Source organism: Phyllostomus discolor, chromosome 11 (genome assembly GCF_004126475.2).
Source record: "Phyllostomus discolor isolate MPI-MPIP mPhyDis1 chromosome 11, mPhyDis1.pri.v3, whole genome shotgun sequence".
NCBI classification, from domain to species: domain Eukaryota; kingdom Metazoa; phylum Chordata; class Mammalia; order Chiroptera; family Phyllostomidae; genus Phyllostomus; species Phyllostomus discolor.
Window position 1 is genome coordinate 71,771,981 of NC_040913.2, and position 121,896 is coordinate 71,893,876.

The following is a 121,896-nucleotide window of genomic DNA, read 5'->3' on the forward strand; positions in this document are numbered from 1 at the left end:
TACTTGGGGGAAGAAGAAAAAAAGAGAGAGAGGATCCAAAAAGAGAAAGAAGAAGAAGAAGATGCCTCTTGATGACTGTAAACCTGTTTAGCAAATTCTGCTGGTATTTCTAGATGCTACAGGAAGAGGGGGGCTGGGCTTCCTTTGGTTCTGAGAGGATGGAGACCAAGTGTGGGTCGCAATATTCACAGTTTCCCTGCCTCTGGCCCGCGTCTTCTGTGAGCTGCCAGGCTCAAATCAGCCACTCAGCTGCTCACAGCATGAGTCAATCTCCTGCAGAGAGCCTGAGACAAGGGGGGCACTTGGTTCTTCCCAGCCCCTCAACTGGGCATGCAGTGCCAGACAGGCGGGGCCCATGATTCCCCTCAGCCACTCACTTTGGGTGCACGCAGGTGAAATCTCCCTCAGGCCAGCCAGCAGCTCTTGGAGAGTTCCTTACAAAGCAGCTGCCCACAGTTGCCAACAAGTGCACAGCTTTTCACACAGCCCCACTTTCCTGCCAATCCGGAGACTATCCAAGTCAGGGTCCAACCTGGCCCAACACCTCCCTTCTCTAGGAGTCACCCAGCACCCCAATTTCTCTGGTGCCAGTGTCCACAGTCCCAGCAAATGTATACAGCTTCTGTGTGTCTCCCACTTCATCTCTATTTCCCCCAGGGATGTCCAGCATCCAGGTCCCTCCTGCCCTACCTGCCCTACCTGCCCTGGCAGGGGACAGAACTGGCGCTCTAACTCTCCTCCCTGTATTCTGCAGCAGGTGCTGGGCCAGAGGCACAGCAGCCTTGGTTCTGGCACAGATCCCAGGGAACTTACAGTCCCAGCACACCCTCCTCATCATCTGTTTTTCAGTGTCCTCTGCAGTTTTTTTGCCTCCAGACTTCATATAAGCTGGGATTCTGTTAGCTATTCACTCTGTTCCTCAGAAGGTTGGCTACATGTTCCAGCCGGACACAGGGAGAACTGGGCTCTGCTCCCACCTACCTCGCTGCCATCTTCCCTCCCTATTATAACTTTTTGATAAAGTTATTTATCATTATGACATACAACTATTTATCCTGATAATATCCTTATTCAACAGGCTATTCTCTAATATCAATGTACCACCTCACACTTATTTTTGATTTGGGTTATAATGAAAAAAATTTACATCATTTTATTTTAATCTATTTGTGTCTTATATTTAAATAGTATTTCTTGTGGACAATGTTCAATTTTTCACCCAAAGTGATAATCTCTGACATAGTTGCAAAATTTACACCAATTACTTTTTTTTTATTTTAATCATTGTTCAAGTACAGTTTTCTCCCTTTTACTCCCAATCAAGCCCACAAATTACTTTTAATGATATAATTAATGATATATTTAATGATATAATGATAATTTATATATTAGACTATAAGCAAACTCTCTTACTTTTTTGGGGGGGGGGGTGTATCAGATATTCTGACCACTCTCCCCATTTTTCTTTTCCTCATACTTTTAGTATAAACACACTTGCATATTTATGCACATTCACACACATGTGCACACACACCCTACATCTTGTTTGTGTATATACACACACCTATTTTCTGGCTCAGGCCACTGAATTACATATAAGCAGTGAAACCCTAGTAGCAATTAGCACACTGAGCATGCAGAGATTGAATTCTAACCACCATTTGCCTCTCTCCACTTACAGGAAACAGGCTCTTTAATTGAAAAAATAGCTAAAACCCAATTAACAAATAGACTGGATAGTGAGAAAGAAAACATGTTAAGAACTTAAAAATGTGACAGAAACAAAGGACATATAGAGATAATAAAAACTGATAGGTTTAAACTCACTCTACCAAGAATTTCAATTTGTAATTACAAATCTTCTCATAGAGTATCTCCAAGTCCAGAGGCATGAATTCAATGGTGAACTGCTCTAAACATTTGAATTAGGAAAAATTCTAATCTTATGGAAATTCATGAAATATACAGTTAGAATAATTCCCAACTAATTTTATAGGTAATATAATCCAGATACTGCAACAAGAAAACTATGTTCTGAGGAAGCAAATCACTTCTCATGATCACAATTTCAAAGCCTTTAACAAAATACTCACAGATTAAATTGAGCATATATGCAATATATTACAACAAAATGGCCGTTGTGCCAGGGATGAAAGGCTGACCCACGCCACTGACAGGAAACATATACGTACATGCACGCATGGATATATACACTTGTATACATCTGCAGACAGGGTGCTCTTTCTAAAAATAAAAAAGCTTCTGAAAAACTAAGAAAGGTCATTTATGAAATCTATAGCCAATGTCATACTTATTTTTAAAATATTGATAGTTTCTTCCTACAGTAAAAACAAAACAAACACAAAAAAATCCATAAACTAGATGAACTATTACCTGCTACTCAACATCATATGGGATTCCTAGACAGAACCAAAAAAAAAAAAAAAAGACATAAAAATTGGGCAGAAAAAAATACTGTCCTTATCTGCAAATGATATGAATGCCACATAGAAAACCCAAAGAAAACTGCAGAAAACTCTCATTAATGACAGTGAGTTACTGTTTTCAAAACTGATATAGTTAAGTATACAAAAATCAATTTTTATTTCTATAAAATGAAAGATAAGAGATAGGAAAGAAAAGTGTTATAAGTACCATTTACCAAAGCATCAGAAAAGCATAGAAAGAAACACAGGCTCAACATAAAAAAACTGCAAAACATGGAAGAGAAAATTAAGTAAGACCTAATACATGGGAAAATGTACCAATATCATGAATTGGAAATACTGATAATCATCTTTTGTTTCGATCAAAATTGAATTGTAGTTTGAATGTTATTCAGCAGCTAATTTGTTAAATTTAGGAAGATAATTTTCAAGTCTATATATAAATGAAAATGAACTATACTAGACAAAACAATTCTGAAGAAAAGCAAAAAGAAAACAGACTTTTAAGTCCCAAATTTCAAGACTTATTATAAAGCTACAGTAATTAACATAGTGAGCCATTTATGTAAAAACAATATCACCTGGAAAAAATTGAGTTTAGAACAAATCCGCAAAAGGTAACATTTTGAAAGAGGTGCCTATTTAAATTAATGGGAACAGGACATTTTGAATAGATGGAGGTAAGTCAATAGATACACATATGAAAAAATGATCCTTGACTCCCTAATTTTAGGACTGTATAAATGTAACTACTCCTTAACTGTTAAGGAGTTGAAATTACATTCGGCCCTTTGAAGGCAACCGCGAGGCTGATGTGGCCCCCAGTGAAAATGAGTTTGACACCATTACCCTAGCACATCATTAAAAAAATTAGGAATAATCACAGATATAAGTGTGAAAATTGATATTATGAAGTTTCTGGATGAAAACATAGGAGGATATTCCTATGACCTGGTGTTGGCCAATAATTATTAAATACAAGGTAAAAAGAATAGCCATAGAATAAATAGTTGATTAACTGGACACCATCAAAATTAAAAACTGTTGTTCATCTAAAGCCATTATTAAGAATGTTAACAGGCAACCCAGACTAAAGAATGCTTTTTGCAATTCATATCCAATTGGCCTATCAATATTCCACAAGTCACTCATCATCACAATTCATGGGATGTCAAATAAACCAAAATAGAAAAAGGAGAATACAATTAACAAAATTGCAAGCAACAAAGACTGAGAATGCCAAATGTTGATGAGGATAGAGAACAACCGCAACTCTCATACACTGCTAGTGGAAATAAAAAATATTATAACCATTTAAGTAAGCAATTTACCAGATTTCTATAAGTTTAAATGGGCACTTACAATATAAATCAGCATTTCACCATGAAAAATATGCACATGAAAACATATGTCAACAAAACATGTTTTTCTTTAGAGCAGATTTATTCATAATAGTTACAAGCTAGAAACAATGCTCACTACCAGGTTAAAATTTTAACTTTTAGAATACTAGATAGCTTTAAAAATTATTAACTAAATCACATATGAATCTACCTGAATGAATCTCAAAAATAGAATGTTGAAGCAAAGATCCCAGGCACAAAAAATATAAGCTACTGGATGATTCCTTTCATGTTAAGGTCAAGACAACAAAATAATGAAGTAGGAGGTGATGGCTAAAAAAAGCATAAGGGAACTTTCTGACCTGGGCGAGGGTACAAAGGAGTTTAGAAGTACAAATTTGTATATTTTTATATAATCATAAACATTTTTCTTTATTTTTAAAAATTTATTGGGTTGACACTGGATTAAAAGATTACATAAGTTTCAAATGTAGCATTTCTATGATACATGGTCATGTTGCATTGAGTGCCCACCACCCAATGTCAAATCATGTTCTCTCACCATGTATTTGACCCTCTTTGTCCCTTACTACCCCTTGCACTCCTCTTCCCTCTGGTAACCTCCATACTGTTGACTGTGTCTATGAGTTTTTGTTTGTTTTATTTTTTTGCTTTCAGTTTTATATCCACATATGAGTGAAGTCATATGGTTAACTTCTTCTGTCTGAATTATTTTGTTTAGCATGAAATCCTCCAGGTCCATCCACTTTGTATCAAGTGGGTGTATTCAATCTTTTCTTGTGGTCAAGTAGTATTCCATTGTATATACGTACCCCATCTTCTTTATTCCATCACGGGATCAGTTGAGCTTATAATTGTGGGGAAGGGGGTCTTATGATTTTAAAAATGTTTTAGTTTCTTCATAGGAAAAGGGTATTAGTGCTGCTTGTTTCATCTTAGGGCACTTTTATGAATTTAACTATTTTGTTTAAGTAACAATTATAAGTATATACTTTTGATATTTTATTTATTCCTTTATATAGCTCTCATTTCTAATATTACAGAGTTTTCCTCTTCTTTCTATTTTCCTTAGTCTACCTCATCAAAACATCTGTCCTATAATTTTTTTCAGAAATCAACTTCTGACACTGTGAATCCAGGCTATTTTAGCTTAATTTTCTACATCTTAAGTTTAGTTACATCTTTAACTTTTTAAAGATTATATTTAATTTTAACTTCTAATTTTAAGGCTTTTTGCTTATTTAAGTATTTATAATAATAAATCATTCCTTACATTAAGAGCATGGCTCAAATTTTGGTTTGTAATTTTTTCATTTTTGACCATTATTCATTATGTAATATCCATTACAATTAATGATTTCTCCTTTAACACATACTTATGTACAAGTGTATTTTTAAATTACTGAAAACATTTTTCAGCCTTTTTGATAAATTTTAAATTAATTAAATTGTTACCAGATAACAAGTTCTGTAGTGTTTGATTTTTAATTTTTTTACTTGCTCTTGTCAGTTTTATTGAATGACCTGTACATTCTTGAGAAGCATGTGCATTATTTACTGTAGGGACAGAGATGAATTAAGCAGGATTAGAAAAGCTGAATGTTCCTGACTCATTTAAAACAAGGGCTCTGAAATTTATAATGTAGTGTTTAGGGTTCGAAACTCCCTGGCCAAAGTTAACTTACTTAGTGTATTCCTAACTAGATAGACTAGGCTTGCTTGACTTCTTAGAGTCACAGAATGTTTTTTAAAAAATTCTACCAAAGCCAAGATTCCTCCCATAGGTTTTGTTATTTCAAAACAGACTCAACATGATTGAGGAACAGAGATTGGGTTCATGGGTACCTAACTGCTGATGTTCTTCAATCCTGATATTTGTCTCAGTTTTCATTCTCTTGCTACATCAAATGCTTCACCATTAAAACATCTCCTGTGTGGGGTCTACTGAGTCCTAACAAATACCAGAAAGAGGAAAACAGTGTATTCACTCTGGGGAGGTCACTTCTATGAATATATAGTCATTGAATAAAATGTTTATTCTTGTTGTTCAAATTGTCCTTATGTCTTTATGATGTTTCCTCCAACATTTGAAAATAACATTTTTTCTCTGAGTTTTTTTAATGTTTATTTTTCAGTTACTGTCGCTATTTAATATTATATTAGTTTTGGTGTACAGCGCAGCGATTACACATTTATAGGAAATGAATCCCTGGATAAGTCTAGTACCCACTTGGCAACATTATGGACTGTATTCCTTATGCTGCACTTTATATACCCATGACTTTGCTGTAACTACCAATTTGTACTTCTTCATCCCTTCACCTTTTTTACCCAGCCTCCCTCCAGCTTCCTCATATCTGGCAACCATCAGTTTATTCTCTGAATCAATGAGTCTCTTTGTGTTTTCACTTATTTTGTTTCTTCATTTATTTCTTCATTTCTTTCGCTCTTTAGACTCCACATATAAGTGAAATCAGGTAGTATTTATCTGTGTAGCATTATTTACAATAGCCAAGATACAAAAGCAACATAAATTTCCATTAATAGATGAATGGAGAAAGATGACGTGGTACTGTAGGGATGGGCAAGAGTGGGTTTATAAAGACCTCGTGCCAGAATGTGCTTGAGTATCGCCAGGAGACTGCAAGAATTTGTAAATAATGAGGGCCGGCAATTTCAGCACTTAAGAGATTGTACCTAAGTGCACTGTGTCATTGTGGCATTCTTTTGAGTTGATAATAATGAGTCAATAATAATAAGCCTACTTTTGCCCATCCCTGTGTATACAATGGAATATTATTTGCCCATAAAGGAGAATGAAATCTGACCATTTGCGACCACATGGATGGACCTCGCAGGTACAATGCTAAGAAAAAAAACATTTTATGGATTCACTATGAAAATAGACTTGAAATTTCTCCCTCAGTGCTGTCAGTGTTTATTTTATGTGTGTTGAGGTCATTTCATGAAATTCATGCAAATTTAGAATTGTTATGTGTTCCTAGTGAACTGAGTGTTTTAAGAAATAAGGTTTACCCTTCACAATGTTGTTTGTGTTGAGTGTGTGTAGTGTGTTAGAGGGAACTAAATGCTTTCTGTTTTTTTCTGCTATTATTATGGATACCCCTATTTTCTTTTCATTCACATCTTCCCAGGATATGTCTTACTCTCTTAAATATTTAACTTGTGGATATTTATAGTTTTGACATAATAGTTTCTATAAACACATAACCACTGGATTTTGGCTGGTGCCATAAAGTGAGACAGTCAGACGGACCATGCAGTCTATAAAACCTGCCTCAGTGCCCAGTAGTTTTTCAGTTGGCAATTCGCTGTTCCTTCCCAACCCTGCAACTGAGGTTCCAATCTTTGGAATCCTCTCAGATCACTGAGTATCTTTATAATTTCATAATGAGCATATATCACTTGAGAAATGAAAACAATCAAAACACTTGCTCTCATTCAGAAAAAAAAATGACTCAAACACAGTAACAAGAACACAAAATTTCACAAAGGGATATTCATGAATTAACTTGGGTTATGTAGTCCAGTAAAAATGAAACACTCATTTAAAAAAAAAGTGATTTCTTAATTACATGTGTTTCTGAAGCATCGCCATCATTGGTGTTGGTCCCAAGCTTCCGTGGCACTGTAATTTGCAGATGTGACATTTCAGAGTCTGCAGTAAGGAAAACATGCGTGAGTATTCCCAACACACACTCACACAAACACACACACAAACACAAACACACACTTTCTGTGATTCCAGGAAGAGGCTCCCCTCATGTGACAGGACACTTGGGACGCTGACCTTGGGACGCCCCACCGGGGTGAAGTGTGGACCTGGACCCCTTCCAGGCTCTCTCTGTCCCCTCCGCCCCTGAAGCAGGGCGCCCTCTCCTGGCAGTGCTGCATCAGGTAAGTGAGGGACAACTGTTCCAGGTCTTCTCTGAGCCCTCTGAGCCTAGGGCGCCACAGGACCCTGAAACTAGGCAGGCTGTGACAGCAACCTAGGCGATCCCACACCTGGTCCAAGTTCTGGACTGAGGAGGGCCATACTCTGGTCCTGGCGGCCCTCCTATGTCCCCAACTTACAGTGGCCTGCGGATGTCAGCTGGCCCAAATCTGAGAGGATGAGCAAGAGAAAAAGCATTGTGAGGCAGGTGGGCCGCCCCACAGAGGACCGTTGGTGGTGTACCCGCTGCTTCTCGAGGGCTGGGAGGCCAGGGTGGGGCAGGGCGGGAGCAGTGGGGGTCAAGGCAGCTCACCCGCCCATACCAGCGGCCCCGCCCACCACAGCCAGGCCCCACGTGCCAGAGAACACAGGAGCATGCCTTCTGCCACGCACTTTATTTTTCTGAAGCTGACATTTAAATAGCCTTACAGGGTCACTGGAGGTTGTAAAGCCACTCTCGTCTGGAAGCAGGCTCTTGGAGATGAAGTTCTTGGCAACTGTAAGAGTCCACGTCATATCTTTCCTGTACAAGGGCTGAACTATTCCAGGGAAGAAAAAGGACAATAGAAATTAATGGAATATTTAGTAGCAAGAATTGTTTCTTTTAACCACATCTATTGCCAGATTACTATGTAAATCTCAGGTATAAACAAATACACATACACCCATGAACATAAAGAGATGTTGTAAAAAACTAAATGTAGATCAATTAATTGCACATAAATTTGTTTCTTAGCTAAATCTTTGGTTACACAAACTAAATGGAGAGCTAAATATGAAATGTGTGTATGTATTTGTTTTAATCTCCCAGTATGTAGTTACAATTTAAGTATCAGGGAGAAAAAAAGCACAAGTATGAAGTGATCCTGTAAATACAACTTTATATTCGTATTAATTATTCTATGTGGATAATTTAGTTTCTGTGGCTGAGCAGACTAAGTAAAAGATATACACATTTTTTCCCCACCAGTGTGGAGTTCACACGTGGAAAGGCAATGTAATTAACTTGGAAAGAGCTTTCATTTGATGGCTTAATAAGCAGGTTAGTGAAGCATAATTTTAATTTTGCAATGATATTTTTTATTTTTGTTCAAGTACAGTTGTCTGCATTTTCCCCCTACCATCCCCCCAACCCTAGCCATTCGCACCTCCATCCCCTGATTCCACCCCACCCCATTGGTTATGTCCATGTGTCCCTTATAGCTGCCCCTGAAATCCCTTCCCCCCATCCCACATTATCCCTTCCCACATCCCCTCTGTTACTGTCAGATTATTCTTAATTTCAATGTCTCTGATTATATTTTGCTTGCTTGTTTGTTTTGTAGATTAGGTTCCATTTAAAGGTGAGATCATATGGTATTTGCCTTTTACCACCTGGCTTATTTCACTTACCATAATGCTCTCCAGATCCATCCATGCTGCCACAAAGGGTAGGAGCTACTTCTTTCTTCTGCTGCGTAGTATTCCATCATATAAATGTACCATAGCTTTTTAATCCATTCATTTGCTGATGGGCACTTAGGTTGCTTCCAGCACTTAGCTATTGTAAATTGTGCTGCTATGAACATTGGAGTGCATAGGCTCTAATGGATTGATGTTTCAGGGTCCTTCGGATATAATCCCAGCAGTGGAATTGCAGGTCAAAAGGCATTTTTAGTTTTCTGAGAAAATTCCATACTGTTCTCCATAGTGGTTGTACCAGTCTGCAATCCCACCAACAGTGCCCTAGGGCATCCCTTTTCTCCACAACCTCTCCAACACTTGTTGTTTGTTGCTTTGTTGATGCTGGCCACTCTCACTGGTGTGAAGTGGTATCTCATTGTGTTTTTAATTTGCATCTCTCTGATAGTTAGTGATACTGAGCATCTTTTCATGTGTCTCTGGATCCTCTGTATGTCCTCCTTGGAGAAGTGTCCAAGTCCTTTGCCCATTTTTTAATTGGGTTGCTTGTCTTCTTAGAGTGGAGTTGTGTGAGTTCTTTATATATTTTGGACATCAAACCCATGTATGAGGTATCATTAGCAAATATGTTTTCCCATACATTGGTTCTCTTTTCATTTTAATAGTTTTCTTTAGCCATGCAGAAGCTTTTTATTTTTGATGAAATCCCATTTGTTTCTTCTTTCCTTTACGTTCCTTGCTCTAGGGGACATATCAGTGAAAATATTGCTGTGTGAAATATCTGAGATTTTCCTTCCTATGTTCTCCTCTAGGACTTTAATGGTGTCACAACTTATATTTAAACATTTTATCCACCTTAAATTTATTTTTGTGTGTGATGGAAGTTGGTGCTCGAGTTTCATTTTTTTCCATGTAGCTGTCCAGCTCTCCCAACACCAATTGTTGAAGAGGCTATTTTTACTGCATTTTTATGCTTCTGCTCCCTTTGTTGAATATTAATTGACCATAGAGACTTGGGTTTATTTCTGGGCCCTCTGTTCTGTTCCATTGGTCTATGTATCTGTTCTTATGCCAGTACCAGGCTGTTTTGATTACAGCGGCCTTGTAATACAGTTTGATATCAGGTATTGTGATCCCTTGGCAGGGGGCTTTTCCCACAGGGCCCCCCCAGCCACCACAGATGAGAATAAGTCTACCAAGACACAATCTGCTTGGGGAGGAAAGCTGGCTGATCTCTCAAAGGAGAAGGGCCAAGAGCCTTTTCCTCAATGGGCTTTTATTGGTTTCTTTTTGCACAAGAATACAGGTGAAGCTCATTAATCATTGTCAGGCAGTAAAGATCAAACAATAGATAACATACAAAGAACTCTGAGGGCTTATTCTGAGTAAGGGTCTGTTAACTAAAGGGCTACAAAACTTTGGGGAACAAACTCACTTCTTGCTTGGACCTTATCACTTAATTGAGAGCATTCTAAACAAAGCAGGTTTCACAGGATTTTATATATTCTTTCTTAGGTCTGATCACCCTAGGGAATCCACCCTTTCCACCACAGGGCGACACCCACCACCAGCATTGTTTCAGGCTTAAAACATTGTTTTAGGCTTAAGTCAGGCAGGGGAAGTAAAGAAGCCAAGAGATTAGGACACGTCTTGCAGACCGAATGAGGACTCAGGCTACTTCAAAGCCAAGGGGCTAGGGTCCATCACCCCCTTTTGCTATAGCCCCCCAAGTCCTTCCCCGGGGCCTCCCCATGATCCGTGCCTGTCTTAAGTCATTCCCCCCTTAGGGAATCTTACCCATCATTGACTAATGGATCAAGCATTGGGAGCCAGGCAGGGAGAGGAAAAAGGAGCAGAAGCAGGGCCCCTGCCAGGGAGATAAGCTTTGTCTCCTTAGTGGCTTATGGTCCAAAGGTCTCTCACTCAGCCTTAGCTGTGGGGGGTTACAGCTTCTGAAACCAGGCAGGGTGGTTCCCAACAATCCCTCATATTTTGTTCTTCTTTCTCAAAATTGCTGCAGCTATCTGGGGCCATTTATGGCTCCATAAAAAAATTTAAAATATTTGTTCTATATCTGTGAAATATGCCATTGGTACTTCAGTAGGGATTGTGTTAAATCTATAAATTGCTTTGGGTAGTATGGACCTTTTGATGATGTTAATTCTCCTAATCCATGAACATGGCACATGCTTTCATTTGATTGTGTCTTCCTTAATTTCTTTCTTCAGTGTTGTGTAGTTTTCTGAGTATAGGTCTTTTACCTCCTTGGTTAGGTTTATTCCTAGGTATTTCATTTTTCTTGTTATATCAACAAGAAAAGTTTCCAGTTGTTATATCAACTGGGATTTTTTTCCTGATTTCTGTTTCTGATATTTCATTGTTGGTGTACAAATATGCCTTTGATTTCTAAATATTGACTTTGTATCCCACTGTTTTGCCAAATTCACTTATTAGGTTGAGTAGTTTCTTATGGCATCTATAGGATTTTCTATGTACACTATCATGTCATCTTCAAACAGTGACAGTTTTACTTACTCCTTTACAATTTGGATGCCTTTCATTTCCTCCTCTTGTCTGATTGCTGTGGCTAGGACTTCCAATACTATGTTGAATAGGAGTGGAAAAGCAGACACCCTTCTCTTGTTCCTGATCTTAGTGGGAAAGCTTTCAGTTTTTGCCCATTGAATCTGATGTTGGCTGTAGGTCTCTCATATATGGCCTTTATTATATGAAGGAATGCTCTCTCTATTCCTGCTCTGCTAAGTGTTTTCATTATAAATGGGTGCTGCGCCTTATCAAATGATTTTTCTGAATCTATTGATATGATCATGTGATTTTTGTCTTTCCTTTTGTTTATGTGATATATGTCATCTATTGATATGCTAATATTGTGTCATCCTTGTATTCCTGGGATGAATCCCACTTGATCATGGTGTATGATGTTTTTAATGTATTGCTGGATGCAGTTTGCCAATATTTTGTTGAGGATTTCAGTGTCTATGTTCATCAGTGATATTGACCTTACTTTTCTTTTATTGTTGTGTCTTTATATGGTTTTGGGATTAGGATGATGCTGCCTTCATAAAAAAAATTTGGGAGCCTTCCATCATCTTGGATTTTTTGGAATAGTACCTGTAAAGGATAGCTCTTCCTTAAGTACTTTGTAAAATTCTCTTGAGAAACTGTCCAGTCCAGGGCTTTTGTGTGTTGGGAGTTTTTTGATTACTGCTTCAATTTCTTTTGTTGTTATTCATCTGTTCAGGCTTTCTGCTTCTTTTTCATTGAGTTTTGGAAGATTATATTTTTCTAGAAACTTGTCCATTTCACCTAGGTTTTCACATTTCTTGGCGTACAGTTCTTTGTAGTAATTTCTTACAATCCTTTGTATTTCTGTGGTATCAGTTATATCTCTCCTCATTCATTTCTGGGTTTATTTGGGTCTTCTCTCTTTTTTTCTTGATGAATCTGGTTAAAGGCTTGTCAATTTACCTTTTCAAAGAACCAGCTCCTGGATTTATTGATCCTTAGAATTGTGCTTTTAGTCTCTATGTTGTTTAATTCTGCTCTGATCTTGGGTATTTCCTTCCTTCTCTTTGCTCTGGGCTGTCTTTGTTGTTGGTTCTCCAGCTCTTGTATGTGTAGGGTTAGGTTGTTTATTTGAAATGTTTCTATCATTTTTAGGTAGGCCTGTATGTCTATGATAATCCCTCTCAGGACTGCCTTTGCTGTGTCCCATAAGTTTTGGATTGTTGTGAGTTCATTTTCATTTGTTTCCAGAAACTTTTTGATTTCTTCCTTGATCTCATTCTTGATCCATTCATTGTTTAATAGCATACTATTCAATCTCCATGAATTTGAGTGTTTTTGAGTTTTTTCCTTGAGGTTGGTTTCTAGCCTTAGTCCCTTGTGGTCAGAAAAAAAAATGCTTGATATGATTTCAATTTTCTTGAATTTGTTGGGACTTGTTTTGTGACCTATCATGTGGTCTATCTTTGAAAATGTTCCATGTAAATTTGAAAAAAAATGTGTATTTTGCCTCTTTGGGATAAAAGACTCTATATATATCAGTTAAATTCATTTGATCTAGGACATTGTTGAATGCCACAATATCTTTGTTGATATTTTGTTTGGAAGATCTGTCCATTTTTGAAAGTGAGGTATTGAAATCCCATACTCTAATTGTGTTGCTGTCAATATCTTTCTTGAAGTCTTCCAAGATATTCCTTATATATTTGGGTGCTGCTATGTTGAGTGCATATATATTTACAATGTTTATGTCTTCTTGATGGATTCTTCCCTTGAGAATTATAAAGCAACGTTCTGGATCTCTTTTTATGACCCTTGTGTTGAAGTCTATTTTGTCTGATGTAAGTACTACAAACCTGGGTTGTTGTTGTTGTTGTTGTTGTTGTTGTTTTTCCCTGTCCTGTTGGTTAGAATGTTTGTTTTCAGCCCTTCACTTTCAGTGTATGTAGGTCTTTTGTTCTGAGGTGGGTCTCTTGTAGGCAGCATATGTGTGGGTCATGATTTCTTATCCATTCAGCTATTCTATGTCTTTTGATTGGTGCATTTAACCCATTTACATTTAAGGTTATTATTGATAGGTACGTATTCATTGCCATTTTACTTCCTTCGTACCTGTGTTCCTCTCTCTCTCACTGCAATGACATTTTTACCAGACAGTTCTTAAGTTGTTCTTCCATGGAATACTTTTCCTTGCATTCCTTAATTGCAATATTTATACAAAAAAATCAAATGATTATCTTTTCCCAATATGCAACAAAATAGGTAAGTGGATAAGGCTAGCCTTTTATTAAAAAGTACCTTTCTTTGTGCTTTTAAAAAATTATTTTAGTGTGATTTATCAAAAAAATTCCGCAAGTGCTAAGTATTAACACAAGATTTTTCTGCCTCCACATAGGCAAATATGTGCACAGTATTTTACTAATATATGATTTAGTTTTGTTGTGATGCATATTGATTAACACATTCATTTATTTCAATAATTTTACATGCTATAGAATTAGTATTTTTATCTTTTGCAAATTTATATGTATATTAAAACATTTAATATATCAAGATGGATATGCTGCTCTTAAAATAAAATGCCTCTTTGATTGTCTAAAACCTGATCAAATGTTGAAGTCTACAATATATCACTGAAGGCATGATGACTTATAAAAGGTTGTTCATGATTATACTAAAATTTTCTGTTGTTCAGTCAAATAACCAAAAGGTGAGATAGGTATTTGTTATTTAAATTTATTACTTTATTTTCATGATTGATAATAATTGCTCAATTTTTAATATGCATGATTTATAGGCATTCAAATCATTTGGGTTTATATCTGCAATTATTTTTTACAAGCTTACTAGAGACCCGAAACTAGGCTGGTATCAAAATACATGTGACATTTTCTATTTCTACATACATCAGAGATTGAAAGAAAGCTGGATATGTACAAGAGATGTCACTGCTAGAAATGAAAAATCTTTGTCAGAAGGATGTTCAAAGTTCTCTGATTAAAATGATGCAGGCTGGAAATAGTAACTTCATGAAGGAGAACTTTCCCTAGTTTAGACCACTATTGCTACATCCTCAGGAATAGCAAATGAGGGGAAAGTTAAAATAGCAAAGTTTTCCTGAGAGTATTTTTAAAAGAATAATAGGCTTGTAAATTATTTGATGTGGAAGTGGTTGAAATTGTGGATATGACCAAGCAGCTGGGATGAGAGGAAGGCCTCGATGTCGGAAGAAGCAGATTCAAACAGGGAGTGAGAAATATTCCCTGTTTGGTTAAAGACACGTGGAACTGGAGGTGCCTGTGGAATAGCTTGTGGAGGAGTAATCAGAAATTTCAGTCTGACACATCAGATTGCACTTGAAAAATATAGATTTGTGAACACATTAAAAAACATGAAGGAAAAAAACGTGTGGATAGGAAATCGATGAAGAAACATATGGAAAGAAAAAGGAGGTCTGGCATAGAATTATGGGCAAAACAGATGTTTGAGGGATTAAAGAAAAAGCATCCAGATAAGAGATAAAATGATCAAACATTAAGATGGTAATAGTGATTGAAAATAAAAATAAAACAGAATTACAGGATGAAACACTATTCAAGGACTCCAAGTGCATCTCAGAAATCAAGTAGAATGAGAACTGAGAAAGTGATGATTGTGTCGGTGGTAATGAGGCAATTATGAACCTCCCCATTGTGTTCTCCAGGAATCAGGTGCTGAGCAAGAATCAGAGAACAAAATGTTTTTTGGTTTTTTTTTTAGAAAGTAGCACTGTGAAAAAAGAAGAAAACAAAATTGGGTAAACAGGGTCTAGGACAGTAATAAAGACCTGACAAAGTTTCTGCCAAATGAGACAGGTTGCTCCAGAGCAAGGGAGCACCGGAGCAAAGATTGTTCAACAAAAGGAGACAAAGTTGAGGACTTTGTACCACTGGCTTATTCAGTAATTGAACTGATGCTCATATAGTTGGCTAAGGCAGATGGTAAAACAGCTAAGAACTTGAATCTGCCAGTTAACCACACTCCTCTCCTTGAGTATCAAATGTTTCCTTGAAGGAGGATCTGTATGGTACATTTTTCTGCTCACCAAATAGACCTTCCTAGAAGCTGGCAGAACAGCAGGGACAGAAGCCATTGAGCAGAAAATTAGAAAGGAAACTGAGGCAAGATGATGCAGATATTAGAAGAGGTAGCCTGTTTTTTAGCAGAGCCAAAGAGAGTTCCAATTAGAGAAGCAGCAACTTAGCAAGGGTGAAGGTTGATGGAAAGGAGTACTAGAAGATAAAACATGAAAGTAAGAAGAAAATAAATCACACTTTGAAAGAGAGGATTAAACATTAAATTAATAATCCTTTATCTTTTGAAAATTAAAGAAGGGAGAAATATTCTGCCAAAAGATGTAAGATTTAGAGTGATAAAAGTAATAGTCCAGATGCTAAGAGGCATTGTTTACTGTGGGACACAGACGATAGTCATATTTTCCAAATTTGACAGTAAGCTACACAGGGCAGGGAGATCTCTATTATCTTTTAATGTCTATTTTTTCACTGTACCCAGAACAATGTCTAGCATATAAGTACTTCATAACAGGCTGACTGAATAAATATTTGTTGAACTAGCTAATGAATCAGCTACACAGTTTAAACTGTGTAACGTGCAAGGGGAAAAAACAGTGTGAGATAAACAATAAGAGCACCATGTAGGACACTGCTATATGTGCTGTAGCAATTTCCCAACAATTTTCAGTGGATGAGAAATGGAAGCATTGTTATGGATGCAAAGCACATACACTTGGTAGTGAAAGCAGTGGAAAAATAGAACATTGCTTAAGAAATGTTTGTGTGAAGGCAGGCCCTGTGGTTGGAGGTACAAAACAAGTGGGACCACTTCTACTTTCATCCCTATATTCCCGGACCCTCAAGTCCTTTCTATCAGCGACACCTTAGAGATCTCTGGATTAATAAATATACAGGGTGGGGCAAAAGTAGGCTTACTGTTGTCAATACATGAGACAATTTATTCCTGTATTATTACTTATTATTGTATTATTTTTGCACACAAACAACTGTAAACCTACTTTTGCTCCATCTTGTGCTGTATGCTAAGGATGTTGCATTTGTCAGGGTTCTCCAGAGAAACAAAACCAGTAGGAAATACATGATGGATGGATGGATGGATAGAGAGAGATATTCTAGGAATGTTGCTCATTTGTCCATGGAGGCCAAGAAGACCCATATCGATTCCAGATTTACAAGCTAGAGAACCAGGAAAGCCGGTGATAAAATCGGCCTGAGTCTGAGGGCCAGAAAATCTGGTACTGATGATGTAAGCGCTGGATCTCAATCTCAAAGCCCAAGAATCACGAGCACCAATGTCCAAAGACAGGAGAAGATGGATGTCTCAGCTCAACCAGACAACAAATCGCTCTTTCACCACTTTTTTCTGTTCAGGCCCTCAATTTGTCAGAATGATGTCCACTCCGCCTTGGGGAGGGGCATCTGCTCTACTCAGTTCACCAATTCAAATGTTAATTTTTTCTGGAAATATACTCACAGACATACCCAGAAGTAATGTTTTACCACCTATCTGCACGGAGAGCTCAGTCAAACTGACACATAAAATATACCATCACAGATAGCATTCCATTGCTTTAAAATACCTCCTTCAAGCTGGTGCTTCATTTCACCTATTAGAAAAGCTATTCAAAAGTTCTGAGGCTAGGTGGTGCATCATGAGAAACAATCAGCAGTGGTTCTCATGGTCATGTGCTCGCTCCCACACCTCCTCTACCATGAAGTGGGTTCCCTGGCCAGATGCCATGCAATGTGGGATTCTATGTCTGTGTATTTCAATATGTTAAGAATTATATCAGTTATCCCATATGTAATAGTGCTGCCTATGGCTCTGCAAGTGGGAAAGGCAAAGCAATAACTGAATAGGTGTCTCTTCCTAACAGAACTTTGGCCCCTGCTGGGTTGGAAGAAGTTCTGATATGATCAACTTGCCATCAAGTGAGAGTTGCTTTCCTTTAAAAAAATACATGTATGTGCGTGGGGTGGGGTAGTGCTATATTAGAGCTTAGTAATAGTCTCTGCCTCTGACAAGTTAGGCACTTGCCATTCAAAAGCAGAAGTAAGTAAGAAGTAAGTAAGTAAGTGGAAGTTCATCCTATTAGGCATATACATAGCAACTATGGCCATGCCATTAATATACCCATCACAATACTCCTGAGGAAGGCGACAATAATGGTTGACTAAAGTCAATTGACCAAGTCATTTTGTCTATGTGGTTGTTTACTGCCTTTCCTGTGGTGGATGTTTCCCAGTGGACATTGGCATGCGATACAAAAACATTCACACTCGGTGCCCATTCCCTTAAGTCCATCCACATGCCTCTACCCCAGAGCCCCTTGTATCTATAACCAGAAGACCAGACCAAACCATCCATAAACTCAGGCTTTTCCTTCACTTTTAGCTGGTCATATGCAAGGTATGATCTATTGCCTCTCAAGTCCAAATTCATTATTCACTATTTGATCTGCAATAATGGATCAAACTCTAGACATTTTCTCCATTATAATAGGGCGATGCTAAAATTTGCCAGTACAGCGCACCAGAGGGACATTGGAGAAACAAGAGACCCACGGTGCGTACTGCGCTTTTCTTTGCTTATTCCTGCTGCACTGGAAATTACCTGTGCCATGTGTGAGGACATGCTGTGGTACTGTACTCCTTGCACACATACTGCCAGAATACACTTGCAAGTGATCTTGCAAGCCTGGCCTGGATCCACTAACCACATTCTTGTGATCCTGCTGACATGGACATCATGGACTTCAGGCTGTGGCTCCTGCAGCACCATCCTGCCACACTCTGTGCAACCCCATACCAGCTGTGTATGATTTCTGCTTTCTCCACGTCTGTGGACCAGTTTTGGTCTAGTGGTCAAGCAGACATAAATCACACCTTGTCCTTGAGGTCTGAACTCCAGCCTTGCAGAGTGGCCACCCTTACACATGTCCCCTTCTTTGGGAACTATTGTCAGACCTAGGGTACCACAGAGTTCTCTTTGTGTCGTTATAATTACTTTCCTATTGTAGCTTATGATCCAGCTTTTCTTATTTAAATTACTGTGTGGCTTCTGTTCCCTGATTGAACCCAGACTCTGGCTCTCAGATATAGCCAGTAACTGCTTGTTATCAATCTTCAAATTCTTATTATCTCTCTGCAGAAAGCATCAGTAAAACATAGCAGTGACCAGCTAACTCCTCTGACTAAATGCCTGCTTTATCTCTTCTGCCACATTTCCCTCTACTGGGACAGTTTTCCCCGTTGCCATACAATTTTTAGAATTGTACTGCCACCTTGTGGTAGGAACTATCTGCGCCCTTCTTCCCACAGGGATCCCGTCCTTGCTGCTGCAGAACTAAGCGAACCAAGCCAAACCCACATCTTACTACTCAGCAGTTTACATGCACTGTTCTCATTATTAATTGTTTTAATCTGGATCTCCTGAGAAGGAGATGCCACGACAGGGCTAAATATGCAGGAATTTCACTAGAAGGAACACTGCTGTATGAAAAATGGAGAGAAAGGTGAAAGGCTGAGAAACCTGCCAGACAGCAAAGCAAATCTGACCCCAAGTGAAGAAGAGACGGAGAGAAAGCTGGATAGAAGCATTGTAGGATCACACAGTTTAAGGAAGGCCCATGCAATGTAAAGAAAGTGAAGCAAAGCTGTTGGGGAGTCCTCAAGCCAGAGTCACTGTCAGAGGAGTCCCGTGTCTTCCTGGGATGCTTGCCTTATTTCTACCAAGGTCTGTCATTGGTTGGGAGCAGACCATGGGACACGTGGCCTCGGCACAATGAGCCAATGTGTTTCAGAAAGCAGCTGCTCAGACCCTTCATCATTCATGCTCCTTGTTCTAGGAGATTTCCGGGGTACATCCCTGGCTGCCACACACCACTCTGTGCACATCCCTATCTGCTTCCAGCCTGTCCAACTTTTAGAAATGGCTATAGGCCTTGTTAGTGAATCAAGGACACTTTTCCCACATCAGTGTACCTCTGAGGTTAATTTGGCAGTCAACTTGGAAACTAGTAAACTGATTCTACAAGGACTCGTAGAGGTGGGGGTGGAGGGGAAATAGCCAAATCAATGACCGCAACCCTGTCAAAGAATGCTTTAGGAGGTCTTCCATCATGGGAACTATGGCAGGTCTACGCCTAGGCACACTTGGCACATGCTTCGTGTTTTCTATTTTGTTCACAGTGTGGTAGAGAGCATTAAGTGGCGCTCACCAAATATTCCATGAGTTCTCCCGATGTTTTCCAGACCCTAGATGAGCTCAGAAAAGAATACAAAATTAGGTCCATGACTTTGAAAAGAACCTAAGCAAGCAAGTGGCTCTGGTGCTTTTGCTTCCTTAGCTTCCTGATGTGTCTACTGTTGATAATAAATATCTCAATACACTAAAGAAGGATATACAGCTCAAAGGGAAGCAGTAACAAGAGGATTGTAGTCAGATCTTACTTGAGTAAATACCACTGGGACAAGTCAAAGGCCAGCTGAAGGCTAGGAGGTCTGAAGAGAAAGAGGAAGGTCAGATGAAGGGAGGGAGATTCAGGTCAACCGATAGGGTAGAAGGGAAAAGAGATAGTCTCTATCTTTGGGTCAGGAGGCTAAACCAGCAGGCCTCCATGGCATCAAGGGATGAGGATCCAAGGCTGCGTTCTCCTGATTCAGAACCTCTTCTGGATTTACATTAGAGGAGAGAGGGTGAAAGCTGAGACTGAAAATACAGTAGACAGCAGACACGATTCAGGTGATTCAGGTGCCGATGGTTTATTATATCATAATTTAAACCTTCAATAGTGAAAACACAGGTGAGGAATAAATTATGTTTTTTTTTCCTTCTTGGTATAAGCCAATTTCTGATTATTTATTTGGTGTCGTTCTCTCTTCAAGCCAAGGTTGTTAGATACTGTTGCTGTAAGAGAAAAGAAAACAACCAGAGTTGCTTTTTTTCTGAGCTAACATATTTCTAACGCAAGTAATTTATAAGGCATAGGTAATAGAAAGGAAAGGGTCAAGGAAATGAAAACTAAATACAGAAGAAAACAATTATCCAGTTACCTAAATGGCAGATACTCTTGGTCTTTAATAGAAGCAGCTCTCTAAAATACTGTTCATTTATCCATATTTAGTAACTAATTAGGTCAACATAACAAGTATCTTAACACTTCCATTCCAAGTATATGAAATGATTTTAACTTAGCAAAAGGAAACTTTGTGATACAACCACATTTTACTTAGTTGCACACACCAATATACAAGCACACACGTGTATATATCTATATATTGAAATAGTTTAACAATGACCATCCTTTGTGCTAAGATTAATGATAATGATTATTTAATTCGTTTGCATAGCTATATTCTTTAAATGAATGCTTATTGTTACTTATGAAATAACAACAGAATGATTCATACACTCAGATACATATACAATTATTTGAGTGAATTAAGAAAGGAGAGTCAAGGCAATATTTGGGCATTTAAAGGCCCCTGGATGGGAAAGGATCTTAATGTTCTTTAAATCTAAAACCACCCTTCAGAATTATGGAAAATGACACCAGGTAAGCATTAAATAAAGTTAGAATTTTTGTTGTAAACTTAAATACAAAGGCAAAAATTACAAGTGTTTTCGAAACCAAGATAAATAATGTTTAAAAAACAGGAATTTATTAACACTGTGCTAAATCTAAAATCCCAACTTACATAACTGGCAAATCAGTGCAGTGAGAGATGGAAGAAGGTAAAAATATATTAAGGATCCCTAGTACTAAAGGGAGCCCCCAACATGCCTCTAACTCCATATGATTACATTGTGTACTTTCTGTGCCGTACTTTGTATAGAAATAGCTTGGTACTAAATGACATAGTGTAAAATAACAAAGAAAATTCCATAGGATAGTAAAAAATAGTAAAATTCAAAATATGCTATGTCTCAGAAAATATACTACTCACATGTTCAACTCACTAAAAATAAATAACTTATGAAGTTACAACCTGACACAAACAGATTGGTGATGATCATTACAAGTAAGTAATTTGGCAATAGATACCAAAAAATAATGAGTGCATATACTATATTTATGCTTTGATCACTCTCTTCTAGGGATTTATCCTGAGGCTATAATTGAATAATTATTTCGAAATGTGTATACATTTAAGGATATTATTTACAGGGAGTTTATAAAAATGAAAAACTGGGAGTTGCCCTGGCTGGTATAGCTCAGTGGATTGAGCACTGGCCTATGAACCAAAGGGTCACCTGTTCTATTCCCAATGAGGGCATATGCCTGGGTTGGGGGCCAGGTCCCCATTAGGGGGCACATGAGAGGCAACCACACATTGATGCTTCTCTCCCCTCTCTTTCTTCTTCCCTTCCCCTTCTGAAAATAAGTAAATAAAATCTTTAAAAAAGAAAAAACTTGTTTAAAAAAATTGGTAGTCTAAATATTCATAATAGTGAAATTTTTTAAATAATTTTTTTGTTTTTAAATTGAATAGTATATGTCACAAAAAAATGATATAGGCTAATTTTAAGATAGGCAAAGTTGTCCATAAGGGTTTGTAAGTTTAAAAAAATTATTTTTATATTTACTTAGAAAAACATTTAAGAATATTTACATCTATATATTTTTTAATAAATTACTTTATTGTTGTTCAATTACAGTTGTCTGCATTTTCTCCCCACCACTCCTCTCCCACCCCAGCCAAACCCACCTCCCTCTCCCTTGCTTTCACCCTCCTTCTTGATTTTGTCCATGTGTCCTTTATAGTTGCTCCTGAAAACCCTTCTTCCCTTCCCCCAGTATTCCCTCCCACCTCCCCTCTGGTTACTCTCAGATTGTTCTTAATTTCAATGTCTCTGGTTACATTTTGTTTGCTTTTTTTGTTGTTGATGAGGTTCCAGTTAAAGGTGAGATCATATGGTATTTGTCCCTCACCGCCTGGCTTATTTCACTTAGCATAATGCTCTCCAGTTCCATGCATGCTGTTGCAAAGGGTAGAAGCTCGTTCTTTCTCTCTTCTGTGTAGAACTCTATTGTGTAAATGTACCATAGTTTTCTGACCCACTCATTTGCTGATGGGCACTTAGGTTGCTTCCAGCACTTGGCTATTGTAAATTGTGCAGCTATAATATTAATGGAAATCATCTTTGTGTATTGATTTTGAAAATTCACCCTTAATTCATATATCAACCAAGGTAACTTAGATATTTTAATAAATATTTGATAATACATTAACAAAAAAAAACATGTAGTTTGAAAATAAAATGATCTATATTTTAATTCATTGTTAGTTTAGTTCTAATACCAAAGTTTACCTGTATATCCCTGTTTTCCTTTCATATAAATTTCAAAATCTTTTTCTCAAGTTTGGTACTCATATGTCCAAAAAATAATTTGAGTGAGTTTCTTCAAAAAGGCAGAAAATTGTACTTGACAAACAATTTAAAAATATATATATATACAGAAATATACATATACCTACATAGTTTATTAATGTTGGAAAAAAGAAAATAAGCTTTAAAGTTAAAAGATATAAAAGGGAGAAGACAGTCCATTTCAAGTTAAGTGGAAAAGAAATATATTTTAGATAATCAGACTCAAAAATAAAAAAAATTTACCTTTGTTCTGTCTCAAAAATAAATGTTGAGTTAATTATAAAATAAATATAAAATTTAAATATGATAGGTATGATAGTTTTAAAAATAAAAATATAAGCTACAAATTTGATTGAAACCTAATAATTTTGGAAGATGTTAAGTTGCTGAACTATAATAAAAATTATACTGTACCAGACTTCCAGCCAAGATGGAGGCATAGGTAGATACACTGTGCCTCCTCGCACAACCAAGCTAGAGACAACAATTTAGAAACAGAATAACAACCAGAACTGACAGAAAATTGAACTGTATGGAAGTCAGGCAACCAAGAAGCTAACATAGACACATTCATCCAGACCAGTAGGAGGGGCAGAGTCGGGCAGCTGGGCGAGGGCTGCGACAGTGGAGAGCAGAGAGCATTGGGACCCGGCGCATAAGGCATCCGGGGTGCACAAGACCGCAGTGGGTAGACCCTGAGCATGCAAGAGGCAGCTGGCAGACCCCGGCCAAGGGGTGGCAACCAGCAGACCCAGCAAGGCGGTGATTGTGAAGCAAGGCACTGCACACAACCCAGGATCACAGCACTGGGAAATAGAGCCTTGGGCACTAATTGAAAACACCTGTGGGAGTTGAGGTGCAGGGAGAGACTCCCAGCCTCACAGGAGAGGTCCCTGGAAAGTCCCACCACGTGCAGAAGCCCACCCACATGAGAATTGGCACCAGAGGGGCCCAGTTTGCTTGGGGGAAACAACAGAAGGGACTGAGGTCCCATGGAGAGCAGAGCAAGAGCCACTGTTCCCTCTCGGACCCTGCCCCCATATACAACCTCACAACCCAGTGACTGAGGTGCCCTGTCCTGGTGAACACCTAAGGCTCCACCCCTCATATGTAACAGGCATGACCAGATGAAAGGGAAAAAAAAAGATGGCTCAAACAGAATAGAAAGCCCCAGAATCACTACTTTTAAGCGACCGAGTGATAGCCAACCTATCAGATGCACAGTTCAAAGCACTGGTGATCAGTATGCCCACAGAATTGATTGATTTTGGTTGCAAATTAGATGAAAAAATGAAAGCTACAGTAAATGAAATGAAGAAAACTGCACAAGGAACCAATAGTGATGGAATGAAAGTTGGGTCTCACATCAATGGAGTGGACCAGAAGGAAGAAAAAGCATACAATCAGAAAAGAATGAAGAAATAAGAGTTTTAAAAAATGAGAGGGTTAGGAACCTCCAGGACATCTTTAAACGTTCCAACATCTGAATTACAGGGGTACCAGAAGGAGAAGAAGAACAACAAGTGGAAAAGTTATTTGAACAAATAATAAAGGAGAACTTCCCCATTCTGGCAAAGGAAATAGACTTCCAGGAAGTCCAGGAAGCTCAGAGAGTCCCAAAGAAGTTGGACCCAAGAAGGAACACACCAAGGCACATTATAATTACACTTGCCAAGGTAAAAATGAAGGAGAAAATCCTAGAAGCAGCAAGACACAAGGAGACAGTAACCTACAAAGGAGTTCCCATCAGACTGTCAACTGACTTCTCAAAACAGACCTTACAGGCAAGAAGGGGCTGGAAAGAAGTATTTCAAGTCATAAAAGGCAAGGACCTACATCCCAGATTGCTCCATCCAGAAAACTTTCATTTAGCATGGAAGGGCAGATAAACTGCTTCTCAGATAAGGTCAAGTTAAAGGAGTTCATCATCACCAAGCCCTTATTTTATGAAATGTTAAAGGGACCTATCTAAGAAAAAGATAAAAAAAAAAAACACGTATAGTAAAAGGACAGCAAATTCACAACTACTAACAACCACACCAAAACAAAAACAAAAAGAAACTAAGTAAACAACTAGAACAGGACAGAACCACAGAAATGGAGAGCACATGGAGGGTTAGCAACAGGGGAGTGGGAGGAGGAGAGAGGGGGAAAAGGTATGGAGAATAAGTAGCATAGATGGTAGGTAGAAAATAGGGGAAGGGCAAGAATAGTATGGGAAATGTAGAAGCTAAAGAACTTATGACACATGGACATGAACTAAAGGCGGGGAATGTGGGTGGGAGAGGGTGTGCAGAGTGGAGGGGAATGAAGGGGGGAAATGGGACAACTGTAATAGCATAATCAATAAAATATATTTAAAAACTATACTGTACCAATATATACTCCTACCTGCATTTTTATTTAATGTCTTTTATTTTTGTCTTTTTCTGATGAATAATGATGTTGAGTGATTTTTCACATCTTGAGTCCCTTCAATATCATCTTTTGTGAAGTCTCTTCAAATAATCTGACTACTACATTCCCTCACCTTCTGTTATTAAGTTGTAGGGTGTGTGTGCATATATATATGTGTGTGTGTGTGTGTGTGTGTGTGTGTGTATATATATATATTTCTAAGTATAAGTCCTTCATTGGAAATATTCATTACAAAAATCTTCCCCCACATTGTGACTTCCCTTTTCCCTTTTATAAGGAAGGCTTTTGGGAAGCAAAAGTTCTTAAATTTTTAGTAATTTTATTGTGTTGTGGTAAGAACACTTAGATCACCTTTCTTAATGAATTTTTTAAGTGTATAATACAGTATTGTTAAACATAGGGACAACATTGTACAGCAGATCTTTAGAGCTAATTCATCTTGTAAAACTGAGGCTTTATTCACATTGACTAGCAACATGACTTCTTCCCCTGCCCCCATTCTGAGATAACCACTATTCTACTGTCTGCTTCTATGAGTTACACTATTTTAGATGCCTCATATAAGTGGAATGATGCAGTTATTTGTCCTTCTGTAACTGGCTTATTTCACTTAGTATAATGTTCTCAAGGTTCCTCTATGTTGTCACATATGCAGGATTTCCTTCTTTTCTATGGCTGAACAACATTCCACTGTATGTGTATACCCCATTTTCTTTATCCACCCATCCACTGATGGACATTTAGTCTGTATATACATCTTAGCTATCATAAATAGTGCTGCAGTGAACGTGGGACTACTAATATCACTTGGAGATCCTGACTTCAATTGTTAGAAAAATATCCAATAGTGGGCTTACTGGTTCATGTAGTAGTTCTCTTTTATAATTTTTAAAAGATTTTTCAATAGTTTTGCTTAGTGAATGCAATAATAATTTGCATTCCCACCAACATGCTTTTGTTTTTTGTTTTTCTGATGATAGGCATTCTAACAGGTAGTCGTTATGCTTTTGACTTGCATTTCACTGAAGATTAATGACACTGGTCATACTTTCATATGCCTGTTGGCCATCAGTATGGCATTTGGGAAGAAGTATCTGGTCAAGTCTCTAGCTCACAGGTGGCAAACACAAGGCCCGCAGGCTGAATCCAGCCCTCCACCTTGTTATATCTGCCCAGCACCTTGTTTCTACATGGTGGCAATGCCAAGCTCCTTGCCCCTTGTTAAGGAGTAGTTACATTTATACAGTCCTAAAATTACATTCAGCCCTTTGAATGCAACCATGAGGCTAATGTTGGCCCCCTGGTGAAAGTGAGTTTGACAACCCTGCAGCCCATTTATAAATCAGGTTATCGGGGTTTTTTGGTATTGATGCTAGAAGTTCCTTATATATTTTCACAATTAACCCTTTATTTGATATATGGTTTACAAATATTTTCCCTGATTCTTTAGGTCATCTTCCACTTTGTTGAATGTTTCTCTTGCTGTACAGAAACTTTTTAGTTTGACACAGTCCCACTTGTCTATTTTTTGCTTATCTTGCCTCTATTTTTGGTATCAGTCCAAAAAAAATCATTCCCAAGGCCAAGGTCATAAAGTTTTTCCCTGTATTTTCTTCTATGACTTCTACTGTGCTAGGGCTCACATATAAGTCTTTAATGTATTTTGAGTTGAGTTTTGTGTATGGTTTAAGCTAAGGGTCTAATTTCATTCTTTTGTGTGGGTATTTTCCATTTTTCCAACACCATTTGTTCAAGAGACTATCCTTGCCCCATTGTGTATTCTTGGGCACCCTTTTGATCATATGTGTGTGGACTGAGTTCTGGGTCTCTATTCTGTTCCATTGGTCTTTATTGTTTTTATACCAGTACCATAACTGCATAGATGTATTTCATCTAAAAAGTTTAATTTATTGATTTTAAGTTGTTACTAGTACCCTCTTTTCTTCCAATGTCCAAAATATCAAAAACATGTAATTTTAATACCTGATATTGATCATTTATACCCTTTCCCTTTTTATTTTGATTAATTTTTATCACTTAACATTATTAGTGATATAATATCACTAATTCCTTTATTTTTCTTTGATTATTTTTGTTATTTTTCTGTTTACTTTCCCTTTCATTTATTTCTGCTCTTTCCTTAATTATTTATTTCCACCCACTGCCTTTGAAGGCAATGATCTCTTCTATATCTTTGATACAGATTATAATGGAAAAAATACATTTGATTGTTCTCTGTCCTGTAATATTCATTTCATTGTGATTAAAGGGATAAAAGTATACTATTGCTAAAAAGTAGAGATATGTCTAATCTTTGTAGGGCCTAAAACAGTCTGCCTTGATCATAGGATTAAGATGGTATGGTTCATACTTAATAGTGCTCTTAAAATTTGTATTTCCCTCAGTCAGGCATGTATCTCAACATTTGTTACACGAGTATCAGTCAGTACTGCAAGAATGAAGAGAGAACTTGAAAAGTAATCTTGGATGCTGTTGAATTATTCTCTCTTTTTATATACAATCCATCCTTCACTAAGGGAAGTTTTTATATACTGATTATAAAAGGGAAATGTCTAATTTTATAAAACAATGTGATTATTTCATAGTCTGATCTCTAAATTTACCTTCCCTGATGAGTTAATGCAGTAAAACCAAAGAATAATCCAAGGCTCTATCTTATTAACAGTACTTTTTTCTGAGGTAATAGTATAACTATAAGCATGTGTGGCATACCTTATAATATCAGTCCTCTTTTTATGTGGCAGTAAAATGTCACTTAGATATAAGTGCTTCTTACTAATACTCAAAAAAATCCCATAATGTATGTGCTCATAGATATTTGCAAGGGTACTCAAAAGTCACTCCCTTAGTACAGGTCAAGGAAGAGAGGGTGAGATGTCATGGAACCGAATTTTATTGTTAAAGGTTATAAAGTAGCTCACAATGAGAACCATAAAGAATGTTATGAACAAATGCTCCATTTGCAAAGGAACAGCTCTTAAGTGCTCACAAACATCATGACCAAAACATGCAATGGAGAATGATTAATGACACTGCTCCAACTCACCTCTCACTGGGGGACAAATCGTCATTGCTGCTTTCTTCTGACGTAGATCTAGAAAATTGATAAAACTTCTTTTCAAGTGGGGAAGTTTTAAAATCTTAAATGACTATTTGAATAAAGAAGGTTTTCAAAGAAACGGAGTGACTTATTACATTAAACATCTTTCCCCAACAAAATAAAATAAAAACAAAATAAATGCTGTCTCAACATTGGAACAAATGCCATTGGCCACCTTGCTTTGTTAACACGTCTCATCCTCATTTTACGTCTATCCAAGTGTTTATGTTGTGAGCTCACATTTGTCCAGACAGGCCCCTGATTCTATCTTATCCCTAACTCTTCAAGCCAAATTAAGCCAAAACTATTAAGCCGTCATCAAAAATTTCAGTTAAGTTTTCTATATGTGTATACATATTTCTTCTTCTCATAACACATATTTTTTTAAAGATTTTATTTATTTATTTTTAGAGAGGGAAGGGAGGAAGATAGAGAGAGAGAGAGAAACATCAACGTACGGTTGCTGGGGGTTATGGCCTGCAACCAAGGCATGTACCCTGGCTGGGAATCGAACCTGGGACACTTTGGTTCCCAGCCCGTGCTCAATCCACTGAGCTATGCCAGCCAGGGCCATAACACATATTTATGTATGCTCTTCCTACCGATTTTTGGAAGGTAAAACTAGAGGTAAATATTTCTGTGGGAAAATAATGTGAATTATTAAAAAGGATCTCGACAGTGATGTTTCAATGCTTGTGTGACTCTGGTGGCAGAGCTGCACAGCAGGAGCGTGATGGGCCCATAAATATCCATGTAACTGATTACAGACAACAGGGGATATTTCACTTACTGATTTGGTGTACCTGAGAAGTTTATGACACATTGGAAAGCTATTATTATCTCCCGTTTATAGAGTTCTGGAGAATAATTTTAAGAACATAAAGATTAAATCACTTGTTCAAGAAAGCATCGTTGTTACATGCCATATTTAGGAATTACAATTAGGTTTTCTGAGGCAAAATGTAATTCTGTTCCCATTTCATAATGCTACTTCCTGTCCCCTAACCTGACATTGTGAACTATGTAATTTCTACTTTAGGAATGATTTTCCAAATTACCAATATCAATGTTTAGGAAGATAAATATTATGGAGGCAAGTTTGCAGATACTATCTCTAGTTGAAAAAGGCAATAAAATTGTTTACCACTCAGCTGAGACTCTGTATCTAAAACTTTTATTTTTTGAAGGTTCCCTTGAAGTGTGGTGCCACCAGTTCTCATGAAACCTGCGACTACATAACGGGTTAGGCAGGGGCAGCAGACTAAGAGACTGCCCCTCTTAGGGGATAAACCACAATATTCAAGGCACCCTTATGTCCCCGTAAAATAATTCCAGTGGTAAAATGAGTCAACCTAGAAAAACACAGAGGGCACCAAACCAGTTTGAAATGTATCCTTGGGCCTCTCCTCATACCGTCCTACCTATAGTCTTAAGTTATTCTTGATGAAACCTAAATAAATACATTTTTTTCTTGCCTTCCTTAGTAAGAGTTTTATATATTTATATATACCTCTCACTTTCAGTTTCACCTCTGTGGCATAGCTCTCTTATTTTATCCCGCTTGATTAAAACAGCAGCAGCGATGATGAGCACAGGTAAAGAAATGTAGAAGATGAGTTGATATTGGCGTTTTGGGGGAGCAGTAGATCTCCGGTCCAATAAACTTCCTACAATAGAAAATATCCACTTCAAATTATGTCATAACCAAATGATGTCATTTGGTTAATAACATAACCAAATGAAAAGGGGGAGAGGCTATCATTGCCAACACTATTCCCAAACACTAAACATTTCATTCACGTATATTATGAGTGTAATAAAGTCCCAGAGACTAATGTACAAAATGAGCTGGTCCTAGTGCTTTGCTGATGATTTTACATGTTCAACCTTCCACTATACGGTGATCTCTTTGGCTGAAGGTAATGTTCTTTCATGAAGCACATGCTCAATACTTGCAAACATGTCCTCGGTTCTTTTCTGACACAGTTTCTCCAAAGTTCAAACACCCATATCACAGAGATTATTGGGATTATACCTGGGAAATGTGGCATTTGATTTCTCACACATTACTATACATTTTTCTAAAAATTAAAAATTAGTAGTCACTAAGTTAAATAACTAAGTTGTTTAACCAAATATGTAGCAATACGAAATTAAAATGGCTCTAGTATAGAATGCATCACTAAGCCTGGCATTAACCCATTTTTGACTCACTAGTGCTAGTATCTACATTTTTCTCCCCAGTTCTTATTCATTCTCAATTGAGAATATGGCTCCTCTTTGTATATACCAGTCACCTTTCTGGAGCAATACTGTGTCAAGTTCACTTTCTCCACGGTTTGCTGACCTGCCTGCTTTTACTGGACATGAGGAGCTCTGTTCCCTCACGTCTCTGCCAGTTGGAACAACGGAGGACCTGACAGGCAGAGGAGCCACTGTCTAGCTACACTTCCTGACGATCGTTGAGTCCCAGTAAAATCCCATGATAACTGCCCCCAGAGCACTTATAGTCCCCTAAAAAATTTTAAAGGGAGTTCAAGGTACAAAGTTCAACACTTTCTGTTTGTCTGCTTTCTACATGTGGTTGGGATTCCTGGTATTATCAGGGGGAGGATTACATTATATTTGTAATCAAAAAGCCACTGAATCAGATGGAGAGATCGCCCTCTCTGGCTACATACTGCAGATTCTCAGCTACTTGTATAGTCTTTGGGGTCATCAATGATACTACATGGGTTATTTGCAAAGAACATAATATATTCCCAGGTGGCCTCAGAAGCACGAGTAGGATATCCAAAAACCAGAAAAATGGGTCTCACTTCTTTCCTTTATACTACCGTCTAGTTTTAACAAGCACTACTAATAACAGCTAAGAAGGAATGTTTTCTAACGCGCCTTTCAGTTTGGTCTTCTTCATTTAATTAATTACTCTGAGTTTCCATTTTCCATTGGTTAAAACCAGGCCGCAGTAATCACCTCAACGCTTCCTCTACTTCACTCCATAGATGCTTTGCTGAATCATCTCGGTATTTAACTCTTCATGGTCTTTCACCTTCTCTCTTTTATTACACTGAAGTGTTTTAGCCTTTATTACTCCAGGTTTTAATCGTCAAATCAAACTCCCTGAAACAAATCTTACCCACACCAAGCATTATAGTCAAACATCAGATAAAGAAAAAACGGCCTCTCCTCGGAAGAGCCTGAATCCATCAGCGGCACCTCCCAAAGGTTTCCCTTGTTCCCCTGCTCTCAGCACTCAAACTGACTTCAGGAAAAAAAAAAAAAAACAGATGAATGCTTTGAGTGAAGTAGAAATGATATTGCTCATTAAGGAAGCTTCCTCAGTTTTGCACTCTTAAAAACACAGCTTACATGACTACCTAGCTTCTCCAACTGTTCCATCATGAATCAACACATTCCAGGTTTTAAAATAACCTATGTACACAGATAAGTACATCCTGCCAACAATATTTTATAGAGAGGGACTCTTAGTTTCCACTGCCAGCAAATGCTACTAATATGTGTGTGGTGGTTAACTTATGTGTCATCTTGACTTGGCCATGTGTGTCCAGATATTCAGTCAAATATTATTCTGGGCATTTCTGTGAGGGTGTTTTGGAATGACATTAACATGTACAATACACTGGTAGACTGAGTAAAGCAGATTGCCTCCTCTAATAGGAGTAGGCCTCATCCCATCAGCTATAGGTCTTAATAAGAAAAACGCTGATCTTCTCGAGAATAAGAGAGGATTCTTTCTGCCTGAGGAACCTTAGTGGAGACATTGGCTTTTCCTGCATCTAAAACCTGCCAGCCTTTGGGTTGTAAATATACCATCAACTCTCCTAACGCTCCAAGCATGACAACTTGCCCTGCAGATCCTGGGACCTGTCAGCCTCCATAATCACATGAGCCAATTTCTTATGATATCTCTCTTATCTCCTCTCTCTCTCCCCACATATATAAACACATACATACTCACACACACACACAAAGATCCTATTGCTCCAGTTTTTCTGGAGAACCCTAGTACACATTTTGGTGCTGAGAATTAGGCTGCTGCTGTAACAATTACCTACAAATGTGAAAATGGCCTTGGAACTGGGTAATGATAGATAGAGGCTGGAGAAATTTTGAGGCACATTTTAGAAAACCCTAGATTTACTATAAATGTAAAATTATAAAAATATATAATTTCAAATAAGTATCTATTTTTTACATATTTATGAGAAAATACTGTATGTGTAAAATTATATGGTACATGTTAAATTATTATGCTTTTATTTTGGTCTGATACACAGTCTGATATAGCTTTGTGTTAGTTCTCTAAAAAGTTGGTCATCCCAGGTATGACCACTGCCTGGTATCAAGCTACAGATAAGTCTGTCCAGGTGTTTCATTATTACTCTGCCCCAAAGGAAAGGAAGTAAGGGTAGATAGCCCTCTTCTGCTCCCAGATTATTTTAGGTGGGCTCCCATACACTCTGGAACAGGGGGTATCCCTAAGTTGTTCCCATTCTTATCCAGACTTCCTTAATCTCAGAATAATTCTCAGAAACCCCAGGGTTGGGGAGGGGGGGTTCTAAACAGAAAATTTCAAAAAAATTAAATGGGAAGCCTTATAATTGAGAAGAAAGAATTGGAAGACAGTCTGAAAGATTCCAGTGGCATTACTATAACAATGAGTTATACACCAGGAATGCATGAGACAATCCAGAGTGAACAATCTAAATTAACTAGTTAAATGATATACACTGGCATTCCTAATGCCATTTATGCACTGGCATTTAAAAGTGCCTAATACTGACTATACTTTATATTGGTAAACAATGTCAGTGTTGACATAGAAAGGAGAGTACAAACATAGAGTCCAAGATTTTTTTTAGCCTTTCATATCAAATAGATATGTAGCCTAATAGACACATTCTGCAAAAACCCCAGAAAATAAAATAAAATAAAATAAAATAAAATAGCTGTGTTTTTTTGGCTTTACTTGTTTGGCCATCTAGCTTGTAACCTATACTTTTATTCTCTTTCATATTATCTTTCATCAATGAAATTTGAAAGACACCTACTTCCAGTGCCTCGGTGCCCATCATCAATACTTCCAAACTCTCCTTTCAATTCTGTGCAGTTAGGAGGAGCAAACCCTTTGTCACAATGACAATGATGAAAATTGTTGCAAATCTGAAATAGTCAAAATATAGAATAAATTTTATGTACACAGATGGTTCTCAATTGAAACCAATGAATATCCTATACTTATGCAACAGATAACTTATTCCAGAGAAATCAGTCATTCTAGAGGATTTACCTTAAACAGACAATTTGACAAATTTTCATCAATTTTCTCTTGAAATTATCTATACCTTAAAATGTACATCTAGCCACCTTTGTCAAATATCTATCGATCAACAGGTGTGGGTTTATTCCTGGGCTCTCTGTTCTGTTCAATTGATCTATTTGCCTGTTCTTGTGCCAGTACCAGGCTGTTTTGATTATAATGGGTTTATCATAGAGTTTGATATCAGGAGTTGTGATACCTCCAGCTTTGGTCTTCTTTCACAACGTTGCTGAGGCTATTCTGAACCTTTTATGTTTCTGTATGAACTTTTGGAATATTTATTCTAGTTCCACAAAGTATGCCATTGGTATTTTAATATAGATTGCTTTGGGCAGAATGGCTATTTTAATGATGTCAATTCTTCCAATCCATGAACATGGTATATGCTTCCACTTATTTGGATCTTCTTCGATTTCTTTCTTCAGTGGCCTATAGTTTTCCAAGAACAGGTCTTTTACCTCCTTGGCTACAATTATCCCTAGGTATCTTTTTTTGTCATAATAGTAAATGAAATTGTTTTCTTAGTTTCTCTTTCTCATAGCTCATTATTGGCATATAAAAATGTTGTCAATTTCTGTACATTAATTTTGTATCTTGCTATTTTGCTGAATTCATTAATTAGGTCTAGTAGTTTTTTGTTGGAGTCTTTAGAATTTTCTATGTATCATATATCATCTGGAACAATGACAGTTTTACTTCATCCCTTACAATTTGGGTGTCTTTTATTTTTTCTTGTTGTCTGATTGCTGTGGCTAGGACTTCCAGGACAATGTTGAATAAGAGTAGTGAAAACAGACATCCCTGTCTTGTTCCTGATCTTTAAAAAGGTGTTGAAAGCATACAATGGAGCAAAGACAGTCTTTTCAATAAATGATTTGGGGGGAACTGGACTTACATACACAAAATAATTAAACCAGAGCATGAACTTACACCATACACAAAAATTTAAAAAATGGGTAAAAGACTTAAATGTAAGTCACGAAACCATAAAAATCTTAGAAGAAACATAGATAGTTAAATCTCTGATATTCAATGTAGAAGTATTTTTGCCAATATATCTCCTAAGTCACAGCAAAGAAGGCAGAAAATAAACAAATGTGACTAGATCAAATTAAAAAGCTTTTGCACAGCTAGATAAACCACCTGCAAGACAAACAGGGAACCCACTGTATGGGAGAACATGTTTGCCAATGATAACTCTGAAAAGGATTTACTCTCCAAAATATACAAAGAACTAGTACAGCTCAATGCCAGGAAGACAAACAACCCAATTAAGAAATGGGCAAAAGACTTGAATAGACACTTCTCCAAAGAGGACATGCAGAGTTCCTATAGACATGTGAAAAAATGCTCAACATTGCTAATCATCAGAGAAATGCAAATTACGACCTCAATGAGATATCATCTTACATCTGTCAGAATGGCTGCCATCAGTAAAACAACAAAAACAAGTGTTGGCATGGATGTGGAAAAAAGGGAACCCTAGTACACTATTGGTGGGAATGCAGACTGGTGCAGCCACTGTGGAAAATAGTATGGAATTTCCTCAGAAAACTAAAAGTGGAACTCCCTTTTCACCCAGTGATTCCACTTTTGGGAATATACCCCAAGGATCCCAAAATACCAATACAAAAAATATATGCACCCCTATGTTTATGGCAGCACTATTCACAATAGCCAAGATTTGGAAACAGCCTAAGCATGCCCATCAGTAGATGAGTGGATAAAAAAAAAACTTGTGATATATTTATACAGTGAAATACTACACAGCAGTAGAAAAAGAAAAACCTCTTACATTTTTCAACAGCATGGATGGCCCAGAAGAAAATTATATTAAGTGAATTAAGCCAGTCAGTGAAAGAAAAATACTACATGATATCACTTATATGTGGAATGTAATCTAGTGAACACAATAAACCAATGAACAAAATAGTAATAGAAGCTTAGACACATAAAACAGATTGATGCCTCCTGGCTGTTGTGGCCCAGTGGACTGAGTGTCAGCCTGCGAACCAAAGGGTTGCTGATTCAATTCCCAGTCTAGGGCACAGGTCTGGTTTGCCAGCCAAGTCCCCAGTAGGGTGCGCGTTAAGAAGCAACCACACATTGACGTTTCTCTCCCTCTCTTTCTCCTTCCCTCCTACCCTCTAAAAATAAATAAAATCTTTAAAAAAAAAAACAGATTGATGCCAAAAAAAAAGTGGGGGGGTGAAAGATGGTGAAGGATTTAACCAAGAACATTTATGCACAACCCATGGACACAGACAACAATAATATGGGGATTGGCTTGGGAAGGGGAGGAGGTGTTAGGTGGCGGTGGGGAAAGGGAGAAAAAGCAGGAACTATAGTGGCACAAAAAATAAGAATTAAATTAACAAAAAAGAATACAATTCTAAAATAAATAAATAAATAAAAACTGCAAGTAGCTTCTGTTGCCAAATCATTTTTTAAATTCTTTCAACTCTCCCCACAGCCAAACCCAAGAATCAGTAATTACCAGTAACACACCATTAATTGTCATGTACTTGGAAGCTTCACAGAACATCCCAGACTCTAAATTAACAAGTAAGACTACAAAGAAAATCTAATAATCTTTATTTACCACTTTCTGCCTTCGCTCTGTGAAAACATGATGATTTTGGTGATATGGTAACAAATGGTGTTTATAGTACATCCACCTCACATATTTAACTTTTTATACATCTAGAATCATCTTACATGTTTCTACTTTATCTTCTCTAATAAATAGTTTGGCAAGGTTCCTTTGCAAAATAATATTAAAACAATAAATTTTAGACTGTTAAGTAACACTAAGTAGTATGAAAATGATAAAAAATTATTCAAATAATTTTGTAAATCTTCAAACTGTTTATTGAATTTTCAAAGCATGTTGCTTAAAATGAAAATTGATTGAAATCACTTACTCCACGGCTCTGACAATGTGTAGCACTGTTGCATAAACTTTCGTCGAACAAGTGTTTAACCTCTAGGCAACGAAATCTGACACATATCTACAACAAAGCAAAAGGAAGTGAAATATAAAGTCAGCCAAATGATCAGATCATGTGTATTGGTAATGCATAAGAAAAAAATGAAGAAAATTCCAGAATTCATTTTACCAAAGACTGGCATAAAAATCTAAATAATAAAGTAATAGTGAGTACACTGAAATAAATGTAAAATAGGTTATTTATCTTCAGATTATAAAGATATAATCATATATAAGAGGTTAGAAATTTTATTTTCTTATTGTCTAGTACCAAAAGTCCTTTTAGAAAGATAAATTTCTGGAAAAATAATTTGATTAGGTCCTTGAGGAACATTTTTTTTTAAATGTCCAGGCTGGGCTCCACCTGAGACCATTATATTAAAACCACTAGGGAACAGAGTCCAGGCAATTCTTGTGAGTAGTCAGTATTGAGTACTGTCTGAATGGGGAGTTGAAGTCTTACAATTGTTGGTGTGAGGATACTCCCTTAACCACACCAAAATCAGAAGTGTCTGAAATCTGCCTGAATGGAAGTCCTACCACTCGGGATGTAAAGAAGAAGCCACACTGAGGCTGGTAGGAGAAGGGGAGATATGGAACAGGCTGGTCCCACACCCATGTGTGGTAGATAAATACAGGGAGTCATATCTCAGCCATGGAGGTCCCACCTAAGGAGCAAGGGGCCCCAGCCCCACACCAGGCCCCCCAGTTTAGGGTTCTAGTGCCAGGAGAAGTCCCCATAACTTCTAGCTGTGAAAACAAGCCAGGATTGTGGCTGAGTAAGACAGAGGGCTTCTGGAGTCCCAGGCAGTTTCCCTTAACCTGGAGGAGGTCGCAGCTGATATGAGAGATACAAACAAAATCTTTTCTTAAATACCATTACATACCCTGGCTGGTGTAGCTCAGTGGATTGAGCGCGGGCTGGGAACCAAAGTGTCCCAGGTTCGATTCCCAGTCAGGGTACGTGCCTGGGTTGCAGGCCATGACCCCCAGCAACTGCACATTGATGTTTCTCTCTCTCTCTATCTCTCTCCCTTCCCTCTCTAAAAATAAATAAATAAAATCTAAAAAAAAAATTTTTTTTAAAGAGAAAAGGATCTGAAAAAAAATACCATTACATATACCAGGTGCATAGATTCCAGTTCATGACTAGCTTAAACATTACGGCTTAACATTAGTCACATACAAATACACCCAATATATGTAACAAGTAACAATATGTTAAAAAAAGAGTTTGTTTGTATCTCTCAGACACAACCTCTTGCAAGTTAAAGAGCCCACACATGGACTTACTCAGATTTACTCCCCCTGAGCTCCAGTACTGGGGTAGCAACGTGAAGAAAGACAGGGACATACAGGGAGAAACCAAATTGTCTACCATCATGGTGAAAGCTAGGGCAGGGGGCAGCTTATTACCACACTTACGTGCTAGCAGAGGCCATTGTTCCTTTTCTGAGACTGGCCCCTCCCACAGGGCCGGCAGGTGGGTGCCATATCTGAGTCTCCATGAACATGGCTCACACTGCTTACCCTGCCCTGGAGAGTCCCTGAGACTCTGCCCCACCCAACATGCAGGCCCACCCAAGCCATTTCCAGGGACTTTTCCATACAAATGGCCTCCCTTGCCTCATGCTGCAGATTTCCCTAAAATCTCTCAAACAAGCAGCATTCGGCCTCTGGTACCTCTTGCTAAGTGGCCCAAAGCCTTACACTAGCAGCAGCCAACCTTGGCTTGCAGCTTGGCTTCTCCTGGGCACCTCCAAGCCCAGCACAAGGAGCAGCTATTGTCACTGTCGAGAGGAGCCTAAGTACACACCACCAGTAAATGCAAAGTGGTATGCTGGGTGCAGTCCTAGTAAAGGACATTAAGTAAAAGCCAAGGAAACCTGAATGAAGTACTAGATTTAGCTAATAATAATGTATTAACATTGCTTCATTGATTATGACAAATGTATCGAAGGACTCATGGACATGGACAACAGTGTGGTGATTGCTGGGGGGGTGGAGTATAAGGGGACTAAATGGTAATAGAAAAAAATACAATAGAGATTAAATTAAAAATAAATATTATCAGGTTTTACTGATAATATTTGTCAGAGGCAAAGTCTCATTTTTGACAATAAAAAAGGCTTTCACAAGTTGTGTTGATGGATTTCACCTCAGCCTTGTTACTGCATTCTGTCATGGCAGCAGAGACTTGACAGGGAGCCAACGTAACCCTAGATATAACTAACACTCCACCCAGCACTTTTACTCATAGCATTTGGTCCTCACTAATGCCATGAGAGAGATTGCTGATGACATGATCTAAACTGCTAAAAAGTCCAAAAAACTCTTTTTAAACTTAAAAAATCAGTAGGTGGCACTCTCCCATAAAAGGGTAACTCTGTAAGGGCTCCACCATTATAAAAAATATATATATTATATTAGTGTTAGATGTTAATAATAGAGGAAAGTGGGTGTGTTGCCTAAGGGTAGGGGTGGGCAAGTGGGCAAGTGGGCAAGAGGGAAGCGGTGATGGTATGGTATAACATTGGATGGTTGTGCAACTCTGTAAGTTAATCAAAAGCAATGAATTGTACACTTACACCATAGGTGAATTTTATGGAAAAATGATACCTCAATCAGGTTGTTGTTAAATGCATTGGTTGGTAAATTGTCAAAATGAGTATAACCATAAAAAAGTCTTTAAAGCACTTGTAATTCTATAGATTTAATTACCATCTCAGGACCACACGTAGAGCCATCTTCTACAAATGTCTGATCTCTCTCTTCAGGTGTTTCATATGTCGACTTCGTATTTCGAGGTATTTTGCCCGTGTCTAGATATGTAGACACACAAATTTCGTCTCGTACATGTGCATAAATCACAGATAAATTTGCTTGTGATATTAATGCTTTATGTGGCCAGGAACAAACTAATTTTCCACACAGTGTCTCACTAGAAGCATAAGGCATAAAAAATTCCCTTATTATTAGCATAGATTGCTGATACATCTAAGTTAAAAACATATTTTACCAACTTAAATCTATGTTTCAAGAATTTTCTCTCAGTACAGTTTTCTGAACACACCAACTTACATATGAGGTGGCTCTTTTGTTTAATGAGGCAATGTGGCAAGAAAAAAATTAATGATTTTTGCAATGTAACAGGCCTCACCTCTCCTATATTACCTTCTGATATTTAAGTAAATGGTTGCTGGTCTTCAAATTTTTATTAGTGAAAAATGGAATAACTCTTACTACATATGTTTGATGTATTAAACATATTCATAATATACACTGCATATAAACTACTTAACACAACATCTAGCTCATTACAACAATGAACCGGCAATTTTTATGATCATTGTAACATTATAGGCTCATGTTATTTGTAGGCGATGGATAATATGCTGTTCTCAGATCATGGAACAAAGAAAACCTGGTATAAAATACCATTTTAGTGAGCATGAAATAATATATTCTAGGATCCTAAAAACATATAACCTCCATTACAAACAAATTAGAATTGTCTAAATACATACGAAAATGTACAATAACTACGGCCACAGTTTCCAAATCTATCTCCTTCTGAATTTATTTCTTCAAAACAATCAAAGGGGGCACCTCTAGAATCTAAGAGAAAAAATAAGTAGATTATAATACATAATTCCAATTCTCATTAAAGAAATAATAGACTCACTCTGGAAATTATAATGTGATCCCTAGGGAGATTTATGATTACCTAGCATTAAATAGTGGCTTGGGGTAGATCTAGGATTAAATTAAGATCTCCTCATTTTAAGCCTGCTACACTTTCTTCTGCACCAAACAAAACAGAAATGAAGTAATATCCTTAATGAAATACTGAGAAGAAGCCCAAAGATCACTTAACTCTTTTTCTTCCACACTGGATTCCTCATCTCTGTTCCCAAGCATCCTAACAATCACTAAATAAGAACGGTTGAATTTTAAAATTAGGAACACATCAATGTTTATCTACTTAGGCCCTTTTATATATTTAGTTATGTCTAATTTTAAAATCATGAATAATTCAAATGTATATGATAGCTGCTTCATTCCTCAGACTTGGTGATTCAGAGGCACATTGGGGTGATCATGTCAATCACATGTGATAAGAACAATCTTCTGTTGTCCCCACTATTAATTGACCAGGGATCTCCCTTTAGCAATTTCACATATTTTCATAGTCGGAGAACATTATCTAAGACTTTTACTATCTCTCCTGAAACATATACTCCATACATATTCAGGGTGCTACAAAACAGTCAAAATAGCTGTGTGAGCAGAATCCACCATAATCAGCCTTTTCTCTTTTGAAAAGACCTGCTCTCGAACTCACCTGATGATTAGCTTCTGTTGGCTTTACTCCAATCAAAATACTGTTTTGATTAAATCTAATTTAAACTTGACAATTCTCCCAAATTCTATATGGGGCCAAGATTGGGATGGTAGAAAGTGTAAGGGGGTAGAGGAACAGAAATATAATAATCCAGTAACATCTCAATGCATTAAAAACATCAAACTTGATTGCCAGGAAAGTCCATAATGAACAAAACACTAAATTTTAGGTAGGGACAGGTTGTTGCTGTATGAAACCCTGCTCTACAGTGCCATTTTAACAACCTTTCCAATCCACCCACAGTTTCCTCCAGTGTGAGAGGAAGCATGTCAGAAAGCCACCACTCTGAGCAACCCAACATCCTCAACAGTGGCCTTTTCAGCTCAACTTTTGAGGCTCAGGATGGTAAGAATTTCTTCATTGTTTTGACACCCAAGGTCCACTGCCCTGGCAGACTTACTCCTGGCCAGAATTTACTTCTCCTACCAAAATTATGCCTGCTGTAGTTATATCACCCGTTTTCCTGGGGCCTGAGAAATTTAAGCATATAGGTATCAACTTTCCTGTTCTTGCCTACATTTGGCAGGCTTCAAAATGGGGTCACCACAAAACCCAAGTGAACAAAGAAAGACAAAGATCAGAAGTTTGGCACACTTTAAGACAGAAATTTAATACTCTTACAGCAGCACTTAAGTCAACGGGGTTCCCTGAACCCTGAGGGTGGAAGTTCCTTGACAGACTATGCCAACATCTGGTCACATCAGCAGTGGCAATGACCTGCTGTGGGTGGGGATGGTCTTGAAGGAGATTCTGAGAAGGTAGTGAGGTCAAGAGAATGCATTTTTTTTACCTGATAGGGCCAAGTAAAGGTCAATAACTGAGGGGTTTCATTTGTTTTGCAGGGGGTACTGCTGTTTGGTTTGTTTCCTACGTGGCAAGAAGACTCTCTAGAAGTAAGGCATTAATTTTGTGTACTTTCATATACGTGTTCACCTTCATTGTTAATCCCTCGTATTTTGTAATTCACAGTCTTTCCCACCACATTTTATTACCAGAAGCAGGGCTGCAGTAAAGGTAGGCAGGTATTTGTGTTTCTGTTTATGGGTAAGGGAACCCAGTGCCCTGCACTTTGTGACATTGATGTCAATGCTCGAGAATATTACAAGCAGCTATTCCTAAGTCTGACCAGCAGCTGAAGTATAAAATATAGTGAAAATATAGCATCTTAGTTCCCTGTGATTATATATATGAGACAGGGAGAGAAAAGGTCTAATTCCATAAAATGCTCCCATGTATAAATACGCCAAGTGCCACGTATCACTGTTACGTCTAATGAGCTTGGGAATGGCAAAATATAATAAAACGGGCTCTGGCTGGTGGGCAGAGGGTCTGATAAATACATCTCCCAGTGTAAAATAGCAGCTGCAGCCAAATGGAGGCCTACACTTGGGTGCCCAGGCTGAAGCTATGAAACTCAGTAGCACTGTTGATGGGAATGTAAACTGGGGCGGCTACTATGGAAAACAGTATGGAGGTTCCTCAAAAACTTAAAAATAGGAATAAATAGATCCAGAAATTCCACTTCTGGGTATATATTCAAAAGAATTGAAATCAGAATCTCAAAGAAACAGCTGCACCCCCATGTTCATTGCAGCCTGATTCACAATATGCAAGGTATGTAAACAATGTTAAGTGTCCACCAACAGCTTCATGTAAAAGACACAATAGAATAGAATTCAGCTGTGAAAAGAATGAATTCCTGATATTCAAAGTGCTAAAAAGGAAAAAAACTGCCAACAAAGAATACTATCCTGGTCAAAACTACTCTTCAAAAATTAAGGAGACATACAATCAAAAGCTGAAGGAGTTCATAACCAGTAGACCTCCTTACACAAAATGCTGAAGTGAGTGACATCAGCCTTGTGGTGGCATGGATAGCCCTCCTTTCAAAAAGTCCACATGTATTTATTATATATTTGGTCTATTTTATATGTTCAAAAAAGAACAGAAGATAGGAAAAAAGTTTCCTAGCTTCAAGAAATTAAAAATTTAGATGTAAATACAGAAAACACAATGTTAAAAGAGTAAAACATTACTAGCTGATGGGCTTCAGAATAAGCACATAAGACAATGAAGCTTTTAACATTTTTAGCTGGGTTATTTTAAAGAATCTTAGAGATAGTTTCTAAATATCAAATGAATTAGGTATTTTGTTTGGTTTTCTAGATTTCTTACTGTGTTAAAATATACATAGTACGAAGTTTACCATCTAAAGCATTTTAAGTGTACAGCTCAGTGGTGTTAAATACATTCACAATGCTGTGGAGCCATCACTACTATCTATTCCATTACTCTTTTCATCTTTTAAAACTGAAACTCCATACCTACTTAACAATGACTCCTCCTACCCCCTTCCCCAAGCCACTTGCAACTGCCATTCTACTTGCTGTGACTATGATTTTGACTATGCGAAGTACCTCATATCAGTGACATCACACAGTGTTTCCCTTTTCGTGACTAACTTATTTCATTTCACATAATGTCCTCAAGGTTCATCCATGATGTAGCATAAGCAAAATTTCCACCTTCTGAAGGCTGAGTAATAGTTTGATATATTTTTTTGTTTACATGTATATGTCACATTTTGCTTTATCCATTTATCTGTCAATGCACCTTTGGGTTGCTTCCAAGTTTTTGCTCTTGTGAATAATGCTCTCGACACACGTATACAAATATCTTTTACAGACATTACTTTCAGTTTGCAGGGTACATACCAGAAAAAGAATTACTGGGTCATATGCTAATTCTATTTTTAATTCTCTAAGAAGCCTCCACAGTATTTTCAACAGTGGATGTACCATTTCATATTCCCACCACCAAGGTACATGGGTTCCCATACCTTGACATCCTCACCAACACGTCATTTTTGGTTTGTTTTTTTAAATAGTAGCTATCGTAATGGGTGTGAGGTAGTATGTTATTGTAGTTTTGATTTTCATTTCTTAATTATTAGTAATGTTGAACTTCTTTTCATGTGCTTATTGGCAATTTCTATATTTTCTTCTTTTTTAAGATTTTATTTATTTATTTTTAGAGAGGGAAGGGAGGGAGATAGAGAAAGAGAGAGAGAGAAACATCAATGTGCGGTTGCTGGGGGTTATGGCCTACAACCCAGGCATGTACCCTGGCTGGGAATCGAACCTGGGACTCTTCGGTTCCCAGCCCACACTCAATCCACTGAGCTATGCCAGCCAGGGCACAATTTCTATATTTTCTTTGAAGAAATGTCTATTCAAGTCTTTGCTCATTTTTTAATTGAGCTATTTGCTTTTTGTTGTTGAGTTTTAGGAGTTTTCTATATATTCTGAATATGAATTTCTCATCAGATATATGCTATGCAAATATTTCCTCCCAATGGAATTACAAAACAGCCAGAAAACAGTAAGATGACATTAGTAAGCCCTTACATTTGAGGCCAGATAATTTTTGTTGCAGGGAATGTTCTTTGCATTGTGGGACGTTTAACACCATCCTTGATTTTATCCACTAGAGACCAGTGTCAATTTCAAGCTGTGAAAATCAAAAATGTCTTCTAGCATTGTATCTAGTTAGCAAAGGCCAAGGATGCTTCAAGTATTCCACAATGCACAGGACAATCCCTCTCACCCCAACCTCCCACAACAAAGGAATGTCTGGGCCTAAATTATCAATAATTCTGAGGTTGAGAAACCTTGATATAACTGCTGAATGAGTACTCGCATACCTTCAGGAGCCACACAACTCAGTTTGGTGACAGATCTCCTTATTAACGTCTGTCACTTTAACTGGATTTTGACTTTCTAGAGGACAATCATCACCACCAAATTAATGACACAAAAACTTTAACATTTATTTTATTCCTAGAAGAGGGAGTTTCTTTAAGTTGAGAAATAACACTGAAGAACATGCTGTAGCTGCCAGGCTTTTACAGAAACAAAATTTGGTAAAGAACTTAGAAAAAGGTGGTACATTTCCACTTCAGGTATATTACTGATCTAATTTTTAAAAAGACATCATGCTTAAATTTAAGGTACTTTGCCATATATTTCTCTACTTTGGATGATATTGCTTCATGCAGAAGCTGTCTTTCAACATTATGCCACAAGCATATTTTGTCCAGAAACCAATAATTTGGTGGAATAAAGATTTGTACTAAGTCTGTGGGATAAGATTTTCCTTGGTTGTTGCTTATAAATCATAATATGTGGTTTTTACATTGGAAAGCTAATGCCTACCCCAGAATTACATAAAATTTTCCTCAAGACATTTCTAGTACCTTGTGTCTATGGCCTCCATAAATGACATAGTCAAAGAATTATAGGTAATTTATATTGAAATTCTGTGATGATTGGATGCAAATGTACTTTTTGTTAAAATTATTTCATTGATGTTCAAGTACAGTTGTCTGCAATAACCCCCCAGCACTCCCCTCCACCCCAGTCATCCCCACATCCCTACTTTGATTCCACCCCCCACCCTTGGTTTTGTCTATGTATCCTTTATAGTTGTTCGTGAAAAAATTCCATCCCTTTCCGCCCATTATCCTCTCTGACTTCCCTTTTGGTTACTGTTAGCCTGTTCTCAATTTCAGTGTCTTTGGATATATTTTGCTTGCTTCTTTGTTTTGTTGATTAAGTTCCATTTAAAGGTGACATCATATAGTATTTGTCTTTCACTGCCTGGATTATTTCATTTAGCATAATATTCTCCAGATCCATCCATGTTATCACAAAGGGAAGGGACTCTTTCTTTCTTTCTGCAGCATAGAATTCCATTGTGTAAATGTACCATAGTTCTCTGATCCACTCATTTACACATGGGTACTTAGGCTACTTCCAGCACTTGGCTATTGTAAATTGTGCTGCTAGGAACATGGGGGTGCATAGGTTCTTATGGATTGGTGTTTCAGGGGTCGTAGGGTATAATCCCAGCAGTGGAATTGCCAGGTCAAAAGACAGTTCCATTTTTAGTTTTCTGATGAAATTCCATACTGTTTTCCACAGTGGCTGCACCAGTTTGCATTCCCACTGTGTACTAAGGTTCCCATTTACTCACATCCTCTCCAACATGTCCCGTTTGTTGATTTGTTTATGATGTCCATTCTCACAGGTGTGAAGAGGTATCTCACTGCAGTTTTAGTTTGCATCTTTCTGATGTCTAGTGATGCTGAGCATCTTTTCATATGTCTCTGGGCCCTCTGTATGTCCTCCTTGAAGAAGTGTCTGTTCAAGTCTTTTGCCCATTTTTTAATTGGATTCTTTGTCTTCCTGGAGTGGACTCATGTGAGTTCTTTATATTGTGGAGATCAAACCCTTTTCCAAGGTATCATTGGCAAATATGTCTTCCCATACAGTCAGTTCTCTTTTCACTTTAATGCTGTTTTCTTTAGCCACACAGAAGACTTTTATTTTTATGAGGTCCCATTTCTTTACTCTTTCCTTTATGTCCCTTGCTCTAGGGGACATATCGGTGAAAATACTGCTGCATGGAATATTTGAGATTTTCCTGCCTGTGTTCTCCTCTATAACTCATATGGTGTCATGACTTTTATATTTAAGCCTTTTACCCAACCTGAATTTATTTTTGTGAGTGGTGTAAGTTGGTGCTTGAGTTTCATTTATTTGTATATAGCTGTCCAGATCTCCCAACACCATTTGTTGAAGAGGCTATTTTTACTCTATTTTATACTTCTGCCCCCTTTGTCCAATATTAACTGACCATAGAGACTTGGGTTTATTTCCGGGTTCTCTGTTCTGTTCCGTTGATCTATGTGCCTGTTTTATGCCAGTACCAGGCTGTTTTGATTACAGTGGCCTTGTACTAAAGTTTGATATAAGGTATTGTGATCACTTCTACTTTGTTCTTCTTTCTTAAAATTGCTGCAGCTATTCAGGGTCATTTATGACTCCATATGAATTCCTGAAATGTTTGTTCTACATCTGTGAAATATGTCATTGGTACTTTAATAGGGATTACACTGAATCTATAAATTGCTTTGGAAAGTTTGGACATTTTGATGATGTTAATTCTTCCAGTCCATGAACATGGCACATGCTTCACTTTGTTTGTGTCTTCCTTAATTTCTTTCTTCAGTGTCCTGTAGTTTTCTGAGTACAGGTATTTTACCTCCTTAGTTGGGTTTATTCTGAGGTACTTTATTTTTCTTGCTGCTATATCAAATGGGATTTTTTTTTCTGGTTTCTATCTCTGATGTTTCATTGTTGGTGTATAAAAATGCCTTTGATTTCTGAATATTGACTTTGTATCCCACTGTTTTGCCAAATTCACCTATTAGGTCAAGCAGTGTTTTGGTGGTGTCTATAGGATTTTCTATGTACACAATCATGTCATCTGCAAACAATGACAGTTTTGTTTCCTCCTTTCCAATTTGGATGCCTTTTATTTCGTTTTCTTGTCTGATTGCTGGCTAGGACTTCCAGTGCTATGTTGATTAGGAGTGGTGAAAGCAGACATCCTTCTCTTGTTCCTGATCTTAGTGGGAAAGCTTTTAGTTTTTGCCCATTGAGTCTGATGTTGGCTGTAGGTCTCTCATCTATGGCCTTTATTATGTTCAGGAATGCTCCCTCTATTCCCACTTGGCTGAGTGTTTATATCATAAATGGGTTCTGTACCTTATCAAATGCTTTTTCTGCATCTATTGATATGATCATGTGATTTTTGTCTTTCCTTTTGTTTATGTGTATTACATTTATTGATATGCAAATATTGTATCATACTTGCATCCCTGGATCAATGATGAATTCTACTTGATCATTGTGTAAGATCTTTTTAATGTATTGCTGGATGTGTTTTCCAATATTTTGTTAAGAACTTTTAATGAGCATCTGTGTTCATCAGCAATATTGGCCTGTAATTTTCTTTCTTTGTTGTGTCTTTATCTGGTTTTGAGATTAGGATGATGCTGGCTTCATAAAAAGAGTATGGGAGTCTTCCATCTTCTTGAATTTTTTTAAATAATCTGTGGAGGGTACGGGTTAGCTCTGCCTCAAATGCTTTGTAAAATTACCTGTGAAACCATCTGGTCCAGGGCTTTTGTGGGTGTCAGGAGGTGTTTTTTTTTGTTTTGTTTTGTTTTTACTGCTTCAATTTTGTCTGCTGTCATTGGTCTGTTCAGGCTTTCTGCTTCTTCTTCCTTGATTTTTGGAAGATTATATTTTTCTAGAAATTTGTCCATTTCACCTAGGTTTTCAAATTTCTTGGCATTACTATAGTTCTTCATAGGAATTTCTTATAGTCCTTTGTATTTCTGTTGTATCAGTTGTAATATCTCCTCTTTCATTTCTGACTGTCTTGATTTGGGTCCTCTCTCTTTTTTTTTCTTGATGTGTCTGCTGAAAGGCTTGTCAATTTTGTTTGTCTTTCAGAGAACCAGCTCCTGGATTTGTTGATCCTTAGAATTGTGCTTTTAGTCTCTATGTTGTTTAATTCTGCTCTGATCTTGGTTGTTTCCTTCCTTCTGCTTGCTCTGGGCTGTCTTTGTTGTTGTTCTCCGAGTTCTTGTAGGTGTAGGGATAGGATGTTTATTTGAAATGTTTCTAACTTTTTAGGTAGGCCTGTATCATAATGAACTTCCCTCTCAGGACTACCTATGCTGTGTCCCATAAGTTTTGGATTGTTGTGAGTTCATATTCATTTGTTACTAGGAATTTTTTATTTCTTCCTTGATCTCATTCTTAACCTATTCATTGTTTAATAGCATGCTTCAATCTCCATGAATTTGAGTGTTTTTGAGTTTTTTCCTTGAGGTTGGTCAGTTTAGTCCCTTGTGATCAGAGGAAATGCTTGACATGATTTGTTTTCTTGAATTTGTTGAGACTTGTTTTGTGTCCTATCATATGGTCTATCTTTAAAAATGTTCCATGTGCATTTGAAAAGGATGTGTATTTTGATTCTTTGGGATGAAAGCATATATATATATATATATATATATATATCAGTTAAGTTCATTTGATTTAGGACATTGTTGGATGCTACAATATCTCTGTTGATATTTTGTTTGGAAGACTTATCCATTTTTGACAGTGAGGTGTTGAAATCCCCTACTCTAATTGTGTTGCTGTCAATATCTTCCTTGCTGTCCTCCAAGATTTTCTTTACATATTTGGGTGCTCCTCTGTTGGGTACATATATATTTACAATGTTTATGTCTTCTTGATGGATTGTTCCCTTGAGTATTATGAAGTGAACTTCTGGGTCTCTTTTTATGGTCCTTTTTTTGAAGTCTATTTTGTCTGATATGAGTATTGGTACCCTGGCTTTTTTTCCCTGTCCATTTGCTTGGAATATTTGTTTCCAGCTCTTCACTTTCAGTCTGTGTAGGTCTTTTGTTCTGAGTTGGGTCTCTTGTAGGCAGCATATGTGTGGGTCATGCTTTCTTATCCATTCAGCTATTCTATGTCTTTTTAATCTATTTATATTTCAGGTTATTATTGATAGGTACTTATTCATTGGCATTTTACTTCCTTCATACCTGTTTTCCTCCCTCTCTCACTCTTTTCTTTCCTTTTCTTAAAGCAGTCCACTTAGTCTCTTGCAGAGCTGGTGGAGGAGGTGTATTCTTTGAGACTTCTTTTATGAGGACAAATTTTCAGCAGCTGCCTATGGTCTCTAAGCTCTGCTGGAAGCTTCAGAAAAATGGGACTATGTTTCAAAAATAAGTACAACAGTTGCCTGACGGCCAGGCCCAGACTTATCCTGTCCTAGATGCAGTACCACAAGTGATCACTTGGATGGATAGACATTCATTCAAAATCAAGATACTTTAGATGTTATACTTTCCTCCAAAAAGAAAGTTGTACTATTTTAAGAGACGATTATTGTACTTAGTCACATACAGCTTCTCACAGAGGGCTTTAAAATACTAATACTAAAGAAACTGCTAATACTAAAGAAACATTAAATAAGAAAAATTACCTAGGTAAAATATACACCTAGGTAACTAACATCTCACTATCTAACATTAAAAATATCTGTCCAGCACAGAGATTTATTTTCCTGGTTTTACATGGGGAAAGGTTGAATCTGGAACATACTTTTCTGTTTTTCCTGATTTTACTTGTAATTTATTGTTACCCTCAATTATGTCTTAAATACTATCCTAATGCAACTAGTGTCTTGACAGATGGCACAACTATGATTCTATAGAAACAAGAACAAAATTATAATTACCAAAACCTCTATCTCATCTCCTTCTTAAATTCCTGGCATTCACATTGATCTAGACAATACTTAGAATTTTCTCTTATGACCTAAGGAAGGCATAAAGAAAGGACTAAGAATAAAAAATGTCTCTCTCAAAGGAAATAAACTGCATATGTGCAGGAAAATGTATAGTGTTTCAATAAAACTAATGGCCCACACATATATAGGAAGCTATCAAGCTGGACTAGACTAGTGAAAGCCCTCACTCTTCAGCAAGTCTCCTTGTACAGATCCCGTCCTGAAGTGCACACAATCAGTGACTAGCCCTGCTTTGTTCTAGTAAAAACTTTTTTTTCACTTAAGTCTAAACCACACTCCATCACTTCGAATTCTATATAACATTTTGAGAAGCTACATTTCTACTGGAGGGTTCTTCCACTTGCAAATAAGAATTCCATATAAATTCACAGGAGATTTTCTGTTTGTTTTACATAATCAAGAAAGTTTTATTTCCTTTAATAATAATATATGTTAGGCAAGACTTCCCTCATTAAGAAATTTCACCTACATTTTTGTTCTGTAGAATCGAAGAACAGACCTAGAATAATTTAGAAACTAAAAAGAAAATATGGCCATTACCTTTTCCAATTAAAGTTTTACACTGTTTATCAAATGTCCGACATCTTCCTTCAAAACAGTGGGCTTCACCTGAATGACAACTTTGTCCATTGCGTGCAAAAGTGTCAGGCACACAGTGTGGGGCATACCCATTGCAATAGTCAGTAAAGTCACATTCTGCATCAATTGCTTTCCTGCAAAGTGTGCCACCTGGTTTTAACTAGAAGGGAAAAGAAACAAGATTACATATCAATGATACTCAAGTTTTCTTTTCCTTCAGGCTTTGAATTTCCATCCAATTTTTTCTAAGCTGCCAAGATCAATGAAGAAATTCTTCTTAACTACCTAAGCACTGCATTGACTTTACTGTGCAAAAATGAGTGGGTAATGCTTCCAAGAGATATAATAAACTCAAAGATAGTCAGACCTCCATAATTATGAAAAAGAAAGAAAGAAGGTAGAGCTAAGGAATTAATATAAAAATTACTTATAACCCATCATGGCTATGCTCAGATATACAGCCTTTGGTTTCTCCATATGCCATCCTTAAAGCAGATATCAGCAACCATTTATAAACCAAAAAAAATGTATACCATAATCATTTACAAAAAAGTTTGTAGGTTTTTAAAAAAGAAAATTTAAGGAATAGGAAGTTCATTTCATATATCACATTGCAAACAACTGTAAATAAAGTAACTTCTCGAATTAAAGTAACTTCTTCAGTACTTACTCTTTAGCTGATAGCTTCCAGAGTTCCTTTTCTGTATGCCTGCTTTGGTCAAGAAACATAGAGCTTTCCCTACAGAAAATCCTTTCTTCAGTTCAAACTCCAATTTCTTATGGCTATCATCATTATCCTATGCAAACTAAATCAAATTTGTTGAAGATCTCCAAGGTCCTAGAGGCCCAGTTTATATAAAACTCACACATATCTGCTCCCCCAGAACAAGTTTTCTGTATACTCTTTCTCATGTTTTCAACATGTACTTGCTACCTGTACAAATTTCCAAGTGATGGATAAAAAGACAAAACACGACACATAATGGGTTGAACAATCAAATCAAAACCAGTGATCAGAATTGTGGGTAGAGGAAAAATATATATAAATACAATGAAAAAGTGTTAACACGTGTTTCTTGAGAATATGTTTCCTTTTGTAAACATGCATATGTGGCAATTTTAAAGTTATTTTAATTTAATTTGCTATTAAAACTTAATTTTTTACATCAGTTTATGTATCACAGAAAATATGAGGGGAAGGTATGAAGATTTCCCTTATAACCCCTGCCCCACACATGCAAAGCTTGTGCCATTATCACCCTCTCCAACTAGAGTGGTATATTTGTTACAAATGATGAACCCACATTGGTGCATTGTAGAGGGTAAGAATAACAGTTTTGCTTTACCCACATCACCCCTCCTGCAAGGTGCCACAGCAGAAGCCCAATGGAGACCCTCTTGGGCTTGTGATTTCTCCAACAGGGATAGTGGAAGTAATACGAGAGGCTGGTTTCCCCAGCCTTTGAGACATTGTCCAAGAGCTACATTATTGTACTGCCCCACCCAGAACAATCAGGAAATTGGCACAGTTGGACACTCTGGGGACACCTAGGAATGGGGAAAAGGAATGGGGTCTCACAACAACCAGTGTGTAGATTGCAATGGTCAACCACATATCCTGTTAACGTGCTCAGGATGCCACCAAGAGCCCTAGTCGTGAACCAATAGGATCCCCTCGAGTGAGGATACCCACAAGTAGCCAACAAACGCCCCCAGCACTCCACATACCCTAGAGCTGGCACCCACTCTCCCCAGCCAGTGGTACACATAGGCCACCAACAGTATACACAATCCTGCACTCAACACATGGATATCAGCAGCTGGCTTGACTCTCCTGAATGGAGAAAAGTTAGACAACCTTGAACGCTTCAGGGCACTGCCTTAGTGGAAGCAAATGGGAGCCTCTCTGCCTCTGGACTAGTTTGGGGGGATTGAGAGAAGGCATTCAATCCTAATTTCTCCACAATGATGGAATAAGATAAATGGAGTAAACATACACATAGAAAAGATCTGAGAGACCTCCCAAAACCTTCTGGGCTGACTTGATGACTGGCTTCTTAATCATCTTAATCTTCTTAATCATCTTAAGCTCAGTGGGATATAAGAAGGAACAGATAAACAAATAAATAAAAATCAGGAAAACAATACATGAATAAAATGAGAAGTTTAATAGAGAAATGGTGTTTCAAAAGAACCAAACAGAAATTCTGTGTCTAAATAATAAAATTACTGACTAAACTGAAAAATTCCATATAAAGACCTTCAAGAGTACAGATGATCAAGTAGAAGAAACAATGAACTTAGAAACAATCATTTGAAATTATCCATTCAGAGAACCAGAAAAATTAAAAAAGGAAAATCTTCAGTACTTGTGAGATACCATCAAAAGAAACACTATACACATTATGGGAGTCCCAGAAGGAGCAAGGAAAGAAAAGGGACCAGAAGCTTATTTAAAGAAATAATGACAGAAAAATTTCCCAAATCTGGGAAAGGAAATGTACACAAAGCCAAAAGAACTCTAAATAGATTAAACATAGGGAGGTATTCAAAAGACACATTACAAATAAACTGTCAAAAGTCAACCACAAAGAGAACATTTTGAAAGCAATAAAAGTAATTATTGTATGAATGGGAACCCACATAAGAGTATAAGTAGATCACTCAGAAAATCTTTGCTGGCCAAGAGAGAGTGAGATGACATTTTCTAAGTGCCAAAAGGAAAATCACTTTCCAACTAGTAATACTATACCTAGCAAAGATGCCCTTCAGAAATTAAGAAAAGATAAGACTTCCACAGAAAAACAAAAGCTGAAGGAGTTCATTGCCACTAGACCTGTCTTTAAAAAATGCTAATGAGAGTTCTTCAAATCAAAGTAAAAAGATGCTGATTATCAATATGAAAGTATAAAAATCATCTGTGAGGAATGGTGCAGCCACTGTGGAAAACCGTATGAAGGTTCCTCAAAAAATTAAAAATGGAACTGTCTTTTGACTCAGTGCTTCCACTTCTTGGTATATATCTGGAAAAACCCAAAGCACTATTTTAAAAGTATGTATGCACCCCTATGTTCATTGCAGCATTCTTTACAATAGCTAAGATTGGAACTAACCCAAGTGCCCATCAATAGATGAGTAGATAAAAAAGAAGAATTTTTATAAAAGAGTAAAACACCACCACCAGGGCCACCACTAATGGCAGAAAGCCACAACAACTGCAACAGTTTGCTCTGCATTGATTTCACTTGCCTGCTCACAAGCTGAAGCTTTCAGGGTAGAATGTCCATTTGAAGAGCTAACTCTGCAGGAGCATACCTTGGACCCAGAGACTGTGGCCATAGAGGGCCACCATTTATTCATGTTCTTCAGCAACAACAGACAATGGCAATAATGCTATTACCATTACTAACCGGCACATTATAAAATACACCAATAACTTAAAAGTTTCTTGTTTTCTGGTGACCCAATTTTTTTAAAAAAAGCTTCTTTAGACTACTTGTAATAAAAATAGCTAAGATTTACAAAAACAGTAAATAAATAAAAATACAAATCATTGGTAATGTTAAGTATAGTGAAATTCAGAGTACTCCAACACTGTAATATGTTGGCATGGAAATCACCTTAAATCTAATGTAAAATTTATAAGACAAAAGTATTAAAAATAACTGTAGCTGCAATTACTTGTTCATGGATACAAAATATGCAAACATATTAAAATACAATATCAATAGTATAAAAAATGGGGAGAAGTAAAGGTATAGAGTTTTTGTATGAGATCAAAGCTAAGTTATCAGCTTAAAACAGACTATTATAACCTTAAAGTGTTCAGTATAATCTTTGTAGTAATCATAAAGAAAATACAGGTGGTTGATACACAAAGATAAAGATAAATGACTCAAAGCATATCACCATAAAAATATCAGCAAACAACATTTGACAATAATAGAGAAAAATGAGATAAAAGAACTAAAAAAATGAACAATACGGCAAAAGCACACTTTCCTTGTCAATAATTACTTTAAAAGTAAGATCCAACCATATGCTATCTGCAAGAAACTCACTTAAGCATTCAGGAAATGCAGAGACTAAAAATGAAGGGATAGAAGAATGAAGATATGGAAAAATGCAATTGGCAATCAGAAAGAGCAGGGAGGGCTACCTTTATGTCAGATAAAATACACTTTAGGTCAAAAACTGTCACATGAGTAAAGAAGGTTATTATATAATGAAAGAGGTTAATTCATCAGGGGGATATAACAATTATAAATATATTATGCACTCAATATCAGAATAACTAATATACAAAGCAAATATAGTAATAATTGAAGAAATAGTCACCAAAAACTACAACAGTAATAAATAGAGATGATAAAAACAATAGAAAACACCATTGAAAGTAAGAGCTATTATTTTGAAAAGATAAAACTGACAAATCTTTAGCTGGGCTAGAAAAAGGAGAAACCAAACTAAGTTATAAATAAAGGAGGTGATGTTACAACAGATATCACAGAAATTTAAAATGTCATTAGAGGTTATAATCATATTCAAACAAACTGCATAACCTAGAAGAAACACATCAATTCCTAGAAACAAACTAACAAAATTAAATCATAAAAAATAGAAAATCAGAATAAACCAGTAATGATTAAGGAGACTGAATGAGTTATCAAAAACCTGGCAACAAAGAAAAGCCCAAGATGAGATACATCAGGTAATTAGATTATCAGGTAAATTCTAACAAACATTTAAGAAATAATGCCAATTCTTCTCAATTTCTTAAAAAAAAAAAAAACAGAAGAAAAACAATCACTTAGAAATTCATTTTAGAAGGTCAGATTGACCCTGATACCAAAGTCAGACAGAACATTACAAGAAAATGAAACTATACACCAATGCAGTAGCTTGACCTGATGAACAAGCCTGATGAACATAGATAGGTACAAAAATTCTCAACAAAATACTAGCAAGTCAAATTCAACTGCACAGTAATAGGATCATACACCATGATAAAGGGGGATTTTATCCTTAGGATGCAAGGATGTTTGAACACACACAAATCAATAAATGTTATATATCACTTTAATAGACTGAAGGATAAAAATATGATCATCTTAATAGATGAAGAAAAAGCATTTGACAAAATTCAGCATATTTTATGATAATATATCAACCATTTTTACACAGAAGGAATGCATCTCAACATAATAAAGGTTACATATGACAAATCCATAACTAACATCACAAGGGTGCCCTCTCTTACCACTTCAATTGAACTTAGTACTAAAGTCCTAGTCAGAGCAACTAGGCAAGAAAAAAAAAAGGCATCCAAATTGGAAAGTAAAAATTCAACACATCTCTGTTGAAGGTGACAGTACTGTAGATATAGAAAACCCAAGGAGACTGGAAGGTGGCAGCCAAGTAGGTGGAAGCTGAGCCCACTTGCTCATGCCCCCAACACATATTTTTGGCTGATCTTCCAACAAGTGACCTAAACAATCAACAGAACCTCAGGTGATGTGAAGAAGAAATTCATGTGTGCAGATGACATAATCTTATATGCAGAATATCCTAAAGAAGCCACCAAAAATCAGAACTGAGAAAAAATTCAGTAAAGTCACAGGATATAAAATCAGACTATAAAAATATCTGCATTTCTACACATATACAACAAAATGTACGGAGAAGAGATTTTTTTCCTTTTTTAAAAATTACTTTGTTATTGTTCAATTACAGTTGTCTGCATTTTTCTCCCCACCACTCCCCTGCCACCCCAGCCAAACCCACCTCCCTCCCTTGCTTCCACACTCCCCCTTGGTTTTGTTCATGTGTCCTTTATAGTAGTTCCTGAAAACCCTTCTCCCCACTATCCCCTCCCTCTGACTATTGTTAGATTGTTCTTAATTTCAATGTCTCTGGTTATATTTTGTTTGTATTTTTGTTTTGTTGATTAAGTTCCAGTTAAAAGTGAGATCTTATGGTATTTGTCCCTCACCACCTGACTTATTTCACTTAGCACAGTGCTCTCTAGATCCATCCATGCTGTTGCAAAGGGTAGGAGCTCCTTTCTTTCTGCTGTGTAGAATTCCATTGTGTAAATGTACCATAGTTTTTTGATCCACTCATTTACTCATAGGCACTTAGATTGCTTCTAGCACTTGACTATTATAAATTGTGCTGCTAGGAACATTGGAGTGCATAGGTTCTCTTGGACTGATGTTTCAGGGCTCTTTGGTGATAATCCCCACAGTGGAATTGCCAGGTCAAGAGGCAGTTCCATTTTCAGTTTTCTGAGGAAATGCCATACTGTTTTCCACAATGGCTGCACCAGTCTGCAATCCCACCAACAGAGCATGAGGGTTACCTTTTCTCCACATCCTCTCCAACACTTGTTTGTTGCTTTGTTTATGATGGCCATTCTGACCGGTGTGAAGTGGTATCTCATTGTGGTTTTAATTTGCATCTCTCTGATGGCTAGTGATGCTGAGCATCTTTTCATGTCTCTGGACCCTCTGTATGTCCTCCTTGGAGAAGTGTCTGTTCAAGTCTTTTGCCTGTTTTTAATTGGGATTTTTGCCTTCCTGGAGTGGAGTTGTGTGAGTTCTTTATATATTTTGGAGATCAAACTCTTGTCAGAGTATCATTGGCAAATATGTTTTCCCATATATGTGGTTCTCTTTTCATTTTAATGCTGTTTTCTTTAGCTGTGCAGAAGCTTTTTATTTTGATGAGGTCCCATTTGTTTACTCTTTCCTTTATGTCCCTTGCTCTAGGGGACATATCGGTGAAAATACTGCTGCATGGAATATTTGAGATTTTCCTGCCTGTGTTCTCCTCTATAACTCATATGGTGTCATGACTTTTATATTTAAACCTTTTACCCAACTTGAATTTATTTTTGTGAGTGGTGTAAGTTGGTGCTTGAGTTTCATTTATTTGTATATAGCTGTCCAGATCTCCCAACACCATTTGTTGAAGAGGCTATTTTTACTCCATTTTATGCTTCTGCCCCTTGTCCAATACTAATTGACCATAGAGACTTGGGTTTATTTCCAGGTTCTCTGTTCTGTTCCATTGATCTATGTGCCTGTTTTATGCCAGTACCAGGCTGTTTTGATTACAGCAGACTTATACTAAAGTTTGATATAAGGTATTGTGATCACTTCTACTTTGTTCTTCTTTCTTAAAATTGCTGCAGCTATTCAGGGTCATTTATGACTCCATATAAATTCCTGAAATGTTTGTTCTACATCTGTGAAATATGTCATTGGTACTTTAATAGGGATTACACTGAATCTATAAATTGCTTTGGAAAGTTTGGACATTTTGATGATGTTAATTCTTCCAGTCCATGAACATGGCACATGCTTCACTTTGTTTGTGTCTTCCTTAATTTCTTTCTTCAGTGTCCTGTAGTTTTCTGAGTACAGGTATTTTACCTCCTTAGTTGGGTTTATTCTGAGGTACTTTATTTTTCTTGCTGCTATATCAAATGGGATTTTTTTCTGGTTTCTATCTCTGATGTTTCATTGTTGGTGTACAAAAATGCCTTTGATTTCTGAATATTGACTTTGTATCCCACTGTTTTGCCAAATTCACCTATTAGGTCAAGCAGTGTTTTGGTGGTGTCTATAGGATTTTCTATGTACACAATCATGTCATCTGCAAACAATGACAGTTTTGTTTCCTCCTTTCCAATTTGGATGCCTTTTATTTCTTTTTCTTGTCTGATTGCTGGCTAGGACTTCCAGTGCTATGTTGATTAGGAGTGGTGAAAGCAGACATCCTTCTCTTGTTCCTGATCTTAGTGGGAAAGCTTTTAGTTTTTGCCCATTGAGTCTCTGATGTTGGCTGTAGGTCTCTCATCTACGGCCTTTATTATGTTCAGGAATGCTCCCTCTATTCCCACTTGGCTGAGTGTTTATATCATAAATGGGTTCTGTACCTTATCAAATGCTTTTTCTGCATCTATTGATATGATCATGTGATTTTTGTCTTTCCTTTTGTTTATGTGTATTACATTTATTGATATGCAAATATTGTATCATACTTGCATCCCTGGATCAATGATGAATTCTACTTGATCATTGTGTAAGATCTTTTTAATGTATTGCTGGATGTGTTTTTCAATATTTTGTTAAGAACTTTTAATGAGCATCTGTGTTCATCAGCAATATTGGCCTGTAATTTTCTTTCTTTGTTGTGTCTTTATCTGGTTTTGAGATTAGGATGATGCTGGCTTCATAAAAAGAGTATGGGAGTCTTCCATCTTCTTGAATTTTTTTAAATAATCTGTGCAGGGTATGGGTTAGCTCTGCCTCAAATGCTTTGTAAAATTTTCCTGTGAAACCATCTGCTCCAGGGCTTTTGTGGGTGTCAGGAGGTGTTTTTTTTGTTTTGTTTTGTTTTTTACTGCTTCAATTTTGTCTGCTGTCATTGGTCTGTTCAGGCTTTCTGCTTCTTCTTCCTTGATTTTTGGAAGATTATATTTTTCTAGAAATTTGTCCATTTCACCTAGGTTTTCAAATTTCTTGGCATTACTATAGTTCTTCATAGGAATTTCTTACAGTCCTTTGTATTTCTGTTATATCAGCTATAATCTCTCCTCTTTCATTTCTGACTGTCTTGATTTGGGTCCTCTCTCTTTTTTTTTCTTGATGTTTCTGCTTAAAGGCTTGTCCATTTTGTTTATCTTTCAGAGAACCAGCTCCTGGATTTATTGATCCTTAGAATTGTGCTTTTAGTCTCTATGTTGTTTAATTCTGCTCTGATCTTGGTTGTTTCCTTCCTTCTGCTTGCTCTGGGCTGTCTTTGTTGTTGTTCCTCCAGCTCTTGTAGGTGTAGGGATAGGTTGTTTATTTGAAATGTTTCTAACTTTTTTAGGTAGGCCTGTATCACTATGAACTTCCCTCTCAGGACTACCTTTGCTGTGTCCCATAAGTTTTGGATTGTTGTGAGTTCATATTCATTTGTTACTAGGAATTTTTTATTTCTTCCTTGATCTCATTCTTGACCCATTCATTGCTTAATAGCATGCTTCAATCTCCATGAATTTGAGTGTTTTTGAGTTTTTTCCTTGAGGTTGGTCAGTTTAGTCCCTTGTGATCAGAGGAAATGCTTAATGTAATTTCAGTTTTCTTGAATTTGTTGAGGCTTGTTTTGTGTCCTACCATGTGGTCTATCTTTGATAATGTTCCATGTGCATTTGAAAAGAATGTGTATTTTGCTTCTTTGGGATGGAGGGCTCTCTATATATCATTGAAGTCTATATCATTTAGGGCATTGTTCAATGCTGCAATATTTTTGTTGATATTTTGTTTGGAAGATCTGTCCATTTTTGACAGTGTTAAATCCCCTACTCCAATTGTGTTGCTGTCAATATCTTCCTTGCTGTCCTCCAAGATTTTCTTTACATATTTGGGTGCTCCTATGTTGGGTGCATATATATTCACAATGTTTTTGTCTTCTTGATGGATTGTTCCCTTCAGTATTATGAAGTGAACTTCTGGGTCTCTTTTTATGGTCCTTTTTTTGAAGTCTATTTTCTCTGATATGGGTATTGGTACCCTGGCTTTTTTTCCCTGTCCATTTGCTTGGAACATTTGTTTCCAGCCCTTCACTTTCAGTCTGTGTAGGTCTTTTGTTCTGAGATGGGTCTCTTGTAGGCAGCATATGTGTGGGTCATGCTTTCTTATCCATCAGCTATTCTCTGTCTTTTGACTGGTGCATTTAATCAGTTTACATTTAAGGTTATTATTGGTAGGTACTTAATCATTGCCATTTTTTTGTACCTGTGTTGCTCTCTCTTTCACTGTTTTTCTCCTTGTTCTTAAAACAAATCCTTTAGCATCTCTTGCAGGTCTGGTTTGGAGGAGGTATAATCTTAGAGGCTTCTTTTGTCTGAGAAGCTCCTTATTTGGCCTTCCATTTTAATAGAGAGCCTTGCTGGATAATGTAGTCTTGGTTACAGGCTTCTGGTTCTCATTACTTGGAAAATTTCTTGCCATTCTCTTCTGGCTTGGAGCATTTCCATTGAGAAGTGAGCTGCTAGTCTTATCGGGGCTCCCTTGTATGTTACTTTCTGTTTTTTCTTGCTGCCTTTAGGATTCTCTCTTTATCTTGGAATTTTGCCATTTTAATTATTATGTGTTTGAAGAGGGCTTCTCTGGGTTCCTCTTGATTGGGACTGTCTTTGTTTCCTAGATTTGTGTGACTTTTTCTCTCATCAAATTAAGGAATTTTATCATCATTACTTTTTTAAACAAATTTTCTATCCCTTGCTGTTCTTCTTCTCCTTCTGGTATCCCTATTATATGGATATTATTATGTTTCATGTTGTCCTGCATTTCTCTTAACCCCTCCTCATTCTTTCTGATCCTCTTTTCCTTTTCATGCTCATTCTGGTTGTTATATTCTACCTTGTCCTCGAGCTCACTGATCCGATCCTCTGCTTCACTGAGACTGCTTTTGATTCCTCCTACTGTGTTCTTTCATTCAGAAATTGCATTCTTCATTTCCTCTTAGCCATTGTTGATAGTTTCTATTTCCTTTTTCATGTTGATATGGTTTGCAGTGAGTTCATTGTAGTTTCCCTGTAGTTTCTGGTAATTCTCTGTGAGTTCATTGATCTTCCTGATAATCACTGCTTTGAACTCAGTATCTGATAGTTGACTTGCCTCTCTTTTAGTTAGCATTCTTTCTGAAGCTTCCTCCTTTCCTTTCATTTGGGGATTGTTTCTCTGCCTTCTCATTGTTTGTGAGACTCTTCTTTTTAGCCTCTACTTCTTAAATTGACCTGTTCTGCCTCCATGAATTTCTGGTGTGAACTTCTATGGTAAAAGACCTGTGAGATTCAGTGGTGTAGACTCTTGGATCTCCTGAGCTTGCTGGTCTTGGGCTGTCATTTATGTTGGCTCTCTGTATGTCTTTGGGTTTTGATTGTTGTTGGGTCTTTCTTATGGAGTATCCTTCCCTCCAGCTGGTTACCTGAGGGTCACTCCACCCACCACCTCTTGTATTCTGTTGTGCAGGTGTGGGCAAGTTGCACTGAAGCTGGTTCTTCTGTGTGTACAAGGTTTTGAGGATTCTCTCTTGCTCTTGTTCAGTTGGTTGTTTTTAGTAATTTCTCCACCATTTACTTGTATTTCCAAATAGGTCCTGGGTGAGTTAGTGTGTCTTCCATTCCCTCCTTCACCTTCTTTGTTGTTATCTGTTGGTGGTTCCTTTGTTGGTGGGTTTCCTCTTCCAGCAGGTATCCTGGTGTTCACAGCTTCCACCTACTCTTTTTTGTGATAAGTTGGAGGGGCGAGGCAAAATGGTTTAAGACAGCAGGAGTGTATTCTATGATATTTAAAGTACCAACGCATAGAGAAGAGATAGTAGATCCTTTGTCTATGTATAGTGTTAGCCGTGATATTTCACCCAGCTAGCCACTTTTTAGAAAGGGTGGAAAGAAGATAAGACTCTTGTTGAGGGAAAGAGGATTGTGATTTGGATCTAGAAAGCAGTGAGCTTGTGGGAGGTCAGATAATAAGGTAAAATGAGAGTATGGATAGTAAATAGGTATAGTGTGTGAGAGAACAGAGTTAACCACAACAGTAATAAAATTCAGGAAACAGTGAAGTGGGCTAACATCTGGGAGGGGTGCTATTTAGTATTCACAATTCTATGGAATAGCAATTATTTACAATAGTAATGGAGCAACAATCATACGACAGAATCTGGATAACCAGAATAGGAAGTATAGGTCATAGAGTAGTGTGCTAAGGGAACACAAGTGAAGTAAAAGACAGTAAGTTAAAAATATGCTATGAAAGAGAGAACAATGGAAACCAGTCAAATAATGCAATTTAAACAGCCAAGTGAAGAAGACTAAACACAAAGAAGAGAAATACAAAAATACTAATGAAATGAAACATGTAAGAATAATGAAAAAATAATACAAATATAAAATAACTTGCAAGTTCTCTGGAGTAGCAAAATGAAATTTGTCTCACTGTCTCAGTTGTTGGGATGACCCCTCTTTGGGTCCAACTCTGGTCTTTTCACAGTTCCAGGTTTTATTTGTCTCAGTTGTTGGAATTTAAAAAGCAAAAAAAGAAGGAGGAGGGGGAGGAGGAGGGGGAAGGAAGGAGAGATATCAAGGGAAATTAAGAAAGAAGGAAAGAAGAAATAAAAAAGAGAGAAGGAAAGTAAGGAAGAAGGGATTAAAAGAAAAAAAAAAGCCTCTTGCTGGCTTCAATCTGGCCAAGGCAGTTCTGCTGGTTTTCCTGGCTGCAGCGAGCTGAAGGGGAATTAGTTTTGCTTTTCTCCCTTCCTGAGCTGCACTGGCCCAGCCTCCAGCCAGGTTCCTCAGTTCACTGCTGGGCCCCCAGTTCCCTTCTGTGCCCAGCCTAGGCCTTCAACCCACCAGTTGCACTGTCCTTGAGGTGCACCAGTTAGGGGCAACTCACACACCACCTTCTTGCTCTTTGCTGTCCTAGATGCAAGGGACTCGCAGCACCTCTTTAGACTAGTTCAGCACCACCACCCCCCACACTGAGTTAAGTCTTTCTGTAGATTTCTGGCTTCTTGAGCCCCGCAGTTCTCCTCTTCAGGGGCATCTTCACCCTCCTCTTAGAAAGCCAGTCAGCCCTGCAAGGCAGGGGTGCTGCTGTGGCTGCCCTTGCAGATTCTGGTGTGCGCCTCCTCTGCTGCTTCTCCGGGGGCACAGGCATTGGTTGTGTGGTGCCTCTGGGTTGCAGGGTCAGGCGTGCTCCATCTGGGGCCTGCAGGTGTGGTGGGACAGGCAGCCACCAGTCCCACAGGTTCGGGTGCACACTCTCCCTGGGGCTTCAGGTGTGAGTGCAGGGGTAGGGATGCAGGAGGCCAGGCAGCTGCTGCAGCCAGCATCCACAGTCTGTGAGTGCACACAGTCCCCATGTGTTTGCCACTTTGCCCTTATTCCCCTCCCTGCAACTTCAAGCAATGAGGTCTGTCCTAGTGCTGCTCAAATCCTGTTTGGCAGGGGAGGGAGCCATTGACCTGGCTCTCTCCCAAGAACCCTGGGGCAGACCAGGCAAATACCAGACCTGGGGCTGCAGCTGCCCTGGTCCCTTTGCTGGACCCAGGGACCTTATTGTCCTGAAGCACTCTCCTTACCATCTTATTTTTCAATGTCTTCTACAATTTTTGGTCTCCAATCTTCATATATGCTGGGATACTGTTGGCTGTTGGCTCTGTTCCTCAGAGATCAGCTCAAGAAGAGATTTTTTTTAAGTCCACTTATGATAGTATCAGAAAGGATGGAATACTTAGGGAATAGATTTAACCAAGAAGGTGAAAGACATGTCCATGAAAAACTTATAAGACATTGATGAAAAAATTGAGATACAAGTAAATGAAAAGATATTCTGTGTTCATGGATAGGAACAATTAACATCATTGTAATATCCATACTACCAAAGGTACCTCACAAAAATTAAAAATAGAACTACTACTATTGATCGGGGAATCCCATTTATAAGTATGTATCTGAAGGACATAAAATTTTCATGGGTTATGTGTACCTCCACGTTCACGCAGCATAATGCACAACAAACAACACATGGAAACAACTTAAGTGTTCATCAATGGATGCATATATTTGTAAAATGCAGTATATCTACACAATGGGATAATATCTGGTCATGAAAAAGAAGGAAATCCTGTCATTTATGACAACACAGATAAAACTTGAGGGTATTATTCTAAATGAAATAAGCCAGACAAGAGAAAGACAAATGCTTTACGATCTTGTGTGTGGAATACATTTTTTAAAAAAAGACACCCAAACTCACCAAAACAAAAAGTAGAATGGTAGTTCCCAGATGCAGCAAGATGGGGAAAATGGGAAGATGTTGGTCAAAGGTACAAATTTTCAACTATAAATGAATAATTCTGGGGGTCTAATGTACAGCATGGTGACTATAGTTAATAATAATGTATTATATATTTGAAGGTTGCTAAGACAGTAAATCTTAAATGTCCTCACTATATGAAGTGGTGGATGTGTTAACTAACTTTATGTGGTAATTACTTTGCAATATATACTTATACCAAAACATTAAATTTATATAGTGTTATAAGTCAACCATATCTCAAAAAAGCTGGGGGAAATTTTTTTAAAAAGATAAAAGCATACTGTTTCTCCAATCTACAGATGTTTGCCTTTAACCTTGTTCAGAAGTCCCTTCTTTCTTCCTATTTCCCTTTCCTTTCCTTTCATTCTTTTCCTTCCTTCCTTCCTTCCTTCCTTCTTTCCTTCTTAGGATTCCAGTGAATTGTACTGGATGTGCAACAATTACTGAGGAATTCTCTACTATAAAGGACACATGGACAAAACCAAGGCAGAGGGTGGACGCAAGGGAGGGAAGTGTGTTTGGCGGGGGTTGGGGGTGAGTGGTGGGGAGAAAATGCAGATAACTGTAATTGAACAACAATAAAGTAATAAAAAAACAGGAATTGAATGATTGCAACAATAATTGAATAAATTACAAAGGAATGGAGGACTTTATCAGAAGACAGTGAAGACAATTTAGGCAACAAATGAAACTAACCTAACTTTCTAAACTTATATGGGTAAGGTAGGGGGTTAGAAAATAGGACCATAAGGGGGTTGCTCCAGATGTATGTCAGTCATTGAGAAGTCTCAGTGGGTATCAGAAAGATTTGTGATGAGGTGAAGCCAGGAGAGAAGCATCGGGTATTATGTCCATGAGAGGTCTATAAATGATAGCTTGCCCAGTGGACTGAAGTGGGAAAATGGGTCCAATATTACCTGGATATAATACAATGAGAAGGGCAAAATATGTTTTCCATCTTCTATAAACAATAATGTCAAGAAATTAATTGTGAGCTATTATAAAATACAGATGGCCTCTTACCTTGCAATCATTTGTGCAGCATTCCCCAGAACCACACTGTTTCTCATGTTTCAATCTGCATGATGTAGCCTCACAGCAGGTTTTATGTGTGCAATTCTGTAAATAAATGTTGTTACTCAATCACATATGATTAGCTACCATCAAATAAAACTGTCACTCAGGATTTCTTTACAAAGTCTGAAGCTTTTCTTAAATTCTAAGTTTTAGTAATCCCATTCTTTATATGATTTTACAGAAATCAACATCTTATTAACTAGTTTATAAAAGGGTGTTGTTTCACTACATTCCATATAATCTGAGTAATATTAACATACTACTGTGAAACCAAAACCTTAGAGGAAATACTCACTACATACCTTGCTAACTACCATTCTCTTCAAATTTTTTCTTATATTCTTGCTTTTATAATTAATTGTATAAGCCAAATTTGTTCACAAGTAGAACTTCTTTGATGTGAAATTATCAAAAGCAACATTCTTCTCTCTCTGAAATGGCAAAATCCCCAAAATCACCCTAAAAAAGGTGGTCCCAGAAGTCAGGCTCATCTATTCAGACCTCTGATTTCACTGGGATGTTGGCCCTATAGATACTTGTATTTTATAAGATTCAGTGCTTCCAGTCCATCATTTCTACTTTTCAGTGGCAAGTTTATTCTAAATTATGTAGTCTATCAGTATCAGATGTTTTTTTCTGGGTGATGTCTTTTTTGTTACTTATAATTCTTATTACTCTTTTCAATGAACAGCTTGACCATAAGCTGTGGTACTATACTTTTAAAAAGTTATTTATGAGACCTAAGATGGCAGAGGAATAAATGGAAGCTACACTGACCTCCTCCCTGGACCAAACTGGAATTACAACTAAATTGAAGAGAAATCATCCTGAATACCCAACTGAATTCTACCTAGAGAAAAGCCTTATGGCCAAGGACAGACAGAACAAAACACACCACCAAAACGAGACTGGTAGGGACTATGAAGGAGGCATGAGAGGGCTTGCTGGGCTCCCATGGGCAGCAGCTTAAGTTCTGGAGGGATATTTTAGTGGCTGGGAGTTCCCCCAAGAAGAGTGAAATTTAAACCCCAAGCTGGGCTACCCAGCCTACAGCAACAGAGCCAGGAAAAAAACCAATAACACCCAGCTGTGAAAAGCAGCAGGGTTTCTGTCCATCAGGAAGATACAGTTGGATATGTAGAAGCCTCTTAAATGGACAACGCACAAAATTTTGTTTGCAGCCACTTACACTGGGCGCCAGCAGAGGGAGGGCAGAGTGGACTAGAGATGCATAAGAAAAGTCTGGTGTTGGTGGCTCTGGAGAGAGAACTGAAAGAACAGCCTCTTTGCTGAGATCATTTGCTGAGTCACTTTGCATATGGCACAGGCCATCTTTCCCAGGCACAACACTCTCCCTCTCCAAGTGGTATCAGCCTGAGGGGAAGCAAAAGTCCACTGGAATTACTCTGCTCCACCCTGTAGAGCTTAAGCCAGGTCACTGAGAAGTACATCTGGAGGTTATCTATATGATTAAATTTAACAATTAAGGTGGATCTCTGGGAGCTCTAAGACTTCAGTTGATCTGCCCCAGTGTCCAGGTGCTGGTAGAAGCCAGACATGGTGCACAGTCTAGCTCCTTCAGCAGACAAACAAGCCCAGCAGAGGGAGCCACAAGTTGTGGATTGCTGATAACTCCAAACAGGTTGCCCAGGGCCAGTCACAGGCAGTGTCTGACATAGGTCTGAACAAGCCACTTTGCAGATGTATCTAATACACAGAAACAAACACAAAGAGGTGGCCAAAATGGGAAGACAAAGAAACAGGGCCCAAATGAAAGAATAAAAGAATACTCCAAAAGAAGAACTAGGTGAAAGGGAGGCAAATAATTTATCAAATATAGAGTTTAGAATAATGATTATAAGAATACTCAACAGCATGAAAAAATATACAAAAACAAATTGTAAAAAAGGACCAGTCATAAATAAAGAATGCATTCTCTGAAATAAATAATACATTGGAAGGAATGAACAGTAGGTTAGATGAAGCAGAGGATCAAATCAGTGATTTGAAAGATAAGGTAGGAAAAAAGCACCCAAGAAGAGCAGCAAAAAGGAAAAACAATTAAAAAGAATGAGGAGAGCTTAAGAAACTTTTGGGACAACATGAAGCATAACAGCATCTGTATCATTGGAATGAATACCAGAAGAGGAAGAAAGTGAAAAATGGATCAAGAACCTATTTTAAGGAATAATGACTGCAAAGTTTTCCAGTCTGATGAAAAAATGACACACAAGTCCAGGAAGTGCAGAGAGTCCCAAATAAGATGGACCCCAAGAGGCCTATACCAAGACACATCATAATTCAAATGACAAGGCTAAAAACAAGGGAAGAACCCTAAAAGCTACAAGAGAAAAGCAGGTTGTTACCTACAAGGGAGCTCTAATTAGACTGTCATCTGATTTCTCAACAAAACATTTCAAGCCAGAAGGGATTGGCATGAAATATTGCAAGCGATGAAAAGCAAGGCCCTGCAACCAAGGTTATTTTACCCAGCAAGGCTATCATTTAAAATTGAAGGAGAAACAAAGAGTTTCCCAGACAAGAAAAAGCTAGAAGAGTTTGTTAACACCAAACCAGTACTACAACAAGTGTTAAAGGGCTTGCTTTAAGAAGAAGAAAAAGGAAAAGAAAAGAGGAAAATGGTTTAAAAATAAAACGGCAATAAATAGGTATCTATCAATAATCTCTTTAAGTGTAAGTGGTTTAAATGCTTCAACCAAAGATACAAGGTTGCTAAATAGCTAAGAAAACAAGGCCCACATACATGCAGCCTCCAAAAGACTTGCCTCAGATCAAAAGACACAAAGACTAAAAGTAAAGAAGTGGAGAAAGGTATTTCATCCAAATGGAAAGGAAGAAAAAGCTGGGGTATAGCAACATTTATATCCAAAAAAGTACACTTTAAAACCAATGCAATAGCAAGAGACAAAGAAGGACACTACATAATGATAAAGGGAACAATCCAACAACAGGATATAGCCCTAGTAAACATTTACACACCCAACGTAGCAGCACCTATACTGGTGAAGCAAATCTTAAGGGACATAAACTGAGAGATCAACAGAATATAGTCATAGCGGGGGAAGTCACACTCCATTGACTTCAATAGATAGGTCTTCCAAACAGAAAATCAACAAGGAAACATCAGCCTTAAATGACATCCTAGAGCAAATGGGTTTAATTGATATCTTCAGAGCATCTCACCCCAAAACAGTAGAATATACATACTTTTCAAGTGCATGTGAAATGTTTTCTAGGAGAGACCACATGTTAAGACACAAAACAAGTCTCAATAAATGTAAGAACACTGAAATCATATAAAGCATTTTCTCTGACCACAATGCTAGGAAACTGGAAATCAATCACAAGAACACTGAAAAATACACAAAGACGTAGAGGCTAATAATATGTTATTAAACAATGAATGGGTCAACCATGAGATCAAGGAAGAAATCAAAAGATACCCTGAGACAAATGAAAATAAGAATACAACATCCAAAATCTGTGGGGCACAGAGAAAGTAACCCTAAGAGAGAAATTCATAGTATCACAACATATCTCAAAAAATTTTAAAAAGCTCAAATAAACAATCTAACTTTACACTTAAAGGAACATGAAAAAGAACAACAAACAAAGCCTAAAGTGAGTAGAAGGAAGAAATAATAAGGATCAAAGAGAAAATAAATGAAATAGAGTCTTAAAAATGATAACAAAAGATAAATGAATCCAGGAGCTGGTTCTTTGCAAAGATAAACAAGATTCACAACCCTTTAACCAGACTCATCAAGAAAAAAAGAGAGAGGACTCAAATAAATAAAATCAGAAATGAAAGAAAAGAAATAACAACTGACACCAAAGAAATACAAAGAATTGTAGGAAAATACTATGAACAACTATATGCCAACAAACTGGACAACCTGGAAGAAATTGATAAATTCCTAGAAACACACAATCTCCCAAAACTAAATCAGAAGGAATCTGAGAATCTGAATAGACAGATTATACCTAGTGAAATTGAAACAGTAATCAAAAAACTCCCAAAAAACAAAAGCCCTGGACCAGCTGGCTTCACAGGTGAATTTTACCAAGCATTCCAGGAGAAATAACACCTATCCTTCTCAAGCTATTTCAAAAAATGCAAGAGGGAAGGCTCCTAAACTCATTTTATGAGGCCCGAATTATCCTAATTCCAAAATGAGATAAAAACATTACAAAAACAGAAAATTATGGGCCAATATCCCTGATGACCATAGATGCTAAAATCCTCAACAAAATAATAACAAACCAAATTCAGCAATACATAAAAAGATCATAAGCCATGATCAGGTGGGATTTATTCCAGGAATGCAAGGTTGGTACAACTTTTGCAAATCAATAAATGTGATTCACCACATAAACAAAATGAAGGATAAAAACTATGTGATCATATCACTAGATGCAGAAAAAGCATTTGATAAAATGTAGCAGCAATTTATGATAAAAACTGTCAGCAAAGTGGGATTAGAGGGAACATACCTACATGTAATAAAGGCCATGTATGACAATCACATCATACTCAACAGGCAAAAACTACAAGTGTTCCCCTTAAGATCAGAACAAGACAGGGATGTCTGCTCTCACCTCTTTTATTCAAAATAGTACTTGGAAGTCCTAGCCACAGCCGTCAGACAAGAAGAAATAAAAGGCATCCAAATTGGAAAGGAAGAAGTAAAACTATCTTTACTTGCAGATGGCATAATACTGTACATACAGAACCCCAAAGATTCCACCAAGAAACTACTAGAAGTGATAAATGAATTCAATAAAGTATCAGGGAGATATAAAGGGGCTAAATGGTAATGGAAAAATACAATTAAAAAAAAGTAAATAAAACTGAGCCATGGAGAGCAGAAAAAGAAATAGTGGTAACTAAAAAAACATTTTATATATTGATTCATATATTCAAACTTTAAATATTCTTTTGTTAGCTTTTTAAATAATATGCCTTTTAATCAGATATACGGTTATTCTTTGATTTTTTTTTTTTACAAAACACTTTGTGAGGGCAAACCTTCTTAAGAAAACTAGAGCCTGATCTCCCTTGCCCTACTATCTCTGGTACCCTCCTCTGTATGTTGGGGACTGGTGCTCCCTTTCTTTGTCCATTGGAAATTTTTGATATGAAGATGGCGGCTTTGTTAGAGGGTACATAATCCCCTTCGTCTATGCAGGGGAGAGAAACTCACGGATGGGTGGAGGAACAGAACAAGGGGCATAGGTTATCGCAACATTTATGAAAACAGGACATCAAAAATTATAGCAGACATTGAAAAACCAGAGAGTAAGGTGACTGCTTCAGGATAATAGGGAACCAGGGATCAGCTCGGGGACCAGGGAGGTTGCAGCCCCCAGGCCCGGTGCTCCCAGGTCTGCTTCAGGGCACCCCGGAGAGCGGAGTCACTGCTCCCTCCCCGACGACAGGGATTGGGCAACACCACAGGAGGCCTTGTTGCTTGAAGGCCCATAGAGGGGAGTTGGACTGGGAGACAGTCAAGCAGGGGCTGCAAGCACCCACGCATAGCCCTGGGAGGGGTGAGTGCCCCCAGCCTGCTCGACCAGGGGTGCCCTGGATGTGCGCCCGAGCTCCCAGCCTGGTGGGAGTGTGGTTCTGTAGAAGACCCAGACCTCACAGCCCTGAACAAGGAAAGGGTGTGGGTGTTCGCGGGTTTCTGGAGCCTGCAGTGGTGAACTCGGGGGAGCACGTGCCCCTTTGGGATTTCTGACTCTCTTGCTGTGAACCCAGAAGGGTCACGGTGCTTCAGGTGTTCCTGGAGCCCGAAATGGGGAAATTGGTGGAAGTGCGTGCCCCCTTGGAGATCCCTGGAGCTTGCACTGTGAACCCGCAAAAGACACAGGAGCTCTGCAGGGCCCCGGAGCCAGGGAGACCGTGGCAGTGAGCTCCAGAAAGCGTGCTTGGGAGCAGCCATACCCACATCCAGGGACCTGCAGGGGGACATCAGATGGGCTCTGGGGAGAGCGAGCTGCTGGCCCTGGGGACAGTGCCCAAGAGACTGACTGAGTTCTGACTGGGAAGAGTGAAAAGCATTCCAAATGCCCCTCAGCCTGCTAAAGCCAGCAAGACCAGAAAAACTAGTTTGGCCAGTTAGAAACCATCAAGAGGTGTGTTTTTTGTTGTTGTTCTTTTTGTTTTGTTTTGGTTTTGGTTTTCTTTTATTTTGGTTTTGGGTTTTTTTTTTTTTTTTTTTTTTTTTTTTTGGCTGTTGTTGTTTGATTGATTTTATCTTGTTTTTTAAGTGACTTTTTATTTTTTAATTCTTATTATTTTTATATCCCTCGATTCCTTATGTTTCTCTTCCTTTCATCCTAGTATTATTCCTTCCACTCCAAATTTATCCCTCCTACATTCCATCTTCTCCTTTTTTCCCCCCTTCTTTTTCAGCCTGCAAGTTACTGCTAATTTGTATGATCCTTTTCTCACTTTTATGACATTTTTTATTTTAATAGTATTTTGGTACTCTTTTTCTTTCTGTATAATCTTCTTTGCTTGGCTGGTTATACTGTCATTTGATAGGTTCCCCCTGTAATCCCAGTCATAGTGTGAAGGACATAATTTACTGTCCTTCATTTGTGTTCCATTAGTACACCTCTCAAGGTTCTATACTCCTTATTCTTATTATCTAGATCTCATAGATTCTGCCACAAGATTGTTGCTTTAATATTACTGTAAATAAGACCTAGTTCATTCAATTATAAATACTGCTCAACACCCCTCCCTGATCTCAGCTCACTTCGAAATTTCCTGAACTATATTATTGTGGGGATTGTCTCTATTCTTTGACACACTACTCCTATTTACTAATCTTTATTCCCACCCTACCTCAGAATCTGACTTCCCACAGCCTCACAGCTTTCTAGATCCAACTAACAATCCTTTCATCCCCCAATAAGAGTCTGATCTTCTTTACATTCTTTCTAAAACGTGTCTAGTGGGGTGGAAGATCATGGTTAACACTACATAGCCAAAGGATATCCCATCTCTTCTCTACTGGCTGCCACTGTAAATATCATAGAATACTGTTGTGCTGTCTTAAACCATTTTGCCTTACTCCTCCAACTGATCACAAAAATGAGTAGGGGGAAGCTGTGAACACAAGGATACATGAAGGAGACTGCACCACTGATCTCACAGATATTCTACCACAGAAGTTCACACCATGATCACAGGGAAACAGAACAGATCAATTTAAGAAACAGAGGCTAACAAGAAGAGCCTCACAAACAATGAAAAGACAAAGAAACAATCCCCAAATGAAGGGAAAGGAAAAAGCCTCAGAAAGAATGCTAAATGAAACAGAGACAACTCAACTATCAGATATTGAGTTCAAAACAACGATTATCAGGAAGCTCAATTAACTCACAATGAGCTACCAGAAACTACAAGGAACCTACAGTGAACTCACTGCAAACTATATCAGCATAAAAAAGGAACTAGAAACTATCAACAAGGGCCAAGAGGAAATGAAGAATACAATTTCTGAACTGAAGATCACAACAGAAGGAATGAAAAGCAGGATCAATAAAGCAGAAGACCGGATTAGCAAATTGGAGGACAAAGTAGAAAAAAACACCCAGAAAGAGCAAGAAAAGGAAAAGAGGCTCAGAAAGAATGAAAAGGGATTACGAGAAATGCAAGACAATATGAAACGTAATAATATCCGTATAATAGGGATACCAGGAGGAGAAGAAGAGGAGCAAGGGATAGAAAACCTGTTTGAAAAAGTAATGATGGAAAACTTCCCTAATATGTTGAGAGAAAAAGTCACACAAATCCAGGAAACACAGAGAGTCCCAATCAAGTGGAACCCAAAGAGGCCCACCTCAGGACACATCATAATTCAAGTGGCAAAATTTCAAGACAAAGAGAGAATATTAAAGGCAGCAAGGGAAAAATAGGAAATAACATACAAGGGAGCCACAGTAAGGCTAAGAGCTGACTTCTCAATGGAAACACTCCAAGCCAGAAGAGAATGGCAGGAAATATTCCAAGTAATGAGAACCAGAGGTCTGCAAACAAGGCTACTTTACCCAGCAAGGCTCTCAATCAAGATAGAAGGCCAAATAAGAAGCTTCCCAGACAAAAGAAGTCCAAAAGAATATACTTCCACCAAACCAGCTCTGCAAGAGATGCTAAAGGGACTGTTTTAAGGAAAGGAAAGAAAGAGAGAGAGAGAGGAACACATGTACATAAATGGCAATGAATAAGTACCTATCAATAATAAGCTTAAATGTAAATGGATTAAATGCTCCAATCAAAAGACAGAGAATACCTAAATGGATAAGAAAGCATGACCCACACATATGCTGCCTACAAGAGACCCACCTCAGGATGAAAGACCTGCACAGGCTGAAAGTAAAGGGCTGGAAACAAATTTTCCAAGCAAATAGGGGGAAAAAAAGGCAGGGTACCAATATTCATATCAGACAAAATGGACTTCCAAAAAAGGGCCATAAAGACAGACCCAGAAGGTCACTTCATAATACTCAAGGGAAGAATCCACCAGGAAGACATAAATATTGTAAATATATATGCACCCAAAATAGGAGCATCCAAATACATAAAGAAAATCTTAGAGGACTTCAAGAAAGATATTGACAGCAACACAACTATAGTGGGGGATTTTAACACCCCACTATCAAAAATGAACAGATCTTCCTAACAAAATATCAACAAAGATATTGTGCCATTGAACAATGCCCTAGATGAAATGGACTTAACTGATATATAGAGAGCCCTCCATCCCAAAGAAGCTAAATACACATTCTTCTCAAATGTACACGGAACATTTTCAAAGAGAGACCACATGATAGGACACAAAACAAGCCTCAACAATTTCAAAAAAATTTAAATCATACCAAGCATTTTCTTGGATCACAAGGGACTGAAGCTAGAAACCAACCCAAAGGGAAAAAACCAAAAACACTCAAAATCATGGAGATTAAACAGCATGCTATTAAACAATGAATGGGTCAAGAATGAAATTAGGGAAGAAATCAAAAGGTTTCTGGAAACAAATGAAAATGAACTTACAACAACCCAAAACTTATGGGACACAGTGAAGGCAGTCCTGAGAGGGAAGTTCATAGCAATACAGGCATACCTAAAAAAGATAGAAATTTTTCAAACAAACAACCCAACCCTACATCTACAAGAACTCAAGGAAAAACAACAAAGACAGCCCAGAGCAAGCAGAAGGAAGGAAATAACCAAGATCAGAGCCTAATTATATGACATAGAGACCAAAAGGACAATTCTAAGGATCAATGAATCCAAGAGCTGGTTCTTTGAAAAGATAAACAAAATCGACAAGCCTTTAAGCAGACTCATCAAGAAAAAAAAGAGAGAAGACCCAAATAAACACAATCAGAAATGAAAGAGGAGAGATTACAACAGATACCACAGGAATACAAAAGATTGTAAGAAATTACTACAAAGAACTGTATGCCAAGAAATTTGAAAACCTTAGGTGAAATGGACAAATTTCTAGAAAAAAAATATAATCTTCCAAAAGTCAAGGAAGAAGAAGCACGAAGCCTGAACAAACCAATAACAGCAAAAGAAATTGAAGCAATAATCAAAAAACTCCCAACACACAAAAGCCCTGGGCCAGATGGTTCACAGGAGAATTCTACAAAGCACTTAAGGAAGAGCTAACCTCTATTCTTTACAGACTATTCCAAAAAATCCAAAAAGAGGGAAGACTCCCAAACTCCTTTTATGAGGCCAACATCATCCTAATTCCAAAACCAGATAAAGACACAACAAAGAAAGAAAACTTCAAGCTAATATTGCAGATGAACATTGACACTAAAATCCTCAACAAAATACTGGCAAACCATATCCAACAATACATTAAAAAGATCATACACCATGACCAAGTGGGATTCATTCCAGGGATGCAAGGATGGTTCAATATTCGCAAGTCAGTGAATGTAATACATCACATAAACAAAAGCAAAGACAAAAACCACATGATCATATTAATAGATGCAGAAAAAGCACTTGATAAGGTACAGAACCCATTTATGATAAAAACACTCAGCAAAGTGGGAATAGAGGGAGCAATCCTCAACATAATAAAGGCCATAGATGAGAGACCTACAGCCAACATCAGACTCAATGGACAAAAATTTAAATCTTTTCCACTAAGATCAGGAACAAGACAAGAATGTCCACTTTCACTTCTATTCAATATAGTACTGGAAGTTTTAGCCACAATGATCACACAAGAAAAAGAAATAAAAGGCATCCAAATCGGAAAGAAGGAAACAAAACTGTCACTGTTTGCAGATGACATGATAATGTACACAGAAAATCCTATAGACTCCAACAAAAAACTGCTTGACCTAATAAATGAATTTAGCAAAACAGTGGATACAAAGTCAATATCCAGAAATCAAAGACATTTCTGTACACCAACAATGAAACAGCAGAAGCGGAGATCAAAGAAAAAATCCCATTTGAAATAGCAAAAAGAAAAATAAAATACCTAGGAATAAACCTAACCAAAGAGGTAAAAGACCTGTATTCAGAAAACTACACAACACTGAGGAGAGAAATCAAGGAAGACATAAACAAATGGAAACATATACCGTGTTCATGAATTGGAAGAATTAATACCATCAAAATGTCCATACTACCCAAAGCAGTTTACACATTCAATGCAATACCCATTAAAGTACCAATGGCTTATTTCAGAGACATAGAACAAACACTTCAACAATTTATATGGAACCATAAATGACCCCAAATAGCTGCTGCAATTTTGAGAAAGAAGAGTAAAGTAGGAGGAATCACAATACCTGACACTAAACTATACTACAAGGCCACTGTAATCAAAACACCCTGGTATTGGCATAAAAACAGGCACATGGACCAATGGAACAGAACAGAGAGCCCAGAAATAAGCCCAAGTCTCTATGGTCAACTAATATTTGACAAAGGAAGCAGCAACATAAAATGGAGTAAAAATAGCCTCTTCAGCAAATGGTGTTGGGTGAACTGGACAGCTACATGCAAAAAAAATGAAATTAGAGCACCAACTTACACCTTAAACAAAAATAAATTCAAGGTGGATAAAGGACTTAAATATAAGCTGTGACACCATTAAAATCCTAGAGGAGAATGTAGGTAGGAAAATCTCAGAGATTTCACGCAGAAACTTTTTTCCTGACATGTCTCCTAGAGCAAGGGACATAAAGGAAAGAGTAAACAAATGGGACCTCATCAAAATAAAAAGCTTCTGCACAGCTAGAGAAAACAGTATAAAAATAAAAAGAGAACCAACTATGTGGGAAAACATATTTGCCAATGACACCTCAGACAAGGGTTTGATCTCCAAAATATATAAAGAACTTACATGACTCCACTCTAAGAAGACAAGCAACCCAATTAAAAAATGGGCAAAGGACTTCAGCAGACACTTCTCCAAAGAGGACATACAGAGGATCCAAAGACACATGAAACGATGTTCAATATTGCTAGTTATCAGATGCAAATTAAAACCACAATGAGATACCACTTCACACCGGTCAGAATGGCCATCAGAAACAAAGCAACAAACAAGTGTTGAAGAGGTTGTAGAGAAAAGGGGACCCTAGTGCAATGCTGGTGGGACTGCAGACTGGTACAACCACTATGGAAAGCAGTATGGAACTTCCTCAGAAAACTAAAAATGGGTCTGCCTTTTGACCCAGCAATTCCACTGCTGGGACTATATCCTAAGAACACTAAAACACCAATACAAAAGAACCTTTGCACCCCGATGTTCATAGCAGCACAATTTACAATAGCTACGTGCTGGAAGCAACCTAGATGCCCATCAGTAAATGAATGGATCAAAAAACTATGGTACATCTACACAATGGAATTCTATGCAGCAGAAAGAAAGGAGTTCCTACCCTTTGCAACAGCTTGAATGGAGCTGGAAAGCATTATGCTAAGCGAAATACGCCAGGCAGTGAAAGACAAATACCATATGATCTCACCTTTAACAGGAACCTAATCAACAAAACAAAGAAACAAGCAAAATATAACCAAAGACGCTGAAATGGAGGACAGACTGACAGTGACCAGAGGGGAGAGAAGAGGGAATTTCAGGGGAGAATGCGAAGGGTTTACAGGAACAAATTTAAAGGACACATGAACAAAAACTAAGGAGAGGGTGGTAATGGGAGGGAAGCGGGGAGGGCTGGGTGGGTGGGCTGGAATGGGAGTAAAAGGAAGAAAACTGTACTTGAACAATGATTAAAATTTCTTAAAAAGTGGGAAAAAAGAAAAATAGAACTTTCTATTTCAAAATTGTTCCTTTTACCCTACCTTCTTCCAGAAACATGAGAATACTTTTCCCAGTATTCTCATGAGAACCAGTTTGAGCTCCTAGAAATAAAACTCACAAAAGTGTGGGGGAGCCTTCCTATGAATGAATCCCCCTAGAATTGTTAACTATCAGAGTTGTCCTCATTGAGCCTCCAGCAATTCATCAATTACAGTTCAGGTTTTCCTATTCAGGCACTGATTCCCAAAAAGGTTTCAGCTTGTGGGCTGCTACTCCAGTAAGCTGTGATTCTCTGGTATTTGCCTATCAGTCCTTGCCTAAGGGAGGGGGGCCATGATTTGCTCTAATACCTCATTTCTTTGATGGATCTATGAAGTGTTGTTGCTTTCTCAATTTGTTAAGCTTTTGTTGTAAAGACTTCGTGGTGACTTCTTAACTACTCACATGTCAGACCAGAAACCACAATACTTAAGTATCCTTTTGTATTTTTAAATTGGTTTTGTAATATTTTTATATATTCATATATATCTGAATATACATGAATTGTAAATATTGTCTCCCATTCTGAAGCCTTGCTATTTATTTTTCTTAACAGAGTCTGAGAGAAAAGATTTCTAAATTTGATGAAGTACAATTTATCATTTTTTTAAACCTCATTCTTATTTGCCATGTCTAAGAAATTTTTGCCTAATACAGGGCCAAAAAGATTGTCTCCTACATTTTATTCTAAAAGCTTTAGAATTTTAACTGTTATATTTAGGTCTTTGATCCACTTCAAGTTAATTTTTGTGTATGTAGAGAGTTAAGGTTTATTTTATTTACATGGATATCCAATCCAGTTCATACAACTTTGTCAAAGATTCTCTTCACCCATTGAATTGCCTTGACAGATTGGCAAAAAATCAGTTGACTGTATATACATTATTTTATATATGGATCCTCTACACCATCCCAGTAAGGTATAGAGATTCATGCTCTGGCCAATACCACATCATTTTGATTATTGTAGCTTTATAAAAAGTTTTCAAATTTAAAGAAAATTAATCTGTGTTCCGCCCATTTTTTAAAAAAAAAGACTTTGTCTTTTGCATTTCCATATAAATTATAGTATAGATTATCAACTTCTACAAAAAGATGGGTGAGTTTGGGTTGGGATTGTGTTGAATAAATATATAATTTATACAGAGCTGACATCTTACTAATATTGTGTCTTTCACTCTATGAAAGTATTTCTTCACTCATTACAATCTTCTTTCATTTGCTGAGCTATGTCAGTTTTTATGGTCTTGCACATATTTGCTAAGTGTATGAATATATTTCACATTTTTGAAACGATGTTTATGGAATTGTACTTTTATTTTATTTTCCATGTTTTATTGCTTACATTAGAAATCCAATTGATTTTTGTATACTGCCTGTGTATCTAGTGACTTCAATTCACTAATTAGTTTTAGTAGCTTCTTCAGGGGAGATTGCTTAGGATTCTGTAGTCCTGTGGCTGAGTTGAATTTGATTAAAGATAGTTTTATATCTTCTTTTCCAATCATCATGTGCTTCTTCATATTGCCTTACTACAATGGCTGTAGCATCTACTGCAATGTTAAATGGAAGAGATGAGAGTAACATCTTTCCTTGCTCCAGGTATAGGAGGAAAATTTTTGAGTCTTTCACCAGTAATTATGATGATAGTTGTAGATTTTTCAGAGGTGTACTTTACTACAGTTAGGAGGTTCCCTTCTATTCTTAAAGTACTGATATAAATGAATTGGTGCTAAATTTTCTAAAAATTTTTTCATACATTCTGTTATGTTTAATAACAATGAATTTCTTTTTATAAGTGTAAAAATGTGTTTATTCACAATTCTTGAGAAGTTTCATATCTTAAAACAACTCTGTATTCCTGGGATAAGCCCCACTTAATCAAGACATTAAACTATTTATATACTGTTCATGGGGGATATTAATGGGATTTTCATTTCTTTTCACTTTTCATCTGGTTTTGACTTCAGGCCAAGACTCATTTTATGAAATGAGTTGCAAAATGCCTCCCCCACCCACCCCCTCTTCATTCCAGTACTCTTTTGGCTTTGTCCACGAGTCCTTTACACACATTCCTTGATGACCCTTCTCCTTTCTCTCATTATCCCCTTCCTCCCTCCACTCTGTTTACTGTCAGGGTGTTCGTTATTTCAATGTCTCCAGTTATATTTTGGTTGATTGTTTTGTTGATTAGGTTCCACTTAAAGGTGATCATATGATATTTGTCTTTCACTGCCTGGATTATTTCACTTAACGTAATGCTCTCCAGTTCCATCCATGCCGTCACAAAGGGTAGGACTTCCTTCTTTCTTTCTGATGCATGGTATTCCATTGTAAATGTACCACAGTTTGTTTTTAATACTTTTATTGATTATACTATTACCATTTTCCCAATTTTATCCTTCTATCTACCCTCAGTCCTGCTCCCCAACCCTCCAGCATTCTGCCCCCCTTACTTCATGTCCATGAGTTATACATACAAGTTCTTTGAGTCCTCTGTTTCCCATACTATTTTTTATCTCTCCCCATCTACCTTATGCCTACTAACCATGCTTCTTCTTCCCTGTACCTTCCCCCCTATTCCTTCCTTCCCTCTCCCCAATGAAATCCCTCCATGTGATGCCCATTTCTCTGATTCTGTTCCTGTTCTAGTTGTTTGCTTAGTTTTTATTGTCATTGTTTTTCTTTTCTTTTAGGCTCAATTGTTGATAGTTGTGAGTTTGTTGTCATTTTACTGTTCATATTTCTTATCTTCTTGTTCTTAGATAAGTCCCTTTAACATTTCATATAATAATGGCTTGGTGATGATGAACTCCTTCAACTTGACCTTATCTGGGAAGCACTCTATCAGCCCTTCCATTCTAAATGATAGCTTTGCTGGATAGAGTAATCTTGGATGTAAGTACTTGTCTTTCAGGACTTGGAATACCTCTTTATAGCCCCTTCTTGCCTGTTAGGTCTCTTCTGAGAAATCAGCTGATAGCCTTATGGGCACCCCTTTGTAGGTAACTCTTTCCTTCACTCTTGCTGCTTTTAAGGTTCTCTCTTTGTCTTTAATCTTGGGTAACTTAATGATGATGTGCCTTGGTGTGTTCCTCTTTGGGTCCAACTTCTTTGGGACTCTTGGGGCTTCCTGGACTTCCTGGAACTCTATTTCCTTCACTAGAGTGGGGAAGTTTTTCTTCATTATTTGCTCAAATAAGTTTTCAATTTCTTGCTGTTGTTCTTCTCCCCCTGGCACCCCTATGATTCAGATATTGGAACATTTAAGGTTGTCCCAGAAGTTTGTAAGAATCTCTTCACTTTTTCAAATTCTTGTTTCTTCATTTTGTTCTGAATGGATGTTTATTTTTTCCTTTTGTTCTAAATCACTGCTTTGGGTCCTGGTTTCCTTCTTGTAATTGCTGGTTCCCTGAACATTCTACTTTATTTCACTTTGGGTATCCTTCATTTGTTTTTTCATTTTTCGACCAAGCTCAATCAGATCCGTGAGCATTTTGATTACCGGGGCTTTAAATTCTCCATCAGATAGGTTGGCAATCTCCTCCTTCCTTAGTTCTCTTTCTGAGGCTTCACTATGTTCTCTCATTTGGGCCATATTTCTTTGTCTTGGCCTGTACCACAGTTTTTTGATCCAGTCATTTACTCATGGGCACTTAGGTTGCTTCCAGCACTTGGCTATTGTAAATTGTGCTGCTATGAACATTGGAGTGCATAGGTTCTTTTGAATTGGTTTTTCAAGATTCTTAGGGAATAATCCCAGCAATGGAATTGCCGGGTCAAATGGCAGTTCCATTTTTAATTTTTTGAGGAAATTCTAAACTGTTTTCCATGGTAGCTGCACCAGTCTGCATTCCCAGGAACAGTGCACTAGGGTTCCCTTTCCTCCACAACCCCGCCAGCACTTATTGTTTGTTAACTTGTTTATGATGGCTGGTATTTCAACATGTCTGCTTCACTTTGTTGTTAATACCTCCTCTATCATCTTTCATCTTTGTATTAGTTTAATCTTTATTACACATTTTTATATTTTCTACAAGTAACAAATTTCATTTTAAAATGCTTCAGTGGACATAACCTGTCAATACAAATCTTTTTCTCATTATATTGTCAAACAAGGTCTATTCCACTGCCAATAGTCCATATACTTCAGATGTCCTTATCTGTTTTTGTCACTGCTTATTGTTAAATATATTTCTTCAACTCCTTCAATACTCTTTGTGGTCACTAATTCTAAGTTTGAAGCTGATGCATACACTAAAAAATGCCAAAAGACAATATCTGAAGATAAGTATTATCTTCAGAACCTTTGCTCTCCATTTCCAAAAATAGCCGAAAATTACAAGACTTAAAGGCTGCCATCTTCTACAAAATTGGTCTTTTTTTAATTTATTTTTCTAAACAACAAGGTCTTTCTCTTTTTCCCCACATATTATACACATATATGGAAAATAAAAACTTTCTGACAATTTTCTACTCACACGTGGTGTGCCACAATCACATTCTTCACCCGTTTCCAGCTTCCCGTTGCCACACACACTACTTGATTGTTTGTAAACTGGAGGAACAGGACGGATGTTATGAAGACAATCAAAGCCAGAATTTGAAGCGAAGTATTTAAACTCATCCAAGCTACAGGTGCTAAAATCCTTTACACCCCGAAAGCGCCTAAATTATTAAAAACATGGGCATGATAAAAATTATTGCTATATTATCTCCACATTTACCCTAATGTTTGGCATTTTCAGGAGAGATTTAAAGAGAATTATTCTTCACAGAAAACAGAAGGCACATTTAAAAAATATTCATTGCATTGCTAATATGTTTAACACACTTTTTAAATTTCAGCAGAAAACTAATGGAAATTTAAAAAACAGGAACTGTGTTATTCTTTGTTACTTTCCTAGTGTCAATAACTAAATTAAAAAATTTTGGCTTCAGTATTTAATGTACTCTTAATCTATTTAATATTATTTTTATATTTTCTGTAAATGCCAGAATGAACACACTTAATGGTATATTTATTAACAGCATTTATTATTACTATTTTAATAGCAACTTTAATAGCATATTTTAGAGCTTTTCTGCTTCTCATAATTAAACATTTCTCAAATAAAAATGGTTGTTTAAGCTCTTTGGGAGGGGCAGTAGGAGGACCTGTCCTGACAGAATAAAAGCTGTTAGCACTTTTGTAACACCTTGGCATCCAACTAAAACACTAGAAATAAGATGATTTAAGAGACAAAAGATTGTGCCCTAGACCAGGGGTTGAGGATCTTTTTTCTGTAAAGGGCTAAGTAGTAAATAGCATCAGCTTATGTACTATATACACTGTTAGAACTAAGAAATCAGCTACAGTAGTACTAAAGAAGCTATAAACAATATATAAACCAATAAGCCTCTTACTACTTCAGTAAGATTTTATTTAGAAATCATTCAGCCAGCCAAATTTGGTCCCTGGATTATGTTGGCTGGCTGCTGCCCTATACTACAATCTATTCTATATCAATTCTCACAGTCTAATTCAAGTTCTGACAGGATCCCCAGAAGAGACCAAGTTGGAAAAACCTTGAGTTTTCCTATATCCATATTAACAAAGCATAAAAGCAAGCAAATAAAATTCAAAATGAGTAGCCAGTAATTGAATTGCCTGGTGGAAAAAAAAAAGAATCAATGTGTTTCAGAGGAAGGTAGGAGAATCCAAGTTTTCTATTGTAAAACAATATCGAATGTGATGATGATGATGACAATGGACATAAAATAAATAAGAAAATGTAATCCATAGCCAATATAAAAGCCATCAATAGAAATCAACACTGAGCTCAAGTATTAGATATGGCATGCAAATACTTAAAAGAAACTGATATTATATATTCAAATAATTAAAGAAAGCTGTTTAGTTAATTCAGAGAAATTACAGTCATATAAGTAAACACTCAAAGTATAGTACATATTCAATTTACATAAAATTGTAGAGTAACATAAACTGATTGTAGTCATAGAAATCAGATTAGTGGATGACTGGGGTAAGGGTGGTAGGTAGAAGGAATGTCAAGGGTCACAAAAGACCTTTCTGTGGAGACAAACACTGCACAACCTGATGACACTGTGGTTCCAAGATTTATATATATTTGTCAAAAGTCATAAACTTATCCACTTAAAGTGTGTCAATTTTATTATGGACAAGTTATACATCAATAAAGTTGGTTGTTTAGAAAGTATAAACACTCAAAAATATGCAGAGAATATTTTTCTGAGAAACTGTCATAAAGAAGAAGAAATAAATTTATCTACTTTTGTTTTTTAAAAAAAATAAAGCCCTGGCTGGTGTAGCTCAGTGGATTGAGCACGGGCTGCGAACCAAAGCATTGCAGATTCGATTCCCAATCAGGGCACATGCCTGGGTTGCAGGCCATGGCCCCCAGCAACCACACATTGATGTTTCTCTCTCTCTTTCTCCCTCCCTTCCCTATCTAAAAATAAATAAATAAAATCTTTAAAAAACCAATAAAATTTAAAAATAAATAAATAAATAAATAAGATGGATTCAGAATCAAAGTATAACATTAAATAATAAGAAAATATCCTAGCCCTGGCTGGCGTAGCTCAGTGGATTGAGCGCGGGCTGGGAACCAAAGTGTCCCAGGTTCAATTCCCAGCCAGGGTACATTCCTGGGTTGCAGGCCATAACTCCCAGCAACCGCACATTGGTGTTTCTCTCTCTCTATCTCTCTCTATCTATCTCCCTCCCTTCCCTCTCTGAAGATAAATAAATAAAATAAAATCTTAAAAAAAAAAAAAGAAAAAAGAAAATATCCTGAGCTGATTAGATCATTATTTGCAACAGATTTACTGAGCCCTCTTCTAGGCAACATTATTTAGTAAAAAGTAGACCAGGTGCCTGCTAGGAGCAAAAAGTAGGAATACCAGGAAAGAAATATGTAAAATTAGTCAAATAATTATTAGAATGATGAAGAACAAAAATAAAGCAATATATTGTACAAGGGAATAAAAGATCATATTTTAGAAGAGAGGATATTCATTTTTTTCATCTGTAGCTAATATCATATTTATGGTGACAAAGTGGATGCTTTCCCCTTAAGATTGAAAAGGCAATAATAGCCACTCTCACCACATCAGTTCACATTGAGCTGAAGTTATTTTGAGTGTAATTAAGCAAGAAAAAAAATTAAACACAAGGAGATGAAAAGGAAAAATAAAACAGCTTTTATTCATGAATGACAGGATCTTAATTATAGAAAATGTTACAAAATCAATAAATAAAAACCTCCTGGAACTTCTAAAGTGTTCAACAAGTTTACAGCACCCAAAGTCAATGTACAAAAATCAACTATATTTCTATGTACTAGCAATGACTAATTTGAAGATGATATTAAGCCCTGACTGGTGTGGCTCAGTGGATTGGACATTGTCCTGCAAACCAAAAGGTCTCTGATTCAGTTCCTGGTCAGGACACATGTCTGGGTTGTGGACCAGGTCCCCAGTTGGGGGAGTGTGAGAGGCAACCAATCCATGTGTTTCTCTCACATATCCATGTCCTTCTCCCTCTCTTTCTTCCTCCTTTCCCCTCTCTCAAAAACTAAGTAAATACAAACTTTAAAAATGATATAAAATAAGCAATTCCATTCACGATAGCAAAAGTAATAGTTAAAAGATAAATTTAACCATACTTAAAGATAAACACTTAAATATAAATTTAAACTATAAAACACAATTACATTGCTAAAAAAAATTAAAGACGATCTACATAAATGAAGAAGATATAAACCATATCCAAGGATCAAAATACTTAATATTATTAAAATGACAAGTTTCCCAAAATTGAACTATGCAATACTTCTCAAAATCTCAGAAGTTTTTGTAAAAATTAGGAAGTTGATAAAATATCTATAAAATTGCAAAGGACTTAGAATAGGTGAAAAAACTTGGGTGCCTACACTACCTGATTTCAAAATTCAATATAAAACTACAGTAATAAAGGCAGTATGTTTTTCCATAAGGGTAGACATACAGGTTAAAAATGGAACCTAATAAACAAAACAAACAAGCAAATAAAAGATAACCAGAGACATTGAAATTAAGAACAAACTGACAGCAACCAGAGGGGAGGTGGGAGGGGATAATGGAGGGAAAAGGGTGAAGGGTATAAAGGACACATGGACAAAACCAAGGGGTGGTGCAATCAGGGGAGGGAGGGGGGATGGCTGGGGTGGGGGACAGTGGTGAGGGGAAAAGGCAGACAACCGCACTTGAACAACAATAAAAAAAATAAAATAAATTATTTAAAACAAAAAAAAACTACAAAAAATATATAAAATAAAGATTGCAATAAAAAATCCACACATATGTAGCCAATTCATTTTTGAAAAAAATTGCCAAGGCAATTAAGTGAGGGAAAGGATAGTCATTTTTTTTTAAAGATTTTATTTTATTTTATTTTATTTATTTATTTTTAGAGAGGGAAGGGAGGGAGATAGAGAGAGAGAGAGAGAAATATCAATGTGCGGTTGCTGGGGATCATGGCCTGCAACCCAGACATGTACCCTGGCTGGGAATCGAACCTGCGACACTTTGGTTCGCAGAGGATAGTCATTTTAACAAGTAGAAATGGAATAATGAGAAATCCATATGGTAAAAACAAAAATAAACACATGTACCATAATTAACTCAAAGCATATCATAAACATGAATATAAGAGCTATAAAACCATGATGCAGAAAAGAAAAAAAAATTATAAAGTGTACCGTGTCAAAATTAAAAACATTTTCTTAAAAATTTCATTATAAGGAGGAAATCATGTATCTGATAGTGAGAATAAATAAACAATTCTTACAACTCAATAAGAACATGAAAATCTTTTTTGTTTTTAAAAATTTAAAAAGTAGATTTGAATAGGTTCACCACCAAAGATGATATACAAAGCTAGTAAGCATGAAAATATGTTCAACATCATTAGCTCCTAGGGAAGTGCAGATTAAAACCAGTAAGAGACAATACTACATACGCAGTAAAATGATTCAAATTAAACATACTGAACATATCAAGCCTTGGTGATGATGTCAAACAACCTGGACTGGCTACAAAAATGGAAATGTAGGGCCCCTAGTTTATAAATGATACTAAAATTAAAAACTTTTTCCTTTCTTCAACAGTCTCTGTCTCTCAATGGGTCATGGTGTTCTTTATTAGCCATTTAATGTCTTTTTAAGTAAAAATTTTGACTAACATGAATTGTACTGTTCATCCTTATACTGAACAATGCCAGTTTATTGCAAATATCAGAGCCTTTAACTTCATGCAGAATCACTGAAATTACACAATTCACCTGGCTTGTCCCTAAAGGAAGCTTTCAAGCAGGTGAGGAAAAAGATACAAGCCAGACTCTGGAAGTAGAAAGGAGGAAGAGAGTTTCCCCAGACATGGAGTGCTAGGGAAGTGCTGGGCCTATTTTGGTGTGTGTTTCCATCTACACTTGAAAAGAATGTGTATTCTGTAGTTGTTAGATATAGTGTTCCATAATTGCCAATTACTTTAGTAAGGGTAACAGAAATGCAAAAGTTCCTAACCAAAAAATACCTTCAAAGGAATTACCGGTATTTCGTGAAGAAAGTTATCTTACATTGCTTCTGGTGACATTGTGCAAACATCTCCTGAACAGTAGCAGGTGTCAGTGTTGTCAAAACTCAGTCCCATATTAAGGCTGAGCATCTGCACGATGCTGACAGTATAGAACTCCAAAGATGAACCTTCTGGATACTAAATATAAGAAAAATAAAGGAAAAAGATTTGGCTAAGAATCCTATTCAGTTATTTTTTAAAGGAATACTTAACTATAACCAAAAATTAGTATGTGAAATTCATTTTTAAAATAAGCCAGGAGGTGAAAGACAAATACCATATGATCTCACCTTTAACAGGAACCTAAGCAACAAAACAAAGAAACAAGCAAAATACAACCAAAGACACTGAAATAGAGAACAGTCTGACAGTGTTCAGAGGGGAGAGAGGAGGGAATTTCAGGGGAATTTCAAGGGAAAAGGGGAAGGGTTTACAGGAACAAGTATAAAGGACACATGGATAAAAAACTGGGGGCAGGTGGAAATGGGAGGGAGGAGGGGAGGGCTGGGTGGGTGGGCTGGGATGGGAGTTAATGATAGAAAATTGTACTGCAACAACAATTAAAATAAAATTTTTTTAAAAAGTAAAAAAATATATATTAATACATCCAAGGTACCTTGTCAATGCAATTGGAGTAGTTATGTAAGCATCTGGGTGATAGATTTATTAAACATGGACAAACAAATACAAAAGTCTCACTTCAAAATTCTGTTCCTTAATGACAACAGCAGCTATCTTAGAACATTAAACACCACATTGTGTTGCTTCTTTGAATTATTCTGAACAAAATACCTCTCATCTTTTAATAACCAGTTCTATATTTTCTTTGTAGAAAGCAGCCTCTAAATGGGTTTCAATGATTTCTGCCTTCTGCTATTTGTGTCCTTGGGTGTAAGCTGCATTTATGCACATATTTCTAGTTAACTGAATACAGTAGAAGTAATAGGTCATCTTTTGCAAGACAGGTTAGAAAAAGACTGACTTCTTGGATTCTGTGAGTCACTGTCCTCACTCTGGGGGAAGCCAGCCAGCCACTATGTCATGAAGTAGGCCTATGGAGGGGTCCACATGAGGTCTTCCAATAGCCACATGACTAAGCTTGAAAGCAAACTCACTCTGGGTTGAACTCTGACATAACTACAGCTCTAGCTGACACCTTGATTTTGCCGACTAAGCTGCTCCTAGAATTTTAACCCATAGAACTGCATTTTTACATCTGCTAAGCTTTGCTATAATCAATTAGATAGCAACAGACAACTCTACACCCTCGTTATGTACTATTGTTCTCCTTCGTGTCATTCCCAATTTCTTCGCACAGATGCTTATAGCAGCTTTATTCGTAATTGCCCGAACTTGAAGGCAGCTATGATATGTATCCAAACACTAGGTGAATGGAGACATAAACTGTGGCACATTTAAGACAATGGAATATTATTCAGCACTAAAAAGAAATGAACCATAAAATAATAAAAAGAAATGGAAGAACCTTAAATGCATATTACTAAGTGAAAGAACCCAACCTGAAAAGGCTATGTACTATATAATTTCAGCTATATGAAATTCTGAAAGACACAAAATTATGGAGACAATAAAACAGTCCATAATGGTTGCTGGTAAGGAGGGGAAAAATTAATAAGCAGAACCCAGAGGATTTGGGGGGGACACAGGGAAAATGTTCTGTATGATACCATAATGATACTATAATGTGTATTTATGTATATGTATATATACACAAATGACATGGATGAATCTTGAGGGCATTATGCTAAGTGAAATAAATCAGGCAGAGAAAGACAAATGCTGTATAATCTCATTTATATATGGGATCAACCAAACTCATGGAAGCAAAGAACAGCTTGATGGTTGCCAAGGGTGGGCACTGTGGGGTGGCAATGAGTCAAAGGGTACAAACTTCTATATTCTGGAGAAGTAAAGCACAGCATAGCGACTAGAATTAATGATACTGTATTGTATATCTGAAAGTTTCTAACAGAACAGACTTAAAGGTTCTCACCACACACACATACAGAAATACTAACAATGTGAGACGATGGATGCATTAACCTTATTGCGGCAATCATTTTGCAATATACACATATATCAAATCATTACACTGTAGACCTTAAAGTCACATAATGTTAGAAGTATATACCAGAAGCGAGTTGAATCTTTTTAATCTGTCAATGGCGATTTGTTTCATTTTAGTTACTACTAAAAGTCAACCTACTGCACAAATTGGTTGGTATGAAAATCACAGTACACTCATCTTTTTCTGAGGCACTCTCAAGTTAGTTCTCTTTCCTACTTTTTATATAACTTGTTGTAAATGGAATATAACTCTATAGTAAGAGCTCATTCTCACTTTCCTCAGAAGTCAGTAGATTATGAATATTTGATAGCGGTTTTTTTCCTGCAAGTCTTCTCCTCCCAAACATAAATACTTAAGTGCAATAATAAAATAAAATAAAGTAGAAAATAAATATTGATGAAAGCATACCACTGCTCAAAACAAATTTTGACTTGCACAGGTCAAATGTATTTTAAAAAACAATATTACATTATGATCAGTTCAATTTTTAAATGTTCTATTTTTTTAAGATTTTATTTATTTACTTTTAGACAGAAGGGAGGGGAGGGAGAAAGAAAGGGAGAGAAACATCCATATGTGAGAGATGTGTTGATCTGTTGCCTCTCCCACACCCCTAGCCGGGGACACAGCCCACACCCCAGGCATGTCCTGACTGGGAATCGAACTGGAGACCTCTCAGTTTGCTGGCCAGCACTCAATCCCACTAAACTACACCAGCCAGGGCCAAATGTTCTACTTTTTAAAAGCAGTTATATAGCTTAATTTTATGCTTCAAAAACAGTAATTTAAAATTCTATTAAAGAATGAGTAAACTAAGTAATATATTTATTTATTAGTAATTTATAATACTATTAAAGAATGAGTAAACTATGTAATATATTTATTCTTTAAAATAATTAGGAAATTTTGAAACATGGAAACAATGAGAGCAAACTGGATAATAATTACATACCAGAGCAACTCCTGCGACATAGTCCTTATTACATATTTTTCCAGGACGTACAGCTCCTATAAAACTCAATTCTTTCTTGAAGCTAAAAAATAAGAATTTCCTCATGATTGCATTTAAGGGTGGTATTACTGATAAATTTTCATAGCAACAAAACATTAGTGAACAATTACTATGTCCTAAGCACCATGCTACTCTGAATTAAGCTAATTTAAACATATTTTTCTCATACCTACAATGTTAAGAATATTTCAATACATACTTGTAACTTTCTTATTTGGTAAACACTCAGAGGTATAATAAGGAGAAAGCCTAACAGGTATGCCAAATGCATTTGTACTAAGAGTCATAGTTTTTATTCTGGTTCCCTCTACATTTACATCCCTGAAAATTAAATTTTCTGCAACCTTCTTATTCATTTATTCACTAAAAATGGATAGATTTTTCTATGTATAAGATTCCAGATGATGAAATAATTCAATATATTTTTACTGGAAAGTAAAAACAAAACTTAATGAGATGAAAAACAAGATGTAGGGATACTATAACGGGTAGTAAAGTTTATAAGCCGAGCAAAATCAAAGAAATTGTATCACACATAGTTAATCTCCTTTAGTTATTTCAATGCTTTTATGTAACTTCACTTTTATCAGGTTATTTTTTTTCAGTTGATAGAAATTTTTAAGTCTCACTTCACATTAGGTCATTGAGGACAAGAACTATAACTTACATTTTTTCCCCATTCCAATCATGTCTACTGAATCTATGGAATACAGTATGTATTAAATAAGTTCTTTTTTCATAATTAACATGTGAAATCATTTTCCATTATTTTCTTTAATTCTATACAAATACAGAATACTATACTCACGCAAGTAAGTATGCAGCATGAGGAGTCTGAAAGACATTTTTGCTTTTCCAGTCTAAAAATCTTATTAATATATTATTAGCATTTCCAACAGTAGAAATTTTGTTTTTATTTGACCAGATTTCTATGGCAGATATTTTAACAGTCAGTTTTAACTGAGTAAGCATCTAAAAAGAGAAGGTAAATGAACATTTTTAATACATTTGATTATATAAACCTTTATAAAAATACATCTAAGACATTTAGTTGCCCTGCCCTGGTGAATACCTAAGGCCCCACCCCTTACAACTTCACAGGTGCCCTGAACAAAGAAATAGGGCCAAAATGAAAGAACAGAGCAAAACTTCAGAGAGAGAGAGCTAAGTGATGAGGAAATAGCCAACCTATCTGATGGAGAATTTAAAGCCCTAGTAATCAAAATGCTCACAGAACTAATTGAACCTGGCTGAAAAGTGAAAGAACAAATGAAAGATACCCAAAATGAAATAAAGCAAAATATTCAGGAAACCAACAGTGACAGGAAGGAAACCAGGGCTCAAATCAATAAATCTGGAACAAAAGGAAGAAATAAATATCCATCCAGAACAAAATGAAGAGACAAGAATTCAAAAAAAAAAATGAAGAGAGGCTTAGGAACCTCTGGGGCAACTTGAAACTTTCCAGTATCTGAATTATAGGGATGCCAGGGGGAGAAGAGGAAGACTAAGAAGTTAAAAGCTTATTTGAGCAAATAATGAAAGAAAACTTCCCCACTCTAGTGAAGGAAATAGAGTTCCAGGAAGTTCGGGAAGCCCCGAGAGTCCCAAAGAAGTTGGACCCAAAGAGGAACACACCAAGGCACATCATCATTAAGTTACCCAAGATTAAAGACAAAGAGAATCTTAAAAGCAGCAAGAGGGAAGGAAAGAGTTACCTACAAAGGGGTGCCCATAAGGCTATCAGCTGATTTCTCAAAAGAGACCTAACAGGCAAGAAGGGTCTATAAAGAGGTATTCCAAGTCATGAAAGGCAAGGACCTACATCCAAGATTACTCGATCCAGCAAAGCTATCATTTAGAATGGAAGAGCAGATAAAGTGCTTCCCAGATAAGGGCAAGTTGAAGGAGTTCATCATCACCAAGCCATTATTATATGAAATGTTAAAGGGACTTATCTAAGAACAAGAAGATAAGAAATATGAACAGTAAAATGACAATAAACTCACAACTATCAACAATTGAACCTAAAAGAAAAGAAAAACAATGACAACAAAAACTAAGCAAATAACAAGAACAGGAACAGAATCAGAGAAATGGGCATCACATGGAGGGATTTCAGTAGGCTGGGGAAGGGAGGAATGGGAAGAAAGGTACAGGGAAGAAGAAGCATAATTGGTAGGCATTAAATAGACGGGAGAGGTCAAAAATGGTATAGGAAACAGAGACCTCATAGAACTTACATGTATAATCCATGGACATGAACTAAAGGGGCGGGCGCAGGGTGGAGAGGGGATAGAGCAGGAAAAAGAAAAAAACTGTAATAGTATAGTCAATAAAATATACTTTAAAAAAGCACATTTAATTTGGTAGTTTAGTCATGGAACCTCTTCAACAGCACAACCAAATACTATATACATTGAAACATATTACATATACTTTTACAAAGTATATGAACAAAAAGGGATTGAAACACTTACAGTGTTAACAAATCCAATTATCTGGATAACCTTCTGTGTTACAGCCTGTACGTCAGAGCCCATGTAATCAAACTGAAAAAGATCAAATATTTTTAAAAACTAGTGAATGCCATTAATATATCACATACCCTTTATGTATACAATGGACTATATTCTACATTAGTGATAGAACTACACTCCAATTGTAATCCAAGAAATGAATAATGATGTATAAATAATTTCTAAAAATAAATCATTTCATTTTACTATAATGTATATAATAAAAACATTTAATAACATGATTTTGGTGTTTGTCTTCTTTGGTGTTACTGTTATTTTTTGAAAACTTTAATGATAGTTCTAAAATTATATATTTTTATTCAATGTATTGGGGTAACATTGGTTAATAAAATTACATATGCTTCAAGTATACAATTCTATGAAGTGCCTGACTAGCTCAGTCAGTAGAGCACGAGTCTCCTAAGTATGTGACTTTAAGCAATGTTTAATGCACTTAACTTGTGTCACTAATTATTATTTATGAAAACTGAATCATAACTTTTTAAATGGGGTCTTTTATAAATAAGTGAGACTATATCAAACTAAAAAGCTTCCACACAGAAAAAAAACCACCAACAAAACAAAAAAGTACCAGCTGAATGGGAGAAGGTAGTTGCAAATAGTTCTGACAAGGAGTTAATATCCAAAATATACAACGAACACATACAACTCAATGCCAAACAAAAAGACAATCCAATTAAATATGGGCAGAAAACCTGAGAAGACACCTCTCCCAGGAAAACATTCAAATGGCCAACAGATAAATGAAAAGATTCTGTCCACCATGTGGTGGAAAGACAAGGAAGGGACTAGTCAAAAAACACGTATGAATGACCCATGGACATGGACAACGGTGTGGGGATTGGCTGTGGGCACAAGGGTGGGCTGGGCAAGGAAGGCAAAGGGGGAGTGGGGGAATGGGAGAACTATAGTAGAATAACAATAAAAATTATTTTTAAATAAATGAAAAGATTCTCAACTTCACTAGCTACTGGGGAACTGAAAATCGAAACTACAAGATACTACCTCATACCTGTTAGAATGGCTGTCATTAGTAAGACAAGTAGGAATTAGTGTTGGAGAGGTTGGAGAGAAAGAGGAACCCTCATTCACCGCTGGTGAGAATGTAAACTGGTACAGCCACTATGGAGGTTCCTCAAAAATTTAAGAAGATGTGGGATATAAAACGGAAAGCAACAACTGAGCAAACAAAAACTCAGAGACACGGACAAAAGCATGGTGGTTCCCAGAGGGAGGGAAGGTGTGGAGGGTAATAAAGGGTAAACAGGGTCAAATACATGGAGATGGAAGATGATTTGACTTTGGGTGGGGGCAAACAATGTGATACACAGACCAAATATCATAGACAAGTGCACTTGAAGCCCATGTAATTTTATTGATCAACATCACCCCAATAAATTTAATAAAAAGAAAAAAGAAAGAACAGAGTTACCATATGACCCAGTAACCCCTCTTCTGGGTACCTACCTGAAAACTGTAAACACATTTATAAAGATATGTATACCTCTATATTCATTGCTGCACTATTCAGGGTGCCCAAGACATGAAAACAACTGAAGTGTCTTCAATAGATGATTGGATAAAGATGTGGTACATCTATACCCAGCCATAACCAAAGATAAAATACTGTCATTTGTCTTGCTTTTAAGCTTTATCTTTGGTTTTATTTGCTTACTTAGTTGCTATGTTTTTCCATTGCCATTTATCTCCTTTATAAGCCCCTTCCCCCTGCAATCACCACACCGTTAGCATGTGCATTTGCATGAGTCTTTTTTCCTTTTTGCTCCATCCTTCTACCCCCTAACCCTTCCCACAACCATCATCCTGCTCTCTGAGTCTGTCTCTATTTCGCTTATTAGTTCTGTTTGTTCATTAGGTTCCACATATGAGTGAAATCATTTGGTATTTGTCTTTCTCTGACTGGCTTATTTCACTAGGCAGAATATTCTCCAGGCCCATCCATCCACAGAGGGTAAGATTTTCTTTTTTATGGCTGAGTAGTGTTCCATTGTGTACACGTCCCATAGTTGTGTTATCCACTCATCTACTGAAGGGCACTTGGACAGCTTACATATCTTAGCTATTGTAAATAACACTGCAATGAACTTAGGGGTGCTTATGTTCTTTCAAATTAGTGTTTTGAGTTCCTTCAGATATGTTCCCAGAAGTGGGATCGTTTTTGAGATATCTCCATACTGCTTTCACAGTGGCGGCACCAGTCTGCATTCCCACCAACAGTGCAAAAGGGCTCCCCTTTCTCCACAACCCCACCTGCACTTCCTTTGTTTTCTAATTGCAGCATTTATTCCCTCTATACCCACTAAAATTACTTTTATATTTGAGTAGAAATCTTTTATCTTTTTTAAAGATTTTATTTATTTATTTTTAGAGAGGGAAGGGAGGGAGAAAGAGAGAGAGAGAGAGAAACATCAATGTGAGGTTGCTGGGGGCCGTGGCCTGCAACCCAAGCATGGGCCCTGACTGGGAATCGAACCTGCAATGCTTTGGTTCGCAGCCCGAGCCCAATCCACTGAGTTACGCCAGCCAGGGCTTGAAATCTTTTATCTTAAGCTTAGCTTTTAAGTTTGTTCCGTATTTATGAAACAAATGTTTAATGTGTAATGTTTTTCTTCCCCTTTATTGCCTTCTTCTTGTTTATTATGCTTAAAATTCTGATTACCAACTTCTAAGTGCTTTGTAATTTTACAGAAATATGATTTTAGAGCATGTGTTGGTTTTGTACAGGGTCAACTTAGCTATAACAAAAAACTCTCCAACTTTCTCATGAGCCAGGAGCTTCATTTTTTTTATCCCTGACAACAGTTAAGTCCACACGTCCCTGCCTCATTTTCACTTCTTTGGGAATCAACTGACCTCCTTTTGAGAAAAATATTTGTGTTTATAACCTATGTATTAAAATATTAATAGCTGAATTTTTTGTGGACCTAAACCTGTTATTTTTTTGTTTTGCTAACCTTGTTCACTGTGGCTAATTTTCTTATGGATTTTGAGTTTATACACGGCTCATATTAATCTGTGGGAATCCTGTTTGAAGTAGCATTCCTCCAGGGAGAAACACCATTTGTTTCCCTCAGATCTTACCAACCTAGGACAAAGATAGCCTTATCTCTTAGAGCAATGGTGGGGGGAGGGGAGGAATGGGGACAACTGGAGTTGAACAACAATAAAAAAAGAAAGAGTCCCCTAACCACCTATGTTGCATGAATTCGAAATTTAAACACAAGATCTGAAGAATAGTCATGAATTCTCAGTAAGAAAATTTTGTTCATTTGTTTTTCTGTCATTTCATTTACTTAGAACTGAGAACAAAACAGATATGTTGTTTTCTTCCTTTGCTTGAAAGGGGTGGCAGGTGTGTTTAGTAGATGACCCTACCAATTCGGCTGAGGCAGCTAAATATTATTGCATGTGGGGCTGAGGGTTTGGGGAAATTCTAATCTATACTTTCATTGAGAATGTAGTCCTTTTGGGAAAAAAGGAAAAATAACAGACAAGGTTTAGAAAATGAAAAAATGCTTCGCCCTGGCTGGCATAGCTCAGTGGATTGAGCTCGGGCTGCAACCGAAGCATCGCAGGTTTGATTCCCAGTCAGGGCACATGCCTGGGTTGCAGGCCATGGCCCCCAGCAACTGCACATTGATGTTTCTCTCTCTCTCTTTCTCCCTCCCTTCCCTCTCTAAAAATAAATAAATAAAATCTTTAAAAAAAACAATAAAATTATTTTTTAAAAAAGGTGCTTCATTTGACAAAAGCAACTGGAGATTATACACACAAAATAAATAAATTAACAAAAACTTGGCTTATTCCTGGCTGGCGTAGCTCAGTGGATTGAGCACGGGCTGGGAACCAAAGTGTCCCAGGTTCGATTCCCAGCTAGGGTACATTCCTGGGTTGCAGGCCATAACCCCCAGCAACCGCACATTGATGTCTCTGTCTCTGTCTCTCTCTCTCTCTCTCTCTCTCTCTCCCTTCCCTCCCTAAAAATAAATAAATAAAATGTTTTTAAAAAACTTGGCTTATTCACAATTTTAAGAGCTTATTAACTGCTCAAAAAGCAAAATAAACATTAAAAATTGTTTGAAATTGGTATTACATCATTGAAATCAAGTTAGAGACAAATGTTAAATAATTTTAAAGTAATAATGTATAAACAAAGACCTACCAGATTTTTATCCACAACAATATATATTTCGAGGGATTGTGGGAATAACTTGAAAAATTCAACTCTCTGAAAAGCATACAACATGAACACTTAGAAATTTCTATACATGTGTCTTTTATTGAAATTATATTCAAAGATAGATTGAGAGACATGTTGCTACCAATTATATAACAAGGTTATTTTTCAAATACAAAATTTAGGTGCTATTAGGAAAATTCCAGTACAAATGTACCTGGGTTAAAAAGAATTTTTACTGAGATCACAAGTTATATAAGAACCCAGGTTCTTTTGATTTTAGCAATAGCTGAAATTGGAAATATTACCTTTATAGCATATAGCCATCCTTTCCTTAGCCTTGTGATAATTTTTATAGTAACCATCCATAGAGGCAGATTTATTAGTTTATTGGGAAACTACTTTTGGCAAACAATACGGTTTTAAAAATATTACTAAAGCAAGATCAAAGGTGTTCACTAGGGCTAGGGATGTTATTTATGGCACTTGGTAGGTGTTTGTGGAAGAGAACTAACCACCTTGCTTTACAGGTACTTTATGTAAGCCATGGATGTTATTCATTTCTGAACCTTCGGGAAACAGCCTTAACTCACAAAGTCAGCTTGCATAATATTCATACCATGTAAATTATCAGACAATTGAGGAAAAGGAGTAACTTACATTAATTATCCAAATGCCCACATGTCAAAATTAATTTTTTGGTTTCTTTAATCCTATATTCACATATCTGTTTCCAATTGTCAATTAGTATGTTTTTGCCAAACTTTCATCTGATAACAAGCATAACAAAGAACTTAATTTCATTTTCTATTTATGTTAAAATCCGTGCAGGTACCTCTTGAAAAAGTAAAATCTAATATTTGCAAGTCACCAAATTTTTCTCTGAAATTAATTTTATTTCACAAAATTATACTAGATAGATTAAAATTAAAAAATCAACACTTACTTCTGATTTTTTTCCATAGTGAAACTCTGAAGTATTATAACTGTAAAAGTCATTTTCTCTTAAAAGAGGAAGGTTAATGTCATAACCTTTGTCTTCATAGATCATGTGCACAAATTCTGATTCAGTCGCCACAGGTTCTATTCCATATGAGACGTTTTTGAACTGCAACGTTCCCCTGAATGTTGAAATAATCAAAACATCTAAAATGATTCTACCAACACTATAATTTAATATTCTAATGAGAAATGTTGGTCAGGGCTTTTTTCCCATTAAAAGTCACCTTATTTTTTCTACTTTATCTCTTTATTTTTGATGTATTTCCCAGAACTGGACGAGTGATACCACAGGATATGTATTGTTTTATATTATAAATGTTCCAAGAAAAATATTTTAAAGAAATCATGATGGTGGCGTGGAGCCATGTGCTGAAACAGGTTAAGACCCCTCCCTAGGGTACAGACTTCCTAAGCCAGTCTGCAGGACCTGTAGGCACCTTTAAGTCTTCTCCCTCTTTTTGAGACACCTAATTCTCCCTGACACTTGATGTCCTAAATAATTTGTGTGGGCTGAACTGAAGACACTACCTGGCTAAAAATGATTAGAGCTGAGCCAAAGTATCTATCAGATTGAAGCTTTCTACAACTGTCAAACATCCTAGGAAATTACAAGAACATAAAACATTGGGGAAAACTAAAATACAGAGAGATCCAGCAACACCCCCTACACTCAAGATTGCTCAAAGCCTCAAGCAACAGATCCTATCAGAATCAACAAGTAGCCTCCCATCAGGAACAGAAGCTGTCAGCGTGACCATCTATTTTATCAGGAGTTCCTGCTCCCTCCTTAGGGAATTAAAGTAACAAAGGTGACTGTAGAACCAGAAAAGATATGTGGAGGATCAACTCATACACTAGCAGGATCTAATACTGACAAATAAGATTTATTTCCATTAGTTACAACCTGAGTCCTGAACAAGTGTTGAGTGACACAACAGAATTTGGAAAGCCTGCAATATATCCATAGTAACTGCAATCCATCTGAAAAGAATACATGAAGAAAAACAAATGAATAATGTATTTTAAAAACAGATACCACATATATGTCATTTTCATGTATTATCACATTAGCTATCTTAGTACATTAATATGAATGGCAACTGCCTAATGAAGCTGTGCCAGGTAGAAATAAGAACTAGTCCAGGTTATATTCTAGTAATTTCAAAGTGTTCATATTTTTAAAGGAAATTCAGAGTAAGACATCTGTACAAAAAAAATAACTTAAGTCTTACCTGATCTAACAAAGGGTTAGCCTTCTGGGTGTCGTTTTGGTCATAAGAATAAACAACAGAAACTGATGATAAAAATGATCTAGGCAGAAAGCAAAAAAAAAAAAACACACATGCTCAAGTTGTAAAACAGAAAACATAGAAAAAATATTCTTCATAATAGATTTTTCATTTTACTGGAGAATTTAAAGTAGCATCAATTATCCTGGTATATCCTACTTTCCAAATATTTCTCTATCATTTACAATAAATTAGACACTGAGGGGGGCATTTTAACTATAGTGACATATACTACCAAAATTCATACTAATGGACCACCCAAATTCCTGGAAATACCAAACAGCAAAACAACATAGGTCCCAATTTCCAGCACAGAACTTTCGAATCTTTGTCTTTATTTCTCGCTGACTCCAGATTTTAAACCTGAATCTCAAAATTAAAATGTAGGGTTAGAGTATAATCTAGAAAGATTTCCTTGACATTGCTACAAACTCATTCACTAAGCTTAGCTAAGTCCCAAGTTCTTCTCAATAAACTTGGTCAGAATTTTCTTTCATTCTCCTCAGTATCTACTCAGAAACTTGGCACCACCCCTGTCAATCATCCCACACCATCTCCATGTCACCTCACTTTCAGATAACCTCTCCCCATCCTCACCTCTTACCTTTACCTCCAGAAGATGACTACTGTGGTTCAAAGCAAATACTATACTTGTGCTATGAATCCCATTCTGTGCCATATGTTGAAGATGCATATTTTTTCAGTCCCATCATTTTAAACTCTTTCTCACCATCTTTTATCCTAACACTATTTAAAAACTGTATTATCAAGTTATTACTATCCTAAATAACTCTTCCTTGATCCTGAGTCCTACTATAACTATTCCCTACGTATTTCCAATTTGCAACCTTTTTTTAATGGCTCATTTTTATTGTATTTTTCTATTACCATTTATGTCCCCTATACCATCTTCCACCTCCACCCAGCTCTTTCCCCCACACCACAATCACCACACTGCTGTCCATGTCCAACATTTTCTTTCCTTTTTTTTTTAGAAAGGAAGAAAACATCAGCGTGTGAGAGAAACACCAACTGGTTGTCTCTCTCACATCCCCAACCAGGGATCTGGGCTGGGCTGCAACCCAGGCATGTGCCCTGGCCAGGAATCAAACCAGCAACCTTTCAGTTGACAGGGTGATGCTCAATCCACTCAGCCACACCAGCCAGCCCTCTTTTTTCTTTTTTGCATCCATCCCTCCTCCCCTCACCACCACCCCCAAAGCTGTCAGCCTGCAACCTATTTTTATCAAATAAATAATCTATACCCAGTTTCTCAATATTTACTCACCATGAAACTGCTCTGAAAAGATTCATAGCCATCAGAATGTCAAATCCAAAAGGCAATTTTTAAATAATCACTGTACTGGACATCTAGCATCTTTTTTTGGAATCTGTGCCCACTCACTCTAATCACACATCACTCTTCTGCTTCTCTTCCAGCGGTCAGCCAACAATAATCCATAGGCCTAATTTAGCTGGCTGCTTGTTTTATAAATAAAGTCTTATTGAAATACAGCCAAGCTTATTGGTTCACATCTTGTTTATGGCTGCTTTTGCATTACGGTACAAAATTGCTTAGTTTCAACAGAGTATACAGCATATTAGCTAATAATATTTGCTGAGTGGCTCTTTACAAAAGAACTTTGTCAACCCCTGGCCTAAGAGGGCATAGTCTTCCATGTTCCTCTTTGTTCTACCTGTCCCAAAATATTGGTCTTTGCCAGGATTTGGTCTTCAGCCACCAATATATTTATTAGCACTCTATAAATTCGTATTTAAAAATACAGCCAAACTATTGATTATTGCAAAATCTATATCGTAATTACCAATCTCTGCTCAGAGATTCACATTCCTATATGCATATACCTAATGGAAACCCCACTTGGATATCATATAGGCACTGCCAACTAAACTGAACCCTTTCCTCACATAAAGATCTGCCTTGTTCATACTCCTCAGTTAATTACACTAGAACCAACCCATTTTCTTAAGCAACAACTAATTTATCCAAGAGTCCTCACTGTTTCCCAATCATGCTGCCAAATCTGTCTTCAAGGTCTACTGAATGTTTTATTTCCTGTGCCATAACCTATAGCATACATTCAAGCCACCAATCATCACTCACCTAAACAATTATATATCCTACCTCTACTTCCCCCCCGCCTCAAAATCAGCCTGCAAGACTCAATGAGCCTACATAAGTATATTCTTACAGACATTTTAGTTTCCAACATCCTTACCGTGGCATGACAGATCCCCTACAAACTGGTTCTACCTACTACCCTTCCAAAATATTTTACTCCTATCCTCCAGAAAACGTGTTCTTTGGTAATTCACACTGACTTTTTTCACACCACAGAATCTACTTGGTTTCACATCTCCATGTTTTACACATGATTTTCTCTCAACAGAATGTCCCCCTACACTACCCTACTTCTTTTCAGAGCTAAAGGTATCTTCCCTCAAGACACAGCCATCTCTTATCTCTTTCTGAAAAGCCTTCCTTGATTTTCAGACGGCTGTCTACACATGTACCATAATACCATGTTATAATAAAACTTTCCATTTTTCTTTTAATGTGTTTGAATATATCTTTCTGCAGTATAAGTTATTTAAATGTGGACCATATTTTATTGTCTTTAGTATGCCTAAAACTTTACCCAATAACCAGTACACAGTAGATATCAAGGGCATATAGATATCAAATATACACCTGAATTGAAATGCTCCTATTCATAGCTATTTTTATAAATCAAGAAACCACAGAATTAAAACTTGAAAGGATAAAAATAATTACTTACTGCTTTGTGAGATAGACAAAATATGGTTTTTCATTTATCGTAATCATATAAGCAACCTGTAACACGAGAATTCAAAGGACTTTCAATAATACTTGTAAACAATATGTTAAATGATGTTTCCTGTCAGTTATGCCTTTACAATGTTGTCAAAATTAATAACAATATATAATCATTACATATGCTTCCCTTCCCACATGGATATTTGAAGCTTCAGGATTCTGAAGTAAGAGCAAGGTGGTAGAGCCCCCACATGCCTGCTAGGCACCATCACTCATATTTCTGAGAGAGAAGCTTACCTGATGGTCGCTACATTTTGGCTTAGACACATGCCACCAATCCACCATGGTGAAGGTAAACACCAAAGGTGCCTACCTCACTTGAGAGAACCTTCTGCTTGCTTACTAATCCAACCCATCCTGGAAAGTAAATTTCCCTGCTCATTGGAAGAGACACTCCCAAAAGAAAGAACTACAGGAATGCACTACACCTCTAGCAACATAACACAGCAACTACCATTGTTTGCTTATCCAACTAAAAAATGAAACTCCTCTGGAATAAAATGTAGGAGAACAGAGACACAGCAGAGGCATGTAAGGAGAACTCTCTAGAACATACGGAAAATATGAGTCATTAAGTTATTTATTTGATTAATATTTAAAGATAATTTTAGCCAGAGAAATAGCCATTTGAACATTTTCAGTTCCCTAACTTTGTACTATGGCAGAAGCAGATTCTTTGCAACAGATAAATGGTCTAAGAAGGGCCATCGGGTGGCACACTGGAAAGAAGTGGAGTCTGCAGGGGACCTTACAAACTGTGCCCTCTAAAAAGCCCTTGTTATTCAAGAAACATGAAATATAAAGGGCCACATGATAGCAGCAATAAAATTTTAAATCTACATATCTTACCAAGAAAAAAAACTACTATGTAATTAATAAGAAATGGACAAAATTGATGCCCAGAGTTTCTACAACTTCACATGCACAACATCCAACTGTGTGAGCTGAATTGTATCCCTCTAAATTTATATGTGAATTTCAAACCCCAAGATCTCAGAATGTGACCTTACTCAGATAATGAAGTTATACAGATAATGAAGTTAAAATCAGGTATCATTAGTGTGGGCCCTAATCCATTATGACTGGGATAATTGTCAAGAGTAAATGTGGACACAGACATACTCAAAGGCAGAATGTCATGTGAAGATTCATAAGAAGTAAACATTCATCTGTAAACTGAGGATAGGGGCCTACAGCAGATCCTTCCCTCAGAGTCCCCAGAAAGGACCACCCCCACTAGCACTTTGATCTTGGACTTCTAGACTCCAGAACTGTGAGACAATACATTTCTGTTGTTTAAGCCACATCATTTGTGTTACTTTGTTATAGCAGCCCTACAAAACTAACATGACAAATTTTAATAAAAATTTAAAGAAATGCTAAAGAACAGGATCAAATTATCCAAAAAATAAAAAATTGAAATAACAAAGCCACAGGTAATATGTGTAACAGTCATGATTAAAAGGAGATAGTGATGGAGAGTTTCAGTAGAAATGTAGCACCACTTCTATACCCAATTGCTGAAAAGTAAATATTCCTTTCAAGCACATATGGAACATTAGCAAAAAAAGACCATATGTTGGGTGATAAAGCAACTCCCATCAAACTTTATAAATTAACATTATATTTATAGACAACAAACAATCAGAAAATGAGCTTAAGGAAAAAAATACCATTTATTATAGTGTTAAAATTTGTCAAAAAAAGAGACTAAATTTAAAAAAAGATTTGCAAGACATCTACATAAAAACTACCAAACCTTACTGAAAGAAAATTTAAAATATATGGTAAGATATATGATATACATGAATTGGAAGACTCTGTTATTCAATTTTCACTACACTGATCTATAGATTGAATACAAACTCAATAAAATCCTAGGAGATCATTTGTTGATATAAACAAGTTAATTGAACTTAGAAATGTCAAGATAACCTTAAACAATATTTAAAAAGTAGGAATAACTACACAAACCTATATTAAGACTTCTCACAAAGCTATAGTAATTAGGCCAGTGGACTATGAACCAAAGTACTGAAAACTAACCTAATGGCAAAAAGTAGAGATCTCAGAAAAAGCCACAAAAACACATTCATCCAATCTACAATAATGTCACTGCAAGACAGTGAGGGAAAATGGCCTTCTGTACATCCTTGGTGACTTGGGTGTCCACAAGGAAAAAATAAATAAAACTTGACCCCTCTATTATGTAATACAAAATCAATCCCAGATAGATCACAGACTAAATGTTACAAGGAAAACAAAGCTTCTAAACAGAAAGACAGAAATAAATTTTATATTCCTGAAGAAGGCAAAAATTGCTTAAATAAAATGCAAATACCAGTAAACAAGAAATAAAAAAATCAACAAATTGAAATTAGTTAAAAGTTATGTTATAAGAGAATGAGAAGATAAGCCGCAGGCTGGCAGAAAATATACAAAAGACACATCTGATGAAGGACTGTGATTCAAAATATTCGAAGAAGTCTTATAATTCAACAAAAACATTAAATAAACAACCCCATTAAAAATAGGCAAAACACCTGAACATACACCTTATCAAAGAAGATACAGAGATAGCAAATAAACATATTAAAGATGCTCCATTAGTAAAGTACAAGTTAAAACAACAACATACCACTACACACCTATTAGGATGGCCAAAATCCAGAACAGTGACAACACCAAATGCTAGTGAGGGTGTGGAGCAACAGGAATTTTCACTTATTGCTGGTGGGAAAGCAAAATGCTTTCCTATAAAACTAAACATACTCTTACCATATGATCCAGCAATCACAAAAAGTTTAAAATTTATGCCCACACAAAAACCTGCACACAGATGTCTACAGCAGCCTTATTCATAATTACAAAAATTTTCAAGCAACCAAGATGTCCTTCAGTAGGTGAATGAAACTGTGGTACATCCAGGCAATGAAATAACATTCCATGTTAAAAGGAAGTAAATTACCAAGCCATGAAGAGACAGGAAGGAACCTTAAATGCATATTACTAAGGAGGCCAATCTGAAAAGGCAATTTAGTGTATGATTCCAACTATTGGGTTGGCCAAAAAGTCCATTTAGTTTTTTCTGTAAAATAAAAGACACATTTTTTCATTTTAACCAATAACTTGATTGATTTGGATATTTTGAAGATGTTGGCTTCTAGTGGGTAGAGGCCAGGGGTGCTGCTAAACATCTTTCAATGCATAAGACAGGCCCACAGCAAAGAATTATTTGGCCAAAAATGTCAGTAATAGCAAGAAACTTGGCAAACCACTTTTGACATTTTTGATCACAGAACCTTCTCCATACACTGCACAAATCTTTTTATTTGCATTTCAGTTGCATTTTCACCTTTCTTGAAATAATAAAGCATAATATGCCAAAAATGTTGTATATCTTTCATCTTCAATATTATGATTGTACAAAAATGCATCAATTTTGATGTTTTCCCCCCAAATAAAAACGTATTTGATGTACTAATACTAAAAGTTAATTAAAAAACAAAACAAGATTTTCATTTTCAATTACAGTTGACATTCAATATTAGTTTATATTAGTTTTACGTGTACCTGCATACAGGTCAATTATATAATTTACAAAGTGACTCCCCCAATAATTCTAGTACCCATCTGGTACCATATATAGTTATTACAATATTGTTGACTATATGCCTTATGCTATACCTTACAACCCCATGACTATTTGGTAATTACCAATTTGTACTTCTTAATCTCATCACCTTTTTCACCCATCCCCTGGATCCCCCTCCCATCTGACAACCCTGTTTGTTCTCTGAATCTATGACTCTCTGTTCCAAACAAGCTTTTCTCTTTTTTTATTGTTGGAGTTCTATTACAGTTGTCCCAAATTTCCCCCATTGCTCTCCCCTGCCCCACCCACCCACTCCTAGTCAGTTGCCACCCTGTTGTCCATGTCCATGGGTCATTTATACTTGTTCTTTAACCAGGCCCTTCCTCTTCTTTCCTTCCTAATTTCCCTCTCCCTGTTCCTCTGGTGTCTGTCACTTTGTTCCTTGTTTCCATGCATCTGGTTCTATTTTGCTCATTTGTTTGTTTTGTTCACTAGGTTCCAATTATAGGTCAGATCATATGCTGTTTGTCTGTCACCACCTGGCTTATTTCACTTGGCATAATGCTCTCCAGTTCCATCCAAGCTGTTGTGAAGGGTAGCAGCTCCTTCTCTCTTTCTGCTGCATAGTATTCCATTGTGTAAATGTACTACAGTTTTTTGATCCACTCATTTACTGATGGGCACTTCGGCTATTTCCAGCACTTGGTTATTGCAAATAACACTGCTATGAACATTGGGGTGCATAGGTTCTTTTGAATTGGTGTTTCAGGATTCTTAGGGTACAATCCCAGGAGTAGAATCTCTGAGTCAAAAGGCAGTTCCATTTTTAGTTTTCTGAGGAAATTCCATACTGTTTGCCACAAGGCTGCACCAGTCTGCATTCCCACCAACAGTTCACTAGGGTTCCCTTTTCTCTGCATTCCCACCAGCACTTTGTGTGTTGTTTGCTGACTTATTTATGCTGGCCATTCAGACTGCTGTGAGGTGGTATCTCATTGTGGTTTTAATTTGCATCTCCCTGATGCTAACTTTTTTTTAAACACGCTATATGACAGCTGTTACAATACAATCTAAGAAAATCGTTTCAAATAAAGTTAAAGACAACTAAGCACTACTAGAGTCATCACATGGAAAAAATTAAATGAACTTTTTGACCAACCCAATGCTCTATGATACTCTGGACAAGACAAAACTATGGAAACAGTAAAAAGATCAGTGGTTGTCAGGGGTGAGAGGGGAGAGAAGGATGAATAGGGGCACAGAGGATTTTTAGGGTAGTGAAACTATTCTGTACAATTTTATAATGATATATGTCATTATACATTTGTCAAAACCCATTAGAAGGTGCAGCACCAAGAGGAAACTCTAATGTAAACTATGGACTTTGGGTGGTAAAAATAGGTCAATGTAGACTCATCAGCTGTAACAAATGTCCCATTGTGGTGTGGGTTATGGATGGTGAGGGAGGTTGTGCATGTGTAGGGGCAAGGAGCATATGGGAATTTCTTGTTTTAACTGAGTTTAACTGTGAACCTAATACTGCTTTAAAGAATACATCTATTTTTTTATAAAAAGTTAAATTCTGACCATCAAAAGAAACTATTACAAAAGTATAAAGCTGGATTGAGAGATATCTGAATGCATGTCTGACAAGTCATGGTCCAAGTACATAAAGTATTCCTACAAATAAATATGAAAAGAAAAGAAAACAAGGGCATAAAATTAAGGAAGCATTTTACAAATGAGAAAATAATTGTGGTCAATAGTCATATGAAAAGGTGTTTAATATAATTACTAGTGAAAAAACATAAATTAAAACCAAAATGAGATACTACTACACAACCAGAAGAACTAAAATAAACAAAAATGATAATATATCAATCTTAGCAAGAATGTAGGCACCTCAAAAACCCTTACATTGCTAGTGGGAATGTTAATTGGTAAATACTTTTGAACATTGGCAGTATCTTTCAAGGCTAAAATAAACACATACATGTGTGCATGTATATCTATCTATATATATGTGTGTGTATATTTGGCTTTGTCCATAATAGATATTAACTAGGTAGAGCTAGATAAAAGCCTATGACACTGGAATTTCATTTCTGGGCATATACCCAACTGAAATGACTAAATATGTAACACAGACATACAAAACTAACCAGAGCAGCTCATTCATGATAATCCCACACTGGAAACAATCCATATGTTCAGCAACAGTGAAAAGAACATGAAATTATGATGTAGTCATACAATGGAATCCTATTTAGCAATGTGAGAGAAGAAACTGAATTACATGCCATAGCATGGATGAATCCAAAAGACACAAGGTTAAACAAAGGCTGGACAAAAAGACTGCATAGTACATGATTGCATAATCACACATACATTCATGTATATATAATGCATATATTTATTTAATGTATGTATATATATTTCTGTGGAATCATATATATATCAAGAACAGACAGTCTAATTTGGGGGGAGTGACTGGGAAACCACAGGAGGGCTAATTCTGGGATGCTAGCAATTTTAGATCCAGAAATGCGTGGTGGTTAAACAGGTGGTTACAGTGTGTACAAAATGTTCACAGCAGGCGAAACTGATTTATGATGATAGAAAGCAAAAGTGCCTCTCAAGGGGTAGACACATGGGAATTTCCTGGGATGATCTTTATCTTGATTTGGGTACTGATTACAAGAATATGTACATTTGTAAAAACTCAAGGAACTGTACACTTAAAATCTCTGCTTTTTACTGTATGTAAATTTATACCTCAATAAAAATATCTTAGCAATGATTTAAGAAATGCAAATTAAAACAACAATTAGATAATAGTCCATCAAAATAGCAGAAATGACAACTTTAAATCATACTCATTGAGGCGTGGGCCGTCACCACGATCACATCTTGAGCTTGAGCAGAATTTATTGAAGAAATTGATGGCAGAATTGATCTCCTTGGAATTGTGGGACTGAAGTCACTGTTTCTTGCTAGCTGTCAGCCAAGGTTGCTTTTAGTCATAAAGGCTGCCTGTAGTTCCTTGCCACAAGGTCCCCACGGGGCAGCTCCCAACATGGCAGTTTGTGTCTCCTTTGAGGCCACCAGGACATATGTGCCACAAAGCCGGGATGGAGTCTTGTATAACATAAACTAAACAACAGAGTGACTACCCTGTCATATTTACTGGCCCTGACCCACTGACCCTCAACGGGAGGAAATTAAGCAGAGTGCACTCACCAGGGAGTAAGTACACTAGAGGGCCACCTTAGAATTCTGTCTACCACAATATGATACAAGCGTATGAACATGTGTAAAGAAATATATCAAGTACATTCGTATGGTTGTCATGGGAAGAAAGAAGGAATTAGGTATGGGGATTAGGGAAAGGAGAAATTACAATAAGAGTTTTGATAGAATCATTAATTATAGTATGCTCTGAAAAGCGTGTGAGTATGTATCTGCTCCTGGAGTCCAAAAAAATTCTCTATGGAATACCTCCAAAAACACTAAATTGAAATCAAATTAATCACAGAAATCAACCTATAAATCCCTCTTAGCAACATATTGTATCATGCTGGAATGAACTGAAAGACATTCTGAGGCTCACTAATAATCCTTCCTAACAAACCAGAAATTAAAGAATTACCCACCTTCGATGTTTTGTATGGGGCAGGGTGATTTAATTGGTGGGGCGTGAGGAAGCTCAAGGATATTCTGGCTCATATTATCTTATACCTGAGAAGTCTTCTCTAATTTGCTCTATTAGCAAAACTTTTAGTTCCAGGCAGGATGACATCAAGTTTTCATAGTGTTCACTTTCGTTGATCTCGAGGAATAAATCACATGTGTCACCATCATTCACAAAATTCATTTAGAATAGAACTAGGGCTGTGGTGGTTATGGCTAAAAAAAGTATCCAAAAATTATCTAAATAAAACTAAACAACATGGAAACACTACACTGCACCTATAAAAATACTGGGACAAAAATAGCAAACAGTATTAATAAAAATCAAATGCCAAGGGGTTATAAAGAGCAGTAGCAACTGGCACTCATTTGGTGTGTTTAATAACACCCTGAGATGTGACCTTACTCATCCAGATTCCCCTTGAGCAACTTTGGTTCACTCCCTTCATGCTGCAGGAGGAGTCGTTAGCAGACCAAACTTTGTTATTGATGTATGTGGCTAGGGCAGAAATGTGTGCACTATTTTTGTTGATTATACATGATACTTTTCTGTCCAGGAACCAAGAAAGAAAACAAAAAGAAAAGCAGTTAGCATTACTTCTTCTTTGTTTGTTAGTTTGTTTTTGGTTTTGGTTTTGTTTTGTTTTTTTCTTATTTTTTAAAAAGAGGTAAACATCAATGTGTGGTTGCCTTTCACACGCCACCTACTGAGAACATGACCCACAACCCAGGCATGTGCTCTGATTGGGAATGGAACTGGCAACCTTTGGTTCGCAGGCTGGTGCTCAATCCACTGAGCCACCCCAGCAAGGGCAGCATTACTTCTTTCTTTTTCCACTAAATCAAATAATTGGAGCTCTTTGTATTTGTTTTAATGGATGGTAATAAGAGTGTTCTATTTGATCAAATTCTATGCAATGCTTTGGAAGGACAGGCCTCGGCTGCCTTAAATTCCTATATCTAAGTCAAAAAAGTCCTTTGGGAAACTCAAAAGTATGCATATCATTTTTTTCCATCTGTAAATAGATCTTGCTATGTAGGTAGTGTTCCCAGGCACCTTGTGTACAGGGACATGTCTGAGTTTAATGATTCTTGTCCTGTGTCCTGTATTGACTTTGTCAGAACACCCTAAATGTCCTGTACTCAGCTTTTTTCCAATAAGTTACAAAAATCTGCAGCCAGAGCTATCTCCCACCACAGTAACTGGTGCTTAGATCGCTTACATGGCAGAACTGGCTGAGAGTCACCCCTCCACAAACAGACCTGCGCAGTCCCTTCTCTCTCCTTACAGGCTTACCTGAGGGAAGCCCAAAAAGGGGGACTGAGAATTTTAAATACTTATTTTTCATATTCAGTGAAGGGAAAGACTGTTCTTTGGCCAAAGTCTTAGGTCAGGAGTAAGTAATTACTATTATAGATAACTTCTAGTAGTGTGGCAAATCAGAAAGTCAGCCAATCCACAACGGCCGTATTCCAAACCTAGTTTCTGAAAGCCAGCAAATCACTGACAGCCCTGACTGTCTGAAAGTCAGTCAAGAGTTGACAGCCCCAGCTTCTAACCGAGAGAGAGTAATCACCTCCTTCCCCTGATGAGAATTCTGACAGTGAGACAGCTACCAAGGAGTCTCACTCCACTGATCCCACTAACACAGCTGAAAGCCATGTTAGTGAATTCATAAAGCCCTCCCTTCTGAAAGCCCACCAGTCTCTGAACACCAGGCTTCCCAAAACCTGATCTCAGACTGGCTTGCTTTTGTTTGGAGAACACCATGTTTACAGCTGGCCTAAACAGGTAAACTGGAAGGTCAATGTTTTGTTTTGTTTTTTAATCACATATCAAGTTCAATTAACTATTTGTTCATAAGTTCACAACTCGCTCATCATTTAATTCATTGGAAACTAATTTAGAGTTTGAACTTGTAACACACTCACTGACACAACTGCAAGATTATCAAGTGCAGACTGGTGCAGCCCCTGTGGAAAACAGGAGTTTCCTCAAAAAATTAAAAGTGGAACTGCCTTTGGACCCAGTGATCCCACTTCTGGGAATATATCCTAGTAATCCTGAAACACCAATTCAAAACAATATATGCACCCCTATGTTCATAGCAACATTTTACAACAGCCAAGATCTGGAGTACTACAGCTGTAAAAAAGAAGAAACTCTTACCCTTTGAACCTGGAGAATACTATGCTAAGCAAAATAAGCCAGTCGGAGATAGATAACTACCATATAATCTCAGTCATATGTGGAAGCTAATGAACAAAATAAACTGATGAATAAAATAAAGCCAGAGGCATGGACACATGGAACAGACTGACAGATCTCAGGGGGCAGGGGGACTGGAAAAGACTAGTCAAAGAACATCTACACATATATGCATTGCCCATGGACACAGACAACAATGTGGTGAAGGCTGAGGGGCAGCAGGGGCTGGGTGGAGGGGGACAAAGAGGGGTAAAATGGGGGACATACATAATAGTGTCAACAATAAAAATAATAAAAAATAAAAGAAGAAAAATAATTAAAAATAAAAAAGAGAAGGTAGAGAAGAGTATATGGAGACATAATGTTCCCTTCAGAGAACTAGGAAAGGGGGGGGGAGGGGAAAACCTGGTACAATCCTGCTGTGAAACAGAGGTTTTTTTTTATTAACCACTATGGAAAAAATTAATTTTAAGACCACAATTATGGCTAGGATTAGACTATCTTATATTAGAAAGAACTAGAGGGGAATGTGCACTAATATCTAGGTTCCCACTATGAAGTATGTGTGCTAATTATCAGCTCACCACACTGACTCATTGAAAGGTGAGGCAAGTACAATAGTCAACCCTTATCCACGGGGGGTATGTTCTAAGACTGCCAGTGGATGCCTGAAAGCATGGATAACAATGAACCATATATATACTATTACACCATCTTTTTTCCTATTTTTACATACCTATGATAAAGTTTAATTTATAAATTAGGCATAGTAATTTATAAGAGATTAACAAGTAACTAATAATAAAAATAAAACAATGATAGCAATACCCTATGATAAAAATTATGTGACTTGGATCTCTCTCTTTCTCTCAAAATATCTCGTTGTAACTGTACTCACCCTTCTTGTAATAACATGAGGTGAAACAATGTCTATGTGATGAGATAAAGTGAAGTGGGGACACTAGACAAAGAAATTATTCAAGTCCCTGGTGGGGCAGGGCTGGACAGTGTGATTTTTCACCATTTAAAACTTGTAATTGAATTGAGTGTGGGCTGCGAACCAAAGTGTTGCTGGTTCAATTCCCAATCAGGACAAATGCCTGGGTTGCAGGCCAGGTCCCCAATGGGGGCCATATGAGAGGCAACCACACATTGATGTTTCTCTCCCTCTCTGTCTTCCTCCCTTCCCCTCTCTCTAAAAATAAATAAATAAATCTGTAAAAAAATTGTAATTGTTCAAGAACAATAGCTACTGTGAGTCCCAGGTATATTCCAGCCTGAAAACTCCACAGCTGCTCCCTCAAATCTCTCTTCAGTGCCTCCCACTCCATCCTCTCCTCACTCAAATCCAGTCCATGCCACCCTGCCTTTGCTGGGGCCCAAAAGAGAAAGGGAGAAAGGAAGGGAGAGAGACAAGCATCAATTGGTTGCCTCCCATATGTGCCTGGACCTGGGATTGTTCATGCTCATACTGGTAGTCAAACCTACAACCCAGAGTAGGTGGGAGCTGTGAACACCAGGATACCTGCTGGAAGAGGAAACCCACCAACAAAGGAACCACCAACAGATAACAACAGAAGAAAGTGAAGGAGGGAATGGAAGACACACTAACTCAGCCCAGGACCTATCTGGAAATACAATTAAGTGGTGGAAAAATTACTAAAAACAACCAACTGAATAAGAGCAAGAGAGAATCCTCAAAACCTTGTACACACAGAAGAACCAGCTTCAACACAACCTGCCCACACCTGCACAACAGAATACAAGAGGTGGTGGATGGAGTGACCCTCAGTTAACCAGCTGGAGGGAAGGACACTCCATAGGAAAGACCCAACAACAATCAAAACCCAAAGACATATAGAGAACCAACATAAATGACAGCCCAAGACCAGCAAGCTCAGGAGATCCAGGAGTCTACACCACTGAATCTCACAGGTCTTCTACCATAGAAGTTCACACCAGAAACCCATGGAGGCAGAACAGGTCAATTTAAGAAGTAGAGGCTAAAAAGAAGAGTCTCACAAACAATGAGAAGGCAGAGAAACAATCCCCAAATGAAAGGAAAGAAGGAAGCCTCAGAAAGAATGCTTAATGAAAGAGAGGCAAGTCAACTATCAGATATTGAGTTCAAAGCAATGATTATCAGGAAGATCAATGAACTCACAGAGAATTACCAGAAACTACAAGAAAACTACAATGAACTCACTGCAAACTATATCAACATGAAAAAGGAAATAGAAACTATCAATAAGGACCAAGAGGAAATGAAGAATGCAATTTCTGAATGAAAGAACACAGTTGAAGGAATCAAAAGCAGTCTCAATGAAGCAGAGGATCAGATCAGCGAGCTGGAGGACAAGATAGAAAAAAACACCAGAAAGAGCAAGAAAAAAAAAAGAGGCTCAGAAAAAATGAACAGAGGTTAAGGGAAATGCAGGACAACATGAAATGTAATAATATCCATATAATAGGGATACCAGAAGGAGAAGAAGAGCAAGGGATAGAAAACCTGTTTGAAAAAGTAATGATATAAAACTTTCCTAATTTGATGAAAGACAAAGTCGCACAAATCCAGGAAACACAGAGAGTCCAAATCAAGAGGAACCCAGAAAGGCCCACTTCAAGACACATCATAATTAAAATGGCAAAATTCCAAGATAAAGAGAGAATCTTAAAGGTAGCAAGGGAAAAACAGGATGTAACATACAAGAAAGCCTCAATAAGACTAGCAGGTGACTTCTCATTGGAAATGCACCAAGCCAGAAAGGAATGGCAGCAAATATTCCAAGTAATGAGAACCAGAGGCCTGCAACCAAGACTACTTTATCTAGCAAGGCTCTCTATTAAAATGGAAGGCCAAATAAGAAGCTTCTCAGACAAAAGAAGCCTAAAAGAATACACCTCCACCAAACCAGCTCTGAAAGAGATGCTAAAGGGAATGCTTTAAGAAAGAGAAGGAAAAGAGAGAGAGAGAGAGAGAAACACAGGTACGAAAATGGCAATGAATAAGTACCTATACATAATAACCTGAAATATAAATGGATTAAATGCTCCAATCAAAAGCCACAGAATAGCTGAATGGATAAGAAAGCATGACCCACACATATGCTGCCTACAAGAGACCCAACTCAGAACAAAAGGCCTACACAGACTGAAAGTGAAGGACTGGAAACAAATAGTCCAAGCAGATGGAACAGCGGGGAAAAGCCAGGGTACAAATACTCATATCAGACAAAATAGACTTCAAAAAAAGGACAATAAGAAGAGACCCAGGAGGTCACCTCATAATACTCAAGGGAACAACCCATCAAAAAGACATAAACATTGTAAATATATATGCACCCAACATAGAAACACCCAAATATGTAAAGAAAATCTTGGAGGACTGCAAGAAAGATATCGACAGCAACGCAATTAGAGTAGGGGATTTAACACTGTCAAAAATGGACAGATCTTCCAAACAAAATATCAACAAAAATATTGCAGCATTGAACAATGCCCTAGATGAAATAGACTTCACTGATATATATAGAGCCCTCCATCCCAAAGAAGCTAAATACACATTCTTTTCAAATGCACATGGAACATTTTTAAAGATAGACCACATGATAGGACACAACACAAGCCTCAACAAATTCAAGAAAATTGAAATCATATCAAGCACTTTCTCTGACAACAAGGAACTGAAATTAGAAAGCAACCTCAAAAAAACTCAAAAACACTCAAATTCATGGAGATTGAATAGCATGAGCATGCTATTAAACAATGAATGGGTCAAGAATGAGATCAAGGAAGAAATCAAAAAGTTCCTGGTAACAAATGAAAATGAACTCACAACATCCCAAACCATATGTGACACAATGAACGCAGTCCTGAGAGGGAAATTCATAATGATACAGGCCTACTTAAAAAAATAGAAACATTTTAAATATACAACCTAACCCTACACCTACAAGAACTTGGAGAACAACAACAAAGACAGCCCAGAGCAAGTAGAAGGAAGGAAATAACCAAGATCAGAGCAGAATTAAACAACATAGAGACTAAAAGCACAATTTTAAGGATCAATAAATCCAGGAGCTGGTTCTTTGAAAAAATTAACAAAATTGACAAGCCTTTAAGCAGACACATCAAGAAAAAAAGAGAGAGGACCCAAATCAAGGCAATCAAAAATGAAAGAGGAGAGATTACAACTTAATGCCACAGAAACACAAAGGACTATAAGAAATTACTATGAAGAACTATAGTAACACCAAAAAATTTGAAAACCTAGGTGAAATGAACAAATTTCTAGAAAAATATAATCTTCCAAAACTCAAGTAAGAAGAAGCAAAAAGCCTGAACAGACCAATAACAGCAGACAAAATTGAAGCAGTAATAAAAAAAAAAAACCTCCTGACGCCCACAAAAGCCCTGGACTATATGGTTTCACAGGAGAATTCTACAAAGCACTTAAGGAAGAGCTAACCCCTCTCCTTCACAGAGTATTCAAAAAAATCCAAGAAGCTGGAAGACTCCCAAACTCTTTTTATGAAGCCAGCATCATCCTAATCCCAAAACAATATAAAGACACAACAAAGAAAGAAAACTTCAGCCCAATATCACTGATGAACATAAACACTAAAATCCTCAACAAAATACTGGCAAACCACACCCAGAAATACAATTAAAAGATCATACACCATGACCAAGTGGGATTCACTCCAGGGATGCAAGGATGGTACAATATTCGCAAATCAATAAAAGTAATACATCACATAAAAGGAAAGTCAAAAATCACATGATCATATCAATAGATGCAGAAAAAGCATTTAATAAGGTACAGCACCCATTTATAACAAAAACAGTCAGAAAACTGGGAATAGAGGGAGCATTCCTCAACATAAAAAGGCCATAGATGAGAGACCTACAGCCAACATCAGACTCAATGGGAAAAAACTAAAATATTTCCCACTAACATCAGGAATAAGACAAGGTTGTCCACTTTCACCACACCTATTCAACATAGTATTGGAAGTCCTAGCCACAGCAATCAGACAAGAAAAAGAAATAAAAGGCATCCAAATCAGAAAAGGAAACAAAACTGTCATTGTTTGCGGATGACATGATAGTCTACATAGAAAATCCTATAGACTCCACCAAAAAACTGCTTGACCTAATAGGTGAATTTGACAAAACAATGGGATACAAAATTACTATTCAGAAATCAAAGGCATTTCTGTATACTGACAATGAAATATCAGAAACAGTAATCAGGAAAAAAATCCCATTTGATATAGCAACAAAAAAAATAAAATACCTAGGAATAAACCTAATCAAAGATGTAAAAGAGCTATACTCAGAAAACTACAGAACGCTGAAGGAAGAAATTAAGGAAGACATAAGCAAATGGAAACATAATACCGTGTTCATGGATTAGAAGAATTAATGTCATCAAAATGTCCATACTACCCAAAGTAATTTATAGACTCAACACAATACCTATTGAAGTACCAATGGCATATTTCACCGATACAGAACAAATACTTCAAAAATTTATATGGAACCATAAATGACCCCAGGTAGCTGCAGCCAGCAATTTTGAGAAAGAAGAGCAAAGTAGGAGAGATCATAATACCTGATATCAAACTGTATTACAAGGCCACTGTAATCAAAACAGCCTGGTACTGGCATAAGAACAGACACATAGACCAATGGAACAGAACAGAGAGCCCAGAAATAAACCCAAGTCTCTACTGTCAATTAATATTCAACAAAGCAGGCAGCAGCATAAAATGCAGTAAAAATAGCCTCTTCAACAATGGGTTTTGGGAGATCTGGATAGCTACATGCAAAAAAAATGAAACTTGAGCACCAACTTACACCATACACAAAAATAAATTCAAGGTGGATAAAATATTTAAATATAAGTTGTGACACCATTAAAGTCCTAGAGGAGAACATAGGCAGGAAAATCTCAGATATTCCATGCAGCAGTATTTTCACTGATATATCCCCTAGATCAGAAGGCACAAAGGAAAAATAAACATATGGGATCTCATCAAAATAAAAAGCTTCTGAGTGGCTAAGGAAAACAGCATTAAAATGAAAAGAGAACCAACTGTATGGGAAAACATATTTGCCAATGATACCTCATACATGGGTTTGATGTCCAAAATATATAAAGAATTTACATGACTCCACTCTAAGAAGACAAGCAACCCAATTAAAAAATGAGCAAAGGCCCTGGCTGGCATAGCCCAGTGGATTGAGTACGGGCTGCGAACCAAAGTGTCGCAGGTTCGATTCCCAGTCAGGGCACAAGCCTGGGTTGCAGGCCATGACCCCCAGCAACCGCACACTGATGTTCCTCTCTCTCTCTTTCTCCCTCCCTTCCCTCTCTGGAACTAAATAAATAAAATCTTTTAAAAAAATGAGCAAAGGACTTGAACAGACACTTCTCCAAGGAGGACATACAGAGGGCCCAGAAAGGTATAAAAAGATACTCTGTATCGCTAGACATCAGAGATGCAAATTAAAACCACAATGAGATAACACTTCACACAGGTCAGGATGGCCATCATAAACAAAGCAACAAACAACAAGTGTTAGAGAAGTTGTGGAGAAAAGGGAACCGTAGTGCACTGTTGGTGGGAATGCAGACTAGTACAGTTACTGTGGAAAACAGTATAGAATTTTCTCAAAAAACTAAAAATGGAACTGCCTTTTGACCCAGCAATTCCACTGCTAGGATTGTATCCTAAGAACCCTGAAACACCAATCCAAAAGAACCTATGCACCCCAGTGTTCATAGCATAACAATGTACAATAGCCAAGTGCTGAAAGCACCCTAAGTGCCCATCAGTAAATGAATGGATCAAAAAACTATGGTACATTTACACAGTGGAATTCTATGCAGGAGAAAGAAAGAAGGAGCTCCTACCCTTTGCAACAGTATGGATGGAACTGGAAAGCATTATGCTAAGTGAAATAAGACAGGTGGTGAAAGACAAATACCATATGATCTCACCTTTAACAGGAACCTAACCAACAAAACAAACAAGCAAGCAAAATATAACCAAAGACACTTAAATTGAGAACAGACTTACAGTGACCAGAAGGGAGAGGGGAGGGGATTACAGGGGGAAAGGGTGAAGGGTTTGCCGGAACTATTATCAAGGACACATGGACAATAACAAGGGGGACTGGAAACAGGGGAGAGAGGTAGGCAGGGATGGGGTGGTGGAGGCGGGTAGGGGAAAAGGGCAGAAAACTGTACTTGAACAATAAAAAATGTGAAAAAAAGAAAAGAAACTTGTCATTTTTTATTTTTGGAATTTTCCATCTAATATTGTTCCACAGATGATCATGAATAATTGAAAATGCAGAAAGCAAAATCGTGGAGGGGGAGGAACTGCTGTAGCTTGGGAAATCACCCGGGCCAGGACTAGGCGACCAGGAAACTCAGTGATAAAGATAAACAGTTTGAATGCACTATTTTAAATAACCAAAATTAATGCAAAATTTTATGACAAACAAAAATACTGAAATTTTAAAGGAAGACAGTATCTGACCCTGACTCTCCTCACTTGCCTCACCCGCATCTTGGTCCTGGGGGAACCCCAGCTTTTTGCCACCCTCTTAAATTTTGCACCTGAGTCAAGCTCTTTGCTTGCCTCTTCCTAATCCTGGCACTGGTGGCTCCTATCCTTAAAATCCGTCATCCTAAACAGAAACACACACACAGAGAGTCACACATATTCATACACATGAAAATGCTCCATGTTGTGATTCTGGTCTGAACTGCCCACTCTGCCTCCAAAGACTGAGTTCCTGCCTACACTCAGCAATGCTGGTCTTCACAGTAAACGCAACACATTTAAGATATACAAATATTATTTCCCATTACATTGTTTTCTGGATCTTTTTTGGTGTCAGAAGATGAAATCTTTTCAGGAACTGTGGTCTGCAGAAATATTTTATGAGGATCTAAAATAAAAATAAGCAAAATTATTTTGGTACCTGTTATCTCACATTATCCATTTCTAAATACAATCCTGCATTTGTTTCTCTATATTACCAAAAAAATTTGTATAATCTATGTATCTACTCTTCCTTTCCACAGTCTTTTCGTCATTCTTACTCCATATTTCTTAACCCTTGCCAAGATCTCATGATTTTATTTTCTCTTTATCTACCTCTATACACACACACACACACACACACACACACACTCACACACTGATTAGGCAGTTAGACAACTGGACTATGTAACACTGAGTAACAAATACAGGGTTACTGTATGCCAAAGAAGTGTGGAGATGGGAACAACACAGGTACATTGAGAAAAAGGGATCCTTTTCAGAGAAAAGACAGAATATTGAACACAAAGATGACCTGCAACTTCCAGGGGAGCAGGTTGAGGACAGCAGTCAGCCAATCAGGAAAGCCATAGATAAATAGCTTCTTTATGGCAATACAATTATTTTTACAACAGCAGAATTTTAAATGTGGGAGGGACCATGTTTCATTTTTGTCTGTTTTACAGACAAAGAAACCATTCCAGAGAAGCGAAAAAATCAGACAGTGAAGGAAAGGGCAAGGAAAAAGTGGGTGGGGCAAGCGAGGGGCCTGGTTAAGGGACTGGGCATCAATCCTGAAGCAAAAAGTACAGCCCCCTAATCAAAGTCCCCTAAGAAGCCTGTTGCTGGGAGGAGGAACAATGATCTGTACTTACGGGGGCCTGCCTGCAGACCACTAAGTCCCGTGAGAAGGACCAGAAGAAAGAACATGGCTCCGTTGTCTTGGAACCCCGCTGGCCGAATAACAGCAGTTGAGACGTTGAGGCCAGTAAAGGTGCAGCTCGAGCAGGGTCGCAGAGCCAGGAGATGCGCCAAACGGAGTGGGAGAGCCGGCGACCAGAGGGGCAGAGCCTGTGCCAGAAAACGCAGGGCTCTCTGCTGCCTCTGGAGGTGAGTTGGCATAAAGCAGGTGGGCAGGTTAGGGCTTGATGAAGACTGTCAACATTCACACACATTCAATTTATTCTTAAGGAAGGAAAGACTGTGATTTTCAGTCCTCAGATTAGGGTGGTGTTAATGAGGCTTTTGTTGGTATCATTTACTTAGGATAAAGAAGAGGAGGAACAAAGATAAAAATGCTCAAGTTACTCATATAAAACAAATTTCTGCCAATTATATTATCACACTGCCCACACAGGAAAAAT

At 37.2% G+C, this 121,896-nt stretch overlaps 2 protein-coding genes and 1 long non-coding RNA gene across 3 annotated transcripts; all 3 read right to left on the reverse strand.

Moving 5' to 3' along the window:
- Positions 1-20,506: 20,506 nt before the first annotated feature.
- Positions 20,507-30,349, reverse strand: LOC118497420. The gene is made up of 3 exons (XR_004899945.1): positions 30,194-30,349; positions 28,630-28,677; positions 20,507-20,678 (listed from the first exon to the last, which is right to left on the reverse strand). It is a non-coding gene; the product is annotated as an uncharacterized LOC118497420 (long non-coding RNA).
- Positions 30,350-31,126: 777 nt separating this feature from the next.
- On the reverse strand, positions 31,127-98,887 carry LOC114508400 (disintegrin and metalloproteinase domain-containing protein 5-like). The gene is made up of 13 exons (XM_036011102.1): positions 98,032-98,887; positions 93,789-93,860; positions 92,117-92,280; positions 91,249-91,330; positions 88,209-88,345; positions 83,050-83,236; positions 66,141-66,236; positions 51,202-51,400; positions 40,544-40,634; positions 39,738-39,957; positions 36,952-37,038; positions 33,759-33,870; positions 31,127-31,197 (listed from the first exon to the last, which is right to left on the reverse strand). The coding sequence occupies exons 1-13, from the start codon at positions 98,113-98,115 to the stop codon at positions 31,127-31,129; spliced, it is 1,602 nt and encodes a 533-aa protein (XP_035866995.1). The 5' UTR covers positions 98,116-98,887.
- LOC118497250 (disintegrin and metalloproteinase domain-containing protein 5-like) lies at positions 98,228-121,672 on the reverse strand. The gene is made up of 7 exons (XM_036011103.1): positions 121,408-121,672; positions 120,580-120,659; positions 103,139-103,194; positions 100,281-100,359; positions 99,953-100,029; positions 98,993-99,167; positions 98,228-98,263 (listed from the first exon to the last, which is right to left on the reverse strand). Exons 1-7 carry the CDS (start codon positions 121,652-121,654, stop codon positions 98,228-98,230), a joined length of 750 nt encoding a protein of 249 aa, XP_035866996.1. The 5' UTR covers positions 121,655-121,672.
- Positions 121,673-121,896: the final 224 nt, after the last annotated feature.

Excerpts from the sequence above, each read along its gene's own strand:
- LOC114508400 (XM_036011102.1), bottom strand. The coding sequence starts at position 98,115 with ATGTTGTATGCTTTTCAGAGAGTTGAATTTTTCAAGTTATTCCCACAA. Across the intron at positions 51,401-66,140 it reads GCTGCACAAATGATTGCAAG|TTAAAACCAGGTGGCACACT; the intron begins GTAAGAGGCCAT and ends TTTCCCTTCTAG. Across the intron at positions 33,871-36,951 it reads CACATTGTCAGAGCCGTGGA|ATTTGCAACAATTTTCATCA; the intron begins GTAAGTGATTTC and ends TGACTATTTCAG.
- LOC118497250 (XM_036011103.1), bottom strand. The coding sequence starts at position 121,654 with ATGCCAACTCACCTCCAGAGGCAGCAGAGAGCCCTGCGTTTTCTGGCA. Across the intron at positions 100,360-103,138 it reads TTTGTCTATCTCACAAAGCA|ATCATTTTTATCATCAGTTT; the intron begins GTAAGTAATTAT and ends CTTTCTGCCTAG. Across the intron at positions 98,264-98,992 it reads ACTATGGAAAAAAATCAGAA|GTACATTTGTACTGGAATTT; the intron begins GTAAGTGTTGAT and ends TTTTTAACCCAG.